Here is a 130,448-nt window from a genome sequence, read left to right on the forward strand (position 1 = left end):
TTGTTAGTTTATAATGCCAAATGTGTAGAATGTTAAATTAAATATTTTAAACAGTTCATCATCTGTAAGCATTTTATATATATATATATATATAAGCATAGTTCATGCAATTATATATTGGTTTTAATTTTAAGTTTTCGTTTGAACCCCTAAAGTCTGCTTGCAAACCCCAAAGGGTTAAATAAAGAGTTATAGGTATCCTGTTATTGCACCAGTGTAGTCCATATTTCATTTCTGTGTAAAATATTTGCCATGTATAGCCTTACATTGTACTTGAACAAACATTAACCATATAAAAGGTACAAACTTGTCATTTTGTAGTTAAATTAGTCATAAAATGTGCATCCAACATGTCTATCTGACAGACATTATAGTTGAAAAATATTCTGGCATAAATTAATGTTTAAATTTAAATAATGATTTGAAACTTTAGTTCTGAGATGCTTTTTTAATTCTTTACAAAAGTAAACAGTCTAGTGTGTTTAATGGGTGTGCTGAAGAGATTTAAAAAGTAACTTTTAAAACTTTTATGTGCTTCTTTTTACATGTTGGAACAGAGTAGCATTCCTAAACTTTGTGACTGATGTCAATTAAATATGAATAGTTTTACAGTTGTTAGGAAACACAAATGTCAAGAACTTAAGCCTTTGACACAATCACAGAGGCACAACGTACTGACTCTAGAAGCTTTAGGATGTTGACTATGCTGTTATACATATATAAATGTTAAAAATGCTTAACATAAGAGCAGATGATATTGTTTACAAGTCTATCTACTCATTGTAAACCGTAACAGTTGATACATGTTTGCAAGTGCAAGTGAGACACTAAGAACTGAAACAGTGATGTTATAACTGTTTGTGTATCTGAACTAAATCTAAGTTAATTAGATTTAATAAATTCCAAAAAGAGTTAGACTTGTTGCAGGTCTTAAAAATGATTTGGATTGGATTAAGATGAAGGATTATTAGAGTACATTTACAAAAAAAATATATTTCTGTTATTTTACTTCAAGATGTAATTACATGTTTTATGTATATATATATATATATATATATATATATATATATATTCATTGTACATTGTTATTTTACTAATATACTGGCAGATACATTTTTGGCACTAACTAGTTTGTTTCCGTGTTTTTATTTTAGGAGTATAAGCGCAAACTGGCCCGGGTGTCCCAGGTACGGAAGGAGCTGCGGTCTCGTCTCGGCGGTCTCCCAGACCTCTCTCGGCTCCCTAATGTAACAGGTAGCCATGTCCGCCTGCCCTCCTCTGGTGACCTTTACAGCCCCTCTGATTGAGCTGGACTCTCATCACATCACCGCTCTCCTGGTCCTCTGGCTGTCAGTCTTTCATGCTTCATTTTCTAAGAGTTGACACCACCTGGCCACTGTACTAGTGGATGTGTCCAATATGCAGTCCATGGCTGCCTGAGTGTTTCAATGACGAGCACTATCACTTCAATTCATCGTCCCCCTTCGTAATGAAGTAGTATTGTTCAAGTATAGACAATACATCTTCTTTTTCCTGGTTATGTCCTGGCTGGGATTTCTAAAATGTCTGGGTTTTCGTGTATTATTTATTGACTTGCTGTCACTGTGCAGGCATTGCGCATAATTGACCAGTGCAAATAAAGGTATACATAATGTATGAGGACTGTAAAGACAGATTTAATAGGAAAACAAAGTAAAAAATCTGGACATTTAGGTAGTTTAGAAATCCCAGCATGGACGTGTTTCGAGAAAAAAAAGGACATATGATAAACCAAGTTCAAATGCATTGGAATCATTGCAGACAATTAAATGACAGTAGTTGTTTCTTGAATAACAAGAGGAGTCAGTAGAGGAAGTTCTGATTTTTTCCTTTTTTATTGCTTTGTTTTGTAAGCCTCCACCAAAAGTTAAAACAGAGCTCCTACTCAGCAAATAAACATCTGCAATGGTAAATTACTGTACAAATAGACATTATACGACAGTTTGGTTTGATAATACCCATCTGTTCTTCAGTCTGTAGGATCCTCTCTTACTCATTTGAACAGATCTCCAGATTTGTGGTGATGCTATTTTTGTATTTTTGCAGTGAATATTAATTTCAGTGCTGTATCTTATAATCAGCTGCAGTATTTTAGTGGCAATTATATCAACGAAGACATTTTTCAACTGAAGGTTACAAGTGCTGTAGTTAATGTAGTTCTAAGAGCTTTTCCGTGAGCAAGAGATGTTTTCCCTTTTGCGTTTGTGCTTACCAGCATACATTGCTCTAATAGTAGAGTATACCTTTTAATATTCAGATCCTCTTTACTATTCAGATTCAGTCTCTTTAAGTTTATTTCATTGTAATTATGAAATTGACCGAGAAGAGAAACACGATTTCACATGCCTCAAAATGTCACGGAACACTCCAAAACAAGCAGATCCAAGTGCAGCAATTATTGAAATAAAATAAAATAACCAGAGCATCAGAAAACACATAACAGAAAATACAATTGAACCAGCAACTAAGGACAAAGAAAACTGGGTTTTTATGGAGATGTTAACAAAGAAAATGAGATACACCTAAATGAAATGAGACATGATTGTCAAAACAAAAGATGATGGGAACTAGAGTCCAGAGAAACGAAACCAAACTACAAAGTGTGCCCTCTGGTGGCTATAAAGGGCACAACAAATAGACCCTGTTACACAAACGGTAAATGGTCATTCACACACTATTGATCAAACAAACTCAAATATGTTAGATGTCATCTTGTCCCCCTTTTCATGTAGAGACGGTGCTTTGGTAAAGAAGGCAAAATTGTTGATTGTCCCTATGGGTTTGTTGGTTAAAGCATTAGCTTTTATGTGTTTTACTGTAATGTCTCTCTCTCTCTCTCATTGGTCGTCTGTGATGAAAATAATCAAACTACAATTTACAACCGTTTCCTTTGTAGGATCCGAAGGGGCCGTTCATTGTCTATGAAATCACAACTTTTAACTTATTTTGTTGCAAGTGTGCTTTTAACATCCGCCTTTGTAATGTGTTGGTCTGAGTCAAATAAAGCTGAAGGCAAATAATAAAGTCTCTTTACTTATATTCTATGATTGTAAATAAAGTGAAAATAGCATTTATGTTTGCCCAAACTGTTTACAGATTTGAATCTTTGTTCTCACTAGGTTTGTTAAATGTCTGATTATCTATTTGCAATAATTGGAACTGCGTTTGGAATTATTTCTTGCTACTGCACAGTTTCTTAAGACGATTTTCTTAAAATTCCTTGTTTTACAAGGACTATTTGGAGGGTAAGTCCTATTGAGAATTATGTATTCAAAATTTTTTTTTTGTTTTATGATGTGAATAATTTGAGGAAATATCAATTAGTATCCTTCAGGATTGGTATCAAATTGTTATAAAAATTTCAATAGCCTTCTTGTGACTTGTTTTGGAAATAATGTACCATCGAAGTGATTAAAGTGATTCAACTGTTTAAACCTGAATGTGTTTGGAAGTTTCAAGGATGTGTTAACTGATTGTCTCTGCAAAAAGTCAGTTTTCTTTCACTGTCAGTCACTGCAGTCTGGAGTTGCAAGCAGCCTGATTGTTTGCACACGTTTCGCAGTCACAAAGCTTCACAAATCTGCTTTTTTTTCTCCACTGAGCATATTAAGACTTGTACCTCCCTGTTTATTATAATATGGGTTTAAAAAGTGATGCGTGATACATTTACACTTTTGATTTATAATCACATCTGAAAGTTGCAAATTGCAATTTCAACATTTACCACAGCAGCTTGGAAAGATCTTTCAAGAGAGTTCATTATGCAGCGTCAATTCATTTTTGTAAATGGTTGAGTTACTGTCCTTTATTATGTCCCCAGATGGAGTGATCCTAAAAGATACCATTGCCATGATCTGTAGAAGAAAAACACCTCATAGTTTGATCAGAAACTGTTTGCACATGGTTCGCAGTCACAATCATATAAAAAAAGCACCTTTGCACTGAGCCTCAAATATCAACACTTTACCTCCTGGGAGTGCTGCTAGCACTGACAAGACGAATTGAATGCCCGTATTTAATACTATCGTTATTTTAGCATTTTCAATAGGTATAACCCATAATTTAAACTGCTGATAAATAGTTAAATAAAATTAAGTAAAACCATAAATACTAAAATAATCAGGGGCCACTTGTACTTTTAGGTTGCATAACTTTAAAATTAATCTTAACCTACTTTAAGCATTATTCATTCAGCCATTTTTCACCGTGTCATACCACTGCAATCTCTAGAAGTAATCTTTAACAATTTGAGCTAAAATGAATGTTTAATTATGTTTTAATGGTTTTCTGTAGTGTGTTTTGGGCATATTCCATTAGGATTTATTGGTTTCAACAATCCACCAATAGACCAATTAATTACTAGTAGAGACTAATAGGGTCCATTACAGTGTCCAGTAGAACCAAAACAAGTGCCATTATATCCAGTAAAACCATTACTAATTTTGTAATGGTGTCTTGTTTTTTTTCAGCACGTTTTTTTATTCGATATATCCCAAAATATAAAATGAAAAATCCCGATTCTAAAATATGTGTCATTAAATGCATATTGCACCTTTATAGATTATGTTATTTTATCTATAATTCGCGATGGGCAAAGTAGACTAATACTATAATAAGTTATATATAATATATTAAGTACCAGATATGGGTGTCATACCATAAAATACTTTTAATACGACTTACTTTGTATTTAATGTGAATTTGATTTAAAAAAAAAAAACATTGTGAGTTACTAATTAGCCTTAACACTCCTATTGCACAAAAAGAGAGCAAGGAACGTTTACATTATCAAAGAACATTTTCACTTCAGTCCAGCGAGTTCAAACGCTCTCAAAAACTGTCATAATAATCTCTAAAGCTGTTGAAACAACACTATGAAATACATATCTTACTTAAATTCGTACATATTCACTTGATTCTGATAAGAGTAAGGCATCGCACGCGGAGACGCACACCACCCCCATCTCTTCTCACGATACCCCCCCTAGAGCCGCCCCCTGAAAATAATCCGAAGAAGTTTCGTTTGGTCACGGACAACGGCGCAGAAATCTACAGCATCTCGTCTGAAAGGTAAATGGATTGCTTTATTTTCTTTATTACTCTTAATTTATTAGTATTGTAAATTAAAACCGGTATTAGGTCTTGAGTGTTTTATAACTTACGTAAGGGCACAGTGAAACTTTCTGTTTCATGTACTTTTTCTTTTAATTAATTAGCATTGCGTGAGATTTCAAAAGGATTTGAAATTTTGCACTGCGCCCTAAACTGGGTTAGAAATGAAAACAGGATTGCATTAGTGTGGTTCTGAGTTGGTTTTTTTCAGTTAATTGGGATTTCAAAACGGTCTGAATCGATTTGCGAATCGATTCTTTTCTAACTGAATCATTTGGAGCGATTTCTCAGTCAGTGAGACAGTATCCACACAGAACAAACCGAGATTAAATGTATTTTACAGATACCTCGGCTGAAACGAAAGGCTACTTTTGGGTATCTTCTGCTCCTGTAAGTTTATTGTCTCTGTGGAAATGATTAATATTTAAGTGAAAATGTTTCATATTAAAAAGTTGTAAAATTCCATGGCATATTTCTGACACATAAGCCTGGTATTACCAGAAATCATACTCCTTTATTAGGCTATAATGCACACAGGCATTTATTATTTTTTTACACTCATTAGTGGTGGATGAGGAGATACCCCCTGACTATGTAAGCGCTTTGAGTGTCTAGAAAAGCGCTATATAAATGTAAGGAATTAAAAATAAAGCATAACAAGAATAGCTGTGGTTATTTAGGCCTACAAACACACACACACACACACACACACACACACATATATATATATATATATATATATATATGTGTGTGTGTGTGTGTGTGTGTGTGTGTGTGTGTTTGTGTATTTGTATCATTGTAAACTGCAGGTGAATTTTCATGCATGCAACTACTTAGATAGCAGTTTATGTACATATGGCAGAAATGTATGGGGAAAAAATATTTGAAAGATTTAATCAAACGGACAACGAACACTATAAACAGCAATTATTATGATGCAATCAAACTTACAGCAAAAATGTGTAGTTTTGTATGTTGTTTCAGGGGTTATCATCAACTCTTCTCAGGTTCTCTGGATCCAGACTGAAGTTAGTGTAAATCCGAGTTACCAGGGGATGTCAATCCCTTGGCAAAACAGAGAAACAAATAAAGACAAAATTAGCGTAGCTGCCATTCCAGCAAAGTAAAATGTATTTGTTTAACCCAAGCTAAAGATTAATAATGCGCATTTGATCAGATATAACTGCAGTTCAAGATTATGAGATGCATTATTATGTATGCTATCCTAGGAACTACCAAAAGACCAGAGATTTGTGACCTTAGGGAGCGTAGATGGCACTAGCACCCACCCCCGATTCATAGTGACCCGATCCGTCCCCCTTACTGTCTCAATGAAAGGCTCTATTGGTAAACAGAAGATTAAACAGTTTCCGCTATGTACATTAGCCTAAGTAGTGGTGACCCTGCCCGCCGCTCCTTAAACGTGTACTAAGCGATTGTTGAAACAAGCTTTTGACCACAATGTCTGACCAAGTCCCAAAACACACTTGTAGCCAATCAGCAGTAAAGGGGGCTTGTCTTGTCCTGATAACAAGAAGAGAGCGCTCAATTTGAGTGCACAGGACACATATTACATCACATTTACATTTTCTTTTATCCAAATGATCATATTAGACTAATTTTGAGAGACTACAGATTGAGAGAGATGGTGGATAAAAAAAGAGAAAAATATCAGTAAAAACAAAACATTAAAAATAAGGGTTTACAATCAGGCAAGAGGTAGGGCCTGCTCCAGCTTTCCGACAGTGGAGAGAAACTCAAGGAGTGGGAAAGGCTCGAATTGGACGCCGAGGTCAGGGGCTCAGATGGGATTTTTTAACTGGGGGGACCAAGCTGTCCAGCAGTCAAATGTTTTCAGTCCTAGTCATAGACATAGATAGTACAGGGGTATCTAAACAAAAAATTAATATCATAGAAAAGGTCTCTATGAAAGTTCAGTATCTCAAGAAATTTAACTATTCAATTTTATGCTTTATTAATTTGATTAATTTTGAGTATAAATACTGGGTACCTCCTGGGCTAGTTTAGAACATGCATCCACAATTATGGGAAAAATTACAGACTTAAGAAAAATTTAAAACTATAAACTAGAGAGGCACAGAATCCAAAGTCCAGTGTGAAGTTTCTGCAGTCGGAGTGGATGTGGGTGCTATTTCATCTGCTGGTGTTGATTCATTGTGTTTTAACAAGTCCAAAGTCAATGCAGCCATCTACCAGAAGATTTTGGAATGCTTTATGCTTCCATGTACTGACAAGCTTTATGGAGATGTTGATTTCATTTAGCAGCAGGACTTCAGCACCTGCCGACAGTGACAAAACTACTTCCAAGTTACTGTGCTTGATGGGCCAGCCTCACCTGACCTGAACCTCACAGCGAATCTATGGGGTACTATAAACAGGAAGATAAGTAACATCTGACAAACAGAGGAGCTTAAGGCTTCAATAACGCCTCAACAGTGCCACAGGCTTATCGCCTCCATGCCACGCCGCTTTGATGCAATGAATCTAGAATATAAAATATATTAGTGGCTTGGTTCTAGGAATGTGGCAGCTGTAGCTCTTTTTCTGAAGATGTCTAAGTGTGATGACTCTTGATGCACTGACTCCCTCTTCAGTCCACTCCTTTTGAATCTCTCCCAAGTTCTTAAATCAGCTTTTCCTGACAATGTTCCCAAGACTGTGGTCATCCCTGTTGCTTGAGCACCTTTTCCTACCACACTTCAACTTTCTATGAATATATTTTGATACAGCACTCTGTGAACAGCCAGCCCTTTCAGGAATGACCTTCTGTGTCTTACCCTCATTGTAGAGGATGTTGATGATTGTCTTCTGGACAACTGTCAAGTCAGTAATTTTTCCCATAATTGTGGTTGCATGTTCTAAACTAGCCCAGGAGGTACCCAGTATGTATACTCAAAATTAATCAAACTAATCAAGCTCAAAATCGAATATTAAAAATTTTTGAGATACAGAATTTCCATAGAGACATTTTGTATGATATGAAGTTTTTTAGATACACCTGTACTATCGTCTATGACTAAGCTGGTGATTTTTCTGGACTGAAAAAATGAATGTTGGACAGCTTGCAAAAAAACCTTTGCCCCTGGATTGTAGCATGGTAGAAGACTAGTTAGGTGTGTTAGGTAAAACATTTAGTATTTTGTAACTGATATGGAACTTCATAGGTAGCCAGTGCAGAGACTGTAGAATTAGGATAATATGATCATATTTTCTTGACCTGGTAAGGACTCTAGCCAATGTCATTTCGACTACCTGTAGCTTGTTTATTGAAGATGCAGGACAACCAGCTAGCAGTGCATTACAATAGTCCAGTCTAGAGGTCATGAATGCATTAACTAGATTTTCTGCATCAAAAACAGGTAACATGTTTCGTAGCTTTGCAATGTTTCTAAGATGGAAAATTTTTGTTTTTGTAACATGGGAAATATGATTTTCAAAAGACAATTAGCTGTCTAATATAACAACCACATTTTTGACTGTAGAGGGAGTACATCCGTCTTATTAGGAGAAAATTATTGGTCATCCAATCTTTAATTTTTTTGTTAACAAACTCTTTTAGTTTAGATAATTTTGAAGTTTCTTCTGGTGTCGTTGAGATATATAGTTGAGTATCGTCAGCATAACAGTGGAAACGAATCTAATAATATTACCAAGGGGAAACATGTATATTGAAAATAGCAAAGGACCTAGAACAGATCCATGTGGCACTCCATATTTTAGTGGTGATAAATGAGATGACTTCCCATTTAAATAAATTTGTTGTGATCGGACAGGTAGGATCTAAATCATCTTAGAGCTTGCCCTTGAATACCTGTATAATGTTGTAATCGATTTATGAGTATGTCATGATTTATGGTGTCGAAACGCAGCACTAAGATCAAGTAAAACTAGCAATGAGATGCAGCCTTAGTCTGATGCAAGAAGCAAGTAATTTGTTATTTTAACAAGTGCAGTTTCTGTGCTATGGTGGGCCTGAAACCTGACTGAACTTCTTCATACATATTATTTGTTTTCATGAATTGAGCAGACACAACTTTTGCATTTAATATTAAATGGGTCCGTAATTTGCCAATTCACTAGGATCTAGTTTAAATGGTTTTGGGATGTGACCTAAAGATAACGACAAGTTAATAATATTGAGAAGTGGTTCTTTTGCTACAGGTAACAACTTTTTCAGTAATTTAGTAGGGACAGGATATAACAAACATGTTGTTGGAGTAGATGAAGTGATAAGTTTATTTAGCTGTTCATCTCCTATAGCTGTAGTTTATCTCTAGGTGCAATGAATGAAGCTAAAGTTTTGGATGCTGTAGAATCTACATTTGTTATTGTATTTTTGATGTTATCTATTTTATCACTGAAGAAATTAATAAAGTCATTACTATTAAACTGTTAAGAGAATATTTAGATTGGGTGGCATCTGGTTATTTGTTAATTTAGCCACTGCTAAATAGAAACCTTAATGTTAATATGTTTATGTTCTTTACTGTTCCAGTATGTACTCAGGTGAGATGAAAGATGGTAAGCACTGTCACGATCATAACTGTGCCCTGGAGGACCGAGAGCGTGAAAAAAAGCTTGCCAGGAAACGCCTGTACATTGTTTCAGCAGTGTGTCTGGTCTTCATAGTGGGCGAGATCTTAGGTGTGTGACATTTACTGCTGATTGGCTGCAGATTGGCTGCTATACATGTTTCTGCACACACAAAGGATTGTTGGTGAATATGTGCTGCTGTCTGGTCTGTGTACAGGTGGGTATTTTGCAGGAAGTCTGGCAGTGATGACAGATGCCGCCCACCTGCTTGTGGACCTCACCAGCTTCATCATCAGTTTGTGCTCGCTGTGGCTGTCGTCCAGACCGGCTACATTCACTCTCAATTACGGCTGGCATCGAGCAGGTGAATCACTGGAATTACTGTAGAACAGTAAATTGTTGACAAGAGGCTCAAAAATTCTGGGTGACTGCTACTTAAAAAAGTGTATTATATATACAGTATATGTACTGTATCTATACATAAAAGAAAGAAAAGAAAGAAAAAAGTAAATACACTACTATTCAAAAGTTTGGCATCAGTACTTAACACAGTGAACAGTGAAACCTTTCTATTTCATATAAATTGTTCTTTTTAAACTTCTATTCTTAAAAAAATAATGTTTCCACAAAAATATTATTCAGCGCAAGGTTTTTAAATGCTAGCATCAAAACAGCATGTTAGAATCCTGAAGGATCATGTGACACTGAAAACTAAAGTAATAGCTGATGAAAATTCAGCTTTGAAAATACAGGAATTAATTAATGCTAAATAGTTATTTTCAATTTTAATAACATTTCAAAATAATAATAAAAAAATCAGCATTTTTGGCCAGCATAAGAGACCATTTTCAGAAACATCAAAAAATATTATGGACCCCAAACTTTTTAACAGTAATGTATTTATTATCCTTAAATATTCCTTATGTATGCTAGTGAACTATTTGAACTACAAGTGTAATTTCATCTACTATTGGGTGTTTTCAGAAATCTTGGGTGCTCTGTTGTCTGTTTTCACAATTTGGCTGGTGACTGGTGTGCTAGTATATCTAGCAGTGGAACGGATCATTCATGATGACTTCACTATTGACGGAACAGTCATGCTGATCACCTCTGGCTGTGCTGTACTGGCCAACATCGTGTAAGAAAAAAACCTCAGTGTGCAATGCAGTTCTATTACATAGTATATCCGCTTGCTATTATTAGCCTCACATGGCCTTTGGCATTTGAACAAAATTGTTATTTGCTGTGAAAATGTCTTAAATTGACCTTTATCTGTTCTTCTTTGCGCAGAATGGCCTTCACTCTGCATCAGTCAGGTCATGGCCATAGTCACGGTGGTCTGAGCGGCAGCCACAGTCATGACCATGGGAAGGAAAAAGGCCACAGTCACGACCATGGGAAGGAAAAGGGCCACAGTCATGACCATGGGAAGGAAAAGGGCCACAGTCACGACCATGGGAAGGAAAAGGGCCACAGTCACGACCAGGGGAAGGAAAATGGCGACAGTCATTCTAACGCTAACCATTGTGAGGTAGAGGTGAATGGATCTGGTAAAAGACAACAAGCTAATGCTAGCGTCAGGGCAGCATTCGTCCATGTGATTGGAGACCTTCTACAGAGTGTCAGTGTGTTTGTCAGTGCACTCATCATCTTTTTTAAGGTAAAATACCAGAGCTTACTAGCAATGGTGAGTCCTAACGGATGAACCAGCACTATTTAACATAAAAGTAACAATGAACATTGTCTTATAGACATAGAGCGGAAAATAGGCAATTAAGAGAGAATATTGTTGTTGTGTGAATGCATTTTATTATGAAAGTGTAGCAGACAAAGATAAGTATAGATGCAATTTGATGGCATGATCCTAATGAATTGAATTCTTTTCTTTTTATAGCCTGAATATAAAATTGCAGATCCCATCTGCACCTTCCTGTTTTCTCTATTTGTCCTGGGCACCACATTCACTATTATGAGGGACATAATTATTGTCCTAATGGAAGGTAAAGAACGAAGGATTTCTTGTGCTTTTTCATGTTTCAATTATGCATCAGAAATGATAATTTAGGCAAAGAGTGGAGGCTAATATTGTTTGTATAAGTTACAGTACTTTGTCTATTTTAGTTCTGCCAATAATAATAATCCTAAACAAAGCTGAAAGAGAATCTGTTATATCTGTGCATCTACAATAATGGTGTTTCATTCCTGTGTTTTTGAGCGAATCGGTTAACTGAATGACTGACTCACTCATAATGACATGATTGTTCTTGTTCTGTTTACCACAAATTTCATACATCCAATGTGCTATTACTTAGTTTTGAAGAGTTACCTATTATTCTTAAATGTAGAATAATAATTATTAAGTACGTCTGTCTTTGACTCTTGACTGGTAAACTAATGGAAGGAAAATCTTAAATATAAGTATCTATGAATATATATATTAGCAGTTTTATTGTCCACTAGGTATTCTATGGAAGGTTTCATTTTCCATGTCCTCTGAATTTCTTATTCTTAATAAAACATTTCTTGGAACATGAGGATTTTAATTTCTCGTCCACAGGTACACCGGCTGGTGTGAACTATAATGAGGTGAGAGAACGACTGCTCAGAGTCAAAGGTGTCAAAGCTGTGCACAACCTTCACATCTGGGCCCTGACAATGAACCAGGCTGTGTTCTCTGCTCATGTGGTTATAGGTAACACTTTTAACTCAATATAGAATCTTTGTGTCATTTATTAGCATACTATATAGCCTGTAGCAAAAACATATTTCTGAAATATTCACCCTAGACATGAGTTTATAACCATCTGTTCATTTTTATTTCCTCAGAGGATACCGTAGAGCCACGGGCGGTGTTGAGAGAAATGATCCAGGACTGTTTCACAACATACAGTTTCCATTCAGTAACCATTCAACTGGAGCATCAGGTGGACCAGAGGGCTGACTGCAGCCTCTGTCAAGACCCCACAAACTGAAACATCCGGAGATTTTACTTTAAAGGGATACTCCAGCCCACAATGAAAGTTTTGTCATTAATCACTTACCACCATGTCGTTCCAAACACGTAAAAGCTTTGTTCATCTTCGGAAACACAATTTAACATATTTTGAATGAAAACCAGGTTTGTGACTGTCCCATAGACTACCAAGTAAAATACTCTGTCAAAGTCCAGAAAAGTATGAAAAGCATCATCAGAATAGTCCATCTGCCATCAGAGGTTCAACCCATAGACTGTATAAACGTAGTGTCCGTGATGTCACCCATTGGTTTCTGAAGAGCATTTTTGAAGCCAAAACTGGGCATAGGCAGCTGTTGCCATCTTGGCAGTGTGTCACCGAGCGTCACATTTCCGGATAATCGAAAATGGGCAAAAAGATGGGAGCTGGTTGCTGAAACCACATCCACCGAGCTCGACAGCAGCGAAAGCAGTGGCAATACACCTGTTACTCAAGTTGCTGAGCCCTTAATTATGCAGAACTTTAAGGCTTAATATAATTTAAATGGATGCGTTATATAAAAAAAATCACCCCCTACAGTTGTCATGATTTTTTTTTCTGCTGTAAAGTTGGGCATTTTAACATGGGGAGATTATAGGATTTACTCCCTTTTGGAGCAAGTCTCCAGCAGCCAGACGATAAATTGCAGTTTTAGTAATTTCCGTGTTGGTTTCAAGAAAGGGAGCCGAAGATTGCAGCTTGGTTCAACCATAATGTCAATAAGAGATGAGAATACTTGTACGCGAATAAAACAAATATTACGACTTTATTCAACAAGTTGTCTCCTCTGTGTCCCTCCACATCACCGTAGCGCTGAACGTATATGAGCTTAACGCAGCCAGCTTACCCTCTTCTGTGTCAGCTGCCACACATTTAAATCAAAGTGTAAATATACATAGAAAGCATATTCGTATGTCACAGAAGAGCATAATTTGTAAAATGCATTTTACATGGCAGTCTATGGGACAATCACAAGCCTCTCGGTTTTCATCCAAAATATCTCAAATTTTGTTTCAAAGATGAACAAAGCATTTACAGGTTTGGAACGACATGGGTATTGTGATTAATGATTAATGAGAATATTTTCATTTAATTATTAAAATTATAAAATTATTTCTGCCACTCAACAGACCAACATGTGCATTAAAACTGAGCTGTATTGGGCTGGACTGTTCATACGGTATTTGTGAGTGGACAAAAGACCCAGTGGTATGGCCAGAGGTGTCGTTTCCCAAAATGTTTTGTTACCTAATTGAGCAAGAGACAGCTTAGGGTACTACAAGCCTATACAAGACGACTTGTGAAAGTACACATTTGTCATTTTGTTTTGCTTAATTTTAAATAAAGCAATAAAGACTTGAGTAAAAGCCTGTCATACTTTCTTATTGATATATTAAAAAGATTTTTAACATAGACAAAACAGGTAAAATTAAGGTTGACTGAAGTGCCTTGAAATGCACAGCGTTATTCTATTGTATGTGGTGTGTGCTGCAGTTGCCTTATCATTTTCACAAATACAGACATGTCGTGAAATGAAGATAACAACATGAAAAATGTAAAGAAAATACCAAAAAAACACGGTGATTGGTTGCTATAGTTAAACCATGGTAAAACCAAAACGTTTTTCTACACTAAGCAGAGTTTAACCATGGTATTTGTAGTAAAATTATGGTTATAGGCTACAATTGGTAATAAAAAAATACATGGTTAGTCAACTATACTTTTACTATAGTAATGCCACTGCTAATTTTTTGTAAGAGTTTGTGTATAATAATATGAAATAAATGTTTTAATAGATTATGACATCACAAAATATCAGGGAGTGGATTTATTTGATTGTGATACGAAGGAGGGTTACTGTAAATACCATCAGATATGGGATGCAGTGCAGGGGGAAGGGACTAATGACAGATAATTGCAGGGTAAATCTTGGCTAAATCTATGAGATTTGAAGCCTTTGCCTGCAAGCTGATCCAGCCGCCATTCTGCATCAGCCAGATCAGCTCACCGCCTCCGCTCTTTGCTCACAACTTGCTGCTTTCAAGCAGTACAGATCAGTGTCAAGTCAAGTCACCTTTATTTATATAGTGCTTTAAATAAAATAAATTGCGTCAAACAACTGAACAACATCCATTGGGAAAACAGTGTGTCAATAATGCAAAATGACAGTTCATCATTGAATTCAGTGATATCATCTCTGATCAGTTTAAATAGAGCTATGCATTCATTTGCAATCAAGTCAACGATATGGCTGTAAATGAAGTGACCCCAACTAAGCAAGCCAGAGGCGACAGCGGCAATGAACCAAAACTCCATCGGTGACAGAATGGAGATAAACAACTTGGGAGAAATCAGGCTCAGTTGGAGCTCTGTTCTCCTCTGAACAGACAAAACCAGCTGTTCAATTCCAGACTGCAGCAAAGTCAGATTGTGCAGAAGAATCATCTGTTTCCTGTGGTCTTGTCCTGGTGGTCGTCTGAGACAAGGTCTTTACAGGGGATCTGTATCTGGGGCTCTAGTTGTCCTGGTCTCCGCTGTCTTTCTGGGCAGTAGAGGTCCTTTCTAGGTGCTGATCCACCATCTGGTCTGGATACAGACTGGATCCGGGCGACTGTAGTGACCCTCTGATCTGGATACAGACTGGATCTGGTGGCTACGGTGACCTCGGAATAAGAGAGAAACAGACTAATATTAGCGTAGATGCCATTCTTCTAATGATGTAGCAAGTACATTGGGTGTTATGGGAAGTGTTCCCGGTTCCGGTTTACCTAATTAATGCAGTCTAAACATCCTTTAACAGATTTGGATATTAGAAGCATATTAGTTATTTGTAAACCAGAAAGAGATAGGTATTTGATCTAGATTTAAACTGCAAGAGTGTGTCTGCCTCCCGAACAATGTTAGGTAGGTTATTCCAGAGTTTAGGCACCAAAGAGGAAAAGGATCTGCCGCCCGCAGTTGATTTTGATATTCTTGGTATTATCAAATTGCCTGAGTTTTGAGAACGCTGCGGATGTGGGGAATTATGGATTATAATGTAACAAGACCTCATTCAAATACTGAGGTGCTCATCCATTCAGGGCTTTATAATCAATATTTAAAAATCTATAGATGTTTGAGAAGCGTACCGCTTAGCACTCACTTCAAGCAGCTCTGTTCCCGTGTTGCTTTCAAGGCGGCCCTGGTTAGTGCTTTACTCATGATCCACCTGCAGAGCAACTGTGTTGATCCTTCCCTGCTTGCAATAAATAAAAGCAAATTTCTGAGCAAATTTTCTGCATTTTTTATTTTCAGAAAGTGACCCCGCCCCTTGGTTTCCTTCCTCCCAGGAACCAATAACATTCATGTACTCTTTAATCCAAATTTTTCCCTTTGTCAGTTTCAACACATCTTCTCTAAGCACCAAATCTCTTATAATATCATGTTGGGGCCAAATCTTTATACTCTGTTTCACAATGGTTAGGTACTGGCCAAATGTTTGTTGCAAAAGCAGTAAATTGGTTATTTCATGTTGGCATGCTCTAATGTACTCCCCTTTTGGATCCTCACAGATAAAGGTATGGCCTCCCCGTCTTTCTCACAATTTTTACAGTCTCCCATGGTTGGGATTTGGGTCTCAAACAGACCATGGCCACGACCTTCCTTCTGGGCTCCTGGTGTTACGGAACTGCTCTGAGATATAGTGAGGATCCAAATGCAGTGTTTATTAGGAAAGTCCAGAATCGAAATCAGACAACAGGCAAGGGTCAACACACAGACAATCACTCAAACTAAACAACAAGGTAGAGAACACAAACAAAAGGGTAATCCAAAACACAGGATAAGAATCCAAAAACCAAGATACATATAAACAGGAGAAACACAGAGATGCAGTATAACACTTACAAGACTTGTAATGGCAAAAAATAGCAAATCCTGCTCTAGCGCTATAATTTTCTCCACAACTCAATTTTGGTATAGTTTCATTGCATGGACAAGGCTTTTAAACATTCTCCTCAAGCTTTGACACATTTTCCTTTATATCTGGTAATATACCATCTGCACCATCTGCACCCCTGGTATATAAACAAGTTTTCGGGCTCTCTAGTTCAGGTCTTGGACTTTTGGGATCAACTTGCAACCATTTGCTTTGAAAATCATCTATTCCTGTACGACTTCTTGATGTCCAGGAATAATCAATAATGCTGTTGCTTAACTGTCTTAGATAATTGTCATTATGCACATACTTGTTGTATTTCCTCACTGCTCAACAAATCACAAGCTTTATTCCATCCTGTGCCTCCTTTGTACCAGCAGTTCTCCTCTTTCTATATCACTGATGCATTCCTCGCATTTTATCAATTTCCAACCTGTCCATTTACATTCACAGGTATCCTTCTGATCATCTGTTCTCTGTATAATTAGTAACTTCAACTTGGGATACTTTATTCTGCATTCTTCTCAGACAAGACACAGAGCTCCTTTTATGCCTCCTGGATGCTCTTGTACTGATTACTCTTAATCTTCTGTGTTTCTAGAGTCTTGCTTTTACTTCAGAACTTTCTTGCACTTTGGTTTATCCTTAGCTGGACCATCCCACCATACATATATATATATATTCTCCAAAATATCCACAAATTACACAGTTTCCTCCAACAAATAGTCTGCACGTTCAAGCTAACAGGATTTCCTATTTTGTCTTTTCATGCTGTATATTTGTAACTATAAAGATTGTTCTTCTTTTCAGTACTAATTGTGTCTCAACTCGTATAGTTCCTATCTGGTTATGTATGTGAATCATTCTCTTAAGTTTGACTTCTTCTTTTTGCAGCACATCCTGTTGATCACATATTGTTTTAGTCACCTTTGACTAAAGATCTTTTAGACCAAATGCCATTTTCTTTTAGTTCTACTGTATGCTGGTATGTTATTTTTGTTATTGTATCCTTTTTTGTTATTAGGTCTTTATATATATATATATATATATATATATATATATATATATATATATACATTTTATTTTATTTATTTTTTTACATAATTTAATAACCTAAAAGAGTAAAAAGAAAACCAAATGGTACACTCATAAAACAATAAAAAAACACAAAGCAAAAAACAATAATTGGGGGATGTTTAACATGAAGCATAATCATATGGTAATACACTATTCAGTTTCAAGCCCATATACATGTCATGATGATTGAATATAAATGCTTGGAAAAAGATACAGGTATATAGATATACAGGGGTTGGACAATGAAACTGATGCACCTGGTTTTAGACCACAATAATGTGGTTTATCAAGGAGTAGAGGCTCCTTTGCGGCCAATTCAGAATCAGTTTGTCTGTGGAATGATAAATACAAGTCCTGCACAGTGGCCAGAGGGATTTTAAGCCAGGTCACTATGTGTTGCAGTTCTCTTCCAAAACACCCCCAAACTAGCTCAATAATATTCAGATCTAGTGACTGTGCAGGACACGGGAGATGTTCAACTTTCATGTTCATCAAACCACTCTGTCATCAGTCTTGCTGTGTGTATTGGTTCATTATCATCCTGATAAATGGCACCACTTTCAGGGTACAATGCTTGAACCACTTGGTGCACATGGTCCTCCAGAATGGTTCAGTAGTCCTTGGCAGTGACACAGTTACAGTGTTTGGTCTGTGTTTCCCTGGGTGTCTTGCCTGTTTTTGTTTTTGGATGTTGGATTACCCCATTAAACGGACTGCAATTGGATCTCTCGTTTCCTGTGATCAATCGTTACAGAATGTCTCCATCATGCCCAGATCCAGTGGTGTGGGATTTCGTGTCCATTCCCCAGCCAGCATGGAGGAGCGGAGGGGGAGATTCCAAAGATTAACCAGCCTCCATCAAAAGTGGAGTGAGGTGGGTGGTTTAGCGCAATAGTTCTGGACCATGACGGTAGGCATGGGGTACAATGATGAGGCACTAAAAGACCTTTTTAACGCCTGCCTGGACAACCCTGTGCCTGAGCGGGAAATGGATGAGTTGGAGATCTTAGATTTTTGGGGGTTCATTATGTACCTGCAACATCGGTCTCAGTGGGATACCCCAGCCACACCTGTCTCTCCAGGTGTAATGGCCGAGTCTAGACTGGTGTCTCTAGACAGGAGTACCGCCAGCCCAGCGCCACTGCACAATATGGCCACCAGCCCAGCATCACAGCACAAGGTGGTTGCCAGCCCAGCGCCACTGCACAAGATGGCCGCCAGCCCAGCGCCACTGCACAAGATGGCCGCCAGCCCAGCACCACTGTGCAAGATGGCCGCCAGCCCAGAGCCATTGCACAAGATGCCCGCCGGCCCAGCACCTCTGCACAAGATGACAGCCACAGGTGACCCTCCTGAGTCGAGTCAGGTCCCCGTTGACCCTCCAGAGTCGAGTCAGGTTCCCGTTGACCCTCCAGAGTAGAGTGAGGTTCCCGTTGACCCTCCAGAGCCGAGTCAGGTCCCCGTTGACCCTCCAGAGTCTGGTCAAGTCACAATTAACACTCCTGAGTCAGGTCAAGTTACCATGAACTACTAGAGTCTCTCCGCGTCTCTGCTGAACTACCACATCTCTGCTGAACAACCAGAGCCTCTCCACGTCTCTGCAGAACTTCCAGAGCCTCGTCACGTCTCAGCCGAACTCCCTGAGGGCTCGACTTATCCTATTGTGCCAATGGAGGCCTTCCAGGAACTCACCACCTGCCCTGTCGTGGCCATGGAGACCATCTACCATCTCCTCAGGGCCACGGAGGCCACCCTTAACCTGTTCATGTTCTCTATTTCAGGCTTACCTAACCACACTTGCTCTCCTGGGCCATCAATCCAACTGGTGTGGTCTTCTGAGCCGCCCTGGTGGGCTTCTGTCTCGACCGCACAGCTGTGGTGGTCTTCTGCGCCGCCCTGGCTGGCTTCTGTCTTGACCGCACAGCTCCAGTTCCACCTGCTCCACCCGGGATTCCTGCCCTGTCAGCTCTGCCCTGGACTCCTGAACTTTCTGTTCCCTCCTGGCATTTTTTTTTATCCTCTCTGTTTATCCTCTATGGACCTGGCCCTCCGTCCCTCTCCCTGGTCCTCCACCGGTCCACCTCCCTCCTGGTCTCCTTGTGGTTGTTGTTTTGTTTTTTCACTTCTTGTGTCTGTTTCCTGCCATGGACCTGGCCCTCCGTCCCTCCCCCTGGTCCTCCGCCGGTCCAACTCCCTCCTGGTCTCTGTGTTCCTTGGTTTGTTCTTTTGTTCAGGTGGAGCATCTGGTAGCTGCTCCTTAGAGGAGGGGTAATGTCACGGTGTCTGGTCTGTTTCCCTGGGTGTCCACTAGTGGTCTCAATTCCCCATAATCACCCCACTGCAGGCACTATATTTCCCACAAGCCTTTGTCCCATTCATCACGGTTAATTTGCACACCTGTGTTGCACTCAGCTGTCTCCACTCTCTTCGTTATCACCTGTCCATATATACCAGCCTATCTCATTCTATTCTCATGGAGTCCTTATTTTCCGTCACCCAGTTTTCGATAAAATCCAGGTTAACACATGGACATTCCTTTCAGACAGCTTCTTCTTGCATCAACAGTTACTCCTGTTGGATGTGGTTCATCGTTCATGGTGGTATCCTGACATCACCCTCTCAATACACCACAAAGACTTGCTGTCCTGGTCATAGATACGGCAGCGAGACGCACACCAATAATTTGTCCACTTTTGATATGTCTCTCATTATGTTGTGTACATTGCAATATTTTATGTACAGCTGTGCTATTGCTCAGCTAAATCAACCTTGACACTCTGGTGGAACATGTAATTATTGGTTATTGCCCACCAGACTGTGCAAATATAGCCATGAAACCTCCAACACTATTTTGGCCAGTGTTTCAGTTTCATTGTCTAACCCCTGTATAGGCATTTTTTTAAAACGTATAGGAACTGTGTAAAGTGACCATTTTAATTGCATAAATTTAGCCAATCATCGATAGTGGAAGGAGCCTCCACCACTCTATATTTTCTTTTAATCTGTCAATCCTGGTGTGACGAGTAGGGCGGGGCCGAGAGACGTGGGAACAGGAGCGAGGCCGGTGGAGTGATTGGAAATGGAAATGAGCGACACCTGCTCAACCCACCGGTCTCGAGTCCCACGGAGGAGATGGAGGGATAGTGACGGAGGAGAGCGGACCAGGCCTGGGTTTTAGTTGTGTTTGGTTTTTATTGGTGCGCGTCAGTCATCCGTGAGGGGCTGACATGCTATTTTGTGTTTATTTTGATTATTAAAGTTGCCAGTTCCCGCCTCCTTCGTCACTGTCGTCGCTCCAGTTTTATATCCCTCCATCTCCTCCGTGGGACTGGAGACCAGTGGGTCGAGCAGGTGTCACTCATTTCCCAATCACTCCACCGGCCTCGCTCCTGTTCCCACGTCTCTCGGCCCCGCCCCACTCATCACACCTGGCTAAAAAGTTTATTGGGGTTTTTTCGAATCGCAGTGCCAAGGTATGTAAAGTGGTCTTTGACTATTTTAAAAGGCAAGGGACCAAACTGGCTGGGATTTGTGTGTCTAGCTAGTGACATAAACTAGCTTTTGGACCAGTTAATGGTATACCCAGAGATTTTTCCCAAAGCATTAATATAATTTAGCAAATGGGGAACTGAATTGGCTGGGTCAGAAAGATATATTAATAGATCATCAGCGTATATACTATTTCATTTGAATGTATTCCAAATACGACTTCTGATCCCTACGGCTAGTGGTTCCACCACAATATCAAAAAGGAGAGGGGATAGGGGATCTCCTTGCCTAACTCCTTGACACAATTCAAATGGGTTAGATTTGATAGAGTTTGTCAGAATGGATGAACAACGGACACAGATATAAAAATTTTACCCATTTGTAAAAACGAGTGCTCAAGCGCTTTTAGCATGAATGGCCACTCTATTTGATCAAACGCCTTTTAGGCATCTAGTGAGATGATTGCACCTGAGGTTTCTCTACCACAGTCCGTATATAGGATGTTAAGTAGGAGACAAACATTGCAAAAGGAAAAGCGACATGGTATAAACCCAGTTTGGTCTGGGTGTACTGTGGAGATCTACTTGCTGACCTCTTTTGACCATACGTGAATCCGCGTCCTCTGAATACTTTTTGATCCCACTTTCTCTCTAACTGTCTGCCTCTTTCTCTGCTGCTAGGATTTTTATATTTTATCTCTTTAATATTAACTTAATAGCCAAAAAAACATTGCATGGGGGTCAAAATTATAGATTTTACTTATAAGCTATAAGATATTAGGTAAACGTCATGTTCCATGAAGATATTTTGGAAATTTTCTACCGTAAATATATAAGAACTGAATTTTGATTAGTAATATGTAGGGGTGTAACGATTCACTCGTTTTCTCGATGCATCGATTACAAACCCTGTCGATTCATATGCATCGATCTTGAAACACGATTTTTGAATCGTGAATTGCCGATCTTGGACAGTAATCGATTCAAAATGCTAAGAATCGAATGAATCGCGATTTCTATAGCGACTCAATGCTTTCAAAATGTATACACATTAAATTACTACAAGCACGAATTAATGGAGACCTTGAAGAGTGTTCGTGAATCGTGCCTCTTATCTGTCCTTCATGCGCTCCACTGTTTACCGCCGGTGAGACTGTCACAGGATTGCGCTCGCGCTCCGTTCGTCTCTGACGCAGCTGACGTGTGATCTATTGGACTCGTGGCCAGTAATGCTAACGTGAAGTAGTTTTACTTTTCTGTAGTTTGTCAATGGCTCTCTGGATCTTACCGACGGAGTTACCGGAGCCGTCGGCAGCTGTATTTATTGCATGGACGGAGCAGAAATGTAAGTGTCTAAATCATACGCACAGATCCATTGAATGATAAATGTTTTTAAACAATGCGGTCAACCGAATATACGAAGGAAACTTTTAAAATTAACCACAGCATTAACAACGACCTTGAAATTAGAGTGTGAGATTTATTAATCAGATGCATGAAAGTAGCATTTGTTTTATTAGCAAACAGACATCTGGCGCGTTTTCTCTCAGAATCATTCGCTGATGGAGAGGAAAAGTTAAATAGAGATGAAGACGTTTTCACACTGAAAGAGAAGCGATCTCGCTCTCATAGACGTGCCAGGCTATATATGAACTGATGAAACTAAAAAAACAGTTTATGAATGATACAGTGCTAATTGACATTTATCACAGTACAGAAACTATAAAGTATATTTTCTACCTTATTCTGTGCAGAAAATGTAAATAATTGCTAATTAAATGTAGCCTAGTATATAAAACAATCATTAAATTGCCATTAGGAAAAAAATATAGATTACAAATGATTGATTATTGTCAAGCAGTGTGTTTGATTTATTACAGCTAATGAAAAGTAATTAAAAAGAAGATAATTCCTTGTAAAATAATAATAATAATAATAATAATAATAATTATTATTATTATTATTATTATTATTATTTTATAGGCTACATACATAAAATGATTGTATTTGACATTTCTGTCACTTCTGAAATTATGGCTACGCCCCTGGTGTGACAAAATGTTAGCTTATACATAATACTCTTTAAGCTCTTTTTTAAAAACTTGGCTTACATACATTTTTACGAATGCCATGTCGCATCATTAAACTAGCATTTAACAATGGACAAAAGTTTTTTTTTTTTTCTAACCTATGGTTCTCTAACCATAAATGATACTGTAATTTGCCCCCTGACTAAGCATTTAAAGAATTTAGTAGAAGCATTTAAATAATCCCGTGAATGCACTTAAAGAATGCAGAATCGAATCGTTATAATCGAATCTAATCAAATTTAATTGTGAATCGAATCGAATTGAATCGTTCTACATTTGCAAAAATCGTTCTTGAATCGAATCGAAAACCTATGAATTGTAATCGAATCGAATCGCGGCCTTGCCAAAGATTCACAGCCCTAGTAATATGCATTACTTGCTTCATTTGGACAAATTTAAAGCCAGTTTTCTCAGTATTTAGATTTTTTTGGCACTCTCAGATTCCAGATTTTCAAATAGTTGTATCTTGGCCAAATATTTTGTTTTGTATAAATCTCAATTCTGAAAAAACTTGAGACTGGTTTTGTGGTCCAGGGTCACATTTATTTGATGCAACAGTGTTTTTAGCTCTAACGTGCTTGCCCTCCTATTTCACAATCTTACTTCTCTAATATCATCTTCTGATGACTCACTACTGTCACTGTCCGTTGTTTCCTGCTGATCTGAATCTGACAGCCATTCTCCTGACCCTGAGTGTGGTATTCTGTCACTTTAAATTTAAAATCCTCACTAAATAGTGCAGTAGGTTGTGAGGTGTTTATACATTCCGATAACCCTAACCCCCATGTTTCCCATATCTCTCTTTTTTAATCTCTTAATAATATTCTATATTTCCTCTTGTTCCCTCTCTTTAACAATGAGGTTTACAGTTACTTGAGACATTTCTATTACAGTATTCCAGCAATAAAACCCTCTATACTCATTGGAACCATATGCATTTCCCTGTGGACCTAATCTAATCCTCATATACTCTATTTACTTCCCCATAACATCCAAAAACTGCTCCAGATATTCCCGATCCTTTAATCATCTGTCAATTTCCATTTACTACCATCATACCTTCTGAGGTATTCTCTATCCAGCCTTCATACATCTGGATTATTATCCACTGTAACTGTATTTCTGTAATGGCCGACTGAGGTGGGTGTGGGTCAGCAACTGTGACTACATGATCTCTGTCATGATCTACTGGTGGTTAAGTAAGCAGGAACCTGTGTGCATTTTGAAAGTCTGTCATTGCCTCTTTATATATCGTAAATCTTTACCAACTAGGAGTACCACTCTGAGACTTCTTAAGGCTTTTCCCATTCATAGTGTACAGTTTTATTCTCCCTAGGTTCATTTTTACAAACTATGCTCATAATTGCATATGCCTCTTAGGTTTTACACTGTATAGTCACTTCCTGCACATATTGGCTTCCTATTTCTAGGGCTCATTGTATGACTGCTAGGCCAACTTCTGACATTTGAAAGTCCCCTTTCTGCAGTCTATCCCTACTTGGCAACCATAAAAGTATCTGACCTGGCTCTGTTTCCTGGATTGAGGTTTCTGCCCTTAAAGCTCTTTTCTCCCAGGTGTTCACCCTGTGGTCTTTCCCAGGTACATGCCTGTATTAAGATACTGCTGGATTTTATCTGGGCTTTTTTACCTATCAAAGAAGAGCATCCCCTACTTCAGGTTTATCAACTCTATAGCCCCTCTAGACCCCTCTATGTCTCATGGTTAGCAACAGCATTTCCTTGGCCCTTCTGTCCTTTCTCTGGACTGGAATATACTGTTCTAATACCCTTAGGATTAGTATCACCTAATCCTATCTGGATTGGTCTATGTGGATTGGTCTAACTTAAAACTCAAACCTCAAGCCCTGTAAGTTGGACACCATGTTACTTGATTTGTCCTTTTATCTTACACCTTTAACTCTATGATTATTCAGGTAGGGTAAGGATAGTCAAATCTAGACTAAACCATAAAGCACTCACCCGCCCGCAGGTTGAAGTTCTTCAGGAATGATATAAAAGACTACCTTTTGGTTGTTCTTGTTTGAGGCTCAGTTTGTAATTAAAAGTAAAGTCTCATGGGAGGCAAAAGTAAAAATAAAATCTCTTATTTTATTGGTTACAATACAAAGCAGTTAATGCTAAAATAAAATAAAAAAATCAGCTAAGTTACAAGTTCTATAATCAAGCTCTATGCAGCAAAATTGGAGATGCTGTTAAGTGCCCCTCATTGGGGTACCAAGTGTCTTTCACTCTAAATGCCGGCAGCATCTGAAGAGTGCTTTACTCCTCAGACCTTTTATACTACTTTTTGGATAATTCCAATTATACATCAATTAATCATCATATTAGTCATAATTAGAGCTGTAGTCAAGTCCGGCTTTGTCGAGTCCAAGTCAAGTCCAAGTCCAGGACTAGTCGAGACCGAGTCAAGACCGAGTCCAAAGAGGTTCGAGTCCAAGTCAAGTCCAAGTCCAAAAGTTTCGAGTCCAAGTCCAAGACCGAGTCCAAATGAAAGAAAAAAGGGTCCTATTCAAGACCACACACTTAACTACTGATAACGTTTGTGATGCGAGAGAAAGCATATCTCCCATTCTAAGAAAATCATTTTACATTATTATTTGTAATGATCAAAAAGCATGTGCAAAGTAACAACTCTGTAGGACAGGGGTCTCCAAACTACATCCTGGATGGCCAATGTCCTGAAAAGTTTAGCTCCAACTGGCCTTAACACACCTGGAAGATTAGTGTGTCTAGTAAGAGCTTGATTAGGTTCAAGTGTGTATAATTAGGGTTAAAGCTAACAGGGGCGTTAAACAAGATCCTGGGCCCTATGCATAGGCAGTCCTGATGGGCGCCCATGGCCCCCACCCATGAAAATATCCAGGAAAAATAAAATATATTTCAGATTCATACTTTTCAAGGTCCCTCTCTTCCTTTGGGGCCTTGCTAATGAGTACTGGTTTTACCCCCAGTCCGACCCTGGGAGCTAAACTTGGATAAACAAACAAAGTTTGGAACTGTAAGGTCAGATAATTTTTATGTACTTTATTTTTTGTTGACATTATATCTGTGGTCAAAAATGTATATGACTATGCCTAATTGGCACAGTGCACAGACACACGCAAAGCTCGGGATATGACAAATGCACGCAGCAAGGCTAGAATGGATACGTTTGGCTCTACTGGGCATGCGCACATAAATACAGCAATTTTTGTCATACTGTGCTAGTGCTTGCATAGACTAGTCGAGCTCTGTCGGAAACAATCGACTACTCCAGCATGCATTAACCATAATGCATACAAAGTGTTTGCAAGTACGACGTGAATTTTAGAATTACAATATTGCGTGGAGCTGTTACTATATGACCTTATCTATGTTGCATGTAAAAATAAAATATGTAATGTAATAATTAGGGTTGTGCCTGAAGCCGAATACCTTATTCGGAATGGCACGGATAATGGCTTAAAAAACGAATAACGGACAAGGAATAATTCTGCCTGAATACTCGGCTGAAGCTGACACAGTCTGGTGTTTGCTAGATAACAGGTGAGCCAGGGCATCAGCGCCAGAAGTGAATGAATGTAAACTTTATGAGTGAAAAGAGAGCAAATCAAACACCGCATTGTTGTCGCCTCTCTGTGCATCTCTCAGAAATCAGAGCGTTGCAAGAGTAATTTTACCTATAATAATACATCATAGCTACACGTTATATTATTTGTATATATTTAAAAGGCAAATATTGAAAGCTTAGGCTACCATGATACGATACGAATGAATGGAATAAGCACAGCGCGCTCACCAATCAAACAGCCGCGCTGCGCGTCTCAGTCTCTCAAAAACCAAATCAGTTCTCTCTCAATAGTAGGCTAATAATCAACATAGATATGGATACATTGTCTACTTGTCCTACATGTTTGCATCTTTATGTTTTGCTGGTTTGCGCGGCACACACACATCTGTTTAGTGAAGTCGACTATACATTATAGACTCGCTCAAAGTGTTCTGCGTAATGAGAATGTGTGCATTGAATGGATTCAGTCGTGTTCAAATAATCACTTAGCGTTTGTAATTACATCTCTCTGCTTGCATGATAAATATTATTTTAGAAATTAATAATTAATTCAGTTTAACACGACATACTTGTTCAGTGATAACTACGAAAAAATATATAAAAAGTCATAACGGTCTTATCAAGTAACTGTACGATGTTGTATCCGAATGCAGATAGGAAAAATTTTGTGATTGTTACAGATACAAATACTGGCTGTTACATGAAAATGTAAATATGTAATGTCATATATAAAGTTTTTAAAATTTACATATTTAATTGTTGCATAAGGCTATACATTAATACGCGTTTATTGATTAAAAAAAAGGCTATCTAGGTGTAGACGTAAATAAAACACAATCTAACAGGTAGAAAATTAAATTAGAAACATCTAAACTTTTCAGGTCGCAGTAAGTGCACCACTGGTCATGCACATCCTTTCCCGGAACAATACTGAAAGCTAAGGCAAGAGAAAACAGATGATCATAGTTGTACAAGGATAGCCATTTTTTAAATGAATCTATTAGCAGAGCTACTGCAAGTGATTTTAAGTGCTGGAATTACATTTATTCTTTGCTGAAACTTCTGCGTCATCATGGAGAGCGGGTAATGGTTGCCCAGCAACAGCAGACGCCACTGGAGCGCGAGCGCAGATTACAGAGTGCTTTGGAAATAAGGAGAGCGGCGCTCCTAGCGTTTTCCACACAGTTTCAGTCGCGACATCATGCAAATGTGGTTTTGTTTTGAAGGAGACATTTTTTATTTTATTTTTTTTGCTGGACTCGGTCGAGACCAACTAGAAGACTTGGCGAGTCCAATGGCCAAGTCCGAGACAAGTCCGAGTGCAAATTCAACGAGTCCGAGACAAGTCCGAGACGACAGAAAAATGTCTCGAGTCCGGACTCGAGTCCAAGACCGGACTCGAGTACTACAGCCCTAGTCATAATTTCGTCAATGTCTTGTATGATCCAATCTTCCTGTTGTAGGTGTATCAGTCTCTGTAACTCATACTTAATAAGGCGGTGGTTTGTCCTCAGTCGCTTACGTTGCTATCTGCGTCTTGCATTCTTCCTCTTCTTCATCTTAGTCTTCATCTTACTCACCTCGACTTGATGTTGCAATATGATTTCTTCACCTCTGTGTACCTTTTAATTAACCTTTGTGGTTGATTACATAGCGTCATGTAATCAACCACTTGATTGTTACCAAGATGGTGGTGTGTGAGGAGTGTGAGGCTCAACATCTCAGCAAAAGCTCAGGTGTTCGACATAGCTTCACATTTTTTATGCTTGCTTTGATTGTGGAAACACAGAACCACCTATCAAAGCTGTGCTCACATATGATGACCTGGCACTCACACTTTCCACCAGTGACCTGTGCTCCACATTTCCAGTGTAAGATTAATGCACATAAAGTTCCTTACGTCATTCCTGGCTGAGTGCTTAGGACCTTTGCAGAACACCTGACTGAGGTCTTCATCAACATTTTCAACATCTCTTTGGCTCAAGCCATTGTTCCCAACTGCTTCAAAACAACCACCATTGTACCCGTCCTAAAACATGCTGGTGCAGTAGCCCTCAATGACTTCTGCCCAGTTGCTGGACCCTGGACTTTCTCACCAACAGACCACAGTCTGTTAGGATTAGTAACCACACCTCCTTTGTCCTCACTTCAAACACTGGGGTACCACAGGGCTGTGTGCTGAGCCTAAACCCCTACTCCCTTTTCACTCATGACTGCATAACTCTGAGTGACTCTAACTCCATAATCAAGTTTACAGATGACACCACGGTGGTAGGCCTGACCAGCGGGAATGATGAGATGGCCTGCAGGTACAAGGTTCAGCATTAAGCAACGTGGTGTGCCAACAATAATCTTGCACTCAACACCCAGAAGACCAAAGAGCTTATTGTAGACCACTTGCTGACTAAGAAGGACCACACTCCCATCTGAAGTGGAGCAAGTGGTGTGCTTCAAGTTCCTTGATGTACATCTCTCTGAGGATCTTTTTTGGACCCTCAATACCTCCATACTGATTAAAAAGGCACAACAGTGCCTTCACTTCCTTAGGAAACCAAGGGAAGCTCACCTTTCCCCATTTATGCTGCTGAACTTTTACCGTTGCACTACTAAAAGCATTCTCACAAACTGCATCACAGCTTGGTATGGCAACTGCTCTGTTTCAGACCAGAAAGCCCTCCAGCGGCTGGTGAAAACTGCCCAATACACCACTGGCGTCAGCCTACCCTCCATCAAAGATATTTACCACAAACGCTGCCCAAGGAGAGTGTAAAGTATCATCATCAAAGACTCCTCGCACCCCAATCACTGTTCACTCCTCTCCCGTTGGGGAGACGTTATACAGTGCACCGCATAAATGAGTACACCCTCACTGAATGAATATAAAAGATGTATTTTCTTAACAATCACTAATATAATTTATGGAAAGATGGCAAAATTCAAACGTATTCAACATATACTTGATAAAAACAACAAACATATGCCAATATTTTCTGTAAAAAAAGTAAATTAGCAAATTTTGTTTAAATGAAGGATTGCAGAAATGAGTACACCTGAGATTTAATTTAGAAAATATTATAGTATGTACTCCTGAGCTTAAAGTATTCTGTTCTGAACCTTCTTGGAGTGTAGAAGTTTTCACCTTGGGAGAATGAATATATTCAATGTCATGCTGAAAAAATGCCCAATAATGCAGGGAATGAGGGGACTTTGTTTCAAGTCATACTAAAGTCTAAGAGATAAAGTGTCACTCTTTTTATAACTTTTGCCAGCTCTGAGCTGAGCAGAAGGGTGTACTCATTTTTGCAACACAAAATTGCATAACTTTGATGAGAAAATCTTTTTTTTGCTGAATAATTTTTACATTCTCCTTTGGTAATTGATCAAGCAGGCTTACACCATTACACCTCAAATATCCCTAAAATATCTACTAAGTAAAGATTAATTGCTGAATTTGTTAAGTTTTAGAGGGGGTGTACTCATTTATGCTGTGCACTCTGTTATTTACACTTCTGGTTAAATGCTTACTGCATTTCATTGGCTCTGTACTTCAGAGTTCAGCTCTTGCATTTCATTGGCTCTGCATTTCATTGGCTCTGTACTCTGCACAGTGACAAAAAGTTGAATCTAATCTAATCTAATCATACTCAAAACCCTGTATTTCACAACTGTTACTTACTCATCCTTACAAAGCAAATATTGCAAGTGCAAGCATCTTTGAATAAAGGCATATGGCATTAACCTTAAAACAAGCAAATAACATAACATTAAAACCGGTAAACAGCAATACATTTATACATATACATTTCAGGATTAGACATTCAAACGAGACTTTCTAGCTCGCACTTGTTGAGCAGGGGCTCTGGTGCCATCAGAGGCGTCTTACCTGGGCACATAAAGTAAGTAAAGTTACCTGGGCACATAAAGTGGGTCTTACCTGGGCTTCCATTTTGGAACCATTTTTTACTTATTTCATTTTACCATTTTAGTTCCTACAGGTAACCACAAATATATGCATTTGTTGAACTTATTTTAGTAATATCATAAAAACACTGAGGTAACAGGGTGGACAGGACATAACAAGGTGGACATCACACCACTAAACAACAGTATATTTCAACATGTTGCCTAATACAAGAAGCATATCGTCACAATTAACAATCACTAAAACAGATAAATGTATAGCATATAAGGCCTAATATCACTTTAAAGTAAGTTGTTCTTATATTGTTATAAGATCTCATTTGTTTTGCTGTCCATTTTTTAGGCTACAAAATAGGTTACTTGTATTTTACTATTAAAAAGTTTATAGTTTAAGAGAACATATTATTTAGCTCTCTCTCTCTCCCACACTCACAAACACTTAAACACACTAATATTCCTATTGTTATGGTCATGTTATAGGCATAATGGTTTTTCTGCTGTACAAACTATGTTTTCTATATCCTTACCCTAACACTACACCTTAACTTACCCCTCACACAAAACTACAATTGTTTTAGATTGTTTGACTTAGAGTATAAGCTGTTTTCCTCATGGGAACCAAATAGTTTACTGTTATTACTATACCTGTGGGGACAGTTGGACCCCATAATGCAGGGAATACCTGTACACACACACACACACAACACATAGACATGAACATACACCACAGAGAAACACAAACATTGTAATGGCAAAGTCAAGATCATTTATTACAGTTTCTACCTAATCAACAAAGCTAAGTTCTAAAACTTTCTTTTTTTTCTTCCTTCTTTTATGTACTTTTAGGAATAGGGACATTCAATTTGGGGAAACAACATCTTTTAAAGACTTTAAGCATTAAACATTTATAAATTTATATATATATATATATATATATATATATATATTTTTTTTTTTTTTTTTTTTTTTGTTGAGGATAATATAAATTAGCATATAAAACAATATTGAAAAAAAAGGAATTTGTTTGATTTTTATTACTTATATTTGTGGCTGTAGTTATGCAGGTTTACTTGGGGACATGGCATTTTAATGTAATTATTTTTAATTAATTAAATTTTAAGCACATATTTATTGTGTTTGATTGTAGAAGGGCAGTAACTTTGTAAGATTAGCATTCAGAAACAGAATATACCATATTATGGAAGGTAAAGATCTCCAGGAAAAAGGTTGGCCACCACTGGGCTAAGCTATAAAATATGAATGAACGTTAGATGGCGCACTGCACCTTCATGTAAAAATCATACACGCATAAATATCACATGTAAGCTCGTAGAATAGCTATTTGTATTAGAAACAAAATTTAAGTACGATATATGTTTGAACAAACCCACCGTTTCCATCAAAAAGATTTCGTTGCTAAACGCTGAGGCTGAGCCACACACTTTGCATTTGTGGTACACGGTGACTTCTCGTGAAATCAAATCTCGCGATGGCTGACTCAAACGAGAACACAGCACGGGGGAAAATGACGTCTCGTCAACAACACTAACAAAGTGAAAAAGGTATTTAAACGCTGTTAATGTTGCATACATTTAGACAAATAACATTGTCTGTGTTTCTATCACATTTCAAGTTAAGATTATCTCACGCTAGGTTTTTGTTCGTCCAGTGTCGTTATAGTGATAGTAGCTCAGTGTAGAGCTGGATAATGACGTTTTGTTGTATCTAAAAATGTTTATGCTGTTACGGCTATGATTATGTGTTTTCACTTGCTTTTGCAGGTTATTGTTTTGATTTAATGTTTATAGTTTGATTAGATAATGCTAATATGTGATATATGGTTTGTTGTGTTTATATTTAGGTGTAACACGTCAATACTCGCTTTCTCTGTCTCTCTCTTATACAGCCATGAATATATATTGTTAACAGACATGCCACAAAGTCCCACTCAATAGCCACTCAGCCATCAGTGCCCATGACAACCCCTCCTCTGGCCCAGTTCCCTGGGCAACAGGCTCAGGCAGCTCGGGATGTGAACACAGCCTCGCTCTGTCGGATCGGACAGGAGACGGTGCAGGACATCGTCTTACGAACCATGGAGATCTTTCAGCTGCTGAGAAACATGCAGGTAAGTTCATCCACTCAAACACATCCATCCACAGGTGAAGACTTTACCCAGATGACTCTTATTCTCCCTATCTTCTCCCTCAGCTGCCCAATGGAGTCACCTATCATCCTAACACTCATCAGGACCGGTTGGGGAAACTGCAGGAGCACTTGCGCATGCTCTCTGTTCTTTTCCGAAAGCTCCGTCTTGTCTATGACAAATGCAATGAAAATTGTGCTGGTCTGGACCCCATTCCTCCTGAGGTGAGATTATGCTTTCTCTATCACATTCCAGTCTAGTTTTAATGAAACTGACTTTCTTCAATTACTTTATGTACTTTAATTTACTTTAATTTCACTTCTTTCATGATACTGAGTCATTTGGTTCTGAATATGAAACCGATCTTGAATATTTTCAATAGTTTGATGCAATTTTAAAGAAGCAATAAGCAAAACTTTTTTTAATGGACAGTTTAATATTGGTCTTTGACTTTATACAGATTATCAAAATTAACATTTGTCAGATGCCATAAAAAATAATTATTTGCTTGTAACATTTTTTTTTTTTTTTTTTTTTTACGAAGAGCAAATGACAATTGTACATTAAAAAAGAAATGAACTTGCTTCATCTTTTTGGTGGGTTGAGTATTTAAAATTTTTTTTTTTTTTTTTTTTTTAAACAAGTAGGCCTAAAATTGAAGATATTTACTTTATTTAAGCTGGTGCTTTGAGTTATTAAAGCCAGTCATTCTTGCCTTTTCTTTTCTTTTATCAAAGAGTGCAGTGGAATACATTCATTAAATCTACAGTTGTTTTATTTACATTTATTTATATTTCGCACATTTGACAACCTTTAATTTCCTTTGAAGAACTGGGTAGTAACAATATATCCCATGCAAACTTTTAGAATAGTTATTTGCATTGAAAGAAAAATTCAAGTACAAAGTTTGTTTGAGTAAACCTGCTGTTTCCATCAAAAATCTGTCTTTGCTAAGCACTGAGCCACACACTTTGCATATGTGGTACAAGCGTACTCGCCAATCTTGTGAAAGCCAACCCACCTTTTTTTTTTTCTTTGAAGAATAAGGAATACTGTTATCTTGGGAACAACCTTAATACATAACATAATTAAAGTATTAATTATGTTATGAGGGTTTGATAACTTTAAAGAGTGGAGTTTGAGTGAATATTTAAGAGTGGATTCATTTGATCTTGTACTTCATCGATTTCTGTCCATCCATAACATACACTCAGCTGTGAATGTTTTAATCAGTGCACCTTGTGAGTGCTAGCTTTCAATTTCCAGCGGAGGAAACATCTTTGAATCACATTGTCAGCTTGGCTTCCTATTAGCATTGAAGCGATCTAGTGATTGAGTCCAACTGAGATTCCCACTGACTTGAGTTTGGTCACCCGAAGAGCTCATTGACGTCATGTCTCGACTTGTAAAGAACAAGCTCTGCAAGAGCTTGCATGTTTTTCAGATCTTCTGAAGCACTGCTGTAATGACTTCTTGAAACATCTGGAAAAAAATACAACGTTCACCTTGAGAAAAAGGATATGAAAGACCAAAGAACTCAGAATCACAGGTATGAAATATATGAAGCGTTGCTGTGATTTATACACAATTTGGCCATCAGGAATTAAGACTCAAATGTGTATGAGAGCAAATTAAGCCCTTTAGAGTTGGATCGAATACACAGCTGGTCTGTTGAGTCACTTAAGCCAATCATTCGTGCAATCTTTTTTCTTTGATCGAAGAGAGCGGTGGAATAAAGTCATTAGATCTGCAGTAGCTTTAACCGGAGGGTATGAACAACAGCCTTGAGAGTTGGAAATTCAAGTTCTTTCTTCTCATTACCAAAAGTGCCCCTGTGCTCACAGGATATTTATTTTGGCTCGGCCTCTTCTGTTTGGATTTCAGGTGTTCTCTTTAGCTCCTGTTGCACTTTCTCTCCAAACAGGAAGTGCTATAATGGAGTCAGCGGCATTACCTCATCACCTCGCTAATTAGCTGCGGCGCTCTGTAATGAACAGCTGGCGAAGTCCCTCATGTCAGCATTTTCCAACCCAGGCAATCACCGGCTCCCAATGGTGGAATTTCCTGCACAACGCAAATGAAATAGCCATGTCATTTCATTTACCACCTCACTTTTTCCACCCACTTCAGTCCCCTCAAAGCAATCAACCCGAGTGAACCTCACTGAATCATTGTTTTCAGGCAGCTGGCAGAACACATCCATCTTTCAGTGTCTGGACCTTGAGTAAACGCTATATTAACTAGCAGGCTCTTTCTTACTCCACTTCCTGCCGACAGGTGGGTACTTCCTTTAAAACTCAATGTGAGTTTGGTTCAGAGGTTGTTTTTTTTCCTTGTTCTTTTCTAAAATTCATTGGCCCTAAAGTGCGCAAAGCTAATTAAATCAGTCCTCGAGCTATGGCTTGTGTCTTTTCTTTCTCTGCTGTGCCAGTCACCCGCCTGTGGTTTGCTGCATTTACTTCTTTGACAAACCTGCCAGGGGCCTTTCTCTCTCCCTTCTTTGCATTTCATATGATCAGATTTTTCCTTCTTGCTTTTCTGCTGGCTTGTGACAGCCTTAAGCCTGTAAGGTCTGTTCTGTAAACCGCAGACCCATGAAATACGAGTGACTCAGAATGTGGAACTTGATTTTTCTGTTGCTGCTGAAATTATAGATCTTTTAAGCTGTTCATTGGTTACCTTTGCACTGCTGTTTTTATATTAAAGTTTGACTAAAAAAATAATAAAAATGGAGAAAGGCGTAATTACACTACTGTTTCGAATTCGGGATCAGTAATGTTTATTTTTTTTTTTAAATCTTCAAGAAAATTTTTCCTGTCGTTTCCCATTGAAAATATTTCTTGTGAAAGTAGTTATTGGGTGTTTACAGAATAAAAGAATATACTGTACGCAGTACAAATCTGAGCTTTATTAATAAAAATAACTTAAATTTAAATACAGCTATTTTTAATGAGAGAATTAACAACTGGTTTTATGCCCATTATGATAAAAAACAGCTGTCTATGAGGGTATTTTTCTTTACTGGCATACACTGATTTCTTATCCAGAACACCAGCAGGTGTCACTGTGATGTTAAAGTGAGGAGATCATGATCCAGTGCCAGCAGAGCAGCGAGACCGCTGTCTGTTTGGCAAGGTCACAGAATGATGGAACCTCAAGAAAAGAATGAGACACTTTATGGATCTCAGACAGCATATGCGGGGAGAACTATTTGAACCATTGTCCTGCAGTAAATGGAGGGAAACAAAGTCGTATCAAAGGTGAATGAGATTTATTTGAGGGTGGATCCGAGGGTCTGCTTTTACTGTAACCTCGTCCAAGGCTATTGAGAGGGCTCAGACAATTTGTAAAGCTGAATTATTCAAACCACTTCATTTTAAAGCCAAAGGGCAGTGCCTGTGGAGTGATTTATTTAGGCAAAATAGCAGAGATGGCTGTTATGTTACAAAATGTAAAAGCTAAGATGTGGTGGTTTTGATTTCTCTGTTAAGGGTTGCGATGAAAGCCTTTTGAATTATGCAACAGTCCATTACTGGGGCTTCACCAGGTTGTTTAATTTACAATCTCAACTCTAAGCTGTTGTGTTGTTTAGACAATAGGTCACCACAGTGAGTGTTTACATAAAATTGTATTCAAACTGTGGTGGATTTTGTCCTCTGATACTTTTTGTGATTATTTTTCAGGCTTTCAAATGCAGCTTTGGATAATGGCCCAGCTTAACCTTAGTTCAGGGCGCTCAACTTTTAAGCTGCCTAGAGATAACCCAACTATCAAAATTCATGCTTCTGTTCACAAATACCACCATATCCTTTTCATTCATTTTTAATCCGAGATGTTTCTTCAGGAAGGCATCAGATTGCTTGTGGCAAGTAAAATAATCAAATACTTGTGTCTTGTGTGTATAGTGACCCTGATTTATACAGGAGAGATTTGAACCTACTGTTGAGCATTAAAAATAAATAGTATGATTGTTGAACCCTTGCAGCAGTGACTTGTGGTAACTCAGTGATTGAATATCTGGGTTTGTGTCCTGAAGGTTGCAGGTTTAAACATCATTGGGGGGGGGGGGGGGCACTTAACCTTAGGTTTTTGCAGAGGGACTTGTCAGACCAGGCAAACTTTTTTTGTAGCCTCAGTTTTCTGTTCTTAGCTGACAGGAATGGCACCCAGGGTGGGCTTCTATTGCTGTAGCCCATTTGCTTCAATGTTCAACTGGTTGTGTTTTCAGAGATGCTCCTCTGCATACCTCAGTTGTAATGAGTGGTTACTGGTTAGTGTTGCCTTTCTATCAGCTCAAACCAGTCTGGGCAGTCTCTTCTGACCTCTGGAATTTTCGCCCACAGAACTGCTGCTTACTAGATATTTTCTCTTTTTTGGATCATTTTCTGTAAACCCTAGATATGTAGAGTTGTATGTAAAAATCCCAGGAGATGAGCAGTTTCTTAAATACGCCGATGAGCCTATGTGGCACCAACATGCTTGGTTCTGATGCTGGCAGTTTGGACTTCAGCTTGTCTTGACCATATCTGTGTGCCTAAATGTACTGAGTTGCTCCCATGTGATTGGCTGAGAATGAGCAGTTGAACAGGTGTACCTAATAACAATGAATGTATATCACTGTGGTAATTACAGTGGCTAGCTGTACATGGGCATTTGTAGCTGCCATAAAGCAATCTGGACTATTTGCTAAATTTTGTACCTACTCACCAAACTTGCTTACTCCCACAACAGCTGTTTGGGAAGAAGTATGGGAAAGAAACAGAAGCCGTTCGACTTATTAGAAGTCAGTGTACCATCAGAATGATTATGAAACTTATGTTTCAAGGTAAGTACTCTTACATGCAGTTGCTTTAAATGCTTTAAATTGCTTTAAAAACAAATAAAAAACATACGGTAATTTAATAGATCTTTTACCAGAGCCTGATTCTTTTTTGAAGTGTGAAATGGGCTCTATATTTTATAGCTGTTTTTGACGTTACACCTCTGGATAACTGGTAGTGAAGGGCTTGAAACTGTGTTGCCATCAGTGCCAAACAAAACTGAGTGAAGTAATCAAAAAAGTGACTATGTGGTAACTTTATTCTGTCTTTGTTTTTCAGCAACTTATCCCCTATGTAGAGGATGACAGTTCTAAACTGGATGACCGAATGGCCAATCAAATCCGCGCAGCCAGTGAAGAGAGAAGAGAAGTACTGGAAGTTAACAAGGTTAGAACCATATATTTTTTGACATTTAAAATTTGTCAAATGCTTTTATTTGAAGCCATTTACTTTTATTTAAGGTATACATTGGTATACATGGTATACTCTGTGTTGTTAAAATGTTGTAGAGGTTTCTATTAATCAAAGAATCATAAAAAAAAACATACCATGGTTTCCACAAAGATATTAAGCAACTGTTTTCTACATTGATAATAATAATGAAAAGATGAACACTTTAACACTTAATCAGCTTTAAGGACCATGATGTGACTCAGTATTAAATAAATGCAGCATTACCCCAGTATGTAAACCCAAAACAGGCCACTTCACTGCCTGCAGAGACCTTGTTTAGAATATGTTTACAGTGTCCTTTAACTTGGCAAGCATGGATATCTGCCATATTCACTCACATAATGAAGCCATAGTATTTGAAAACCTACTGAGGATTTCATGACTTTCTTGCAGTAAAAGCAAAATGATCCGATTTTTTTCTGTGCCCCTCTCTGCCATTGAGTCTGCCTTATTAAAAACTGCAGCATGCTCATGAAAAGCAGTCGGTGTGGAAATGCTCATGTGATAAGGGCCCTGGAGCTTTTCGCCGGCCAAATAGCCAGCTGCAAATAACATGCGGAATGAGGCGACCATGTTTGGGGGAATGAAGGATGTCAAACTCAGGGGAGGTCAAGTTGCATCAGGATGTGGAGAGCAGATGTGTTACAGCTCTCCATCATATGCCTGTGCAGCATTTGCATGTTCAAGGATATCTGATGTTGGTTTATAATCACATTACATGCAAGTGAACAAATCAAATATTTCATTTTTTTTAGGAATAGTCGTTTTTTTTAATTTTTCCATCCATCCATCTGTATGAAGGATGATGGAAGGACAGATAGACGGATAAATGCAGATAATGGTATAGTAATGAATGGACTGATGGATGAACTGGCAGATAGACATCAGCTCGAACGAGCAAATGGATGCATGCATGAAAGTAATGAGGCCATGGATGATTGAAAATTAGCACTCAGGTCAGTTTGTTGAAACATAATGGAGACCGTCTTTCTGACTCATCCCATTGCAGGCTAGGTTGCGCCTTTTAATAGAGTCATGCCATTGTCCTGTTGATTGAGTGCCGCCGTTTGCCGTGCCAATGGAGCTCAGGCTTGATTTACTGAATCCTTCATCACTGTTGGAGCTCCAACAAGTTGGTGAAATGGTGGAAAGATGTATAGCACGAGTATGGTAATGCCCCTCTGCTTTATGGGGCGTCCCGTAACTGAATGATCACCCTGCTCTCGTTATCTGTCGATTGGGGTAATTGCTGTTTTTCAGGGCCCAGGCTGAATAATGCTCCTGTAATCTAGAGTGGCCTTCATCACCATGACCGATCTGTCTTCACACATCTTGGATGTGTTCCGCAGAGTTTTATTGTACCTTTCATTAGTACCATAACTATAAAATTTCTATCGCCAAAATCTCAGTGGTGTAATCTTATTTTAATCGCACAGAAATTTCAGAAACAAGCTCAAGAAAAGCCGTTAGTGAAAACAAACGCAGGTCCGAAATATGCCTCATCTGACTCAAGAGGATAATCTACTGCAAGCCTGTCATCCCTCCCTTTTTCTTGGCTCTCTAACTGCTTTGGTGTGAGAGTCCCTGGGGCTCCTATGGGCCCCACAGATGTGTGAGGCCATCCAAAGGTCCACTGTAGTCGAGGCACTGTCAACTCATCCGGGCAGGCGCTTTGATTGAACACTGCTCTAACTGTTAATAAATTCATGTCACAGCCCATTAAGAAGGCCTTGGAGAGACGGGCTGCTCTCATTTATTCTCCACCACTCTCCTCTCTTTTTTTTCTCCCCCCCTTTTGCACTCTTTCTTTCTTACCCGCCCCCCTTCTCAATGTTTTTTAATACCCTGTTAATTACCCCGTCTGTCCTCTTCATTCAAATGAGAAAGTGAGAAATGGGAGAGGAAAATGTTTGTAATTTCAAGTAGGCCTCTCCGAAGGCAGATACCGTGAGCGTAATCAACAACGGCAGAGGCTGCGGCGGAGGTGGCGGTGCGGGCGTTTACCGTTATCTCCGGAGCAGGGCTGGGGCTGAGGGGCCGTGGTGGAGCTGTGCTCTGATAAACAAACATGCCGGAACCATAATGAGGCGGTTCAGAGGAGACAGTCCTCCCCATACACACAAACACACACATGCTTGGAGGAGGCACTCAATTCTCCACATGATTAGTCAGTTCATATGTCATCCATTAGAACAGGTTTACCGGCTAGAGGCCTTTTAATTGGTGCAAACAGGGTCAGGGAGGAAGGCCCAGCATGCTTAGGGCATGGAAAAAAGAGACACGCTGAAAATAGAAAACATTTCGCAGCGCTTCATTGCGCTTCAGGTTGAGCAATTGCAGTTTGTTTTCCTATTATTACTTTGTACTAGTGTACGAATAATTAGTTTTTTTTTTCATCAGATGGTTGTGTTAACATTTAAACAACAAATTAAAGCCACTCGAGGTCTGGAAAGTCTCACAGTCTAATGTTGGTTTAAACCCAAATAACAAAAAAAGGAAGATAGTATTATGGATCTTCTTTCATTCTGACATCCTTAACTCGCCCTCATTTTGTCTTCAAGACACCTTTTATTTAAAAGCTTTGTGTGAGAAACAGGCCCATATTTGACTTACTAAAATATCTTTGCATTATCAGTGATTGGATTATACGGATTCACCCTCCATAAATCAGTGCTCAAATAGGAACTGACGCTGCTCTTATTTGTCTTGTATTTTGTACTTTCCTTGGCCTACTACCCATGTGGAAATATGATTCAGTTTCAAAACGATCCCTTTTTGTCTTCTCAGCCAAATCCAGAGTTTTCCCTTTTCTACCATAAGAGCGGTGGGGCTAAAATTACATCTTTCTCACTTTAGGCTTTAAAATGGAATTACTGCTACACTTTCCCTGAAAGATTTCTATTGCTCATCTCTCCTTTTATGCTGCTTGGGAAGCGCTCATTGGAGCCAGATGCAGTAAACCCCTGACAGTCTGAGAACAGATGAAAGAGCTCGCTGTAACAATGGGATGCAGGGATATGCCTGATTGGGAATCACACAATCCTTTTTTAAAAGAAAGCTTTCTCTTGTTTTAACAATGTCTTTAGCACCATTGTGTATTTTTGCATTAAAAAAATGAGGCATATTTTTAGAAGCATTAACAATTTTATGCATTGTTGCACTAGTCAGATCCTGAAGGCAATCCCCCAAATGCGAAATAATCCTATTCTCATTTCAATAATAAAAATCATCCTCTCTGGACTATACATATAGTATAAGTAATTGGGGAAAGGTGATATGCTTAATTATTCATGAAATATCAATATTTAAAAAAATACAGTAGTCTAGGTATGAAGGGACATGCCTTGTTTAATTCTGAAATTCAGCACTGTCTTATTTAAGGATTACAAACTGATAACAAGAAAACACTTTAGCTCGAATTATGATTTGACATCATGTGGTTTCTCATTCCATTGCATCAGTCATTCCCCAAGTGGGTGACATCTTTCTTTCATCCCTCTCGTCCTTCACCTCTGATCTATATAGATCTCCTCCCTCCTCCAGCGTCTCAGTCTCAACACATTGGGTTGGGGCTTTAGTTCCTCTTTGTTTCGTTTCTCCATCAATCCTTTCACTCCCACTCGTCCCAGTCGCAGCGCTCACACATGCCACACTGTTTAGCTCAAAACCGAAACGGTGCTTTGAAGATCTGATGAACTTTTCTACTTGAACATTGTGTTTTTAATTGAGTTTAGGTTCTCGTTAATGAATTGCTGTAGTGGAACGAAAATAATGAGACGTTAGGAGATGAGATCATTTGCAAATCATTTGCAACTAGATCGGTTTAGTTTAAATTCAGCAGACAGCCTACGTGCATATGTGTTTATAGGCGCAGATGGAGTGGGCAGGGAATGGTCATGGAGGGTTGATACAAGCACTGTAAACGAAGTAACAATAAACAGCAAAATCAATACTGCAGGCTGACAGCAGTCTGGTGTTGCAAGATTGAAAAATGCTGGGGCGCAGAGCAGTGATCAATGGAAACAACCTTCAATACTTTGACATTTCACACACAGTCTCTCTTTACTGCTGCTTATACTCCGGAGAGCATTTGGAAGAGAGGTTTACAGGTTTTCATTTGGCGCACGGTAAAGCAAGTACCATTATTACTGTTTCCTGTATTTACGAACCAACCCCTTTGCGCTACTACAGACTAGACTTTGTGAAATTATGAAATAACTTTCTAAAGAGCACGTTTGAGTTATTTTTTTATCAGTGATTAGACATATACAGATGATAAAATTGGTGAAAAGCCTATAGATGTCCATTGAAAGAGGGATTCGAAAAGTATAACCACCAGAATATCTGTGGGCTGTGTTCTTCTTATAAATTTTAATTTGATTTCCTTTAATTTCAATTGTAATTTTAATTTATATTTTATAAATATAAATGTAATTTATAAATTATTCGTTTAATTTACATTTATAAATACAGGTTACTTTAAAAAATATTTTATGTACAACTTTGGAGTGTCTGGAGTCTCAGTCAAGTTAACCTCAACAGACCTTGAATTTTCAATATTTTTATTGGTTTGCGCCATGTATAGGATCATTCTGTTATATGTGATGCTTTAAATGCAATATTCACTTTTATACAGTATGTATCAGGGGTCTCTCTGTACACCAAGGGGTTCTTCGGAAAGTGTTGAAGGCTTTTGTATAAGCAAGCGTCATGTTCTGTACAGTAGGTGACTTGAAGAAGCAAGCACCACTTTTTTTTCAGAAAATGTAAACATCTAGTTGTATTTTTAGCTGTCTTTCAAAGACTTTGGTATCTTTTCTGTTGAATTGTCAACATGTCTGAAGGAATTTTGTTGAAGGGCAGTTGTTGCAGTGTTTTTTTTCTGTAGATTTCTGTCACTCATCATTTCCTGCATTCTTGCCATCAGCAGTCTTCTCATGTAACACACAGAGGGGCCATCTGGCTTCAGCTTTGATCAAAATAAACAGCTGATGCAGCTAGTTCAATTTTTGGATGTTTAGCAGCAGCATTAATGCCAGAAGAACACACTGTCCACATCATTTAATCTACAAGATAGTCGACATGGGAGAGATAATGCTAATTCAAAGAAAAGACTAATGCCATTCACATCTGTTCAGGGAAATGTACATATAGTGCTTCATTAATTCATTAATTCCATTCATTCATTCATTTAAATTGAATTGAATTTAACTTAATTTACTTATACCCTGACAGTCATTTCTGACTTGCAATTTAATTATCAAATATTAAAACCATTTTGCTTTGGAAGTTGTATTCAAAATCCACTTTGCTCAGAAATCTTAGGAGGCATCTGCTTTTGAGATCTGGCTTCTGGATTCCATCTAGTCAACGGTTTGAGAATGAATCAGAAGTGTTTTTAAATAAGCAGAACACAATAGTTGCATTAAAGATGTTGTGATGTCACATGGATTAGAATGAAGTGGTACATTGTTTCCCGCTCTTCAATCAGTGTAATCCCCTCGCTTCACTCCCAGACTCTTACACTAGTAATTCCTGCTCAATCTCAGCGAGCAGAAATGTTGAAACAAGTCGAGAGAGACGAGGCGGATTAGCCATGTGTAATCCAAGGTCACAGTTTTTATAATGAAGGCTTGTTCTACAGACAGTTTCTGCATTTTATTTCATTCCATTTAAATTTTCTTAGTTTCAAATCGTTTCGCTTTGATCAGTCTCTGCAATAAACATGTTCTAACTGGTATTTAATCCACACTTCTCAATAGCTTTTTTTAATCCATTTAGACCTGAGAGACTAATTTGTGCTTCTCACAGTTTTGGGTGCCACACATTTTTCTTTGCACTGGTGCAAGCACATCATCCAGCTGTCACTCAGTGTAAGACATAGCACATTTGAACAAACCTGAATTTTAATAAGTCCGCATTTGATCAAAAACTCTTCCCACCGCGCACATTATCGAGGACGGCTGCTTTGATCTCACAGTGAGTCGGTGAGGTAAGGGTTTCAGATGAAGGGAGAGGCAAAATGAGATGCCATGTTTGAGCCTAGGACTGAATGATATGAAAAAAGTAAATGCAGTTTATCTCTTCTGATTGTCTTCTGCAAAAGCCACTTAACGAATTTGTGATTATTGGCAGCAAATTTGAACTAGTCCTTAAATATCACTTATTATTACTATTAATGATAAGTAGCACTACTAAAAGGAAGGAAGGAAGTAATAATAAAAAATAAAGAATGAATTCTGTCATCATTTATTCACCCTCATGCCATTCTTATACTTATTTACTCATGCCAATTTCTTTTTTAAAGATAAATGTTATGAGAAATGTCAGTGAAAGTCAATTGTTGTTTAGGCTTCCATTGACTTGTCATTCTGTAGGCTAAAATGAATGACATGGCAGTGAGTAAATAAGTATATTACTGAGTGAACTGTCCCTTTATTAGTCAGTGGACAAGTACATTCTAAAATGTAAGTGTGTAGGTTATTAAACTTCAGGTCACATTGACTTCACATTTATTAAGCAGCCCGCAGTGGATTTCAGTGCTCAATAAGAAGAAGCAACTTTGTCCTGAGAGCTGAGCTGCCACCAAGCAGTTGCCTTCATGCTAACATCTGAAAGCCAGTCGGATGATGAGAGCCCTTTATCACAGTTTAATCTGTACTGAGAATCATGATCAAGTGAGGCTTTACCTCTCTGCTCTATGAGAAACTTGTGTCCTCTGAGCTTGCCTCAGGACTCCTGTTTCAGTGCTTGACAACAAGTGCCTGTCAGTGTTCCTGGAGCAATCATGATCCAGGTTGACCCTGGTAAAAAAGGAAGAAGCGATCAATGTAGTGTACTGCCCTGCACCAGCTGGGACCTGTTCATTTATACTTAGGCTTTATTGTGTCTAAATGGTGCTAGACAGCAGTTCAGCTCACCAGGGTCATCACTTACTACTGATCCCGCCAGGCCTGTTGCTGGAGCTCTGCTTTTTCCTAGTAGGTTGACTGTCTTAGAGAAGTTGCATCTCTAAGTTCATCCTTTTTAAAGCACCATTGCCATTGCCTGCTGTGAGCAATTTGCTTAAAATGTATTATGTCATCAGTTTTATTGTGTGTGAACTTTTGTGCAATCAGGTTATAGATATTAAGCCTATAGGCTGTCATTTAAAAGTTTGGGGTGTGAACTTTTATACAAAAAAGGTAATAGATATTAAGCCTATAGGCTTCCATTTAAAAGTTTGGGGTAAGGTTTTTTTTTTATTTATTTTTATAAATAGCATCAATGCATTAGATTTATCAAAAGTTACAATAAAGACTGTTACAAAATAGCGAATTGCAACAATTTTTCCTTCCATGATATTGATTTTGCCATCACAGTGTTTTTGTTTCTAAGCGGACTGTTAAAAAAGTTATTAGAATTATTTCCTGAAGGCTCATGTGACACTGAAGACAGAAAAACGACAGATTTTATCATATAATAAAAGAGAGAGATTTTTTTTAAATATAACATTACACAAAAACAGTTTTTACTTTAGTATTGATAAAAAATTAATTCAACCTTAGTGAGCATAGAAGACTTTCAAAAACAAAAATAACAACCCCAAGCTTTTAAATGATAGTGCATATTTTGAATTTCTGACATTATTTTATTGAAGGCAGTTTTCAATTTGAGTAAATCAAGGTCTGTGGTTAACATTAGTTGTAAAACTTTTGTTAAATAGACATTAAAGCTGCAGTAGGGAACTTTTTTAAAAATATATTTTTTACATATTTGTTAAACCTGTCATTATGTCCTGACAGCAGAATATGAGACAGATAATCTGTGAAAAAAATCCAGCTCCTCTGGCTCCTCCCAGTGGTCCTATTGCCATTTGCAGAAACTCCATGGCTCCCGGTAAAAAATAACCAATCAGAGCTGCGGTCCGTAACTTTGTTTGTGTTCAAAATGTAGAAAAATTTATATAATAAGCGAGTACACCATGAATCCATTTTCCAAACCGTGTTTTTGGCTTGTCCTGAATCACTAGGGTGCACCTATAATAAGTGTTTATATTCGGACTATTTTAGATTGCTTCGGGGATACCGCGGCGGAGTAACCCAGTACCTTTGTGATTCTTCATAGACATAATGAAGTGAAGTGAAGTGACATTCAGCCAAGTATGGTGACCCATACTCAGAATTTGTGCTCTGCATTTAACCCATCCGAAATGCACACACACAGAGCAGTGAACACACACACACACACTGTGAGCACACACCCGGAGCAGTGGGCAGCCATTTATGCTGCGGCGCCTGGGGAGCAGTTGGGGGTTCGATGCCTTGCTCAAGGGCACCTAAGTCGTGGTTTTGAAGGTGGAGAGAGAGCTGTTCATGCACTATCCCCACCCACAATTCCGTCCGGCCCGAGACTGGGATTGGGAGTCCAACCCTCTAACCATTAGGCCACGACTTCCCCCAGAGAGAAGTAGCTCCGGCTACAATGTTCTTCCACAAGATGCAAGCAGTTCTGTTTATTAACCGCCAGAGCGTCAAATGTTCCCTACTGCACCTTTAACTAAGCAGTTTCATATATTCATGAAAAGTATAATTTTCTTAATTAAAACATGTTTTATTTATATAGTACAGACCAAAAGTTTGGACACACCTTTTCATTCAAAGAGTTTTCTTTATTTTCATGACTATGAAAATTGTAGATTCACACTGAAGGCATCAAAACTATGAATTAACACATGTGGAATTATATATGGAATTAAATATTTAACAAAAAAGTGTGAAACAACTGAAAATGTGTCATTTTCTAGGTTCTTCAAAGTAGCCACTTTTTGTTTTGATTACTGCTTTGCACACTCTTGGCATTCTCTTGATGAGCTTCAAGAGGTAGTCACCTGAAATGGTCTTCCAACAGTCTTGAAGGAGTTCTCTGAGAGATGCTTAGCACTTGTTGGCCCTTTTGCCTTCTGTCTGCGGTCCAGCTCACCCCTAAACCATCTCGATTGGGTTCAGGTCCGATGACTGTGGAGGCCAGGTCATCTGGCGCAGCACCCCATCACTCTCCTTCTTGGTCAAATAGACCTTGATGCCTTCAGTGTGACTCTACAATTTTCATAGTCATGAAAATAAAGAAAACTCTTTGAATGAGAAGGTGTGTCCAAACTAGAGATGGGCATAGATTATTTTTTTAAATCTAGATTAATCTCACTGGGATTTTGAAATTAATCTAGATTAAAAAACTCAAGTTATTTCTTAAATGAAAGTAAACAGTTGAGGAAAAAAATGGGATGTGTATTATATTGGATGCGTTCATCGTCTCTTAAAGTGACCGCGTCTAATTTATCTACTGGCTGCTGTAATGCTAATCCAAGAAAATTAAAATCTCTCACTGCTCTTGACTGAATTACTTTATAGTTTTAACGGTCAAACCAAAAATTATTCAGACACCAGATATAATTTTTGATATATATAGCAAAACTGTAATAATGTGAGATATGTTGAAGGTGTCTGAATAAATGTAGGTTTGATTGTATATTTCATTTTTACATTGAAGACTATCCAGTGCTATTATTTGGTTTCTGTACCTTGACACCTACAAACTTGAAAAAAACTTTAACATTGGTGTGAAACAGGCGTAATGTTGTTTGCACCTTGTGCAATGTGGAATTAGTTTACAGCTTTTTCAAGCACTTTGTGATGCATTTTGGAAACAGGAGATGAGCCCCTTTTCTAATGCACCACCTAGCTTGATAAACCCCTTCTCAAAGACTTACTGTTTGTCAATTTTATTTGGGTAACACAAAAATATTCTGAATGCCTTTGGCAGAATTCGAATGAGCCTCTATCTCTATCTATCTCTATCTATCTTCATATTTATATTTGTGTATATTTGTATATATTTATATATTTTAAATTTATACAATTAAATTAAAGTTTTTACTTTAGGTGCTATGATTACTGACATTTTTTTTTTTTTTTTTTTACCTTTTTACGGTTTACCTAAATATTATTTAAAACTGCAAATAAACTTTAAATGATATGAGATACAATTTTTTTTTAAAATAGAAGCTAAATACTGTTTAAAATAAATGTGTCCATTTTTCGGTACACCCGAGTAGTACAGATCAGCACACTGCTTTGCCTCCAGAACTGTCTGAATTGTTTGTGGCAAGGATTCAGCAAACCATGCAGGAAGAATTCCTCAGCGGTTCTAGCCAGGTTAACTCAATACAATCACACAGTCTCTGCCCATTTACAGGCTGCATGAACTTCTCATTCCAGCTCACCCCAATGGTGCTCTATTGGATTGAGATCAGGGGACCGTGTTACCATTGGAACAAGCTGAAGTCACAAGCTATTCCCACAATAGAACAAGGTGGAGATGATGAATGCTTTGTGACATGGTGCATTGTCCCAGTGGAAGTAGGCTATTCATTACAAATGGGTAGACTGTGGCTATATAGGGATACAGATGGTCAGTAACAATGCTTATACACTACAGCATCTAAATAAAGCACTGTTTGTATTTAAGAGGCCTGTAGTGCACCAAGCAAACAGTTCCCGTTCTATTACACCACCAGCAGCTTGTACAATTGACACAAGGTGGGCTGGTATAAGCGCATTATACTTCTGCTGTGGCCTAACACCATGAAGCTTCAGAGATACTCTCCTGCACAAAACTGTTATAAAGAGTGTCAGTTTGAATGACATTTTCCTCTAGCCATTTTCTTTAACAAGGTGTTTTTGGCCAGAGAACCTCTTGCTGTTTCTAGCCTGCTGTGTCCAGTACAACACCAGCAATCATACAACAAAGTGGCTTGAATCATATTTATCCCCTTTCAGTTTGGTCAGAAAACAGCTAAACATCTTGACTTGATCGACTTACTTTTTGTGTTGAATTGCTGTCACGTGTTTTAAACAAGTGATTCTCAAAAACCCATCTCTGAGTATGTAAGTATATAGTCCTTTGCATAAAGCAGTTAAACAAAAAGGCTACTTGTGGTGATGTTAACCATTTACAGTGATGAACTCCAGCAACATGGTAAAGGAAATCATATTTTATCTGAGGTATGAATGTGAGTTGCAATGTGAATTGAATGTTGTAAGATAAAAAAAATTGCAGTGTAACACATACTAAATGGCAAGAACAGTTATCCCTGCTCACTGCTGGACAAGCACACACTATAGTCTGATTCATGAGCAAATGACTCTTGTGAGCCAGTTCTTTCATTTAAAAGAACTGTTAGTGCTTTCAAACGATTAACTGATTAATCGCATCCAAAATAAGTTTTTATTTACATAATATATGTGTGTGTCTACTATGTATATTTATTATGTATATATAAAAAAACACATATACAGTTTAGGTTTAGGAAATATTTAAATGTATTAATGTGTGTGTGTGTGTATGTGTATATGTATATATATATATATATATATGTATATGTGTATATATATATGTATATGTATATGTATATATATATATAAATTATATATATATATATATATATATATATATATACATATACATATATATATATATATATATATATATATATATATATATATATATATATATATATATATATATATATATATATATATATATATTAAATATATATACATAACATTTCTCTTAAATATATATGCATAACATTTCTCTTAAATATATACTTTTAAATAATATAATAAATAAAAAGAAAAAGAATAGAGCAAGCTAGTGTTAGAGGTCTTTATACACACACACACATATATATAAATTATATATATATATATATATATATATATATATATATATATATATATATATATATATATATATATATATATATATATATATATATATATATATATATATATAAATTATATATATATATATATACATAACATTTCTCTTAAATATATACTTTTAAATAATATAATAAATAAAAATAAAAAGAATAGAGCAAGCTAGTGTTAGAGGTCTTTATACACACACACACACACGCACAAATAAATAATAGAATACAAAAAAATTAGAAAGGTAGTTAGATTTTTTTTTTAAAGAATATAATTAGAATAATGAGTGTTAAAGTTAGAGGGTAAATAAAGATGCAAGAGATGGGTTTTAAGCCGGTTCTTGAAGATGGCTAAGGACTCAGCTGCTTGGATTTAGTTGGGGAGGTCATTCCAACAGGAGGGAACATTTAATTTAATTTAAGTGTCTTTGTGCTTCTTTGGGGTGGCACAATCAAGTGACGTTCACTTGCAGAGCGCAAGCTTCTAGAGGGCACATAAGCCGAGTTGAAGGGCACATAAGTTGAGTTGAAGGTGGAGGTCCATCATCCAGCAAGAAATATCTGTTAGACAAGCTGAGATGCGAATAGCTACCGTCGGCTCATCAGGATGGAATGAGAGGTAGAGTTGAGTGTCATCAGCATAGCAGCGGTATGAAAAGCCATGTTTCTGAATGACAGAACCTAATGATGCCATGTAGACAAGAGAAGTGGACCAAGAACTGAGCCCTGAGGCACCCCAGTAGTTAGATATTGTGACTTGGACACCTCACCTCTCTTTACAAAAACAAAACTTTTATTTTGTATGCGATTAATCGTGATTAATTGTTTGGCCGCACTAATACTATTTAATGCCATTTTATTACAAAACTGTTTTGAGAATGTGTATCATTACATACAGGTAGCCAGATGTTCAGTTCATTCAAACCTGTTTGAGATTGTGAGTCTTTTGACTGATTCATTAAAATACATTTATTCATTAACTGGAATACACTGGTTGACACTTTATGATTTCATCTTGTGTTATTGGCATGGTATATGCAAAAACAAAGACTGGGCACAATCAAAATATTCCAGTGGTTATTCTATCAGATTAAAGTAACGTATCAGGTAATAGTTTCTGTTGCTGTGGTGCTACAGATTGTGTGGTATAGGAAACATTCACTACATAGTAAATACAATTTATTCCACTGTTTTGTGAGTCTTCTTACTGCTCTGTACACTGAAATTATGATATATTATTTGACATGAGATAATGCTGAGTTTTATCATGCTACACAGGTAGTAGTTAGGAAAAGAAACCCTGCTACATCATTGTGAAAATAGCTGAGCTGTTATGCTACTGAAAAATGTTAAGTCTGTGACGTTCTGCTCAGCAGTGCTGCATATTAACAGTTCAATAACTGAACATTTTTATTTTCCATTTTTATCACAGAAACTCAAACAGAAGAACCAGCAGCTGAAGATGATTATGGACCAGCTCAGAAACCTCATCTGGGAGATCAACTCCATGCTGGCTGTCAGGAGCTGAAAACGTGTGTGTGCACAGAGTCAGTGTTGTACATACACAGCCTTTTTGCTGCATTCATGAGCTCTGCTTTCAGCGGGACACATAAGATAGATGCAGGAAAGAGCAGCGAGGCACAAAATTGAGAGAAGGTAGGAAGCGAAAAGAGGACTGAACTGAAGAAATTCTGCTGCATTCATAACACACGGTTGAAATACCATTTGGTTCAGCTGACTTGGATTCAATTTTCAACCTGATGAACATTAGGAGGTCTGAGCAAGTCTGCTCATTCACTCAGATATACTCTAAAATGAACCTTTTACGCCAGTATATTCCTCATATTTTGCATGAACGATAGCTCCTATTTACTGTTAAACTTAGTTCTCGGTTGTAACTTGCATAAAAAAAATTGTGAAACATATTGCATATCAGTGTTGTTGATATATCTATCAAGTATAAACCTTATACCAGTGGGTATCGACTACTTCATACTTTTGTGGTTGTGATTTGGGAAAAAACCCTCAAGTACAAATGGTCTAATTTCAGTATTAGATATAATACAAATCTATATAAAAAAGAATGCACAGCCATCTACAGTAACTGCACAGTCAAGTGCTGAATTTCAGCATGGACACCGTAAGAAAAGAAAATCGGTAAAATGTACAGTAAAAAAATGGCAGCTGTGGTTGCCAGAATTTTTACATTAAAAAATGTGGTAGCAACGTTTTACGAATGTAGCTTAAATTTACATTTAAATACCGTAATTTCATCAACTGATATAAATGTTAATATACCATCCTACTGAACTACTGAAATCTGTTTTTCAAATTTGTAATGCACTGATAACCACCAAAAGCAGGTGGTGAGAAAGTCACATGATTAACAAAAGCCCATTACAAGCAGCTTTTAAATATTAACACATATAGAAGTTGCATAGTGTTAATCACTAAACACTAAAACATCATCATGGTTAATGCATATGAAACTGAAATAATGCAATAAACATTATTTTAACAAAATTTGCTGTAACATACAATTCTAATGTTCAAAACTGAGAAGACAAAACTAAGAAACATAGCTATTCAACAACAACAACAAAACATCACATTTGAAATGTAATGGAGGGAATTGTGGGATTGTCAATTTACGGTTATTCACTGTAAATTCTACATTACTGTTCCACTGCTTGTACTACTGTAAATTTACATTGAAATTTTAAAATGTCCAATACAGTTTTTTTTTTTTTACCATATATTGTAGGGGAACTTAACCATTTAAAGTGTTTTTACTGTAGCATTTTTAGAGTTACATTTTTACAGTTTACAGATCAATATAATCCCTTATTGGTAACCTCTTTATACCATTAATCAGAAAAATAAACACGCAAATCGCACCATTATAGCATCAAATATGACTTTATTCATTTTCTTATAAATCATTCATACAAAATTGGCATTTTGCAATTTCTTTATTACCTCTATAAAAAGTCATCTGTTAATTACTGGGATGAAGGGTCAGGACAGGAGAGAGCAAAACAATCAGATCTGAATAAACATAACCCAAAACAAATCAGTATTTACTTATAAATAGCCTAAAGTGGTCATGCAATTCTGGTTAACAGCCTAACGTGAGAAATACAGTTGCGTGTTTAACAGATGCTGTGAAATTTTAGTGTCGGAATATGATGCAGCCATTTATTTTATTTATTTTTAAGATTTTGCCGCTTCTGTCCAAACTCAATTGAATTAAAAGGCACAATCAGGGAGAAATCAGTGATGTTTTTGAGCATGACTCTATATTGCTTATTGCTAATCACAGACAGTAATGTAAGAGAAATCAGATGCTAATTTTACCAGTTTACATTGAAACAGGATGAACTTGACGGAATGAAAAGGTAGAGAAACCATACAAGAATGACAACACAATACAATTGCATGATTTTAAATTTGCCAAGATTCTTTGGTGATCTTGCAAGTGTGTAGTGGTAGCAGCAGCATTCAACAGGCCAATTTCAAATGAATGGCTTTGTCACGTTAAGCTGGGTAGTAAAAAAAAAAAAACCAAAAAGAAATGGCGTCAATGCACACAGCTATCAGTGTGTCGTCTGCGCACATGCTCCACACTGACAAGGGCCTTGGGCAGATCTTGATGATGCTGGGCACATCACAAGCCCTGATGACAGAATTGGCAATGACATCGTGACGGGATGCACATATTAATCAAAACAGACATCTGATGCACACATCTACTCCCTAAAATCATCTCAGTTGCATCATCCTACATAGAATTGTGTAGATCAAGCTGTGTGAACAAGTATTATGTACATTGAAGTGTCTTATAATTTGGCCGATGAAATTGTGCGGGGCCAGACGTTGATTCTGTGGTATGACATTATAACAATGACAATCATAGGTATAAACGCGGGATATAACATTTTATATTAGCTGGTTTGCTGAACTTAAAACTTAACCAGATGTGGGCCATTTTTGTTAAAACAGAAAAAGGATGACAAAGACAACTACTTACAAATGAAGATTTTATGCAACAGTTAAGAGGGCAATCATATTAGAAGCTTTCAGGGACTTGAAATTAAATTCACACACTTGTATAACAAGATTCAAGCCAGCACCTAAACTTAAATGTCAAGATGGACACTAAAATGTACGATTTTCAGTTCGAATAATGTCAAATGAATCACATTACTGCTAATTTCGGAGGCCTTTAAAGTCATGATGCTTATTAAAATACAACGCACAACATTTGAAGGGTTCCTAAACAACATTCAGTGTCAGATATGCTTTTAAATTTCAGCGTGGGCAGACCATGTCCACATGGAGGGAACCCCCCAAAAAACATGTAGTGTACATCATGTCACAGCATCAACCGAATTCTGATGCATTATGTGAAGAAAACATGAAAAGGAAAAAAGGCTTTGGCTCACAGCTGGCACATTTTAAGTCCAGTCACCTTCACAAAAGGCCACTAAAGCTCGGCACTCCTTCAAGTCATCAGACATTCAAGTACCTGTGAGTGGAGGCTGACAACACGCTCCACTCTGACTCTGGAAAACACAGAGAAACAACACTGGAGGGGCCCAACGTCTTGAGAACCATTCCCTTGATATGAAATCAACAAGAAAGGATGTAAAGGAAGCATACACTTGTCACTCTCTAGTGGACAGAAATAAGCCAGGTGTCCATTTGTGGCTGAGTGAGTTTTATATGTGAAGGAGTTGCGTTTAAAATAGCAGGCTGAAGAGGAGAAATGAGGCAGTGGCATTGAACTTTGATGGACAGCTCATTTTTCACAGGGACAGGGAAGATAAAGGAGGTGAGAGACATCTCACTTAAATTACGGCCATAAGTCCTTACGGTGCAACCTGTCATGCGCTGATGTCTACAAAAGTTTTCACACCTAAACAGATGGCGTTCCTGCACTGTAAGCTCTGCCTTTGTTTCCATGCTAATTTTTCTATTGACTATGACAAACATTTTTTTTTTTTTTCTGAGTCGGGCTGTTTAATAACGTGAGGATTTAGGGAATTCTAATTAATTTTTTTTTAATACACTTTAAGGTGGATTTGCATGAATTAATTAGGTAGGGAGGGTTTGACAAGCCACTTAAGGCAACTCATTAGTCTTGGCACCATTTTTAAATATAAGAAATAAAATACTGCAGGGTGTTTGAATGGTGGTTATGCAACTAATAAGAGGGATCGCCGTTTCGAATGCAATGTTACGGCCCTTTTTTTGCTCACAGTTATATTCTGTGTCTGTGAACTATTCACCTGCACCGTCTACATCATAGCCTTCCAGTGAAACTAAATGATTATGAAGTGTTTTGAAAAGGAAAAAACCCCTAATACCTCAAAAACTTGGAAATTAAACCATATGAGCTCAATCGTACACAATCATGGCTCGAGACCTCGGAAAGAACTGAGAACATGATGTTGACATCCGAAGCGGGAGGGTGGATGGATCCAGATGTGGCGTGATGAAGAAGTGCTAACACGATGATGCGTCCCTCCTGTCGTCCAACAACTCGCTCGTGTACTGGGAAAGTTTTTCTGTGGCATTCGTTACCAACCTTGCAACAAAACTAAATCTTCAGAAGAGTTAAAAGTGTGTCACGTGTGTCTGGAGGTCCACAGAGGCCCGTGTTTGTCCTTTGCTTGTGTGCTGCTGAAGGGAAAACTGAGCCACGGGCTCTTCTGCTATGGTCCTCCTCTGCTCCGGAGAGTCTCTTGCGGCCCCCTGTTGAACGTCCGACAAGGGGCGCCAGTCTGGTCAGAGCCGCTCGATCTCCCTGTATTTCTTGCGGAGGATGGAGACCTGGTCCTTAAACAGAACGGGGTCCAGTCTCATTTGGGAGTGGACCAGTGGCATGCCGCCAAACCAGCTGGCGAACTTGTTCATGCAGGTCTGGCGTTGGGCAAAGTGGTCTGGGTCCGCCCAGCGCGAGGCTCGAGATGACTAAGAGGAACAGATGCACAAGATTAGGTGGCTTGCTCAAGCTCATGTAGGTTTAATTATCTGGAGTGTGGCTTTTTTTTTCTCACTTACCTGAGCCATCATGGTCTCCTTGTACTGTTTTTTCTGTGTGACCTTTATGGGCGGCAGCTTGGTGACAGCGGACACTAGGAAGTTCATGAGGATGTCCTCACAGTTTGCCAGCTGGTCCACCATGCTCTTCAGGCTATTTGGCAGGAAGTTGGTATACAGGAAGTGGTAATATCTGGAGAAAAGGATGGAATGAAGAACATGGACATTGTCAAGGACAGGTTAAGACAACCAAATCATAAACAAAAGCTCAATAGGACAATGAACATAATGTGCTGGATATAAAATGGATAAAATATATAGATTGTTTTCATTAACTGCAACAAAAACCAATCAGTCATTTAATCAATGGCTTTTTTTTTTTTTTTTTTTAAGAGCTTCAGTTTTAAATATATATATAATTGCTGCTTGTCCTACAAATGTGTCCTTGCTGAAGGTTTCTAGCTTACTATGGAAACAGCAAATCATGTATTTCTGAGAAAATTAATAAACAATTCTCCCCTAAAGCTGGTGCCATCATATTCGGTCATTATTTGTGGTGACATGTGGTATTAAACTTTGCAACAATATAACTAATTAAAAAAAAATAATAATAAAAAAAAAAATATATATATATATATATATATATATATATATATATATATATATATATATATATATATATATATATATATATTAGCATGTTAAATACAATTACACAATACAATACTTATTTTGGCAAGAAAATAATTGTATATAATTAGTTCTGTGATAAGATAAGTTCTGTGAAAGAAAAATGACCTTTTCATCTCCTCAATGTATGTGGTATTACCATGATGGAAATTTCCTGTACTTCCTGTTTAAGATCATAGCGCTGCGTAGTGTATGGTGAGACTTTCTTTAAATGCTAGATCAGAGACAGTTTAATTTAAAGATTGATTTTTATTGCTGAATTAATATTTTACAAATATTGCCAGGTCTACTTGTTGTAATGGTAGTCTCCATTTTAAAGAACTTAATTATGAAAATGTGTCTGTGATTTTACTGCTTTTAATTTAGTACTGATGAATTACCAGATTTTCAGTAAATTATTTATTTAAAATTTAAGCTTTTAAATTAAGCTTTTATTCGATCTATCAGTGATATGACATTCAAGTAAAATTTCTTAGTATCATCAATATTGAACACAGTTCATATTGTTGTTGAAAGTTAATTTTGCACTTGTCTGTTGACATTGCTTCCACAATGAAGAGCGAGCACAAAAATAAAGCAAAACACTGGGCAGAAAATATATCCTTTTAAACTGACCTTTTGATATCTGGCAACCACACACGAAAGCTCTTTTTTTATTTTTTCAGAAGAAAATAAAAACACATTTTATCTTGTTGTTTATTGTCAATGATATCGCATGTTGATATAGTCACTGTTATCCTCTATTGACTTTAGTGTCATTGTAGTCATAGGAAAAAACTGCAAACATTTTTCATCAGTTAGATTAACAAAATTAAAACAATGAAAATTTCAAAAGAACAACATTTATTTGAAATACAGTCTTTCCTTTAACTAAACAAATGTATGCATCACTGCTTAAAAGTTTTTATTTCTGGCTAAAAATAATCCCAAACCATTGAGAGAGTGAGAGAGAGACAGAGAGAGAGAGAGAGAGTATATATTTGTATAGTGTAAAGGGAAAGCACTGCCCTAATTTCCTCAGTGAAGCAGCTGTTTCCAGATGCAGTACCTGTGGTAAATGGCAGCTCCGGTGAGAACCATGGAATAGTCATTGGTCCATTTGGAGGTGTAACCCCAGCGCTCCTTATTATTGTCCCAGAAATGACTGCGGGCAGGATATCCCACAATTCTCTCAGGGAAACTCTGCCACACCGTGAAGGCAAAGTCCACCTGCAAGGCAACGTTGAGCTCAAGTTAGAAGCCACTTACCAAACCAGTGCTAGAAAGAGTTAAAAAGAAGAAAAAAGGAATCGAGGATGGTGGCATGAAGGCTCTCTCGTGACAAAAACCAGACACACAGATACGAACACATACACAAACACGCCTTCAAAGCTGCTCGCTGAGAAGATGCCCTCCTTTTTCCAAGATCAAAGCATTTAAACAAATAATTACTGAAACACATCAAAAGTGTCAGCGGCGGAGCCTCAGCAGGATCTGGAGTCAGCAGTGAATTGATGGAACCACACTCGTACACCACACACACAAAAAGACCATGTACACTGAAACCTTGGTGTAACCCCACCGACAGTACACCCACCTCACATGTAATGCCAAAACTAAGTCTCCAGCTACACAAATGGGGTGATTTGGGAGGGGGAGTTCAAGAAAGAACGAGTAATTGGAGTTTCCCTGCAGTGTGGTCAAGATAACACATGATTAAAGATATCCATTTCAGGAAGAAAAGAGGAATGCACAGGAGGGCTAGACAGGTTTAGGAGGTTGACTTCAGCTGTGTGCGTTCACGCTGACTCTGCTGCCTCTGATAAGAGACGGCCATTTCTCATCGCTGTATGCTGCAGAGTGCCACTCACTGATGCAGGGGACAGAAAGAAGCCGAGAGAGGGAGGATCCGAGGGCTGAAGAGGCCATGCTGAGCTGATTATGGGTGGCGGAAGCATAGTGGTTGCCAAATCTGCACTGCCAGCTGAAAGGTTGGGGGTTTAATCCGAGAGCGGCTGAGAAGGGAGCAATCACAACCCTGCTCAAATGATAAGGCGTCTTTCACTTTGAGGCGCTACAGGGTTATGGACCCGATATCTGCCCCATTGTTAGCTGCAATGGATGCGTGGTATTTTTAATAGCGATCTCATCCCCTGAAGCACACTTACGATGTTATTCAATGTGTCTTCCAACAAAAAAATCCAAAATTTTTCATCTCTCTGTACCTTTATGTAAATGGCTTTGTTATGATTGGCTAAACATTTATACATAACATTATGCTCCAGCCGTTCCATACTAAATACCATACTAAATAAAAGTATTAATAATAAAAACATTCTAAGCTATATACACAGAATATGTGTCTCTATATATCCACATTATATATGTAATTTCTTTTAGCAATTTTATATCTGAATGTAGATCTGCAATAATTCTTTATTTGTGTGTTTATTTGTGTTTATATTTAATTATATCAAATTATTATCACTTTATTGATTTAATCTTTGTAAATATGTCCTTCACTGATGTTCACATTTTTTATGCGTGGTACTCACATTTTATTTCACAGTTTTTTAAATATGTTAATTATATTAATAAATGTGAATTATTCTAATGTATTAATTTAGCATTCTAGATTGATTAATTAATAATTAGAAAAAAAATGTCAAAAAACAACCTCGCTGATAAAACTGTACGGATCAGCTTCAATATTTAAATTGGTGCTGTCAATTAATTGCATCCACAATAAGTTTGTTTACATAATATATGTGTGTGTTCTGTGCAGTGTTGCAGGTAACGCATAAGAAATGTGAGTTATGCAATCAGATTTTTTTTTTTCAAGTAACTAGTAAAGTAATGCTTTACTTTTTAATTTACAAGAAAACTGAGTTATTTTCCAATAACACCAGTAACTTTTTCCCCATTTATTGATTAACAGCTCTTCTGTCCCAATGTTGAGAAAAATCAGGAGAAATATCACTGTATTTCTAGAATAAAAGTGAACATGCATTAATTAATGAGATTAATGCATCAATCTCATTAAAAAAAAGTATTCCTACAAATGAATAAAAACAACGAAATGCAACAGAATGTGAAATAGAATGTGATGCAAACCTGCAATAATTAAATTTTAAATAACACAAATATCCTTTATTTAATTCCATTTTATTAACCGACGTCTTTGGTACTGATCTTAAATGATTCAATTCAACCATACTAAAAGCAAAAATTACTCTACATTTGCGCCTCTTTTTTTACTGCTGAAGTATGTTGAACTTTCTTCTTTTGGTGTTCTGTTGTAGAGTCGTGTATTTCCTTTCTCTACAGCCTGAGACTTATTCACTTAGCTTTTGGTGTGAAAGGGCTTTTACATTTACCAACAAATATAACTTTTTATATTAAAAACAAACCAGCACACCCTGCCCAGACTGAAAAAGTAACGTAACGCATTACTTTCCATAAAAAGTAACCAAGTAAAGTAATTTTTAGGGAGTAACGCAATATTGTAATGCATTATTTTTAAAAGTAACTTTCCCCAACACTGGTACTGTGTATATATTTTTTAAATATATAAAATACACACAAATGCATGTATATATTTAAGTGTATAAATGTATTTATATGTAATATAGATTATATGAATATAAATATATACACATGTAAATATTTTCAAAATATACCGTGTATTTATATATACATAAAAATATACACAGTACACACTTATTTTGGATGTGATTAATCTTTTGACAGCATCTTTTAACAGAGCTCAGGACGGCAGTCTCCCTCACTGCTGACGTGTGACTCAGAGAGAGAATTATAGTCCATACCTCAGTGGTTGACAACACCGTGTCCTCGTCCAGACTTAACACTGCATCGCTGATGATACTGTCATAGGGCTGAAACCGACTGCTCATGACCTACAGACAGAAAAACATACGTACTCTCAGATTTTATATCATATAATACAAGGAAAGATTTGTGGATTTAACTCCAAATATTTGGCTTCTGTTACGCATGTGTGGTTGATCACTAATAAGACGTGGAAATTTACAAAACGAGACACCCATTAAAGTCCTGTCACAGACGCATACAACAACAGGCCACCCACACACATCCCCTCAGAGCACTTCATAAACATAGACGCACATGCAAGCATTTTATTTTACTTTTATCAAAACAAAACAAGCCTCGACGGCACTAAATGTCAAAACAGTGTCAGGGAGCGACAAACGGACGCATAAATGCTTCATAAGAGGTCCGTGTGTAAAAGCACAACTAAACAGGAAATACACATACGCTTCCCACAGTAAATCCCCCCTCAGTCACACAAACGGTCTGCCAGCAGTGCTCACAGGGACCACTCCACATACAATCTGCACTTCTAGAAAGCACCGCCACAATATGAAGGTGAAAGATGAAGAACGTGCAGGTGAGCGACGGCCCTGTGAAGTCCAGATTAAATCTAACGCTGGAAGTCTCACATCTCTCTCCTTCAAATCCAGACGCTACAGTGCCATACCACAGAAACAAGTCGAGTCATATCGTTTACTATCATTTTACTACTATCAGTCACTAATAAATTACTACTAACTAGTTTGAAACAGAAAATATTTGTGCTTTGACTATATCAGTGTCCATTTCTTGTACAAAACATGGATAAGCTTGGCTGCAGAAGAACATTACTGTAACTGGTTTCATTTATCAGATGATAAAACAACACTGTGAACACCGACGTTCAATTACTCAAGATTTAATTACCAACATTTTTGGTTTCTGGCTAAATGAAAATGTTAATTTTAGTCTCTGTGCATTGCTACCAAAATTTCCCTTAAAAAAATAACCTTTATTTACAATCATATCACACAGTGTGTGATTTCTGCATGCTTGTTATTCTTCATTTAGAAACTTTTTTTTGTTGACAACTCAGCTCGCACAGACAGGAAATTTAATAATCACAAAATTACATAGAATTATTTTCCACACTCAAATCCCAATGGCTAAACTCACGTCCTGCCCTATATTATTTTCCTTTGAATTTTGCACTTCACACAAAAATTAAACCAATTCTCAATAAGTAGTTAATGTGGTTTCATGCAGCCCTTAATGAAATGCAGTACAGCACAGGAAATGAGTCTGAAAGGCACAGTATTCTCTGTAGGATCTCATATAGTGTAGAAATGGGAGTGTTTAATAAGGAAAATGCCCAGAGCAACACTTCAGTGTGGCATGGGACCAGGCTGTCAATCACAGCTTAAAAGAGCTGTCTCCTCGTCAGCTAGTCTGGGTGGGAAAACACACACACATACACACACACACACACACGGACACACCACTCTGTAAACAAGACAGCCACAAGCCGTCCAAACCACAGGCTGACTGGCACTACTTCACTGCTCTCTTCCCTCAGCCAGAGGAAAACTAATCCCTCTCTGCTCCAAACACTCACAGTCCCTCTCATCAACAACTACAAAAGTGTGGGATGCTGTGTTGTGTGTCACTAATATTTTACTTTAATACATATTAATGTAGTCACGATTTTTTGAAAAATATTTTCAGGGTAATAACTTTAATTACCAATGAAACCCATTACACATACTGTACACTACCGTTCAAAATGTTTTTGAAAGAATTGTGTTCTGCTCACCAAGGATGCATTTATTTGATCAAAGATACAGTGATTCTGTGAAATACTAGTACAATTTCAAATGAAATGTAATTTTAGCAGCCATTACTCCAGTCTTCAGTGTCAGATGATCCTTCAGAATTCCTTCTAATATGCTGATGTTATACTCTGGAAACATTTCTTATTATACAGTTGCGCTGCATAATATTTTTGTGCGATACATTTTACATGATTGTTCGATGAATAGAAAGTTCACAAGAACAGCATTTTTTTTGTAACTTCATACAAGTTTTTACTGTTACTTTTGATTAAGTTAAGGCACCTTGATGAATAAAAGTATTACTTTATAATAAAAAAAGGAGAGTATACATTAAAACCAGTATTCACAAAGTGTCATGCATTTATTTATTCAATTTATTTTTAGACTGTGACACATGTAATGCTGTCTTAATGTCATTTCTCAGCCTTAACATGATTAAAATAAAATGTAAACCACTTGGGAAAACGTATTGAAACCATAAAGAAACCATATCTCACCTTGTTCTCTCCTTCGATTACAATAATGGGCACTGAGGTGGCCGGCCATCGATGCTTGGCAGGTAAAGGCTTGTCACAATTCCACAATACAATAATCTGTGAAAAAGACAGAAACAGAGAGATCAGAAACAAAACCGTTTCCAAAACTATGCATTCTTTTGAATTATACAGTACATTTCTATTACCGTGGCAAAAATAAACCCATAAATTCAGATCCAGTCCCCAGCTTATATGTTTCTTTCCAAAGAAATGAAATAATACAAATCATAATAAACTGTACTCTGTACTTTTATACACAGTCATACTTCATTAAAAAGCCACACTTAAATAGAGCATGTGACCGCAAAACATGTGCAGCTGAAAGCCAAACATATCATATTGTGACGTGTCAGGGATTCTCTGAGGGCTTTCACTTTGTGAAGTTCACACACATTTCTGGTGCTAGCATTAGCCTGGAATGTCCCAAATTTGGGATGTGATGTCGGTTTCAATTTACAGCTTGTCATAGTCATGAGGTTTTTTTATTTTATATATTCATTTTGTTTTGTCACTTTCAAGTGTCTTTGAGTGATTACACCTCCGGCTGAAGTGACTGGCTCTGGTTTTATGTTCACACTCATAAATGTTTCATGTGGAACATTTTAAGAGGGGCCCTTACTCTGAGAGAGTGTCTGTGATTTAGAAGTCAGTTAGTTCACAGAGCAGGGTTAAATAACTCATTAAGAGCGCTCAAGTATTTGGACTCAACCCAATACTCCGACAGAGCCCTACACACTTTCAGGGGATTTTTTATGAACAACAAAATGTTGACAGACCGCTGTAAAAATCCACAAGAAAAATAAATGCATATAAATGAGAATTTAAAATGCTGAAAAGATCAGGTCTCTGGTCTTGACATCAAAACATGAACAGATATGCATACACTGAATAAGCTGACAGAAAATCAATAAAGGTGTGAAAGTGAAATTGGGTGAAGACCTAGACTTGCTGATCAGCTTTCCTTAATAAAAAAATGAACAATGATATTTTCTGTGTGAATATGTATTTTTATTAAACATTCATAATTCAATCAAAATGAGATTTATTAAATGTTCATTTTCAGGGCACTCTTTGTTCACGAATGCATTTGAAAGGGCATCAGGACATGATGCAGGCTCGATGAGCATCATTACGACATGCAAGCTCTGTTCAAAATGAAAAAGTACTACATTAATGCACTGATTTTAAAATTCTGTTTTAATGCGCTGGTGATATAAACAGCCATCAAGCCTTTTACTTAACCACATCTTTCACTTCATTAACTCTCAATCGCAGAGTCACGTAGCTCTCAAGCCACAGAGCAGAACATAATAAATGAAAGCTTGACTGTCTAATGATATTACATGCAGGAGGATCAGGAGGCCTCTTCAAACTCAAAGTATTCTATAATCTATAATAAGATCAGAGACATTAATTAAACTACTTAAACTCTCAGAAACAAAACAAAGCCTGAAGGTTGGATTTTTTTTGATAATGCAGACAAGCGAGGCAAAGATAGGAGCAGGAACGCTAAAGCATGTTGACATGAGTGAAGCTCCATACTGGGGTGGATTTAAACTATGAATCCACTAGAAGTCAACTAGTCATCCAACAACTGTATAAGTATGACGTGAGAATCATACAAATGATAGCTTGGATGGAATCAATTTAGTCTTCAAACTTAGTAAAAATTTCCTAATAAATGTACTGAATTTATTCCAAGTTTCCAATTAAGAAGCTTTAGTTAAGTTGTTCAGTTTTTCAAAGTCAAATGAAAGACTTTTATACCAAAATTAATTAAAAATCTTTAAACTTAAAAAGGAATTAAACTTTTTTTATTTTAGCAAAACTTGGTAACTGCAAATTTAAAATACACATTTTACACAATAATTAGACATTTGGTTTTGTGCCCAATACGTCACTACATAAAGAAAGGGAATACAAATCTATATACTGTATCTTGAATGTGTTAATGTATTTAGTGTTCCCTTCCTGTTACGGGGCAGCCCACAGAAAAGCTACACATCTTTACCGTGAATTAAATTCCAGAAGCAGCTTAGGTAACGGTTTATTTTCAGGTGTCCTTGTTAAACGTTACATGCACTTACTATTATAGTAACAATACATTTTACATAATTAGTACATGTAGTTAAAATTACTCAGTACTTCAATATATAATTACACCGTAACAAGGACACCTTAAAAGAACCGCAGGTGTAACCACAGCTTATTGTCCAACCATAATGGCAATAGTAACCAGAAAAAATGTGGATATCTAAATAATAAACAAGCCCAAAATAAATCAGAAATCCATTTTCAAAATGTCTATATTACACTACTACTAGCTGCTCACCGAAAAAGATTTGAGAGATAAAATATGCACTCGTTCAACAGTAGGTCGTAAGAAATCACTTAGCATAAATCTGCAGTATTCACTGACTGCGAACTGCACTGACACAGCAGTTTTGACTTTGACCGTGCGGTGCACATTTAATTACATCACCCAAAATAAAATGCAATTTTTCTGTTCCCAAATTTAAGACCTTTTAAAATGATAATTTACACTCCCGTTATACCATTTAGGATATTTAAGCTTTTTATGACCTTAAATTAGATTAAATAAACCTCAAACATTTTAGTACTTGCAGGGATCCTGTAAATAGTTTATGCACCTAATTTAAATGGGAATAATAATTTTTTTTTTTTTACTATCATCCATTCCTGCAATGTCTTTAAACACAGACGGTCTCTCTATCAACTTCCCCCAGTTTCGGGGGTGGAGGTACATGCGTACTCACTCACAGCAGTGGGCCTCAATCTCAGTTACCTAGCCTGCCAGAATGAACTCAAGACACCCGTCATTCTCCTCTGCCTCTCCTAGTTTATTTATATCCCTCCTTCCTCTCCATTCCTCTGCGGAAAGACTCTGGCTGATGAATTGTAGCTAAAGGGGCTAGCATAGCTATTCCCATCCTTCCACTTAAACTGGAGTAGAGCGTGCTCATTTCAAGCTCCGCCGGAGAAACAAAAGCCAAGCGTTCAGCAGTCGAGTCTTTTCAAGCCCTCCCGCGGAGAAGAGAGGAGACAGTCTGAGAAAAGCACCAGCTTGTGTGTGCGCAACATGCTTCGCGCAGTCAGCGGGGACACGTTGCATTTAATTCCCCACCTCTCCTCCCCCACTAGCCCCCCTCTCTCTCTCCTGCACATTAGAGACGAATCGATACATATTGGTTCCCAGGGTGGCAAACACTTCAGAAGGCAGTGGATGCCATGGAAACGCACAGGGCTGCTGGGCTCGGATTCAGTCCCTGAGGTTTAAGAGGGGTGTAAACTGAGGGGGCGGCAGAGACGAGTCTTCCAGATGCACTGAAAGTATGACGCTTTTAACATTGAGAGATATCCACTCATCTTCAAGAGGAAAACAACCGCGCTCTGTGTCCTTATCAGATCAAATCGAAGAAACAAATTTCAACATTTTCTGAAGTTCAGATTTCAAACTGCCTAATGGGAAGCCTCAAGCTGTCAAAAAGTTAACCAAGTAACTAGATTGTGTCAAAAACAGCAGTCAGCTCTGATTCTCATACAGATGTTGTTTTGATCATTATAGGATTTATAGCAGCGATGTTAATTTAATGTTAAATTAGAGCAGTGGTCATCTTCTTTTTGAATGATTGTCCATCACAATATTATATATTATTATAGGCTCATATATTCTAAAGATATTTTTGATATTTCTGCTGTCATTATGATGAAACTGCTTGTTAATATAAACAAAAACTAAAATGATTGATATATTAAACTGATAACCATCTTGTGATTTCAGGAACTGCATGCTCTCCCATAAGAACAACGGTTATAGATTTTTCATGAGTTTTTAGCATTTTAAATAAGATCAGAGTTTGACTTTTATTATATATTAATAATGTATTAATTTAAATACTTAAATCATCCTGCAGAGACCCTTTAAGTTTGCTGAGACCCAGTGGTTGAGAACCACCAAGTTGGTACAATTGCATTAAAAAAAGTAATAAATATTGAATTATTTAAATGAAATAAAGACACTAAAGCCAGGTTAATCTCTGAATCATCTTAATTTGGGACTTTTTCAGCAAATACTGATATATGCAGTAAACTGCCATTGTTTTAATGAATGAATCCACCTTCAAAAGAAGTGGATCTTACCTGAGCACAGTACTGGGATCTTGCCACTGAGACGAGGAGCTTGAGAATAGGCTGAGACTGAGAAACCAGGGGTGTGACGGCATGGATAACAGCAGTGAATTTGGGATTCGGCTTAATCCCTAAAAAAGAGAATTAATTTGAAAACCATAATCAGAAAAAAAAAGATATGCCAGACCAATGCTGCACATGTGCACTGATATCGAAAGGATACCTATGGAATTCCATCGAATGGATTTAAACATAGTTAAAAGTATCTAATAAAATATTTAACAAACACGAGAGGTGAATGATGCATACAGCTTATTGAATGACAAAATTTCAAACTCATATTCTGTGAAGCTTTCTGAAGAGCTCTGTGCGAGTTTTATAATATGCCAAATATATTTATAAAATACTTCAAGCAATATGATTTAATGGTATGGCTTAAGTGGGATTTAATGAGATAAATAATCCATGTTTAAGAGTTATTAAATAGAGTACATGTTTAATTACAATCAATGATAATGGCATTAATTATCATGCCCATCTCTCTATAGATGCAGCACGTTTTTCATCCATTGCCCACTTTGCCCATGAGACAATAAAACAGAAAGTTGGAATGTTTCCCTCATCTCAAAATAACTCACCATGTTTAATTGGTGCAGTGGTGACAATCCCATATGATAATTCTTACACCGATACAAACATAATAATAATTCTTGTTGGTTACCACATTATTTTTTTTTACACTTACATCTTCCCCGCTAACAAGAGGTGCTCAATCAACGGTTTTTATATTGATTGGCCTGACAAGCAGTGCAGATTAAGACAGAGGCATGCGTGGGCTGCATTAGCAACTGTGGTGATGCGCGACTTCAGATTGTGAATATGGATTTTGCGATCCAATTACACAGGGCTGGTCGATAATCTATCACGTTGTACAATGGTTGTCACTTAGCTACATGGCAAATTTGTAGATATCAAGACACCTCTGCAATTAAGAGATGGCAGGAGAGGGTGTTTCAAAGTAGAGCAGACGATGATAAAGGAGAGAACCAGAGACAACGCAACTTGGGTTAAGAATGAGGCTAGACACAAATTTGGCTATGACAAGAAGACCCATGTCTGTAAAAGATGAAAGACAATCCTAAAGTCCCATAATGCCTGTCTGTCATGTCTTAGAAAGCTCATTAATTCCAGAAACATTTGAACGTAACCTCAAAACGTCATGCAGGACTAGTTTCTGAAAGTTTAGGAGAAAAGGGTGTCACAATATTAAAGAAAGACTTTTGCTGTGTCCAAAATCACTCACTTGTTTACTCATTCCCTAATCCCTATATAGTAAATCTGAATCAACAGAAACTAGTGAGCGAAATCAGAAGAAATACTGTTCCTATATTTTACAGTATATGTATTTTATTTTAATGAGATAAGTGTAAACAGTATCTATCGCTAAGAAAATATGCAATTTTCACTCTGGATAATAGCATCTAATTGCAATTTACACTTAGTATGCGAAATAGTGGACGTGACTTTATGTGCACTATTCATATATTAGTCAGCAGAAGCACAAGAAGTGAAAAGGTACCTGAAGTCTCAGAAAACGTACAAATAAAGATCATATTAGATGTCTATTATTTATTCATTAATCAATGACTGTGTTAATCTGATAACATGTTAACTTGCCCAGCCCTTATATAAATATAATAAATATAAATATCTTTTTTGAGTTTATATTTTTGATAGAATCAATGGCAATATTAATTGTTACATTTTAACTTTTTTAATGAATTTATGACAATTTAAGACTATTAGCAGCACATAATAAAAACTGATGGAATGACTGAAGTGAAAAATGTATTCCTCTATGTTCAACATTTTCAACATTTGATTATTAAATATTATTTCAGCAAATATTCAGCGCATTATAGGTATAAAAGAAATCTCTACATGATTGTTCACTTGGAATTTGGACAACACTACAAAAATGGCAAACCTCCTAATAGTGCACTATAGGGAAAAGAAGCACAATTTTAGAAACAGATTTAGTCTTTAACTGTGGAAAAACCGTGTGTGCAATAAAGATGATGATTGTCAATTACCAAGTTTGGCGTAGAAGAAAGGGAAGTCGCCCAGGTAGGATGAGTACTGGGGCAGTGTAAAAAGTCCACCGGGATGACTGTTCCACATCAGATTGCTCCTGGAGGTCTGCTGAAGCACTCGGTCCTGTATGATCTACACAAACAAGTAAACAAACAAATAAACAGCCTGCATTACAGCCCGTGTAAACAATTCCAGCTAAATTCCTCGCCCATGAGAGCTGTGGAGTTGTCATTTGGAGAGGTCTTCGTGAAAGGCTAAATTAATGTTTCAAATTGAAACTTCAAGTTGAGGTGCAGCTCTGGGTCTATAAACTATGAGACAAACGATCAAATGCTCCAGCGATTTCACCACTCTCTTCGTGCCAATCAGCTGCTCCAGCATTAAGAGGAGCAATTGCTTCTCTGGCCTTGAGTGAGGCTCTCAGGGACGAATGGCTGCTGTAAAAAGAGACAAAGACTGATAGGCTTTTTTGTTGTTGTCGTCGTCGTCGCCGTCTTTGGTTTTTATTGTGCCCCTTGGTGTGGTGCGGCTTGGCTTAGTGACAGCCTAATCGTTGGCAACTGGAACGGGTTTCCACACAAGCTGAATGTCTCTGAGATTGTGTCTTCATTGCAGCTTCTTAATACTAGCCTGGAGGCTTTTTTTTGTGGTACAAATGACAAAAGTCTTGTAGAATTGACTGAGCAGCATCTGGAATGCATTCAATCAGTTGAAGGATGGGGAGATTCCATGGACAACGTTCACCGAACACTAATATAACTTTCAAATACAAACACAGCCATTTTCTGTAGACAGAATCACAGCTGCATAATTGGTTCAGGTGTATGGGAAGGTGAATGGAGAAGATAAACTCGTTCTGCATAAATAATGGTAATTAGGACTAATCATGCATGTCGATTCTAAATGATTAAACAAAGAGGAATCTGGGCAACAAATCGAAGCCTTCAATTAATATGGTGAAGAAACGAGGCATTCAAGGTGAAGTGTGTAATTTAGAAGTACCAAACAGAATCAGAAAAATATAAAAAAGCTTATAAAAAAATGCTTTAACTTATCAGTATTTTGTCGTGTCGCATTTAAGAATAATACTTTCATTAAAATGGCATAATATAATGTAATACACAATACAGTTCAAAAGTTTGGGGTCATTTATTATTAAGAAATGAATAGTTTTATGCAGCAAGGATACATTAAAATTAACAAATGACATTAAAAATGTATAATTTTTATAATAAATACTGCTCATTTTAACCATGTATTTATCAAAATAACCTGATTTTTCTTTTTCACAAAAAATATTAAACAGCAAAACTCTTTTTTTAAACACTGATCGTTAAAAATCAGCAATTTAGTATGAATTCTGAAGGATCATGTGACACTGAAGACTAAGTAATGAGAAGAATAATTACTGCTGAAAAATTCAGCTTTGCCATCACAAAAATAAATGCTATTTTAAATGGTTATAATATTCCACAATATTACTGCTTTAAATGGATTTTAATCAAATGCAGCCTTTAAAAAAAGTGCTTTTCAGCATATATGGCATTGTTTTAGCTTAATTAGACTAGAAGCACTAACTAAGCATTATTGCTCTCAAATTGTCTAAACTGACAATCCTGAGCATTGAAGCTCTAAAATAAGTTTGTCCATAGGACATCGAACACAAAATCTGTCTTTCTGCATGGCAAAAAACACTTTAGTTGATAATTCAGAAAGATCTTTCATTTTTGCAAGTTTTGCACTTAACATTGTAAAAGCAACTTTCTCTCACAGCGAGAGAAGCTTTTCAGCATATCTGGCCTTGTTTTAGCTTAATTTGACCAGAAGCACTAACTAAGCATTATTGCTCTCAGAAGCTCTAAACTGACAATCCTGTGCATTGAAGCTCTAAAATAAGTTTTTATTTTATATAAAAAAAACTGTCAAACAGTTAAAAAACGTATTATATTATATTGCATTATATTGTATTATATTTTATTATGAGAAAATGTCATCTGAGGTGGCTAATATAAAGCACAAGTTTGACTGTTTTCTTCTTGCTCCCACCAGAGCAGTCAATAACCATTTGACACGAGCGTTGATATTAAGCCGTGGTCTTTCAACCTTGCAGAACCCCACCTGTCATCTTAAAAACCCAATCTGAGAGGCTGATGAAAGGCTGTTCCCTCTTGCTCAGCTAAAAGTCCTCCCTTTTAGTGACTGAAGACATGTGATTGACGACTCAATCTCGCAACAGGATGGCCGCAATCTTCCAAATGGAGGGCAGCGGATGAAAGCAACTCTTGGGATGCTAGCTGTAATTGCAATGACGCTGCACCCACGCCGTGGGAGGCTGGGGGGCTCTGACAGCTCTGTCGCCAACTCATGGACTTCTGAGGTTAATTGCTGTGATTTGTTAATTGTAGATGCTATGCATTTGTAGGACACTGTCCGTTTCTAAACATGAACTGCAATGATCCGAGAAGCATGGGAACCAGTTACACTAACAAAGCTTCTTACAGGACACATTTTATATATACCAGTGCCAAATAAACATTTGAGTGAAAACGTTTCAGTGAAAAGCACAAAAGCATCCAAATACTTTAAGAGGCCGCTATATTTGAGCTCGGTGTCTGGCCAAATGCTAGTCAAGCTAACAACTCTAAGGAGAGGTCAATGAACCAATGTCACGCATCATTTCCTAGACACTGATAAAAGGGACATACAGAATTAAACAAGGCGTGAGAATGTGTACGCACTCAGCACAACCTCTAATAAATCATCATAATTCGACACTTTCTGACAAAATACTTGAACCCAGCATGTGTGTCTGAAGCGGCTTTTGTGGGTGTCACAGCTGTGGAATGAGAGCGAGTGTGTGTGTGTGTGTGTGTGTGAGAGAGAGAGAGAGATGGCGTGACTGAACAGTCATCGCTTACTTCTAGAGTGGTGAGCACAATCTTCTCCACGGACGAGAAGTAGGCCTCCCACAAGAACTGTGTTTGCTGTCGCAGAGCCAGAATCTTATCCTGATGAATGGAGCGCACCGTGGATGGGATCTGCACGGGGAAAGGGGGAGAGAGAGAGAGAGAGTGTGATAAATCAGTGTCCTGCTGCTAGAGAGGTTATGTATGAACAGAACTAATGAAAACAAGGGGAAACAGAGGGATATGGGGTGTATGAGGTGTATGGCATCTCATAATGCTTGGTTAAACAAATCAAATCTGTAAAACCTGAATAATCTGCATCATAGTCCTTATGGAAGAACTGGATCATATCAGACTAAGATGGCCAAAGCAGGCCAAGCTACGTTTTAGAGCAAACAATGTGTTTTAGCCAAGTAAGACGTCCTGGATCAACAATCTTCATTTGACAGGAATGTTGATCCAGGACCAAAAGTCACATGTCAAACACGATCCAAGTTTTCAATTTGTTTTGTCTCAGTCCATCAGTAAATTCCTCTTCATCAGCAGACATAGAAATCAACATAGAATATCATTAATCATTACCATTCCATTAGATGATGATGATACAAATATAATAAAATTATTAAATTATCTAAATAAATATGATAAAATAATTAATTATTAAATTATTAAAAAGGATATATTATTTTTATTATTATTACCACTACAACTAATGACGTGAATCCAAACTGTGGGTTCACCAACACTAATGTGGGTTTATTTGAAGGCATATTATATTGGATAATATTTAGCATTATTCTAAATATTAAAAAGGGTGTATTTATTATTATTATTACTACTACTTCTACTACTATTGACTTTAAAAACAATTCACATTGTGGGTGAAAAACAGACTTGCCAAGTGAATGTTTTCCTCTCTCACCTGAGATTGTTTCGAATCATATTTTGACGTTTTAGGGAACAATCATAGAGAAGCTTTCTCTAAGAAAAACCTTAATGACAAATTTATTTATAAGTGAGTCCAGATGGGAGCTTTAAGACATTAGCAGTTTCTGTATGTAATTATCATCAAAACTTAACAAGTCATTTTTTATATATTCCCTCTGAGCGAACCAAAATCAGTCTTTACAAAAAACACAAGATTAATTGTGAATATTTTAATCTTTTGACAGCGGTAATATAACAAGAATCGAGTCACAATTCCTCTGTAGCTCCAGGATTTCCATTGTTCATGAAATAGTTCACCCAAACCTTTTTTTTCTGGGGAACATGAAGATATATATATAAATTTCTCTTCAACAAAGGAAATCCTGGAACCTCCGTGGAGTACATGTATGTCTGGATGGGAATCATTTTAGGTGTTTTTGAATATAATTAACAAGCAAAACTGGCCGAGGTGGTCTAAAAGCTCTAACCAAGCTGATTTCACGCCCAATGTCTGAAATGACTATTATAGTATTTGGCCAGAACACAAAAGAGATTCTGGAATGAATGCAATATAAACACATTAGATTTCAGACCTGCAGTAGGAGCCTCTCGTCCCCGATCACAGCAGCCGTGTTCCAGTCGATGACCTCCGAGAAGGGGAGTTCCCAACCGTTACTCAGCATGACCGGCACACAGGCCGCCTACAAACACACAAACACACACACACACAGACAGAGTGATGGGGCCACAGCGTGAGTCATATGTGCTGTGTTTTGATTACAGGACAGCACAAAGAGAGAAAACACATGGATAAATAAGAAACAGAACAAACACAATGGGACGCATATTAAATTGCTTGTACTGAATGCCAGAAAAGCCATTAGCCTCGTTACTGATACTGACTCGAAGAGTCCAGCGCACAGACGCCTACAGTCTCCACTTCACTTATACAATTACACATCATGACAGTAAATACAGAGAGGGAGAGACAGAAAATGGAGGGTTGGGAAAAGGAAAAACAGGGAAGAGGGGATGGGGAGAGAAAAGTGAATTTCCTTTGAAGTGCGGGAGATGTGTAGAAATAGAGGGATGAGCAGCTGTTGTGTCTGACGGCTGTTTGACGTAACGATGACCTGCCACTCAAAAGAGGTCAGAAAGGTGTCAGCCGAGCACCGAGTGCCGCAGGGCTTCAGCTCTAGTGGTCACACACACACACACTCAGGGGAATAGGGTCTGTGCTCCAGACGTGAAGAGGTGCGCGTGCTGTATGTGAGAGCTAATGTTAAAGTATGTGCGTGCACGGTATTGTTTCACAATGCTTGTGAGGGCCACATTTCTGAAAACATCCTTATGATAAAATCTCTTCAAAGCAACTAGTGGGGGCGATAACTGTTCGTTAAAAAAAGAAAGGTTCATAAACGGGGCAACTAATGTTTTAATTAACATCCAAAAGGTTGACAGAAAGGGACAGAGTTTGTATGCAGTTAGAATTAGTGATGAGGGTTTCAACTTGAGAGGAAGGACAGCACAATAAAGGAAGCAAGTGTGGAAGGAAGAAATTAAAAACGTGGAAGGAATAAAAGAAGTGTGGAAGGAAGGAAAGTAAAAAAGGAACTGAGGAATTTAGGGAATGTGAGAAGAAAGGACAGGAACGGAAGGAAGGAAGTGCAAAATAGTTTAAGTGAGCAAGAAGGGATAAAATACTTAAAAAAATAAAAGGAAGTATGAAAGAATGAACTTGGAAGGAAGGATGAAATGAGGAAAGTAAACAAGAAAAGGAAGGGCAGAAGAAAAAGAACAATAAAAAGTAGTATGTGACTACAGAAGGAAGAAAGTGTGGAAAGAAGCTATAAAAGAGGTTTAAAAGGAAAGGAAGTACACAAGGAAGTGCGGAAGGAAGGAAGTGCTCAAGAAAGGAAGGGTGGAAGAAAGCAAGGCAGGAGGGAAATATAGAAAAACAATGAAGTTGGAATGGTGGATATAGGGAAGTGTGGAATGAAAATGTCTGGAAGGAAGGAATGAAAGAAGCACAGAAGGAATTGGGGGTCAACAGGAAAAACATAAAAGATTAAAAGCAAATGAAAAAAAACTAAATGAAAATAAAATAGAAATAAAAGAGAAAATAGGAAAAAATCCGCCTGAATGACAGATGTGTGCTCACCTGCAGAGCCTCCAGGAAGCGAAAGGATCCCAGTCGTCGTCCTCGCGGAACCAGGCAGAAGGTGGAATTGTGCAGCATTTCACGATAGTCATACCTGCACGAAAACACACAAACGAATGACACAAATGCCTTTCTCTGAATTGAAGTGTCATTTCTCCACCAGTCTCCCTCCCTCCGTCCTCCACACCTGCCGTTTCACACAGGCACATTCATGAGGAGCAGAAACAAACACATTCAAGTGTGCGCACACATTCAGGCGCTTTAGAAGACAGCCATGTTTTCCTCATATCAAAGAGACAGTCATCTCTCTGCCCCTGCGCTCTGAGCTCAGGGTGGCCACACTGACACAGATGGCTTCCTGTCCTCTCATGCGCGCACGCAAAAAATACAGCGTCAAAGAGGTCTGGAGGTTAAAGGAGCAGGCAGTTATTTATCAGGCAGAAAATCATTCATCATTTACTGGTGAGCATGTAAGGTGAAGGTTGTGCGAGGCTGACTTCCACGTGCTCGTGATCATCCTGCTGACTCCAGAGCAGCTGTGCCATTTGCCTCCTCAGCTCATTGGTAGATGCTGACTTTGAACACTGCCTGAAATGGCAGGCTACACACACACACACACACACACACACACAGAGAGAGCCCTACAGAATGAAACCGAGCCACAGAGGCCATTCTGTTGCAAAGTGAACAAACAAGGCATGCATGTGAGCACACACGCATGCGTCCCAGCTGTCTGGATATGGGACTGATCCCGCGTTAATGTGATAGAATATGAATGATGCTGGAGGGCGAGCGCTGGTCTCTGTGGTGCCATTTCGCGTAGATTAGCTACCTGAGGAGTAATATCAGACAGTGGGCAAACACTGAGGATCCCTCATGCCTCACTGTGTGAGCCCAGGACAGAAATGATGCTTTTCTATACAGTCCGTAAACCACTGGTCACCAGGCTTCCTTGCCCAAAGTAAAAAACCTTTTAAATATTTTTCATTGAACCAGCATATAAAAGACAAATGGCAGAATAGAAATGTTTGAATATGTGTTTTTTTTTCATACTATGGTTATGAAGCCAATGTGGGTTCATAGGAGGCTCTGCAGGTGATCACACATCTATCAATCAGTCCACATCTTTTTTTATTTTTCCTAGATTTTAGTTTCCATTTCCTTAATTTTTGCTCATAAGGTTGTCTTTTATTCCTCCCTTACTTCTCTCTGTATTCTTTCATTCCTTCCTTCAATACATTCTGTACTTCCCTATATCCTTCCTTCTTTCTCTAAATCCTTTCAAGTACATTTTGTGTTCACCTAATAATTCATAACTGTACAATGGTTCTGCCCCAGTACTTTTTTTGCACGCATTGTGTGTATTGCCCATGTTATTTCAAAGCGGCTCTGGAGCACTGAGCATCTTTTGACCTTGGGAAGCTCAGACCACTTAAAACAGCACGGCGGAGATGAGAGGGTGTAATGGTGTGTGTTTGTGTGAAGTGATTCCATGGCAATGAGCATCTATGTGAGATGAAATACAGAAGAGTAAAGAACAGTGTTAAAGTATTATGAGAAAACTGCTGGCGAGTGAATCAATGTCAGGGTCTAAAAAGGAGGATCACCCTCTGTGATTGCGTTTATTTCACAGGTTGGGTACAATTATACCACCCTGCCCAAACACAGCCCTAGGCGCAGCTTTATGCTCCGTCTCCATAGCAACTCCGGCTAAATGCTTCCATTCGGAGTGTGTTAATTATATGCGTTCTACACATGGCTGTGGGGGGGGGGGGGTGCTTGCACAATGAGGTAATGTTTTAAAAATCTCCATTGTTTCATTTGTCTTGCTTTCTACCACTTTCTAAAACTTTCTCTCTCAAGCTACCCCCACCCCACACACTTCTGAATGAAAGCTTCACTGGGAAAGGAGCCAAAATGGCTGTCGTTTCTGATGCAGAACAATCAGCCTAAGGCACAGACTTCCACTTCCCAGACATCAGTCTCATGAGGAAAACCCACAAGCCACAAATACTAACTAAAGTCTAAAATAGATAAAAACATGTGATATGGCCATATCTGCCTAAAAATTGGTCACTCATAAAATAAAAGGTAGTCTCGGTATTAGATACATAGAAGTGGTGATAGATTCACTTACAATAGTTAAGAGACACAAATTAGGCAGAGTAGATGGCATATTGTAATTATGGCACATTTTGTTAAGCAAAAAAGGTTAAGAGAAAGAAGCAAATATTTGAGTAATCGAGCAAACAAACAGGTAAATCTAGCGTTTCAGCCAATTCAGCGAAACAAAGAGATCAAAAGATCCAAAAAATGAATGACACTACTGTTTGAGTCTGTATATTTGTTTCCTCTAGTAAGAAATTAATACTTTTATTCAGAGATGATGCATTCAATTTATCAAAAGAGATGGTAAATGCATTTATAATGTTACAAAAGATTCCTACTTCAAATAAATGCAGAAATGGCTGGCTGGGATATTCCTTATAATTAAGCTTTTACAGCTAATAAAAGGTGCATTAAAATCATTGTAATTCCTTAAATGTATATTGACAGGACTAAATTGTATTGAAACTGCAAGCGAAATCAAAGCTTCTTTGAACTTTGTTTCTTTAAGTGATGAACCCGGTTTTCTGATCCAATTCACTGCAAACGGCAGTTCAAAACAACCAATACACAAAATGAATTAAACATATTTCTGCTATGCATAGCCAAACCTCATGCAAGCACAAAGAGGTTATATTCATGCACACAGCTAAAACCGCAGCTTGAATCAGATCTCCAGAAATTCATGCCAAAAACAAAAGAAATTATAATAGTGGGTATAATTTTATTCATTGTTATGAAACTGGCATTAACTAACACCAAGCCTTCTGTCATCTCACATACCCACATGCCAGTTACTAGCAGGCCACACAGATGATTATGAGTGTGTGTACGGCACTAGTATGAAGTGTCCACACTGTCCTCTCTCCAGAACTCTCACTGTAACTAATTCATTAGAGTAATTAGTGCTCATTAGAAGGCTTATGCTAGTTTCAATTAGCATCCACAACACAAGATAACCTAGAAGCATTCCAGCAAACATCCCCGTCATATAATCTTATAAGGCCTTGTGCCCCAGCTCCACCACGGGAATCAAATCAGTGGAAAAGGAAGTGAAAAGGTTTGTTCAGTTATATCTGTAAATCTATATATCCATTCTTCAATCTCTTAATTCGTCTGCCCATCCATCTGTACACAACATGCTATGCAACGTGATTACTTATCTTACATAAATATTTAGCCCCTGCGAATTTAAGTGACAGTCCTGCCATTAAGTGCATTTCCTTGTCAAAAAGATCAGCTTTGGTATTGCAGATGTGCTACAAGATCATCTTATACTGGCACTGTAATTTATTTTGACAAGTTTATCAGGAAAATCTTTTCAATTTGTCTCCACCTCTACTAAGCAAAACAAACCAAAAAAAAAAAGGGGGTTCTCGAATTGGTTGATTATGCTTTGGATGTGAAATGAAAGGAAGATCACATAAAATTGGACTATGCTGTCGTCACACATGGACACATTTTGTCCTGTTTGATGGGCCTGTCAGAATACAGGGACACTCTCCATATAGACCAGTTATCCTGTCGGGGCACGGGGACAGAAACGGGTCTTGATTGGCCGGCCTGTCAGCATACAGGGACACGCTTTGTGAAATACTGGCTGTGGGGAATATTTCAGCCCTGACTGGCTGTGGGGGTCTGAATGGTTGGAAGTGTAATTCAGAGCGTGGCATGTTGATGACCAGATGTGTCTCAAAGCAGCAGTTCATATCCAGATGGTTGGCAGGACCTGCGATGACGTGACTGTGCACGAGTCTGATTCGGGACATGTCAGCACAAGCCTGCTCTGCGGTCTCGCTCCAGTCCTGCGTGAGAAGCATTTACAGATGGAATAGTCGCTTCTTTCATAGATCACAGACTCCAGTGGTTAAAATATTCCTGAGATGTCCGAGCGCTAAACAGCTAAGTGGGCTGAAGTTGTACTGTGACAGCCCTTTGTACTGGTCCTGAATCTGTGTATTCCCGGAACAGGGGAAAACCGCATCCTATCAGAACTTGTGAAGGCTTATATCGACAATCTTTAGAAATCAAAAGGGCCTTTTATGCTGGAGTTAAAAAGCACAACTTCTAATTTTTATAGATTCAGACAACTTACGAAAACAACTCGAATTTGCTATCTTTCAGCCACATAAACTGCTAAATTACACTATTTTTTATCCAAACAAGCCTGTCAGATAAGTACAGTAAAATGATCCCACTACCGATTATCTGAGGTTTTGAACTACAAGAATTCACTGGTTCTGTTTGATGTTATTGCCTGGGACTGATGGCTTTTTGTTCGTATTATTAATGGACTTGTTTTTTTTTCCATGGCAATAGGAGTTCATTTTACTAATAGACCATCTACTGTAGCCTTTCCCCCTAAAGGTGAACAAAAAGTCATAATTAGCTCATTTATTTGCAAACACATTTAAATTTATTCTATTTTAGGGCTAAACCCACAATATCTCCTCACCATATGTGACTCTGAGACAGAGAAGGAGAGAAAGAATGGCAAAGAGGGAGGGCACGCAATCAAAGCTGCAGATGGGGTCGCTCAATTGCTTGTAGAGACTGTCCCTAAAGAGCCAAACCAGTCTTTATCCTTCAAATCCAAAGACTCCAAATTTTAACACCACATGCTGGCTACGATTGCATGACACTGTAATCTTTATTTGCTTTATTTAATTTATATTACATATCATAAAAAGTGCATCCAGGTATAAAATAATATTCAGGTAATATTACAGCACAAATAAAAATTGATTTGGATTAAAAAAAGCAGATTTTTCAGACAAAAAAAAATTATATATATATATATATATATATATATATATATGCATTGTGTAATTCATTTTATCACAATTAAGCAAATTTCAACAGTTATTAAAATTAAATTGTTGGACTAAAATCTATAAGACTATATAATACATAGACAATTAATTTTGTACATATTTTATGTATTAAACATCTTTTTGAATTACATTAATGACACCTATAGATAGATAGACAGACAGATATATAGATAGATGTACAAATAATATTGTATTATGTCATTCATTTTATGGCATTTAAGCACAATTATTTATCAGCAAAATATTTATCATATACATAAAAATGTATATATTGAAATTAAATTGTTGAATTAAAATCTATAAAGATTGTTATATATAGTTAAATCAATCTTTTAATATTTTATAAATAGATCTTTTATACATAGATTTATATCATAAAGCATCTGTAAATGTTACTCCATTTTACACCGTTAAAAAATAACCATAAATGAACTGCAATACCAATACAATAATAATCTGTTTAAACGTATATATTTAAAATAATTGTTAAATAGTTATAGTTAAAGACTATATTTTATACAGTGAAATGTTTTTATGTATTTTCATGCCTTAAATAGATTTTTTGCATTACAATAATAACTGAGGATATGTGTTTGATTGTTAAATAAATCAAATCAGTCAGACAATCCATAAAAAAAATCTTAAACAATGCTATGGTTTGAAATATACTTTGTTTTCTTTAAGCACATTATTTTAAATTCTGTATTTTCTTTTGGGCTAAACATGACTGGGACATGTCCTTGGCAGGTTTCATAAAGAACTAGTAGCACTTTCAAAAGAAATTCCTTTGCAGGACAGTGTTATACGATACAGGTGTGTCTCCTAGAACTGGGTCATGTCACATAGCTGGAGGGGGAACCAAAAAAACGAGGGGGGTGCCCACCCCATCACCAGAGGTCAGAATGTGGCTTTTGGACATTGTGGACAGAAGGCACCATCCATAACGAAGCTCTCACAAAGCAACGGCTTCTTTCGAGATGAGGCTGCAGCTATCGTCAGGTTGCTCAGAAAGACACTTGCAGAGAGGAACCCTAGGAAGAAAGAATAGCATGACTGGTGCTGCTCTTTTTCCATCTGGACAGGAAGTAGAGCAAGTAACATGGAGCACCTGCATCTTTGGGTCTGTGTGTTGACAAGCGGCAGGATTGAATTTTCATTCAAGCAGCTTGCCAATATCTCCAGACTCACTTTAAGCTTGAAGTGCTGCTATCAAGTGCCATTAAACCTGCTTCGGTGAAGAACGGTTTGCAGTTTTAGATCACAATTAGACGAAACCCAGCAAGCCCACTGAAGCACTCATTAGAGTCTGTTCCGAATAAACAGTCTGAGACCGAGAGAAGTGAGTGAGGAACTGACTAATAACACTTTCCCCACTCCTGAAAATATTTCATTAGAGAAGCGAATATAAAAATGAAGAAAGTGAGATGGGGGAATCGTTTAAAGAAAAGACTCGCTGGTCACCTGGCAACCCATTCTGGTATAATATATGTGGGTATAATATTTCTTTTTAAAATGGAAAACAAACACAGACACAATAAATGGATGGCAAAAGAGAAGTTATTACATTAATGTATAGAGATATTAGATCTGAATAAATATCAAAAGATGAGATGGAGGAAATTGTGTGCTAAAGTAACTTGCAGCAGTACAAGGCATATCAAAACAAATTAATAAAAGTTGAGGAAACAAACACACACTTATATATAGTATATCTTGGACAACAACAGAGCTGGTGAAATCTACAGCAATAAAACTGTAAACGGTAAAGTTTTACAGCAATAAATGCATTTCTTTGATGTCTTCATTCTACCACAGGCTGATGACATGCATTCTCTCTCTCAGAGCGATTATTTAACTCTGTGTTTTCAGACTTTCTATTTCTTTATGTGCAAAATAGGAGCCAATATCACCTCAAACAGACAAATTCTTTGGCAGAAGAGCTGTGACATCAGCCTCAAAGAATTGATGCTCCTTCACCTCAAACGCTGCACCACTTAAAGGTGAGAGTCACAACACAGAAGGAGGGAAAGAGGCTCTCAGAGCTCTCAATGTCAATTACACCACAAACCCACACACCAGTCGGGACAGCACAAAAAAACGCTTCACTTCTATAAACAAAAACACACCTGTGTATAACCGAGATTTGCGTTGGCTGAGTTTGCATACAGTTCCTTGCAGTGACAGAGTAAGTGAAGCATATCAGTCCTCTAAGAGGTAACCAATGGCCTTCTAATAGTCTCCAGATGAAATAATCTGGTCAAAGATCATGAAATCCAGACCATTTAATAGTTGTTTTTTGCTATCAAACAGTGCCAACTTTAAATGGATTTTTTTTTTCTTCATGTAGGTCAAACTTGTCTCAGCCAATATAAATACATTACTGCTTCCAGTCTTATTTTTAACTCAAGTCTTACATAATGTGAAACTGTTTCTGTAACATGTTAGACTGAAGTGACCAAAAATGTACTTACTTATAATAAATTATTATTATCATCCTCATTTGTAAGTCGCTTTGGATAAAAGTGTGTGCTAAATTACTTAATGTAATGTATTATATGCATCACCCAACCCATATGACAATCAATCAACAAATAAATAAACAAACACCTATAAAATTGCAATATTAAGATGAAACAACACTTTTGTTTTTCAGCCAATGCAAGGCCAGAATAATTAGATGGCAGGAAATGAATCATCCCCTCTCTCTGATGAATTATTAGCAACAGTAAAAAGAAAATCAACATGAACTAAACCTGTCAGTTAAATGGGAGGAGCGTTTTAAGAGCCTGTTCATGCAGAGCATGAAATTTTCTGCAACGAGATGTTGAAGCAACACTATGCACTATATGGCCCAGGAAACCAAACTGCTAAATTTAAATCTGAAGTGAAACATTAAATACTTTAATCTGAATTTCTGCTTTGTAACATCACACTAGGTGTGAACAGGCCTTTAATTTACACCCATGAGTTTGTGTCAGTCAACATGACAGCAAGATGCCAAACACCTAGAGGCCTCGCTACTGCATAAAACACAACATACTGCACGTGAAGTAGAGTGCAAACTTCACAAATCAATGATGTAAGACCATATGTCATGGAATATGACAAATTATTTGAAAAGCAAAATCAAAGCTCCCGTTTTCCACAGCAACTCTTTAAAAGCCAGCACGTGCATTGTTTCGCCTCTGCTTCGCCCCCAAGCTATAACAGTTCAAAGAAACTCAATAAAACATTTAAGACAAGCCTACAAGCCCCCCCTCTCCCTGCACCATATGACCTTGGGTTAAATGTATTTAATTAGAACACGAGATTCCCTCAACTCTGCCTTCCCCCAGCACAACAAACATCCATCCTTCATATGGATGGCTTGTGCCTTCTTTTAGAGCTTTGTTTCCAACTAAGAGTGGGATTTAGGAAATGGCTGGCATACAAACAGAAGACTTCAAATAGCTGTGTGGCTTTACACCACACCAAATGGCACATCTGGGCCGCGGCTTCAAAGAGCTCCACTCCCACACCTTTAAGTGCTAAGGCAGGTGATGAGATGCTTCTGAAAGCTGTCTGAATCCCAGTGTTTGATAATAGGAGGCAAGTGCAAATCTAAAGCAAAGTGACTTCTCTATCCTACTGCCGAGAACCCCCTTTCACACATAAAAGGCTTGCCTGCTGCATCGGACAAAAGCTGTATGGACTGGTTTTGGTATGCACTTTGCCGTTTTCAAAGATTTTTGTTTCTTTTTTTTCCCCCGAGGTCAGGAGAAGCGGCAGTTAATTTGGTAGTGAAGAAACAATACAATAAAGTCATCCGATTTAATGTTCCACTGCATCTAAGGAATGTTTGAAAGGTCAGAGGTTTATACTTAGAAAGACGGCTTATGAAACTCTACGATTCACAATAGGGAAAATATACCCGACAGAAGGAATGGTCTACTCTATGGTCACATGGGTAATCTGAAGGACTTGTTTCTTGTTATCTGTTCATTTGTACACATAAGCTAAATTAGCAATCGGAAACTTCAACAAGTAACTGCTGAATGCACAAAAGGAAGATAAAAGCCAAATTCTGCTGCCGAAAGGCAGAGATGTTATTTACTCACCCATTAAAATCTGTATGACCTTCTTCTGAGGACTTTCTTTTAAAGAATATTTTTGTCTATACTGTGAAAGTCAATGTGGTCCAATGATGTTAACATCCAGCTTTCATTATATGGACAAAAACATCCCTCTTCTTTTGGGTTTCTCTGAAGGAAGTCAGTCATACAGGCTCTGCTGAAAATGAATAGCTTTGGTTCGCTTTGTCACTGTGAATGTCCCTAAGGACTGCTTTGCTGACATACATACTTAAGGTGCTTGAATAATAGAGCAAATAGCGGCTGAACTAGACGCCAGCTTTGGTAGATGTCAGTGAATTATTCACCTCTTTATTCGGCTTGCATCGCACAGCTCATTTTTATTGAGTTTGTATGATGGCCAATGTCTAAAACGGTCATTCTTGAGAAAGAGCTCATGGGCTAACTCCATCCACTCAACAATAAAGCACCGTCTCCTGATGCGGTGACATGAAAGAGTGCGGTTGAGCTCACATTCGTCACCCGTGCCGTTCTCGTCGACACCTCCGGTGTCACGGTTCGGTCATTTAGCAATCACTGAGGACTCTGGGTAATCTTCCAGAAGCGAAACCAGGGTTATCCTACTGATCCAACCCTGACCACTTCAAAGGGAATTTCTGAGCCATATGTAATTTCATATAGTGTAAAAAAGCTATTTTGAGAGGGGTAATTTACCTGTGATGACTACGGGTGAAATGCAGCTTAGCTTTGCCTTAATATGCGCCCCATTCCCATGTTAAGTGATCCATTGTTGAAATTACAATAGAGTAATCACACAGCTGTGCCAGATGAATACTGTAAATTGACTATGATGTTAATTAACATATCACCAGTTGATTAGTGTGAAAGACATTACAGACTAGCCCTTAACTACTCCATGCACGACAACAACAAAAAAACGTTACACATTCCTTAAAGCTTTGAGAGCAACTGAAAAAAGGTCAATCTCAAACACTTCTTTTTATTTAATCTGCCATTTAAACTGTCAAGGTTAGTTTTTGTAGCCTCTCTAAACTCTGTGGTTGACTAACAATGACTACCGTCTGACATAGAGACTTTCCAGACACTCATTCAACATCTACATGAGTCATTCCTCTCAGTTTAGATAACAAATTCACTCAAAACAATGACTTTATGTCCCTGGCAGACATTAGATCCTAAGGCACACGAAAGAATGATGAAAAGGTTATCAAAGGAAGTGATTCATTTTATGTTATGACTGTGATCTGTAAAATAAGTTTCAGTTGAGAAACAATATTTGAGACGGAAGGGCCGGTTCTGCATTTACAAGTCAATCAACTGTGTTGCAGTTTAAATATTAATATACTCCACCCTATAAGGCGCAAGGTACCTAGATGGCATCCAAAAATATGCATCCATACAATCTTTTTGGACGAATACTGTATTTTCTGAATAGCGGTACAACTTAAACATTTTATATAGCTTTGTACTGTTATTTATTAATAAACTGTATATAATTCAATGTTTTTACAGTGTATATATTCAAAAAAAGTACAGAATTAACCATAACCAATGCAGTATGCAGTTTTCATATGATTTATGCAAGCTGAGATTCAGACACACATCCTTCAAAACAGCTTGCGACAAACAGAACTTATGATTGAGGGGAAAAATGATAACAGGGAGAGTTAATATGCTAATTAGTGAGCTAAACTGTAAACAACCTTCAAGTCACTGTGTTATAATAAAGCAAGTGCTTTGTGCCTTCAAGAATATGAGTAAAACTTCAAAGCAGCCAAGAATGAAAACAGGCAGAGGCAATTAGTGATGCTCTTTAGCACGACATTAGTCAGGAGCGCGGATATAAATCTCCAACATTCAGGTCATGATAATCTTTAACTTCTCAGAAATGTCACAGCATTTGTCAGCGGAGGAAGATTCATCCAACCTTAGCTGACAGACTGTGGGAATGGGCAGATTGTGACAGATAAACACAAACAGACTTTCTAAATGTCACGCTGCCGGAGGAACAGGGTGCGCAATAGCTTTATCCTGATCGGTGGCCTGTAACGATGGAACCGCTCGAGTTGATTGGAAAAGAAGCAAAAAGCACCGCTGCGATTGGGCAAAGACAGAGTTCCGGCCAAAGCAGATAGAATGTCAGCAGATCTGACGGAGCCGGACTGAGTCTTCCGTGGAGCGTGGATGCTTCAGAGGTCAGGGAATGCGCAGAAGTGATATTTAATCAACCTGACAGCTCTCGGTCTGGAAGTCACTTTCTGTGAAAGAAGGCCTTGTTCAAAAGACAGGGCTTTCTTTAAATGTGGCTGGTTTGATGGAAATCCTTCAACTAAGACCCACCACCGTGAGACTGAGGACTTGATGGGAGTTGGTGGTCAGCAATTACTCACTTAGCATTTCAAAAATTATTCTGTAAATTTGTTTTAAAAAGATATTGTATTAAATATGCTTTAAATACTTCAAACTATACAATAATAATATCTATCTATCTATCTATCTATCTAAAAGCTAACATTAACTTTGACATCCCTAAAAACTAATTTATTTAATTACGAGTTATCACTGAACCTTCCTAGTCCTAGCTTGTGACCCCTGGGGGTCCCTGGGGTCCAGTTTGAAAAGCCATGATGTAGTTGACATTTTCTTGTGGTCTTTAGCCTTCACTCATGCATATCCATCCACAAGACCACAGGCTTTCCCGTTTTTGATTGTGGTTTTAAGAAGGGTGCTCTCAAGCACTAGAGAAATAAAACAGGGACTGAGGGTGCCATTCCCTACAAAGAGCACATAAGAACTCCAGGATCCTATCAGATCATCTTATCAAACAGAGCAAGACTCCACTCGCAGAGCCTGATTTCAACTGCTGGTTGACAATTACACGTTCAGATGATGATGATGTGGTTCACTGACTAACTTCTTGCGACAGGATTTTGCAGCATGACACTTTTCTCCTCTCAGAAGTTTATGACGACATGAAAGCAGAAATGAATGCAGAGGCACAAATCCAATCGGGAGGGAAGCCAGTGGACTGAGTGAACTCCCAGATCCCGAAGGAAGAATGAGCTAGGGAAAAAAGCACTACTTGTGCATGGAATGTGCTGGACGGCTTGATTTATACACGGCACTGAGAGACACCACTCTTTTGGCGGTGCATTGACAGGTTGATGATGACTTCGCCAGTTGTTCTGCCGACATCATGAGAGACGCCTGGATCAAGTTACTATACATATACAGACAAGCCGCAAAGCATCAAATTATGTACGCAGAGAGAGAGAGAAGAAACTAAAACCTGGACCATTAACACTCAAACATGTCATATCTAGTCAAGGTTCCCCAGGTGAATCTCAAAGGCTCATTTTACATTTAAAATCTTGATGATTGATAAGCGTGTCAAAAAGGTTTCTGCAATATAAACAGTTTATAAGTGGAGATGCTCCCATATTAAAATTCTAACCGACATCAATTATGTTCAATATAGAAAAAATAAAAAAAATTCTCACTGAAAAAAAATTATTTGTGATAAATTAATGCTAAAAACATCATTATAATTCATAGCATGAAAAATGGATATCCATTTTAAGATTTCCTAATAAGAAAACATTTAGCAGCATTATTAAATCATTACAGTTTTTTAAATATTAACTCTGACTGCTAGATGGGAAAAGTAGTACAAATATAAAAACGGGGAACATTAGTGTCAACAATTATATATTCAATATCATTATTACATAAAATGTAAAGGAAAATCCATGTCCAAAATAAATACATTTATTTATGGTGCATCACCATTTAGAAGACACAAAAATGGATGAAGTACTCTATCAGCTGCACTCACAGAGAGAAACTCTCCACAATAAGAGTATAAATCACTGCTATTCAAATTCTAGAAGAGCCGTTTGTGCTCAGCAAACATGGTTCAAAATAAACACCAAACAGTGTTAGTTTCCCTGCTACATGATCTTAAGATGTTCAGGAAGGCAGGTATTGGGCTCTGCGTTAGTCTCTTTGCTTGAATGATGAGTTCTAAGAGCTCATGGTAATGGCCTGTCTCCAACATCCCAGCCACTATAAATCTTCCCGAGGAAAAATGAGGGAGCAGTCAGGTGGGGAGAGGGCCGCGAGGGTGCATGTGACAGCATGGTTGGCGTTCAGCATGTCTACACACCCACCACTTCATATGATTAAAGGGCTGAAAGCAGCAAAAAAAAAAATATTAAAAAATTATAAAAATCTGCCCGCATTTTAAACAAATCAAACCATTAGCAATATCAACTCGGGAGCAGGGTTTATTTATTTTTTAACATGTGCACTTTTGGCCACAGTTAAAGGAGGTAAAGCCAGGCCAGGACCCGAGATGTGCTCAGACGCGGACCTGCCACAACAAATCAAAGCCCAACAGGTCTGCAGGGAAGCTTTTTTAAAGCAGCTGTTTAAGCTGTAGTCTTTTCTCTCTCAGCTATGCACTAACATATGACTAATGAACACTTAAGTACCTGCATGTGTAGAGGCCTGGAACCAGACCCCAGGCGATCTGCGGAAAACATGGATGCACTTTCACCTTCTTAAACCATTTTACTTGCTTTCATCTCGGTCTACTAAAACAATAAAATCATGCTGACTCAGAGCTCAGACAAAAAGACACACATAAATCAGCAGGCTGTACTCTAGAATCCGATGCTGACTCTCCAGATAATTAGCTCTACTAATTACATTGAATACGACTCCTACTTAGATTGCCTATGAGGACACATTATGACAACATTAAGAGGTTTCAGACTAAAGGATTAGGGTGAACTGGAAGTGAGTGATCGTGCAGAGCTCAAATGATCTCATACTAAAACTCAACTTTGCACTTCATCAGAACGGATATAAAAACCTCTAAATGTCTTGACTGGTTTTTACTGCTAGATTACGGAGTCTCTTTTTAAATAAATAAATAAATGCCTCTTTTTACACAAATCACATAAAGAGGACTGTAACAAAGCATTTCATATTTTGTCATGTTTTTGACACACTTTTATAAGTATTATATACACTATTTAAATGAATACAATTTCTTTTATACTTTACCTTGTCTTTTATTCTTTTTTTTAATCGATTTTTAATTCAGCTTTAGTTTTATCCAATTTTCATGTTTGATTTTATTTTTTCAGCTTTACTTACCAAAATACCTGATTATCAAAACAAAAATTTTCTATAATTTCAGATAACACTAAACAGAGGTAAACTGAAGCACCTTTCTAGACAGAGGTAAACTGAATCACCTTTCTAGACCAAAAATGTATTGTGATTCACATCTGCAAAAAATTTAATTAAATTAAAAATTATAAAATAAAAGACACAAGTATACTTGAACTAAGTTATGTGCTAGACAGAATGTGTAAGTCACGTTGATGACAACAGATGACAAAAAGCAGTAGTATGAAAGTTCTCAAGCTACGAGACCATTTAGACTACTGCATCAGTGTCCAAACATGCGTTTGAGTTTTGAGCTGCCATGACAGTATGTGTCTTTACTATAATTGTGTGACCAGTTTAGCAAACCTGGGAGAGAGCGATACAGCCACAGAAGTCCCAAGGGCGGAAGAGCGAGACAGATAGAAACACTTATTTCAGCCGGCCACTAAACAGCCTGTCATTACATACAGCAGCAGACATAACAGCAGAAAGGAATAAACATCCGCTGTCTCCAGCTTTCGCCGTCTCCTGCTTAGAGGCAGAGAGACAGAGTATGAGCCTAAGAAGGGAAAAACTGAGGAAAGAGTGAGGGAGAACCTCACAGAGACCAAATCTTGACATTTTTCCAACCATACAGCTGAAAGCATTACTTTAATGGATGCACACAGAGAATGATAATTAACCCACTTATTCGACATACTCAGTTCTTCACAGTTCACAGGAAAATTATGAAATTCACCTGCTGCCAATGTACTTAAGAATTAGGAATGGGTATTGATTCAGATTCTATTAGATTTCGATTCACAGGCTCTCGATTCATTCTCAGTTTTTTTAATTACATTCAGCGAATATAGTTTAATACAAATGCTTAGATAACACTAAACCTCAGTCTTAAATGGTGAATTAATAAAAGAAATCAAGAATCACAGGCCTGTATTTTAAGTCTATATATATATATATATATATATATATATATATATATATATATATATATATATATATATAAAACTGCAGCGTAATATACAGTAAATAAATGATTTAATTCACTGCTCTCATCTCCTCTCAGGCTGGGACTCTAAATAGTGTTCTGTGCTGTGTGCTCATCAACACTAAGCATGCTTTCCTCAAATCTTCGCCATGGCAGAACTGGTTCCACCGCTGTGGGTGGAAACTCGCAGAATAAGGGGTGGTAATATTATAATAAGATCCCCGTTCTACATCACAGGGGGAGCAAAAAACAAGCCGCTTAATCTTATTATAAGTTTGCAGAGAAAGGCTTACCAAAAAAATTACTAGGTTGTTCTTTCACATTTTCTAGATTGGTAGATGCTCCCAGTCCCAATTTTAGTACTTAAATACGGAAAAGGTCAGATTTTTATGATATTCCTTCTTTAAATTAAACATGAAATTTTGAAGAAAAAATGTAATAGTATTTTTTGCAAAACAAACTCCAATTAATATTATTTTTTATTCACCACTTCAAATTAAGCTATCCAACTGCTTAGGAAGACATGGAATTTATTCAATGTGTCATATGGACCATTTATGTCTACTTTGTGGTCACTTTTGTAATTGTATGGAAAAGAGCAGGGAGAACATTACTCAAATCAACGCATTTTGCGTTCCACTGAAGAAAGAAAGTCTTATGGGTTTGGAACAGCATGACGGTGAATAAATGAGCAAATTTACATGTTTGGGTGATTTGTATCTTTAAGCAATTGGAAAAGTACACAGCATTTATTTGCATGTGCCTTGAATTTTCGCTCTACATCACAAAAGCCTGAATCTTTCATTTCAATCCACATGAGCATTCCAAAGAGATCAGTTTAAACCTGCTGCACAATGAGCAAAAACAAAGAAAAGCTTTAATAATAGCCTGCATTATTTATTGGTCAAGCTTTAAGAATCCCAAGAAAGGGTTTATCAGCGAACAGGGAAGCCATTATAGAGTCACTCACACAGTGGCCACGTTTTATTCGAGATGTGACTCACTCTTCTTTCTCTTTTCATCTTGAAGAACATCATCTTTTCCTACTTCACCAAGAAAGAGGGATAAAAGTGGTCTTTATGTGTGGGGCTGAATAAGTAAGTCTTAAAAGGCATGACATTGTGTTGTGGCAGAAGTGGCCTGGTGGGTTTGTTTACATGTGTGTGGCGGTCGCATTGATAGTCGAGGCATGTTCAGGAGAGGCTCTCGGACTGTTCTCACGACCTCCCCTCCTCCTGTTTAATTCACTCATCTAGCTCTAATGGACGGTGTATGTTTGTATCACAGGAAACTATGCATGAATGTTGCCAAAACCGAATGCATAAACAAAGGCAAATGAACAAGCAGGTGGATAGATGATAAACTTGCTTACCTTTGTCGATGAACCGCAACAAGGAGAAGGACATGCAGAGGAGGAAGAGAAAGAACATTAAAATTAGAAGCCCAATCTCAAATATACATTAAAAAAAAAGCAGATTTTATTTATTTTATGAAATTCAGTTTTATATAAAAGAATACTGCAGCACCCCGGACACAGACCTCACAATTCTGTCCGATAATTACATTTTAAATGTCATGGGTGATAAGCGATATTAAAGTTCAAAACCAAAAAAAAAAAAAAAAAAAAATCTGAAATCTACAGAAAAGAAAATAGATATTCATGTTGCAATTTAACACTGTTATTAATGTATTCAAAGATTAAATATGTAATCGATATAGGTATATAATCTCTAAAATAAAATCTCTCTAATATTTAACTAATATGAAATAACTGCCGCACATTAATTGTGGATAATAAAACCAGGAACATGCATAATCAATTTAGCTTTCATTTTCACTATGCATTCCAGCTCCTGAAAAAGCATAACGCAAATGAAAAACAGATATCTGTCAAACAAAGGCATAAATGGAGATTTCAAGGGAGTAATTTCTCAATTTATTCAAACACTGCACCAATCACACTGTTCAAATAATGGCACAACGTATTGCTCTTGATTGGTTTCTTAGTGCTTTATTACTGAATGTTGACTTGAATAATAACTTTGGAAAGTTTGGTCCAAAGCTGCTGTTTGTAAGGTTGTTATGAGTGTTTCCATTTAACCAAATTCACAATGGGACAGACAGACAGGCCTCAGGGATACAGGGAAACATCCTCATTAGACAGGCACGACTGGCCGCAGTGGTCTGGGGTTTAACTGAGATAAGACACATAACCCCCACCCATTTGTAAATCCACCACTAACACCCTTCAAGGACCAGGCAAAGAAATCTCCTGGTGACGAGGGTACAATATAGAGCTGACAGCAATGAACGCACTGACAGAGAGAGTGAGAGAAACGGGAAAGCAAGAGTGTGGGTGTAAGCCAGATTGAACTTATTTTTAAAGATGGTGAGGAACAGAGAAAGATGGAACAGAAGAGAACTAGGGTGGTTGATGGACGTGAGAATGAAAAAGAGGCTTGCTGAAACAGGAGAAACTGAGAGAATGTATGAGACAGACCATGATGAGTGAAGAGACTGTTTGGTCACCTGTCATGGTACAAACCTCTCTCTCTAGATTAGATACAAGGAAATTATGGACACACTTATTCAAATTTTGTATATTTTTTCTACGTAAATAAAAAAAGACACAAATAAAAACTTTAAAAATCACACTTTAAATGCTGGAAGAAAATTAAGTTCGGACTGATTTGGGTATTATGATTGCTAAACGATATGGCTAAATGGTACATGCTGAAATACGAAACTAAAAATCAAATAGTTTTATGGCATCACGACATTATAATACGCAATATGAAACATGGCCAATCATTTTGAGATTTTCACATTAAACAGCGTTATTATTAATGTTTTTACCTTTGCTGTCACCTAGAGAAAAAAAATGTACACACAATATCCATTATTGTACTAACAAACAACAATAATAACAACACCAAGACAACGTCTGACTAAAAAGACACGAACAATCACAGACAGACATGTTTTTAAACACTGTTTAGGGGCAGCTTCTGAAATAGATTAATCGTTCGAAAATTCATAACTAAAGAGACGTTGACACGAATTTACCAGTACCTTGGTAAAGTAACAAAAATAGGGCAAACAACTTTGTGATTCGATATGTTTGGGAGTCTATTAACATATTACATAACTAAAAAAAAAATCTAAATGCAGTATAATGTCGTTCACTATTTTAAGTGTGCAAACTAAGTTGGGAAACTTTGGACAACTTGGTACCTTTTTAACAAGACTATATTTCCAGACAATTTGATTGAAACTGGCAATTTCAACCAGTGCATACTATTTTTGAGTGTAATATCTGTCAGTTTCATATGTGAGAGATTGGTCTTTTGTCAGTCTATAACATATTTATGCTTCTGGGCTGCACACCGTAAACCCAAATATCTGAGTCGAAGGGATCAATTTAAGCCCCAGAGGGCACAGGCGGTGGGCTAACTTAGAGTAATAAGACTGACAGCACATTCCAAACTCAACTGCAAATAGCCTAGAGTAAACCCGAGTTTAAACTTGCAGTCTGCAAGACCTTTCACCGGTTTGGTGCAGGCACAAATTCAGCCTGACACCTTTGATTTAAGAGCTCTCAACTAGATGAAAAAGGTCCTTAAAAGACTGACACTTTAACATCGGCTGTGTTTGGAATGGAAGAATAGTTCACTGCTTACTGCACAGAATGGTATGGGAAATGCTTTATGAAATGAAAACCTTTTAAACAGCAGTATGATTTACTCTCATCACAGCCTGCCAAATTTGGCAGACTTAGATTATCTAGAGACTCTTTGGTTAAAGAGTTATAGTATGAGTAATATGTGCAATCCAGAACCTGAACATAGATTCACAAAGGCTCCATAGAGATGGTCGCTAAGTTCACAGACATGTCTGCAACTAGAAATGGACTGAAGAAGCTGCACGTGACAGTCTGGCAAGCCGTTCTGGTTTCCTTTGCTTTAAAGCTTTACTTGCATCAGCTGTTTTTTCAATTAAATAAAAATGCCTGAAAAACTGAGAATGGGTGACTAGAGGGAAATTCGTGTCTGAGGTTTTGACTGGGTTGTCAGCCAATCCTCAGCTGCTGACCATCAAAGCACAAAGCGGGATCTGTCTGCAGACTAAGAACTGGGAAAAAGCCTCCATTGGGCAGAACGGTTCCACAGTGCAGGAATGGCTTCAGGCGGTGATCCTATCTGCTGCTGCCTCGATCAGCTGGAGTTCACAACAAAACTGTCATTGTGATACAAGCTATCAATCACATCTTTCAAACACATTACAGCAAATTATATATATAAAAAGTGAACTGTCTAATTTGCGATGAGATAAGAAAAGCATTCTGTTACTGTTCGTTTTTAAAGCCAGATGCACCTTGGCACTCAATAGAGTATGTAGGTGACATACCCATCGAAGTCCTGATAATCCCAGCAACCATGACCGACAGTATAATATCCCCATTTATAACACAACTACACCATGGGTAAATTAAAATTAATACAGTTTAATTATACAGCTTTTACAGTCATTAAACTAAATAAATAAATTCTGATGAGTTGATTGGGTTGATTTCTGTCAACAAATGAGTAAAAAAAGAAAATTGGCAGTTTGATTATACAGTTTGTTTTCTCAATAAACCTACGCATTTGATTACAGAAAGAAGTGAATAAAAACAAGGTTTTGATGGACAGTCTGCTAAATGCATAAATGTAAATGTCTACAGCCTGGATAAAAAAATGAGTTTTTTATGACATATGTATGGATGACCTCACGGACACGAAGTCCATATATTTCTACAGTCTATGCTTTAAACCAGTAGTTCTTAATCCTGGTCCTCAGGAACCCCCTCTTCACATATTTTACAAGATGTCTTGTTTAACGCACCAAACGAGTCCAAGCAAGAGAACATGAGAAGAGAGATCCATGAATGAACTGTGATCTCATTGACTTGGTCCCTACACAGTGTTCACTGGTCTTTACTCCCCGCACACGCGACGTTTACTTCACTTAAGAACACGGATTTGCGCTACACCGCCGCCTTCAGCTTCTTCCCACGAAGACCCAATTACTACAGATGCGTGAAGGGTTATTTAACCGTAATTATGAGATTTGCATAGTGTTAGTCATGTCTCACTCACTTTAATGCCCTTTGAATGGAACATATATGCTCCTTTTAAAACTGGCGGGATATACTGTGATGTCCACTTAGCCGGGGCACTTATGGTCGAATGGAACAAACCTCTGATGCCATAAGAGAATATATATATAAAAAAAAAAAAATGGATATGTAGAAGGTCTACTTAAAGTTATGAAGGGGCTGAGGGTCAATTCAAGGTTTGTAAAAATTCACAGAGCACAACTATTAAAATCAAATTTAACGGCCAAAAGAATTCAACCCTCCTCAAACAAGAAGGCTTACCCCTTAGCCCGAAGGCATTTTGACATTATATGAATTCTTCAAGAGCTGAAACCCAGCTCTGAGATGCTAAACCACATCCCCTGCAGGTATCTCAGCACATATGTTCACTTTAAAATCTCACACGATTAAAATCTCATTTCAATCCTCAGCAACAGCAAGCAAACAAGTCAAGCAAGTCTAAAACAGATAGAGATCTTGGCAACAGAATATTTAGCTGTAGAAGCGGATGCTCATCTGCATTGAGTGGAGCTCATCTGTGTAAACTCAGAAGCCACAGTATCCGCTGGGGAAAGCACTGTAGCCGCGGCTGAGAAGGGAACTTGCACTTTTGCATGCGTCCGTCCTTCTTAGCACACACATTTTTTTACCCGACCACAGATTGCTGGTAATTTAAAGAGGCTGACAGCTGGGCAATGTCATGATTTGTTGGGAGCTGCTAAAAGCTCCTCGGGTGGGGGTTTGGGGGGGCACGGAGGAGCACTGAAACAGTGTGTGATTGTGTTAAGAGAGACGGACCAAGTGAAAGTGTGTGTTATGGGGCGGGGGGGTAAATCGGGTCTCTCAGGCAACAGGGGGATGGGGACAGCTGTACGAGTTTGTGGAAATCCCGGTAGGGTAAAAAGCTACGTGTAAAATGTCCCCATATCACCTTAACCTTTTTCAAAACCACACAAACCACATACAAACATCTGGTAGTGCATCTTTAGAGTGAAGACATGCTGTTGAAAAAGGTTTGAAATGCACTCCACCTGACTGAAAAATATGGTTAATGAATGTTCCACATAGAAATATGTTTAAAAATAAAGATATTTATATATGCATTTTGTAAATCTAGAATTTATATAGAACATTCTATAATGATAAATGAATACTATTTAAATAAAAATATACATATACATATACAAATATTGATATATGTTTATGGTTTGATTGTTAACTATTATTATTGCTCCAAAGGTAACGAGAAAAAGTCTTCATAATGTTGTCAAAATTGTGTCTAATTTAAGGGTATAAAAGGAACAAACTAAACATAGTAAAACCCGCCAAGGCAGTTTTCTACCTTTCCTCTGTCTGTATTTTTTTTTTCTTGGTTTCATTTTCTCTCTCTCTCTTGCTCATTCGCTCCCCATTCCTCCAATTTGCTCAGGGTAAAAATGAAGATAGATGAAGCTAGTCTTGCCAGGCAAAGCCAATAGTTGCTGTGGAAATTGTGTTTGCTCAGATATAATTACGAACACCTTACACACACTGACACACATGCACAAATATTTTTCAAAGTCAGAAAAATTATTGCAGGTATGCGTCAGGTGTTGTCTGTCTCTACAGCGCAACCCTTTCTCATATTTCTATTGCAGGAAACTTCACCAGAAAACCACCTATACTGAGTATTTGTTTGAGTCCACTGACTTCTACACAACTATAAAACCACTTTTCCCTGACTGTTTGCCCTTCGTCTCCTGCAAACTCATTTTCTTACACACAAACACACACACACGCATGTCTGGGTCTCTGAGGATTCCTGGCTGTTTCTTTCCGCCAGCAGCCCTGCGGGGGAAACACACAGTCAGTAATTAATCACGGTGGATGTTTATGAGAGGGGAGTGGTACATTTCTACTGCACTGCACTGACAAGCTTCATTACCACCAGCTTAAGAATCCCGTTAATGAGGGACATACACACAAAGTCTGGCTTTGTACACGTCGCCATAATGTGTTGTATCACCTGTATGGACACAAAAGTTCAGACTCAAAAGAATTATCGAAAAATGACTAGAAGGGACTAAAAGTGCACCTAAAAATGAAAATTCTGTCATTAATTAATCACCTTCATGTCATTCCAAATCGGCAAGACCTTTGTTCATCTTCGGAACACAAATAAAGTTGTTCTTGATGAAAGCCAAGAGCCTTGAACGTGGTAATTGTGTTGCTGTCTATGCAGAATCAAAGCGCTCAGATTTCACAAAAAAAAAATCTTAATTTGTAAAGTGAAGATGAATAAAGGGATCTCTTTGGGATGCTTATGGTCCTTTAAGTTTAAAACCTTCTGCTTACATTCATTTCAACTACGAAGAAAAGAGCGACCAGCACAATTCTTCAAAATTTAAGCGAAGAAATAAAGACAAACAGGTTTGGTAAATAACAGTATTTTCGTATTTTGGGAAACTAATCCTTTAAGCTCAACCAACCGATAACCCCACACACAGGACCAACTCTATAGGCATTAATGAATTCTCCCTCAAATGCAAAAACCGTGTATAGCTCACTCTGGGCTCCCTTTCACAGCACGCACAGCCGCACAGAATGCAAGAAACACTGGATGTTTAACTTCAGGGAAATCAAACACACTCCCACACACAGTGACTTAAGGGTTGGAATCTGTGTACACAGAAGTACTAGATATCCATACCAAATGACCCTCCGGTCCAAATCTCTCCTCAGCCACACGCTATCCTCTTAACTACACACCCCATCACAATCCTCCCCTGGGCTCAGCTGCCTGCAGATAACAGAGCTGCCCTGACCCTTAACTCTGAGGGATCAGACAGATCTCTACACCTGGCATGTACGCTCAGATCGCAGTATCTGTTTGTCTTAAGTTCTTGTCTCGATTGGAGTGATGACTTCAGTGAGACTGCCAGTGGTAGGCTTTACAAATCTTGACAAAGTGCACACCCTGCTGAGAATTCGCCTACGGTCAAGTCTCTGAGGTTAGTGGTATGGCACCCATCTGAACTCCCTGCTAATTTATGTTTTTTGAAGATTATCAATAGTGTATATGGGCTCAGCATGTCAGTAGGTATTAACTGTACTTTAGTGCTCTAGAACAGACATTTTTTTTGCAACCCTAATCACACAAACATAATAAAAATGATAACTTACTTTATATAATATGTCTTTTTCTAAAGAAAAAAAAACATTTTGCCATGTTTTTTATTTTTTTTATTATACAAAAAATTCTATAGGATATAAGGCACTTTATTACTTTCATGTTATGCTTTAACAAAAACAACGTTAAGATTCTATAAGACTGTCTAAATTTAAAAAGAAAACATGAAAACAAAACTAAAATCCATTTTTCATGCTTCAAGTACATTTAGGATTCACAAAATTATAAAATGTAAATTACGAAAAATGGATAATCATTATCAGATTTCTAATAATAAGGGAGCAAGTCGAGCATAAAGGGCTGATATCTGAAAGATGAATAAATATAAAATACTGATTGATAAACTGATACATGACCAATATATTATGCAGAAAAATAAAATCAATCTTTTAAATTAAATCGCCTCTCCATTTCTTTCTGACATCAAGACCACACAGAAAAATGTATAATTTATTAACTTGCTAAAATATTAACTTGCAATATAACCGCTTAACTCACTACAATCAAAAAGTCTCAAAGTCTCATCCTACATTATTTCCCAACGACCGTTTTGTTTCACTTAAAGTTTCATTGCGAATAAACTGTGAATGCAGTTTCATGCTGTTTTTGCTTCGTTTTTCAAAGAGTCAACATGTTGAATCACTATCCAAACAAGTATTCAGGGAAAGACTACCTAAAACAAAGATTCTCATTGGTTCCTCACGGATGCTGATGCAGGGTCAGTCATGCTGTAAAAATACAGCAGTGCTGCTCCGCTGTCAGACAGTCTGGCTTCTCATTGATCTTACTCGGACTACAGAGGAACACTGGTATGTGTCCAACTCTTTGACGGGGGCCGCTTCTTTCCCAGAATGACTTTTGACCCATGTTGTGCGTGACCCTTAAAGGCTAGAGTGGGTAAATACCACCTGCTTCCCTGTGATCTCACACACGCCACCAGACTAGAATAAACACACAGATCAAGTCCATGAGAAACCCACAAATGAGCAAATACACTCAGACAAATAAGATCTTGTGAGCTCAAGAACGCAGAAAGGGGCAGATGGTCATTCCTGTATATAAACATAGGCACATGCAGTCTGCCTTATTTTCTCTCATGCACCCTTAGTCTTTAACTAAAAGAAGCTGGTTCCAGCTGTCATCCCTCTAAAGCACTCATCTGCTACTGGATCTATCTATCTATAAGAGGCATCCACATGATCTGCATGTTGCCTCATTTACAGTGTGACATCGCACACGGGCCTCTCCATACAGGAAAATACAGCAGCATTTAAAAATAACTATTCTTTAAAGCTTTAAAAATGCAGTGACTAAATGAGCGTCCTCTAAAACGAGAGACGAATGCACAATGCAGCACGTGTAATCACAGAGAACGCTCCCATACAGAGAGAGAGAGAGAGAAAAAAGAGAACAAGCATAAAGAAAACTGTTAAAGGCTAGAAAATGCAGTTTGAAAGAGATGGATGCCACTTTAATTGGCATAAAATCCTCAGTTTAAAAAAAATGTAATGAAAGTACAAACTCAGGCTAACTGAAATAACAGTAGTGCAACATTACCCAAGACAATAAAACAATCCTCAGGGCCCTGTGAAACTCAATACACCGCATGAACCACACCACATACAGTACACAAACCTCACACGTTCTCTTAAATCACTCCAACAATGGAGCGAACAGATGTCAGCAGTTCTCTGATGTTAAGTGCATCTGTGATACAAATCCAACATTTTGTTACATTTATTCTTCCCTGAAGCCATGTCAGAATGTTTCTTCCACCTCTACTGGCTTTGCATAACCATTTTGACACTCAGACTTTTTTTTTGGTTACTGTACCTTTAAAATTTGTTTAGTTATAAGTTTTTTTTTTTTTTTTTTTTTTTATGATTGGCTAACTTCCAACATGCCAACTGTAGTCCATATCAATTTTGGCAAAGTTGCAGAGTTCTGAGTAGTTGTTGATATGTAAACACGGACAGTCACAAGTTAGATCTGCTTATGACTCAATTCTGAAGATAATGAGAGTGGGGGAAAAAATTAAACAAAAAATTTGAATTAAATTCCAAATCCAATATGCACGTGGGGAGAGGCTGCAAAAGAGGATTGCAAGAGAGTCTTTTTAGCGGTAGACAAATTGTTAAACTGCTTAATGCTAATGTAATTAAAAGTCAAATCAAATCCTTTCAATGCTAAAGAGCAAGTACATTCCTGTTTCTAAGATATATCCCCATTTAAACCAGTGAGTGAACCCCAAAGGTCTTCACTGACGCCCATCCAATTGTTACGCACGTCTGCATCTCAAAATCCTTCCCAATGCACATCACATGGCATCCACGCACAAACGGAGCATGCTCACCCACAGTCCATTCAGCTCGGTGACAAATCAGAGTACATCCACCAGCTATTCAACACAGCGGCTGAAAAATGCGAGGCCATTCAAATGTCATTCAGTGCGAAAAGACTCGGTCATTTACATATCTACAGCTCTTTACATAAAGATGCCCATCAAGGCCCTGTGAGCTTTGCTTTTTCCCCTCAGGATCCATCCAGTGTCATCAAAAAGCATGGTGGGTTTCCTCTAATGGCTCTGCTACAACAAAATGAGATAAAGCGACAACAAGGTCGATGTAGAAAAATGTCAAACGTGTTTTATTCAGACAGAAGGTTATGGAAGTATGAGAGGTGCAATCTGAAGGACGAGGAGTCCACAAGGTGAGAGGACAGAAAGGCCAGGCTTTCTTTAGAAGTGTGAGATAGGAATAAAAGTGGAAATAGTAAACCCACAGAACACAAACAGATAAAACACTTACCTTAGAATAAAATGACTACAGTGCATTTCTTCTTTTAGATGCGTGACCACACACACACACACCAACTAATCTAAAAGACAAGGTCTGGCTGAAGATGGCCATGTTTGTGCTTTACAGCAGAGGTGATGTACAACAGCACCAGGAACACTTCCAAAGCATACCTGCTAACTCACAAGAGGTCAAAAAGGTGACATTCCCCTAGAATATACAATTTAAGATGTAAATGAAGCATTCTGGTGCACTCTGACAATAAAATAAAGGAAAAAGACAACATAAGATTCAAGTAGAAAAGCACATTTATACCACAAACGTTTTGGACAGTACAAGACTGTTGTCATTTGTGTTCATACTTCTCTTTGTGAGAAGTGGAGTAATTTATTTTTGCTAATTTTAATGTTCATATTAGAGTGCGCATACTATCAACAAACTCCATCTTTATTATTTTCACTGCAGAGGAAACAGAAGCTGCATCTGAAGTGGCATTAGACGTATTTACACAGACTGTTTGAGGAAGCTGAGAAACCTTAAATGCATCTACACCACCAAATTTCAAATGCATAAATCATTTTATAAGATTAATATTTTAAATATTTTCTAACAGTTTAAGTTAAAACTATTATTTTAATGAGCGAGTCATTTCATTCATTCAAACGGCTGATTTATTCAAAAAGGAGGCAAGTGACTACTGTCTTTATGTGTCAATGGGTTTTTGAATCATTGACTCACTTGATTCGTTTTGAAACACTGCTGTGTTGCTTGGAGACACAAAACAGTTCTGCAGTGGCTTTGATTAAAAGCCACAGCAGAACTTGAAGAAGCCCCCACAATCCCTCTTCGGATCTAGATTATTCACATAAATGACATTTTGATTCAAAATACACCGAAAAGCGACTAGTTTGCAAGTATGCCAAAGGCATTGGGGTCATTGCCGCCGTCTTTGTGTGTGTGGCACTGTGCAGACCAGACACACACATCCACAGGGGGCTAGACCCTTAATGACATGCAGACAGCCTCATGCTTGGTGAGCAGCCAAAGGACAAGTATACACAACTGCCACCACAAAACAAAAATACTTCAGACACCTGAACAGATTTACACTGCCTGTGTTTGGTATCCTGCCAAACTACTTCATGTACCAAAAGCACCAAAAATTAAGTTATTTTTGTAATATTATGTCTGGAGTGTTTTTCATAGACTCCTTTTGCAATAATGGCCCCAATGCTCCGCCAAAACTAAACTTAAGACTATGTCTGGATTGGTAATAAAAACTCCAGGCCTCAACAATGATATTTTTTTTTTCTGCTTGCAAGTCAGACCAGTAGTTAGGCAACTTTCCCTGAAATCTTTTTCATAGCCAAACCACAACAGAAAATATACAATCTGGCAGCTATAAGTTCATAAACACACTTTTTCTGGAACATGATAGACATACATGACGCATTACATTACTTTTTGGTTTGTAGTTAACACGTTCTACTGATTACTATGATCTACCAAACCACAAAACAAAATTACTACAACTTAAGCTAAAAATAACATGAAAATATAAAAATAAAAACTTAAAAAATAAAGTTTGATCCCTGTGCTGTCGTCACCGGTTCAGCTGGGAATTTCCCACAGAGCAAAGCAAGCAATCCAATCACAGCATCCGAGAAAAATTAAACAATCTGTTTGGATTTGCTCCATCTTTGTAGGCAGGAACTAAGCGAGGGGAGTGTGAAAAGAGAGGGAAGTTGTGCTAGCGGGCTGATGAAAGGAAGAGGTGGAGCTGGACTGATTTTCAATATCCCCAACTCGACTCAGACCTGAAAACTAAGTGCATTCCGCTTGTACGTATACAAAGCCACATAGCGACATGCACTCATGAGGATGCTAATCTTTACCTGATCTCCTGGGACTTGCCAGAATACCTGCAGAGTGACAAACACACTTCACACAACGTGACCCCCCTCTGAGCAATAGCTCTTAATGAGGCACTGTGGGACTGGAATTCTCGTCGCACAGACCCCAGTCCCCCTATTCTGCGAAGACATCTACCTGCCTGTTCACCAGATGGGCTATAGAGTGATCGTGGGCAGAATCCTGGAACATCATGTACTGTGTAAAATAAAATAACTTTACCACCAGTCAAATGCTTTAATCATTGTGAAAATAGTCAAAGATGGTATTCTTAAAAATTAACTGAAACCGAAACAAGGTAAACATTTTCGGGCAGGTTTCCCAGAAATAAATTAAGCACAGTCCTAGACTAATTTTAGCACAATTTATGATTTTAGCAAGAAAATCTATCATAATACAGTGTCGCACTTTAGCTGCGTGTGGGAAACCAATTGTCAAGTGTAATTTATAAAACTAGGAGCCTTAAAGTTGCTTGAGTATAAACTTTAAACAATCCCACAAGTCAAGTTTTGAACACACAAAAAAAAAAATTCCAAATGGATGTAGATGGTTTTCCCAACCATTTCCCTCTAAACCAAGTGCCAAATAACAGTGTGCGATAAGATGATTTTTGATCGTGGATGATAAAAAAAATGTCTCCATGATCTACTTTTGGTGAAATATAGTAGTATCATGCTACAGAGTACACTCAATATACTGTACAACGCCACATACATTCAGTGTTTCATAACCGTAACATCATGAAGAGACAAGAATAGTTTGTGAATAAAAATATAAAAATAGCTACAGCACACGGCTACGTTTTCTACGTAAATTTAAGATTTGATTTGAAATAAAACAGCGAAGAATTTAAGCTGCTTGCGTTCAGCTCATATTCTCCAAAATGGCGCTACAATGATGTGGAGAGACACAGAGGAGACAAATTGTTGAATAAAGTCATTATTTTTGTTTTATTTGCATACTAAAAGTATTCTCGTTGCTTCATTATGTTACGGTTGAACTACTGATGGCAGATGGACTATTTTGACAATGCTTTTCATAATTTTCTGGACCTTGACAGTGTATTTTACTTGGCAGTCAATGGGACAGTCACAAGCCTCCTGGTTTTCATCCAAAATATCTTAAATTGTGTTCCGAAGATGAACTAAGCTTTTACATGCTTGGAACAAAATGGGGGTAAGTGACTAATGACATAACCAAATAGTTGCTGGTCCACATAGAATTTGATATTAGAAAAAAAATACTATGGATTTCAATGGGAATCAGTAACTGTTTGTTTTCCACTTTCTTCAAAATAGCATTTATGTTCAGAAGAAAGAAAGAAATTGATTCAGGTTTAAAACTGCTTTAAAAGCTAAAGTCTATCTTACACTGGATGCAACAATGCGACCGTTGAAAATCATTTGAAATTTGTGTCAGTACATCATAAATAGAACGCAGCAGCAGTTTACTGTCGGAATTTGTCGCGCCGCATCCAGTGTAGACCGCATAATAGGTTCTATTGTGTTTTGTCGTGGCACCCGGTGTAGGCATGGTGTTGAGAGAAGAATATGTTCAGCCCCCTTCGAAGCATCGCATATTTGATGTTGATTTGAAACCGAATTCGTGATATTTTTTTTCCATATCGCCCACCTCTAGTGCCAAATGATAGAAATCCATGGAAAATTTACAGCCACAACCACAAGAGATCTAAACAAAGCATTGCCCAACATGCTCATTAAACCACACAGACTTTTTATTTTTAGGATTTGTGTCAACCACCAACCAAATATGAAACATTTTGGCCTGGGGAAGTTCATAAGAGAGGCCTTCTAAATGACTGTGGTGACCTTTTATTGACCACAGAGCATTGATAAGATTGTTTTCTCCCAGAGGGTTGAAGTTTAATTAAAAAATCTGAAGCATCACTTCCTTTCCCTGGTGTTACAATGTTCCCTAGAGGAAAACAGAACTAGACACCATGAGTCATTATGCGCAGTACCCATCTTTCACATCCTAAAACTTGCTACAAGTTTAATCATATTCGCAGAATCAATAACAGCAGAGTCAAAATTCAATGAAAAGCCTTTCTAAAGAGCAAAAACAGTTTTTGGCACAGGGAATGAAAAGCAGCCATGTCAAAAAGTTATTTTGCTACACTGCTTTAATTTAGCTACTTTAATGATGTTTTACCCGACTACTAATTAGTTCAATTTCAGCACTGTTAAGCTTTTTAAAAATCTTATGATTGACAGTCACAATCATAGCAACATCTCGGTGTCTCTTGGGTGTTAACAAGAAACAAGGCAAAAAACACTTTGACCCCAGTTGGTCCGAAGACATAGCTACTTAATGACTTTTTATTTTAACACTGTTGAGAGAAGAAAAAAAACCTTATAACATTGCAAGTTGCAACATTTCAGTCCTCCAACAATGTCAACGAAACAAATTTGCTAACAGTTAACAGCTAAAAATACCCTTTGGCTATTTTTTGGACTAATTTTTTTTTACCTAGAGATGCAGCTTTGACTTGGCTACTTAACGATTGTTTATCAGACTAGTAATTAACTTAAGTTAATTTCAACAACCTCTAATTTCAAAAACCTCTTAACGGTTGACAGTGATAACCATGCAACTTAAGTGGCCTGCAGGTTTAATACTGCTAAAGCTTATTGTTAAACCTTTTCGTGCTTACTATTTTTAAACCAAACTAACATTAGTACAGAGTTGTACATGCAGATTTCATATCTGGTTACCACTACCCAAATGTTTATGTGAAGACCTGATAGCTGTATTGCAAAGCTGTAGTGCACTGGTGGCTTTTCTCCCTCTACCATCACAATGATTTTAAAGGACACCATTGAGAATTTGTGCACTTCACTGATTCCCACATAAGTTGTTTTCCTCTCTTCAGTGTTGCTTAGATTAAGGCTGAGACATGGCTTCAATTTCCAGAGAGAGCAGCACTGTGACAGACAGTTCAACTTTGGGAATCACAGACAGTGGTATTGGCAATGATTTGGAGAAGGATGGATTAATGGGCATGTAGCAATAAGGGGGAAAAGCATCTCCCCAACTATTTCTCCCTCGCCCCACCTCAAAGAATCTACAGTCTGCCAAGAGCTCTTCACAACACAATGCAGCAAATAAAGTCCAGAGGCTAAGAAAGGCACGCTGAGGGCTTTTCCCCCTTCTTTTTTTTCCCTGCAAGCACACAGCTTTTGTGCTCAGATCAAGGGGGAGGGCACCACGGCAGCGCCTTGGCACTGCAAATCTGTTCCTGGGCAATGATGGACGTCGCTGTGCTAGAACGTTCCCTCACAGCAGCTCGATCTCTGTAGATTCGGCACAATTGCCTCTCCTCCCTGTGAGTTTGGGCCCTTCATTTCCTTTCATTAAAGCCCCTGGTTGAAAACGTTAATAAAGGCAGTGTCTAATTACAGAAGCACAACTCCACAGCTCTATAGAAAATCATCAGGCTAATGCCAGTTTCCCCCAGTCTCTTTTTGCTTTGAGCTTGATTGATTTTTCTGGAGAGCTGGATTGGTTTTGTTCTTGCTCTCTCTGTAATGGCGAATGCAGGATCTCTGGAGGTGGGTGGAAGGACCAAGTCCTTCCTGACAAATTCTGAATCACTTGTATTTGGCAACTGCGATGATGGATCCTGGCCAAACTGTCTGCGACTGGGGACTTGTGAAACCAATTTGTACATGATGACATGCAGATGCCTTTTGTAGAGGTTCTGATTAAAAAAAAAAAAAAAAGACTCTTTGCCTAGTCGGATGCATTGCTTTTCTCCATTTTCTAAAATGTGAAGCTGAGGCTACACTGCTGTATTTCCTGGCCATTGGCTCGCTTGCTGTTTATTTTAAGTGAAGGTCCCTTTTAAACAAATTCTGCTGACTTGGCTTTTCTTTCCCGCTGACAAGATTCACTGGATAAATGGGGCCTCAGATGAGGTGTTGCTCACAGCAGCTGCCCAACTGACATCCAACTAGCATGTGTCCAGGACCGAACATCTTCGTCTTGTATCTCTCAGGGTCACAAGCAATGCTGCCCCAGATCCAGTCGATGGAGCACCTACAATAACCATAGTGCAACTCACTCATGTGCTAAATTACAGTCACAAATTGTCTCCTTCCACCTTTGAGCCCCGACAATTTCTTCCCGCCATTCAGCTTTTCACCAGCGGTCCTGGGCTTTTCCTGGAACATAATTGTATTCGTTGAGCCAGCCTGCTGAAAAAGGGACATTTAAAAGGTAGAGAAGGAAAAAAAAAGGTGAAAGGAAAACCTGTAGCAGTTCTGACAACGTTATTAGAAGGGCGAGTGTTGAACTTCAGCTCTCCTCTCGTGTCTTCTATAATGAAGTTCTCCAGGTCACCACGTACTCTCCCCAGGAGCACATAGTGCCATAATTAAGGTTTTCTTCTCCAATCCCAGACACAGCAGAGGTTCGGGTCCTTTCCCAGGTGTTCTGGCTTTCCCAGTGGAATGTGATGGGTGGGCGTCAATGCTTTTGCTGAATAACGCCCTTGAGGCAAAACCCAGCCATGGCCCTTCAGTTCACAGAGGACACTCAGACGCTGGAACAAATGTTGCCCACAATACTTCCCCGAGAGGGTAAGATTCACCTCAGAGACACTGCAGTCTGCAGAGTAAGTTGACCTGAGTGTGATCTGATCCCTTTTTGCAGTTGTGCATGATTTACAACTGTGCCCAGGGCAATAGAGGCACTACTGATAAAGCCGTAAAGTCTACCTCCCACAATCAGAAAGCGACTTACCGGGTAACTAATGGCAGAAATTAGCATAGTATAAAGTCACCTTGATTAAGTAGGGGTGTTTGCTGCTATCTTTCAAGTCCTTTTTTTCCATACAGATCTCCGCCTATATATTAACTATACAATAATTTATTGAACAATGGTCTGTGTGATTTACATAATGCTAAAAAAGTGCAACTTCGGAACATTTACAAAGCACATTTTTAGCATAAGGTATTTTTATGGTATTCTATAAGAGCATCAAGCTACTGACACCTTCAACAAGCTGGATGACTGACACCGCACAAATCAGTACCACAGTTCTGATAAGGACAAGTAAGCCCTGCCAGTCAATGCCAGACAGGAGACCACAGCAGTCACAGGAGTCAGATGTCTGAAAGCAACATGTTTACAGCTGCTACAAAAACCAGAGCACCGTATTAAGACAAAACAGAAAGACAACTTTAAAGCCTTAACATTTTTTACCGCAAAGCAAAAAAAAAATCGCAGGAGCAGCCACTGTCAAAATGGCTGACAGGAGCATATTACAGAATCCTTTCAGTCCAAAAAAAAAAAAGTTTTCCATTTCTGCCTCAGTTGCTTGGTGACTATAGAGCGTTATCTAAGTGACATGAGACATTCCTTTAGAGAAGCGAGAAGATACTTCTAATTCACAGAATCTGTCGTTTTTACCCTTGAGAATAACGTAACACGAAAAATCAGTAAAAGCACACTGTTAAATAAGATTTACTCTAGCGGTGAATCGAAAACAGTGGTAAAAATTTAATGACACTAAGCACATCTTCATACAGTATGGCAAACAGGCCTGGATGTGTGAAAAAAAGAGATCTCACAGAAAACAGACACACACACACACACAAACCTTTAAAAGAAAGTTTTGAACAATTCTGCTCTTAAAAAAAAGAAAGAACCACAAGGGAAAGCCTTATAAACCTACAAGAGTTTAAAAACAAAACAAAAAAGTTGTCAAATGTAGAACTAAAGAATATTTTTTATAATTGATTATTTCTTGGTTTTAACAGACAACATTTCCAAAATTCTGTTGTTTTATTGAATATGTAAATGTATGAAGGTAGGATAAACACACACACACACACACAACTTTTAATATATATATTTTTTTTTTTTTGTAATAGATCAGTCTTTGCAACAACCCCCCAAAATATGTAAGGTAAATAAGTACCCTTTCAAAGAAATACTTCAGTCTTTTTTGGTTAGCATGTTTTTTCAATAAGACTCGAGCGATTGAGAAAAAAGTGATCCGAGACAAATGGCGAGTGTGACACTCTTCCTGATCTCCTCATCTAACAGAACGAGAAAGAAAGGTCAAAGTGGTGACGAAAGAAATGACTTTTTATTTCTGGCCGAGACAGACGACTGGTACATGACCTTATCATGTGCTTTTCCTCAAAGAATTAGTGTCACACCTAAAGACTGAATCAGTTCAGGCTTTCTTTTTTTCTTTTTGGATCTCTGCAACAAAAAGGTTAATCCAAGAGGCAATTATCTTTATTGGGCTTGGCCATCCATTAGCGTGCACAAAATCAATTAAATCGATAGCCTGTTTTCAGCTCCATCAACAAGCTTCTAATAGGGTCAACTGTACGAGAGACTTACATTGAAAGGGTTTCAGTAGCTAGACCGGTCTTGGCTAATGACATTTACTTAAATACTAGATGGGTGGAGAGCTCTTCTGCAGCGGATGGTTAATGTTTAAGAAGGAGAGCTACACAATAAAAGGCATCTGCATCCTGAGCTCTTAGGAAAGTAAAGCTTGAAACTCTACATTAGAAGCAACTGAATAATAAATGTTTGGATGCTGCTGATTCTCCCTTAATAATAAGAAAGAAGGAAAATCTCAGATCTTCATCCAGATAGATACCAGAATGAATTCAAACGCTGTCCATTGTTTTGTGACACCGAAAGCAAAAGAGAGGCCACATGTGTGGATGAAAGACAGAGTGGACATGCTCGACAAAATTGCAAGGGAAAAAAAAATATGAATAAAACACAGGTGCTGAATAATTCATTCTGTATTGCTGCCTAGGTTCCACATGAATGCCCACAGCAACTTATGCTCTAGTCCGAAAGCACCAGGGAACCAAACGGCTGGAGTACATCAGAAAACCGGAGGGGAACATGGGGAACAGAGAGACGGTGCACCAAAAAAAAAATTGTGTTGGGTAACCATATAAACCACTTAAAGTGGCAAACACTCTCCAAGTCAGCCCACACACACAAGCTAGAGAAAGCTGGAAGCCCTGACCACATATACCTCAGCATTTGTTTCTGAAGAGGCCGGAAGGAATACAAGGATGCATAAAAGCTAAGTAAACAATTACAGCATTCAAGGGCTATGCCAGCTCCGTCTCAATGGTGGAGAAGATATTCAAGAGCTAAAAGCATCGTATAAGAAACGTGTCAAAGTCTGACGCCCAGCCATGATTAATTGATAGATGTGGGGTTTTTTTCCGTCTTGTAGAAGAACCTGTGCTCTGGAAGTAAAATTCTTGTTTTGGAGCGAGTCAACTGCCATAAAGTCATGCCCAATATCGTGTCAGCGATACAGTGGCAACTATTTTAAAAACGCAGTCTTGCTCTCGCTTTTCTGTGGGAAACATTTCAACGGCTGCACCCATCATCACTGCAAGCGCTAGAGAAACGGGGAAGAACAGAGAAGCAGTGTGTGGCAGATTTTTAGCAAAGGCTTTCTTTTTTTTTTCTTTGACGCGGTGAATGATGCTCATCCAGACATAGAGCAAAGAAGATGCAGGTTAAAAATAAGTCATCGAAAAAATAATAAAATAAATAGCAGATGAAATGATCCCGAAGAGCCCTATCACACAGCTCACCCGGGGCTTATGTTAAACAGCCCGTTTTCTTTGAGGCAGCCAACAACAAAGAAGTTACAGATCAAATTCTGCCTGACGGGAAGCTGAAAGGAACACTGGACTAAATAAGGTTACACATTAGGAGTTTGGGAACCCGGAAGAGACAAACAAGCAGCTACTTCGCAACACCTGTGAATGTGTGAGATTGCCAGGTTTGACATTGCTGTTCGTCTTGGAAAACCTCGAACAAGTGCATTCTCAGTTGCACAGAGATGTTGTGCCACGAGCTCAAACTTTGCTTACAAAATATGCGCAGATAGTGTTGAAGGTAATAGCAAAGTTCTGATAGCATTTAGCCCGTGATGAATTGCAAAACCAACCTATATTATACTTATTAGTGACCTTGCCCTCATACCTGTAGTGGAAAACAATCACAGAGGAACATTAAACTGGACTGGAGATTACTCCTCTTTTCAGACAAGACAGTAAAGGTCAGGCTGACTGAATCGTACATAATTTCTGGATCACCATATGGCTGGCCTTACAGCATACCTGATACATTATCCTTTTTGGCCAGTAATTTTAATGTACTGAAGCTGTATAACCAATAAATGCCTTGGGACAAATGACCTCCGATTTTAGAAAAGATGGGCTTTCTGATTTTGTATATTTTAAAATTCAAATGATATCTGCCTGCCGAAAAGGCAATTTTAAGTGAACACAGAAATACCATTATGTCTCGATTTCCTTTTCAGGAAACTCTGTTAATATAGGCTGGGTTCCAAAAAAACAGACATTAACGAAATTGATAATTACATCACTAATCACAATAATTTGTATGGCAATTAATCCGCAGTCAAACTTTTTCAGGACAGCCCTAGAACAAGTAAACAATCCATTTGCACATCTGAAAGACATGTTCCTGGCAAAAGCTTAATGTCAAACCCTGCGTATGTCTAAAAGTTCCTTGAATGAAAGCTCGGAGTCGATTTTAAAAAGATCTCTAAAATACTCTGCAATCCTTGACATCAAATTATTTATAGAACATGAAAAACAATTATTATTAAAAGGTTATAACCAATGACACACACACACACAAAAAAAGAAATCCTTCAATGTCATCTATGTGAAAGTCGATTAACACAAAGCACTTTTTTTTTCAAGTCTACAAGTAGCATCAGAGTGGGGAAGTCGAACCTGACTTTTACCCTACATTATCTGTTAACATTCATACATGTCTTATCTTACGAGACCTTGGAGTAAGTAATAATTAAACCATTACTTCCAGTGCAAGGAAAAACGTACTGCATCAATACAGGTGTTAACCAAAGCTTGCCGCCACTACGCTAAGGTGTTATGTGTGGTTTTTAGTGCATTGCATTGTGGTTGCTAGGGTGTTCATTAATGGCCCAGGTTAAAAATAATCATTTCCTGTCAAAATGTGTCCATGAGACTTTTACAGTTTTATCATCCATTACTAGATGCAAATCTTATAGTGGTTACTTCTAAAAGTAACAGGCACATCTGTCCTTTCATACAGTGGGAGTCAATGGGGTCCAAAACAAGCATTCTTTGTCCAAGTTTTCAATATTATTATTATTTAAAAAATAATAATAATTTAGTACTTTTATTTAGCAAGAGCTTTTAACTTTTAAATAATAATAGGAAAATCTTTAAGCATCAAATCAGTACTTACTGTATTTTTGAACAAATAAATGCAGCCTTGAAGATATTTATTAAAAAAAAAAAAAAATAAATAAATTTCAACCCTAAACTTTTGAATAGTTTGCACAAACATCCCCTAAACCACTTGTGTTCGGAAAACCGTAAAAAAAATTATGCTTGCCACTATCACACCCTACATATCTAGCAAATCAAAGTACATTTCTTATATTACACTTCCCTCTTAGCTTGGCCAGATGCCGTCTGCACCCCCCCTCCTTTCTTCAACAGTGACAGCTCAGGCACTGAACCGTGATGTATTATGGAAGCCCAAAAAACAAGAGTCGCCAGCGTCTCTGTGCACCCTTTTGTTTGATGCCTTCCAGAATTCAAAAGCTATGGCAGAAATCAGGCTTGTCTCACTGTTGTGAATCTGAGTTCTGACGGGGAAAAACATGGGAAGCCTGACGGGGGGAGGGGGAAGTTGTTTCAGAGCTTTTGGCAGAGGAAGGGGGTTCCTGTGGGGGAGGAGAAGGGGCCGTGGTGTCAACAAGGCACAGGCTGCGAAAGAATCTAAGCAAACTTTAGCACAAAGGAGCCCCTCAGCGCCCGGGGGCAAGAGAGCCGTTTCACTGGAGAGGTAGTCAAATCAAACCATAAAACGGTTTGGGTGCGAGCCATTAGATCAGCTAGCACTTAAACAAAACGCTCTTTCTACAGCAGCCCCCCTCACTGTCCTATACAGTCTCCCAGTAGACTTGCACATATGACACACAAAAACAAAAATGTCTACAAAGAATTTAAGCAATCCCTCTCCAAATTCCTCAGAACGGAGACTGATTATCAATGAAACAAGTTTGTTTTCTTTTCTCACGGTAATGGAACGGGCCAACAGTGAGAGCTTTGTTTCAAAAGGGCCTACATTTAGTGTGATGGAGTCTATGATACGACTCTAAATAAAAGTCAACAAGTCTACCAAATTACCCTGAAGCTGTAAAAAGTCCCCAAGCTTCTGGGGCAGGGTTGGCTTTTTTGATGTCCCAGGGCAAAAGAGGTCCAATACTGTGGGGTCTCTTTAAAATGTAAAAGTAGATTTCATTCGGGCTACAACTATATTCCATGCATCAGCTGGATAATGACACACAAAGAGTATTTAATCCTAAAGATCAATTATGCTTTATCTCTTTTACATTTCAATGCAGACTGGACTACACAAAAATCTACTGTCCCTCTATTATAATTGCGCATGTAAACATACTTTCTATCCGACAAAGTCTTTAGGAACAAACGAATGAACTTTAAGGGATCAAATGCTCCTCAAAGCAGTGTAAAAACACACCTTAAGGAACATCTTAAACACACAAATGTACGACAACACACCCTGCAGTAGGATAATAGGCCTGAATCTCCAGCTTCCTTCACGCTTTCATCTACAACAGTGCGCAAAAGAATGACGAGTGCTAGCTCCAGAGAATAAACAAACCTCACACAATGCCTTAATATCATCTGTATCATCACTGAGAGGCAATCCAGCACTAAAAGTCAGCACTGAAGAGAAATCCATTCAGCATAAATGTATTTACAGTCAAGAAGTCATTCTTAACATTGTTATATGATCTGCCGTCTTTTCAAAATCGTCTGCGACTAAAACTGCTAAGAAAAAAATTATCATTGCTATAGCTATATAGCATTTAACAGCATTAAACGACACCGGTGTCTCCAAGCATCTGACTGCTGTAGACATGTTTTCATACGTACTAAAATGAGTGCAAAGCTGAATCTGACAAGTCTGGTATTGAGGAAGACTGGGTTGCTTCTTTTAGCACGTAATTAGCATGCAAACTGCTGTGTTAGGCTGTGAGTCTGATCTTCAGACAGCAAAAACCACAGCCATGGTGCAGAGTTTCTCTCTTGAGAGCTAGAGTAAAAGGCCATGGCTAATACTCGTGGCTAATGGTCATAGGGGAGACCAGCGCCCTCAGGGCCGATCATCCACCACCTCAGCACTGACGTCACAATTTCAGCTGCCACACAAGCAGACAAATGTCTCAGGACTTAAAATTAAAAAAATAAAAAAATAAACCTGTTTGTGAAACCATTGGCTAGTCCTTCATTGTAAACTATCATTTAAAGGTTGATGAAATGAAGAAATACTTCTATTCAGCAATAAATTACTCAACAGTTACAGTCGAGCCATTTATAAATGTTATAAAAAAAATGCATTATGGTTTCCACAAAAATAATGATAACACAGCTAATATAGAATGTTCAAAATCAGAAAAGAGTGGAGCAATAGCAGCAGAAAATTCAGCGTTGCCATCAAAAGAATACATTAGATTATAAAATATATTGATAAAGAAAAGTTATTTTAAATTGTAATCATATTTCACAATTTACTGTTTATTTTTGATGACATAAATGAAGCCTTGGTTGAGCATTAGAGACTTCTATAAAAAACAAAAAACACATTGAACAATCTTACTGAACAAACATTTTTTAACAAAAATGCATAATGCTTGACACTGGAAGAAATGTAAATCTCTTACTTAACTGGTTGGGAAGCATTTATTAATTCTTTGGATTCTTTTAGAAAGCGAGACGTAAATAAATATGCACCTCAAAAAGACTTCCCAGGGATCCCACTCAACTGTGAACCAATCAATGGTCTGCCCTGCAAATTCCTTTGAGAAGATGTGTGATCTTGGCAGGGAATGGAGAGGAAATCAAGATGCTTTTCCAATTCTAAATCCCACTTATTAATTCATACTCTTCAAAAGCTCATTGATGGGCTTTGGATAAAAATAATCTTTTTACGTCTTGTTTTGTCAATTACTGCCAGTTCTATTGCTATGGCTTGTACTAGTTTTTAACATGCAGAATTTAACTTCAAAGCATGCTAGCTTTTTCCCCAGACTCAGTGTTCGTTACCCTTAATAATTGACTTGCACCAGTTTAGACTACAATGGCCATTTCCGAATCCGCCTGGTGGTCTGTTTCTGTAGCCTAGGGGAGTGTTCCTGTGGTAATCCCACTGAAAGTGGGTCAATGAGTCGGGGGACAGAGCTCCCAGACAGTGATAGACAAAACGGGGGTGGTGACCACCCACATAAACATGCGCAAGAAACCACTGACAATATCTAGGCCTCAACCTGGTTAACATACAATAATGTAAATAGAGCGAGCAAATATCTTCAAAGCTTGTGTAGGAAACATTTTTAAACATTACACACATACACAAATTACTTCCTCGCTTTAACATACAATTTAACTGATCCTGTGATCAGATAAATCCAGCCTTAGCCCAAGCACATTATGCACAGAAATATATAATCAACCAACAGTAATTAAGCAGAACTCAATTCGGGCTAATTACCTCACATTAGCATTTGTCACACAAGCTCGGGCCACTACTTTATCTGACTGAGGTGAGATCATGAAAAATTCATGATTTATTAATGTGACAACAAAAACAGTGGGAAAGAGCAGAGAGGACTGCCTCATATTAAAGAAATTAAACTGCGGTATTCACTACAGACCTTTCAAGACGTTAATGCAATTTCATCCTATTTATGAATAAATACATAACACTGACACTCATTGCACATGCACCGGTACAAAGCCATCCATCAACTAGAGGCGGGAAAACTAATTTGTTTTCTTTTTTTTTTTTTTTTAATGCGTTCTTGGAATGATTAAAGCATATGTCTGTGGGCAGGAATAAGCAATGTTAAATTTGGTCCTTGCAGTGTCCTTGAGTAGCCTGGTGAGCAAGACACTCACCGAACAGTTAATAAAGGCTGAAAAAATCTGGTAAGGTATCAAAAGGAACAAAAACAGAGTTATTACAGATACCGTGAGGGGAAAAAAATGTTGACATTGCAAATATTACCCTTCTATATCTATGCAATGACTCATTTTCCAGGAAACAAGATTTATACAATTTAATAGGACCCAAAAAAAAGTTTTAGACTATGACGGAGTCTTCTACCAGACTGAATATCATTTGCAGAAGGGGGATTTGAAATCATTTCCTTCATCTGTATCAGATCAATGTGACAACGTCCACAAATCACATCGAGGCAGATTGGGTTTCCTCCACCCTTCCAGCTGGGGCAGTGACCAGCGCTGTGCTTTGTGACACAGTACTGAATGAATCTATTGTTTAATAACGCTTGGCACTGCGGAGTTATTCCAGCTTGGTAAATTCCAAACCGTGGCATGGAGGAATTGCGATCTCAAGGCCAAGTCTCATCTACAAGTCTGGCAGGCTCACCGTCAGACCACCAGTGCCTGAAGCCATTCAGATGCAAGTCATTAAAAAAGCTGGAAAATCATGCAGTAGTAAAGGTAAATCTGCAAAAAAAGCTCAAATCCTTTTGGTTAATTAATATGGAAGCAGACGTATAATCCAAGTAACCTGAGTTTGCCAAAGAAACGTTGTCAAATGGCGAACACCAAGCTACCAAACAGAAAAAAAAAAAATAAAATTGTATACCCTTGTCAGCCGGGTCATTTTTGCATGGTTCAGCTCGCTCATGTTCCAAACAGCTGTTCTGTCTTACACACACGCACACACACTTACACCCCAATTAACAGCACCACATCCTGCTGAGAAGCACCTCAGAAGCAGCATGGGAGGGAGAAACATGCCAAAAATATCTGCACACCGACCAACATTAATGCTATGACTAACCAGGAGTGGGCTAGAGCGGGAGGAAGAGCGCTGACTACCTCTAGGTGCTGAGTCTGAAATCCCATTAATGAGCACTCAGGCTGTTTTGAAGTGATATGTGCCAGGTAATTACTCTCACAATGTACAGTGAAATTATCAGTGAATTCTAACGGACTGTGATTCAGGGTGCTTGACTATGTAAACCATTCACTTTCAGAAAATGGGCAACAGATCAGGGAAGAGAGAAGTGGATTATTGATTAACTTCTATCTGTTTAATCAGAAATCAAGGTTGTATAAAGACCGGCAGGGCTAACGGCTGGCGTGACGCATCTACTTGCCAGCGTGTTAACATTTCAGGACAAAAAAAGATTCCAATTACGGTTTATTTACACTGGGTCAGCTTTCTAATTATGCAAGGTCATATGCCCGTTCTCTCTGTTGAGAGAGCATTATATTTCGAGCATACGAGACGTGTCCGAACATATCCACGATTAGGGTGAAATTCCCATGGTGGATGTGTTTTAAAATCAGTGCAATTGAGTTAGGATATAAAAACAGGTGATTACAGCTCGCTACTGTACCTGGAAATGTGTCGGTCATGTCAATGGCTTTATTAAGCAATAAACGTGTTTTGTAATCTGGTGTAAACACACATACACAGGGAGCCCTGCTGGTCTCCATAGCACATGAAGCACTGCTTCAAAAATAATCAAGAAGACACAACACTGAAACAGCTTGCATAAAAAAATGGCACATTGCTGGGTAAATTGGACGGTGTGATGTATTACTAAACATCTTTGGTTTACATTAGTGTCCAACTCATATTCTGTGTTATTATAATTACAACAGCAAGAAAGTGTAATTATGAAACTCCACAAAACGATTAAACATCAAGTAGTACTTAGTATTTATGTAATTCGACTGTAAACAAAGTAAACTGTGACCCATTTTCAACCTAAAGCCAAATGAATACGACTTTCCCAGACTAAACTTTACCATGGAAACCACAGTTTCTTAAAATATCACAGGCTTTTAACATTGCGCTTTACCTTGTGTAGACGTTCTTCTAACTAATACCTCAGTTTAAGGCCACGTATTAACTCCAGGTTAAGCAAGGTTTCACATTTGTAATTTTGAAACAGGTTTTAGACCGCATTTAACTTGGTTGCGCATCCCTGTTCCGCCAAAAGAGTGTGAGGTGATGCGGTACTAGAGTTGTTAAGCAACCGACATCCATCCAATCAAGTGCCTCAGTGTTTACCTGATTAGATATTCACGGCCTTTGTAAAGTTTCAGACGCTTTCGCGCGCTGAAGGAAAACGTTAAAAATGACTGATAGCAATCCCATTAATTGGATGCATAGCCTACACCACGCGATTCACATAGCATATTCATATCTAAATGTTACTGACAAAGTAAAAAAAAAAAAAAAAAAACGCTGAAATGCTGAAACCTAACTAAGGTTACCCAGGAGAAATTATTAGACCATAATAAAGCATGACCAACAGGGACCTCACGTGTGTGTCATTTGGACAGCTGTGGTTAATAAGTTGTAGTGTGGTGTGCTGTTAAAATTACAGTCAGAAAAGACTACAATGCGATCAGATGAAAAAAAAAATCAGTTTCGAGAACTCACTTGTCATATTCGGCGTTGTCCTTGTCACATCGCGCGTCCTTGTGTTTCTGCCAGTCTTTGCCGTGTTTGCAGGTGGTGAGGAGAACAACATCCTCCGCGTTATGAACGTGATGTAAGGCATTCCTCGTGTCCGAGCCGATGCCGGTCAAATAGCGTTTCCCCTTAAATACCAACATATACTTTCTAAAAGGTGGAATGGTGTTGTATTTCAAGTACCCCCTGTCCCCACCGGTCCTTGGGTGCTCCTTGGAGAACAAGGGGATGGATACGTCAAAGTTGGGTCTGAAGTTCTCGGTGCTGATGCTCGCTTTGGCCAGCATGGCCTGACCGATGTCAAAGCCCAAGTCTTCCGTGTAGTCGGGCCACGTGCCTGAATACAAATTAAATATGAGGTGATTTCTACCATTGTTCCACAGAGGCAAGCTCTGCACCTTGGTTTTGAGATTGTGCACGTACTGGGGCGATAACTGGTCTCGGTCAAGAGTGTCCAAGCTCAGGACGAACAGGCACGCTTGACCAGGGTCAGAAGTGTAAAACCTAGAGCCCTCGATGGTGGATAAAATGTTCTGGTAACTTTCCGAGATCTTCTCGCCCTTCTGCTGCGGGTACACGTACACTTTGAATCCGTTCCTCTGACATAAGGAGAAATCGAAGCATGATTGCATGCGGCACCTTTTGCCCTTGTAAACGCTCGAGTTAACGTCTCTCTTCTGCCTGGGCGATATGTGCACGTTATATTCTTCCGTGTCCGAATGGTCCCACGGGCTTAAGTGTTGTAAGGGATCCGAGAAGTGTGGCCACGGCTGCTCGGGACGGCTATATCCATGCCGGCTCCTGGACCCCGTGGCCGCCGGACCCGGGACCCCTCCTCCAAAGTAAAAGAGCAGAACTAGAAAGGCGCCAGTCAATAGCGAGATCAGATATCGTTTTTTGGCCTGCATGTGTCCTGAAGGCCAGATCGCGATGTTTGCAAATAAATCTCAAGCGGTTGGAAGTTTGTCTCTCAACACCACCTCCTCCAGCTATAGTACTGCTCCGCCATCTTCCAGCCTGCGAGGATTTACAGCTCACGTCTTCCCGCTTCAGATTCCGATCACCGAGCAGCAAGCGATTGATCCAGCGCATGTGGGCGATTTTACACCGGGTTCTCCGCTCTCCCTCGTCTTTCTAGGCGCAACATCTCACAGGGCAGCCGTAACAGTAACCGTACCTGTTAAGATCATCATAAACACGCAATCATGTATGCTTACTCACTGACTTAACGTTAGTTTTCCCTCGCTGGAGTAATGTAAATGCACCGTTTGTTGACAGGACACGCGCGGGATGAATGCGTCGCACGGTCAGACTCGCGCTGCTGGAGAGTTGCGGCTGCACTGACTCATGGAGTTTGTCTTTGGAGAGCAGCGGGTCCCACTGGGAAAGATGGAAAGTCGTTAATGATACATCGACCGAGGTTTATCTCCGGTGCCGAACCACACGTCCAGACTAAACTAAAGCCGACCGCTCGCAGAGAAACTCCACTCACCTCCGAAACAATAATATAAACGGGGCAGTTCACCGGAACGACGGTAACCTTACGAATCCCTGCATTTCTCTTATCCCTGCGCTTTCCGTGGACCTTCACACACGCAAGAAGTAGAATATTTTCTCTTCATCAAAAACACCGGCTCTGGGAAGCGGCGTTTGAGCGAGTTTCACAGGATGTTTCCTTAGCAAATAAAATCAACTGAGCTCCTGGATCCGCGAGCCCAATCACCTATTGCTCAGTTGTTCCGATTGTTACTCTGTTACATTCCAATCCCGACACGACGCCAGTGTGCGTGACGTCCCATCATGGTGCATCGTGCGTTTTCATTGGACAGAAGAACCGGATGGGGCGGGGCACCGACAGCACCCATTCATTCCCAGTGCCGAGCATCTCACTGAATGTGGATGGATTTTTAACCACTCTGACCACTACACATTAAAAACTTAATGTAGATGTTTTCTTTTAACTCAGCTTTCACTGAATAATGTTGCTATATAATACGATTTTTACGTCAGAGCAAGATTCGTTATTCTAAACATAGATAGACACTTATTAGAATTGCATTGAAACATAAATGTAAATTGTATTGAAGGGCGATGGGAGGGGTGGGATTATTTTTTACTGATATTTTTCTCTATTTTCTTTCTTCCTATAATAATAATAATAATAATAATAAATAATACTTTTTAATTTATTATTTTTTTACATTTATCTTAATTGGTCATTGATTACTGTTATTATAATAGTGATGATGATGTTATTAGAGTAAATAAATAAATAAAAACTGGCACGGCAATATTGCTAAAGTGTATTTAAAACAGTACAAATCTAGAGCGATTAAAAGAAAGTAAAATTAATGGGAACATTAAAAATGGGCAGGAAGATAAATAAATAAAACAGATACAGACAGGATAGTGGAAAATGCATTTATTCATTTAGCAGATGCTTTTATCCAAAGTCAATTTACATATAATATATGCTATGTATAAATATAAAGTTTACCAAATTACCAAAAGGAGTAATGCATCAACTAATATATGGGGAAAAATGACCATAACATTTGTGTCTGTTGATATGATGGTGTTATACCTTCCACTGTGTCCGGCTTAATGTAATGTGCTTTTAACAGTTAGGATATCTTGGAAAATCGTTTGATATTGTATAAAGCCCTATTTTACTCACTTGGTTATGATCATTATAAAAAAAATAGCTATTGATCATCAATCACTGACAGATTGCCCCTTTTTGTAACTATCGCTATTGCTGAACACATGATTTATTTGTTGTTTATTTAACCAATAATTGAAAGAAGAGAGCTGGATTATCCAAGGGATTTGCTTTTGTATCTAACAGAAGATAAGAAGCCAAGCTCTATAGCACTTCCTCTTCCCAAAGCCTCTCCCAGCTTGTGATAAAAAGCCCCAAATTTGGGCCGCTGTAAACAAATACCCGTGTCTGGATAGGGTAAGCCTTGAGTTCAGAGAGTTCTAAGCCCTGGGAAAGACAAAACACCCTTTGAGAGTCCTCTACCCTCCACTGTTCCAAGATCTGATAAAGCTGCTCGAGATGATGTAACACACTGCATTCCCTGAGTATTGTGGGTAGGGCCGGGCACAGTGATATGAAGACACTACACAGGTGAATGTTGTAAGAGCACAAAAGGAACACCTAATAAAAGGGATATGGAATGCGAATCCAAATACATAACGAAGCCAACATCAACCGTACTGAAAGATTAATGCCTTTCTAAGAGGATGGCTATAAATCATGTGAGTGAAAAAAAAAAATCAATAACTCAGACTGTGCTGGGAAATGCTTCTTAAGCCACAGAACATTGAGAACACAGAAAAATGAACAGATACAGATCTAACAATTAAAAAAAAACGCTTTCTAAAGACAAATATTTAACGTTGTCTGAAATTTTGAATTAACGTAAGACATTTTAATATAACGGAATATGCAATTGTTTTATGGAATGTAATAGAAAAGAAGCATGAGTCTATGTGTTTCAGTTTGATCTCTCATGGCTGTGTACTGTTGATGTCTCACATTTGTTCATGCTTGTACACTCTATTGTATTTTTTATCTTACCAAAACCAAACAAGCACAGCTGTTTAACTGCAATGCTATGGCTATGCTTCCAGGGGATGTTAATATGTTAAGATCCTGTTCTCTCCCCACAGTGAGAGCTAGAGTGCTGAGGAGCCGACAACATTTAAAGAATCAAGAAAGCGCTCCGTGACTAACACAGACATAGCCATTGAGTAGGTGTGGATTCTGAAGTCCTGCTCCTCTTGTTTAACTCTCTCTGGTGCCCTCCAGGCAAATGAATCTTTAGGAGCAAAAACAAAACTGGCACACAGCGTCTTAAAGCATGACTGTGAGTGTGGGATGGCGAGATACCTCCTCGTTGCTTTATTTATTTAAAATGACCTTTCCGTACTGGAACGGAGTTCGCTCTTGGCAATGTTAAGGTTTAAATGTTGGAAGATGTAGGAGGGGAGAGTAGCGGAAAGCAAACCCAAGAGGAAAAGGAGAGAGAGTGAAATCACAAGAAAAAAAGAACTGGAGTGACTCCAGGGAGAGCAAGGCGGTAAATGAAGCAGAACAGGTTAGATGTGTTGATAGGTTTTTGTCCTCATTAAAAAAAGCCAAGTTCTTGACTTCTGAACTCCTTCATTTGTATTCTGTGGCAATTTATTCCGTACAGATTTGGACTGGAGAATTGGGTTAGATTGCGGTGGTGAAATGAGAGTTTCTTTGCTAAACTCCAGCAGAGGATCCTTCACATTTGGCTCGGTTTTCAACTCAGATGATTAAAAGAGAGAGAAAGCAAAGTAGAGAAAGAACTGTGCCATGTAGAACAGTGGTAAACTTCAGCTTTCATAATGAGTCATGAAAAATTACCAGTAATTAAACAACACCATAAACAAAACTACTTCTTAAAATATGTTTAATTATAATGCATGCAAGTTAATGGCCTCATAATAATTAAAATTATTATTAAGGACAACTGTGTAATTTGTGCACCACTAGTGATTCTAACCAAAACGGTGAAATTATAGATTGTTTGCCCAGTCAGGTTTTTGACTGACTAACAAACATGTTATTGACTGAGTCGATGTTGGTATGAAAAATGAAAAACCAGTCATTATTTACTTACTCTGGCATTGTTCAGTCCATATTATGACAGGAACCCAGACAGCAAGCAGTTTCGGCCCAGATCCGGCCCACATCTGGCCTGCATGAAATCCATGTGGGTCGGATCTGGGCCCAAACTGCTTGCTGTCTGGTAAACAGTGACCAGCATAAAGTCTTTAAAAAATAATACAACTGTATCACTGAACTATTCCATACTACTTCCACATTTGCTGAAGGAACAATACAAAACTAAAATGTATTTATTATTCATAAAAAATCCTGACTTTGGCAGTTGGTTTTCTGTGCACAATTGTATTAGTGTAGCATCTTGAGGAATCCAAACTTTACACAAAACATAAAACCCAAAAAAGCACTTTCTTCTCTGAGGTAAATAACTCTGGACCGGACAGAAGGGCAAGTAAGGGTGAGTAAAGAAAGTTTGAATTTGAATTTTGCGGTGAACTGCTCTTTTAAGATGCTCAAACAGAACAATATTTTCCTAGCACCAGTGCCACAATGTTTCTTTTCAGCTAAATCAACCTACTAATGGTTTATTTACAGTTGTCTATGCATATTATGCAGAGTCTGGTGGAAATATTTTAACATCAACACAAATTACACACTTCACCTTTATGTGAACTTCAAAAACACTAAAATATGATTTCAATTGGGAAATACTTGGTCACAGAACCAGAAATAAACACTTTTCCTCATACATTCCAATCAATTTGTCATGTCATGTCATGGTAAACCTGTGATTTTGCCAGGGCAAAGAATGAAATATTTGAATGATTTCAGCACACACACACACTCACACACACACACATTTACACTCTCTTTGATGACCTGCGGTGAGAATGTTAATGCATTACCTCCTCAGGCTGAGATCAGAGCAGGCTTTCCTCGCCCCCTTTGAACTTCCTTTTGTTTTCTCTCCCAGTCATCAGGGTTCCCAGCCACAGAACAGGAAAAGTTATCTGGATGGATGCCCTGTCAGTGAGGAATCCTCAGATCTTCCCGTGCATCCATTCACACACATTTTTTGGGCTCACCCCTTCCTGCACATTACCTAGTTCTGTCTGGATAAATATGTGAGAACAGTTTATATTTGGGAATTTTTAGATTCCTTACGGTTTGGTACACACAGTTCAAAACTGAGACGATTGGAATGTTATAAAATCTTCCATCTCCGAGTGAGTCAAGGAAACAGAGTGTTTAGGGTGGATACAGAGCACAACAAAGACATCAGTTTATTCATATTTATTCTGTTAGCAACATGAGGGGAATTCTTCCTCTTAAAGAGACAATCACAGAATTATTTGTGTAGAGCACTTTCATCATTCTTAGATCTGTCATTCAAATCTAAATCTTGACTTTCTGTAATCCCGATTTCAATGAAGCTGTAGGTGTCTTGAATACTTTTTTATGATTATAGCTGAATATTAGCTGTTAGTGTATAATATGATCGGAAGGACTGACATTGTCATGTGACATTGTATGTGACTCAATCTGAACTTGACATACTTTGACTTTTAGTGTATTGACTCAACTGTTCCCATTCCTTTAATACTAAGTGACATTTTAATTTGTAAATCATTAAATACCACTAAAAATGTTTACCATATTTCTTAACAACCCTGTTCTTCAAATAACAGCCTCAGTATTGTCACATGATCACAAACGATGTGCATTAAGTAAAAAAAAAAAAAAAACACGTCTTTAACAGCAAAACACTGCCATCACAAAATGTAAGACCTAAGAAAAAGCAATAACCAACCATCTAGTCAGTCTGTACTTACTCTGCATCTAAACCACAGTAAATACACAATCAAATAAACCACAATTAATTCTGCACATTTAATCAATTATTAACACAACCCTAAATTTGTTTCAATAAACTGCTAAATCTTTGTGAGCATTTCCGCCCCAAACCTGGTCAGAACTCACCCAGTTGCAGGGCATGCTGGGTAACCGACAGCACAATAGTATCTATCATATTTTCTACTCATTGCTTCCCCATTACTGAGCAAAGCGAGTTTCTGAACACTGAACAGAAATGATTTTTAATGTGGGTGGTCATGTGTTAATGTGTTCATTCACTATTCATTAAAATCAGTTTTTCTAGAAAGACTGAAGAGAATGTTTGGAAACTGGTACACTACTATTCAAAGGTTTGAGGTCAGTAAGATTTTTTCCAAATACATTAATACTTTCATTGAGCAAGAACAATCTGATCAGAAGCAACAGTAAAGACATGTATATTGTTCGGGTTGAATAAAATTACATTTTATAGTATATTTTAAAATACATTTTGAAATATGTTACAATAAACACATTCTACGGACCCCAAAGTTTTGAACTGTTCACATGAAAAGTGATTTTTTTTCATGGTAAGAACCTTTCAAAATGTTCTCTATTTTATCTGTTGTACTGTACAGCATTATAGCTGTTTGTCAGGGCTGTGCGGAGTCATATAATATGACAGATGAAAACAAAACAGAAATCACTGGCATTTTCAGTTTATGAAAGACAAAAAGAGAAGTTCCGTATGATTGAGAAACAATATGACACACACATAAAAAGCCAAAACTGACAAGTGTGGACATGTAAGACAACTCATGAGACCTGACAGCGGGGGTTAATTATGTATGCTTCGTCATGTCGCCTGTGAACACAAACAGCAGAGACTGTGGCCAACAGACACAGCACTCTTCAACGTGTCCTCTGTGTCATATATCATCACACACCTCCAGACCAAACAGCACTTCAGCCTTACCTCTGCATTAATCTCAGCTAAGAGCGAGCACAACTGTGAAATAATGAAAATAATGAAAGATTCCTTGTTTTCCTTCAGTTTGCTTTCAAATTGTCATAAAGGGATAGTTCACCAATAAGACTTTTGATTATCCTTTCCACACAAATTAAGATATTTCATTGAAACTAGAGTAGTACGTTCATTGAAAATCCATACAACCTAAATTTGGAAGATCCAAAAAGGTCATAAAGGCCTTTTAAAACGTATCCATTTTGAGTTCACTGAAGAGATATGCTCACTTACGACTTTATACGATGATTTATATTTATTCACATATAAAAAAAGAAAGATACAACATACATACAGTGCATCAAATATATTAAACAGGGAAGCTGAAATGCATGTCCATGATATGTTTGAGCTTCTTTGTGTACCATATTTGATACACCCTATGTATGTGCTTTGATCATAAAAATCTAATGATATTATCAAATGAACTCCTAAATTAAATCTGTGTGCCATTTTTTGGTCAAACCTGTGTGTATTTCTTTCCTCCATATGAATTTAATGCAAGTGGGGATTTTTCACATTAAAGAGTGCATAAAAATATCATAAAAGTGGTCAATATTATGTGCTTTATTCAAAGTCTTCCGAAGGTGTATAATAGTTCTTTATGTGATGAACAGACTGAAATGGAAGTAATTGTTCACTGAAAATCTGAGCTGTTAACCACTGTGACTAGATCATTGAGTCAGTGAGTTGAACTTGAAAACCAGATTGGATGAATCATTCAGACTAGCTTTGGGAATCAGACTGAAACAATCCAAATCAATGAATCTTTCAGCAATAAATTAGACATCACTATTTCTCTCATGAATGCACCAAAACATATAGGGAAGATGATTTTCAGTGAAAAACAAGCCACCCAAATCATTATAATAAAAAGAATACACAGTATTTCTCTTTAAAAAAAATCACTTTTTGTGTTCCACAAAAGAAAAACATACAGATTTCGAATGACATGAAAGTATGTGGTGAAGGATGTTTTTATATGAACTATTGCTGCAGTTATGCAGTTCACATCGTGCCTACCGCTGTTATTTGAACAGAGCGATATGACGGCGGTTCAGTCTCAGATGCCACCTGGTTTAAGCAACTGCTGTGCTCAAAGACAGACAGAGAGAATTTGATTGGTGCGGCTTCAGGCTCTTCGTTCCAGCGAGATACTGTGCTGTAATTAGTTCGATGCAATAATATAATGAAAGCAAGCATCCCACGGTGTGACGCTGACGTAGCAGCATCTTGACTGGACTGAAACCATATCTACGGACCAGAATATTGTGAAGACATCGGGATGGACTCTCTGATTTGGGTCAGAAGGCTACATCAACATTCATGTTGTTGCAATTTCTTTTCTACAGTGGAAAAGCATATTAGGTTGCATTGTGAGTACACATATGTGCCTGTGTATATATGTGGAGAATACTTTGGTGGGTCTTGTGAAGGGTTAAAAGCTCTCTTTTGATGAACTGCCTGTGCAGTTCCTGTGTAAAAGCGACTTTCTCTTGTCGTTTTAATATTTCAGCTCTACACTGTGAGGCAGTGACAGTGTGCCCGAGGCGAGCATGCCAATTACACTAACACTGACTATTCTCTATGATATGCCATGGAGCCTTTCATCACCGATGCATTACCGGAGCAAATTACAGATTTTACAACAAAGTTAACTTGAGAGCTGTCAACCAGATCAACCTCCCTCGCCACATTTAGTCACTTCTTCCACCGAGCGTCCATCAAATATACACGCTCAATCTGTCTCTGGCAGTGGAAAGGAAAGCTGGCTCCTTGAAGAGATCGGACTGCGGGCAAGATGAGAAGACTATCTGCTCTTTACGTTAAAACACTGCAATAAACAGCAACGGCCCTCTGTTAAAACCCTTAAACTTACATAAGGCCTCTGTGCAAGCTAAGAGCACTTGGCTGAAAACAAAAATAGGAGTATGGGAGTGTTTTGACATCTGTTGTTTCATCTTCTCTTTGTTGGACATAAAACCTTTACTGATAAAACAGTCTACAGACTTCCTGATTCGATTATGATTCACAAGTTCTATATTTTCTGATTCATTTGGACCTATTTCATTTATAATGTCCATTTTGTTTACATATTAAATACATTTTCTCCCAGCTCATGCTGTAAATCGCACAGGGAATCATATAACTTGGTAAATAAATAAATAAATAAAAATGATTATAACAACAGGGACTAACTGCTATTTATTTAACAGATGTATTAACAAAACCAAAAATCAATTTTATATTGCATTTATTGTGTAAAATGTAAATATAAACTCACAACTGCTTTAGTTATAAACTACCAGAAAAGAATATATAAAATCAGAAAAGATAGAACAATTAACAATGTTCTGTCATTTAGGCACAAATGGCACACAAATGCACACACACTTTATTTATTTATTTACTCAAATATTCTATCACTTAAGATAATGATATAAGTCCACATCGGTTGCATTTGATATTCTTTATTTACTAAAAATCTTTTTTTCCACTGCCAAATTCATGCAGCAAAACAAAACAAAACTAAGCAGGAAGTGTTTTTGTGGCATCAGTATACATTTTTAAATTAAGATTGTGATTTATCAATCTTGTATTGGTTGGGAAATCAATATTTTTGACTCTAAACCGACAGATATGCATTTGGAAGCAAAAATGCATACTGCAGATACAAAGAATATACATGTTCCAGACAGTTCAGCCTCCAACTCTAGCTGCTTTTGCCTTTGCATAGCTCTGCCTCATAAATCTTGCGCCTCAGGTATTCCTCATGCCCTGGAAAACCAGGAATTTCTGACCTTTAGCTGTGCTTTATGTAAACACGGCGGTCTGGGAGGGCATGGTACAGTGTGCTTAAACACACACTCATAGACATGATAAAAACACACACTGGGCATGATTTATCAGCATCAGGCCCGGTTGGCACTGTAGGAATCGACAGCATGTAAACCCAGACTGCCACTGTTGGAGGATGAGTGAGAAAAACAACAGGTTTTTTTTTTCTCCTCTGAGAAATATAGATACTGTCTGTGGACAGGTTTGCTCAGGAACACCGAAGAAATTCTTCATAAGGATGACAGCCCCTGACTGTGAAGACGCAGGTCAGCAAACGGTCGCGTCCGTGATATATGGAGCTCTACTTTTTTGAATGAGCTGGAAGGAAAAGCATAGCTCCCAGTCCGGATTGTTTTTTTTTTTTTCACAGTTTGAGGACTGTTGAATCTGATATTCAACTCCCTTTGTTATGAACCCAAACCCAGAGGGCTGATGGGAATAAAATGCGAAATGTCATTTGTTCTGGCCTCGGAGGAAGGAAGAATATAAAAGTGTTTGAGGACCATCAAATAGAAATTAGAGCTCTTTCCCCAGTGTGACTGTGAGTCAGCCGGACTTTACAAGTTCCTCGAAATCTCACCAGAGTGTCACAGATGAAGAATGGAGAGAATCTGACGAGTCCTTGTAAGATTGAGAAATTTGAGAAAAGATACAGTGGGGTCGAAAAGCTTGATGTTTCAATTTTGTATTATTTATATATAAAAAATATATTGAGACACATTTCATGGCAAATTATTAGAGTTTTAGTGTAAAGTTTAACTAAAAAAATAATTTCAGAATGCCTTACTATTTGGTTTATTCTCAGTTTGCTTTTATGGCAGCAAATACACGAGCTCCACAAGTTTGCGTAAAGCCTGAGAATCTTTTTATCCAGCATCATATGAGAATGATGAGTATTTTGATCTTCAGCAGATGCAAGAACATCTGACTGTCTATACAACAAGTTCTCTTGATAAATGTCAGAAATTTGCTTAATTAGTCATCTAGAAATTGTTCTGAATGTGCTTTATTTCTTGTACAATTTACATCACTGTGTTTCTTTGTTTAATATAGGCTCTATAAAACTTACTGTATATTTCCAGGATTGATACTTAATTTTGTTTGGATTTTTAAACCAGACTGTAGATCTGACCAAACATTTTACAAAAAAGACTGCATTGGAAATCAATCAGCTTTTCATACCTGGATAACTTCAGCCAATTCTAAACACAAAAACTTCCACATATCAAAAAGAAGTAGACATGCTTCCTTCCATGCATTAA

The 130,448-nt window shown here is 38.0% G+C and overlaps 3 protein-coding genes across 8 annotated transcripts in view; 2 read left to right on the plus strand and 1 right to left on the minus strand.

The window, feature by feature from the left end:
* LOC127978975 (regulation of nuclear pre-mRNA domain-containing protein 1A) overlaps window positions 1-14,068 on the plus strand; it is a 21,912-nt gene extending 7,844 nt beyond the window's left edge. Inside the window, exons 1-9 of one of the 3 annotated variants that reach the window (XM_052584020.1) lie at window positions 5,034-5,109; window positions 5,495-5,541; window positions 9,668-9,816; window positions 9,923-10,069; window positions 10,690-10,843; window positions 10,996-11,365; window positions 11,600-11,705; window positions 12,263-12,397; window positions 12,532-14,068. In XM_052584020.1, coding sequence (XP_052439980.1) covers window positions 9,669-9,816; window positions 9,923-10,069; window positions 10,690-10,843; window positions 10,996-11,365; window positions 11,600-11,705; window positions 12,263-12,397; window positions 12,532-12,677 — 1,206 coding nt within the window. In that variant the 5' untranslated portion in view covers window positions 5,034-5,109; window positions 5,495-5,541; window position 9,668 and the 3' untranslated portion in view covers window positions 12,678-14,068. Of the gene's footprint in view, window positions 1-1,154; window positions 1,306-4,966; window positions 5,110-5,494; window positions 5,542-9,666; window positions 9,817-9,922; window positions 10,070-10,689; window positions 10,844-10,995; window positions 11,366-11,599; window positions 11,706-12,262; window positions 12,398-12,531 lie in introns of those variants that run through there. The other 2 variants (XM_052584023.1, XM_052584021.1) reach the window with 2 other exon arrangements.
* An 18,091-nt stretch (window positions 14,069-32,159) lies between these two features.
* Window positions 32,160-51,925, plus strand: med30 (mediator complex subunit 30). 3 transcript variants are annotated; one of them, XM_052585000.1, is made up of 5 exons: window positions 32,160-32,323; window positions 32,668-32,889; window positions 32,973-33,131; window positions 38,007-38,114; window positions 51,365-51,925. In XM_052585000.1, exons 2-5 carry the CDS (start codon window positions 32,737-32,739, stop codon window positions 51,458-51,460), a joined length of 516 nt encoding a protein of 171 aa, XP_052440960.1. In that variant the 5' UTR covers window positions 32,160-32,323; window positions 32,668-32,736; the 3' UTR covers window positions 51,461-51,925. The 3 variants fall into 3 exon arrangements, with proteins under 3 accessions (XP_052440960.1, XP_052440962.1, XP_052440961.1); XM_052585002.1 differs by lacking the exon at window positions 51,365-51,925 and adding an exon at window positions 37,639-37,732; XM_052585001.1 differs by having other exon boundaries at window positions 32,165-32,323; window positions 32,691-32,889.
* A 2,033-nt stretch (window positions 51,926-53,958) lies between these two features.
* On the minus strand, window positions 53,959-120,767 carry LOC127979490 (exostosin-1b). 2 transcript variants are annotated; one of them, XM_052584994.1, is made up of 13 exons: window positions 120,381-120,767; window positions 120,154-120,268; window positions 118,856-120,065; window positions 75,083-75,176; window positions 73,515-73,622; window positions 72,007-72,126; window positions 69,088-69,220; window positions 67,007-67,125; window positions 62,807-62,902; window positions 60,474-60,563; window positions 57,716-57,876; window positions 55,999-56,170; window positions 53,959-55,908 (listed from the first exon to the last, which is right to left on the minus strand). In XM_052584994.1, exons 3-13 carry the CDS (start codon window positions 119,794-119,796, stop codon window positions 55,723-55,725), a joined length of 2,220 nt encoding a protein of 739 aa, XP_052440954.1. In that variant the 5' UTR covers window positions 119,797-120,065; window positions 120,154-120,268; window positions 120,381-120,767; the 3' UTR covers window positions 53,959-55,722. The 2 variants fall into 2 exon arrangements, with proteins under 2 accessions (XP_052440954.1, XP_052440953.1); XM_052584993.1 differs by having other exon boundaries at window positions 118,856-120,706.
* Window positions 120,768-130,448: the final 9,681 nt, after the last annotated feature.

The sequence above is a fragment of the Carassius gibelio genome, chromosome B19 (assembly GCF_023724105.1).
Source record: "Carassius gibelio isolate Cgi1373 ecotype wild population from Czech Republic chromosome B19, carGib1.2-hapl.c, whole genome shotgun sequence".
NCBI classification, from domain to species: domain Eukaryota; kingdom Metazoa; phylum Chordata; class Actinopteri; order Cypriniformes; family Cyprinidae; genus Carassius; species Carassius gibelio.

Excerpts from the sequence above, each read along its gene's own strand:
- med30 (XM_052585000.1), top strand. The coding sequence starts at position 32,737 with ATGACAACCCCTCCTCTGGCCCAGTTCCCTGGGCAACAGGCTCAGGCA. Across the intron at positions 32,890-32,972 it reads AGCTGCTGAGAAACATGCAG|CTGCCCAATGGAGTCACCTA; the intron begins GTAAGTTCATCC and ends CTTCTCCCTCAG. Across the intron at positions 38,115-51,364 it reads AAGTACTGGAAGTTAACAAG|AAACTCAAACAGAAGAACCA; the intron begins GTTAGAACCATA and ends TTTTTATCACAG.
- LOC127979490 (XM_052584994.1), bottom strand. The coding sequence starts at position 119,796 with ATGCAGGCCAAAAAACGATATCTGATCTCGCTATTGACTGGCGCCTTT. Across the intron at positions 67,126-69,087 it reads TTTCTTCTACGCCAAACTTG|GGATTAAGCCGAATCCCAAA; the intron begins GTAATTGACAAT and ends TCTCTTTTTTAG. Across the intron at positions 55,909-55,998 it reads AGGAGACCATGATGGCTCAG|TCATCTCGAGCCTCGCGCTG; the intron begins GTAAGTGAGAAA and ends TGTTCCTCTTAG.